The sequence below is a fragment of the Ictidomys tridecemlineatus genome, chromosome 15, assembly GCF_052094955.1.
Source record: "Ictidomys tridecemlineatus isolate mIctTri1 chromosome 15, mIctTri1.hap1, whole genome shotgun sequence".
Taxonomy (NCBI): domain Eukaryota; kingdom Metazoa; phylum Chordata; class Mammalia; order Rodentia; family Sciuridae; genus Ictidomys; species Ictidomys tridecemlineatus.
In genome coordinates, this window is record NC_135491.1 from 49,871,897 (window position 1) to 49,993,313 (window position 121,417).

Below are 121,417 nucleotides of genomic sequence, written 5' to 3' on the forward strand. Positions count from 1 at the left end.
TGGCCTACTCCTATAATCCCAGGGGTTTGGGAGGCTAAAGTGGGGGATCTCAAGTTCAAAGTCAGCCTCAGCAAATTAACAAGACCTAAGCAACACAGTGAGACCCTGTCTTTAAATAGAATATAAAAAAGGGCCAGGAATATGGCTCAGTGGTTAAATGCCCCTGGGTTGAATCCCCAGTACCACACACAAAATAAAATAAAAGATAATAAAATCAGCTTGGTATGGTTACTATCATCTGTAATCCTAGGTATTTGGGAGGTTGAGGCAGGAGAATCACAAGTTTGAGATCAGCCTGGTCAATCAGTGATATCCTGTCTCAAAATAAAAACAAGCTGGGCATAGTGGTGCATGCCTGTAATCCCAGCAACTCAGGAGGCCAAGGCAGAAGGATCAAACGTTCGAAGCCAGATTCAGCACTTTAGCGAGGCCTTAATCAATTTAGCAAAACCCTGTTTCAAAATATAAAAGAAAAAGGGCTTGGCGTGAGTGCAGAAGAAAAAAAAGGGGGGGGGTTAGGATATAGCTCAGTGGTTAAGTGCCCCTGGGTTCAATCTCTAGCACAGAGGAGGAAAAAGCGACAATTTGGAGAAAAATGCAAATATCCAGCTTCTTTTGACAAAATAGAAAGTTCTGGAAATAGAGAGATCCAATTCTTATATGATAAAAAATAGCCTGGAGCTGAGCAGAGTCTATTGTTCAAGTTCATCTGGGCATTAAGGCCCCTCCAGTTTCCCTCACAGGTCCTCTAGCCATTAGGGTTTGTAATCTCTAGCAGGAGAGTTCTGGGACCTGATGTAGGAAGTCAGGTTGGGGTCAAAGATACAAGGCCTTGGGGCTGGGGATGTGGCTCAGGCGGTAGAGCGCTCGCCTAGCATGCGTGTGGCCCAGGTTCGATCCTCAGCAGCACCACATACCAACAAAGATGTTGTGTCTGCCGAGAACTAAGAAAAAATAAATGTTAAAATTCTCTCTCTCTGTCCCCCTCTCTCTCTCACTCTCTCTCTTTAAAAAAAAAAAAAAACAAAGATACAAGGCCATAGGTTTCTAAAGGAGGAGTTGGTATTTAGATCAGTGGGCAAGAGGAAGGGCTGAACGGTATTTTTTCAGTTACTACTGTTATGTAACAAAGCACCCCCAAATTTAGTGGTTTAAGAAATAAAAAATTTATTTAGCTCATGATTTTGTCAATGGTAAATCTGGGTTGGGCTCAGCTGGGTGGTTTTGGTCTTGTCTGGGCTCACTCATATAACTGGGTCAGTTGCCAGGCTGGTTTAATATGATCTTAGCAGGGACAGCTTGTCTGTGCTCCATGGGGTCTCCCATTATCCAGCTTGCTAACCCAATTTCATGGCTGAGTAGGGTTCCAAGAAAGGGAGTGAGCAAGGCCTCTTGAAGCCCAATTTTGGAACTTGCATACTGTCACCTCTTCCACATTCTATTGAGTGAATCAAGTCACAGTGACATCCCGGATTCAGACAGAACAGATTTCCAGTTCTCAATGCAAGGAGCTACAAAGTCCCATTGTCAAGAGGCATAGGCAGAAAATCATCTATCAAGTTTTGCAGATCATCTGTAGGTACAGTCAGAAGCATATTTTTGGAAAAACCACTGGGAGCAGGATGTGCTCTGTATGACTGGAATTACAAATGGTTTCTATTTGTAATAGAGAAGTACTGCCTCCTTGCACCCATAGTAGCTTGATGCCAAAGGATATGAGAGAGAGACATGTCCAGTTTGTGCTTCTTGTCCAGAGACTCCTTGGTTTAGGTTTCTGATACAACTAAGTAAAGGTAGACAGTTTCTCTAAGATTCCTGTAAATGAATGAACAGAAAGTCAGACCAAAGCAGAAAACCCAGAGCCAAGCTAGAAACACAGATATTATGTCTACACTGCTCAGTTGTGTAGAAACTGCATACCCCTGGTCTGGCTGGGGCAGGATCTCTCATCTGCACCCAAGCCTTTGTGATAGCAAGTTCTCTTTCTGGATTAACTTCTATCTAGATGCCACGGCACACTCCACTCTACCTCCCCTGAGTTGCGACTACTAAAAATGCCTCAGACATTGCCAAATGTCCCTTGGTGGAGTTTGTGAAAATGAAATCTTTCACAAACGTGAAGCATGTGGCTTATGCTCTTTACGCCAGAAAGAACCCTACCATTAACAGAGGGCCGCTTGGAAGGCTCATAGGCCCTGCACTCATCAATGATCTCCTGCAGCTCTAAAGGACAGTCTTCACCCAGTGGCTCCTGCTGCCGGTCCACAACCACCTGCTGGTGAATCGCCTTAGAGCTGTAGCCTGGAATGGAAATTATAAAGGCTTAAAAAATTAAAAAATTGTTTTGGCACTCATACCCATATCTCTCTGGATGCAGACAGCTAGCATCAGAAGCAGGAACTTCAAGTATGTCAAAAACAAGAGCCCCCACTGACCAGCCCGGGCAGTTCCCCAGTGGAGAAAACAGTTCTTGGGAGCGCCTGAGGGGGAATTTCTAGTTCACTGTAAGGGGACCCAATTCCAACACCAGCAGAGTCAGCCTTCAGGTTCCTCACCTTCAAATGGGATCTTCCCCGTGGCAATTTCCCAGAGGACGATTCCAAAGCTAAAAGAAAACCAAGGGACACCCTAAGTTCCTTTTCCCCTGCCCCTTTAGCCATTTTCAGGAAACTAAGTGAATTTTCTGATTGCCACCCAACTCCTCTGAGGACTATCAATAAGAAAGTCCTCAGAGGAGTTCAACTTGGACTTTGCTTGTTCTGTTAATCTGAGTTGGAATCTGCAGGAGAATGCGCACATACCTGTATATTTCAGCTTTGATGTCATATTTATGGAACACATTTTCCAGTCCCTGAGGTGAGACATAAGCTGTAGAATTGACTCTCTCTGCTTTATTCCCTTTAGTTTCCTGACTGATGGAAGTCTGTGTTTTACTCAATTCAAATCCTGCAAGCTAGAGAGATGTATTAAAGACAGAGAGAAAGAGCAAGATCTTGGACGGAGGGTACAGGGTAGGGGGTTGGTGTGACACTTGGTTATTCGGGTATGTTTCTCCTTGAGGGATTTATTTCCAGTAGTATCTACGGACTGTATGGCTACTATATTGGCTAGCATCAAACTTGAGTTTATCATAATGCAGGAACCAAGAAAAGCACGTAGAGATTTCTTCTCTATAATATGAGCCTGATGGCAGTGAAGATTACTTGAGGTGATGGTTATAAAGCACCTGTAAGACTTGGTAAGTTAAAGCTGTTGCTAATAGAACGATGTTAGATACAGGACCTTCTCAGCTAAGGACTCAGTTTCACTGAGGATATGGGGGTGGGGGGTGCATGGAGCTACCACATGGTTTGCTTTCTCCCAGAAGCAGATAAAAAAAAAATGATGGGGGAAACCCCTCTGTTCTATCTGCCCACATAGGGTGGTCAGCCTGTCCCATTGGATTTTTATATGACAAGATTGATTTATCTTCTTTGACCCTGCATGGTCATGTGGTATTCTTAAAGAAGCCACAGCACAATTAATGGGAGTGTATGTTTTTGTTCTATGCACACCTGCCATTAGCACCATCGGTGTGCGGAAGGCTGCCAGCTCCAAAGTCAGCCATATATTCAAATCCAGGGGCAAGGCCAGGAAAAGGATAAGACACACAGACTTTGCTCACATGTTTGTTGAGCATGATGTCATCTGACATCCAGCCCCATGCTGGATACCAGAGGTGAAAGGCTGAATAGCATGTGTTACAGTCAGGCAGGATGAGGACCATGAGAGTGTGGGACACAGTGCTTTGGGAAGAAGAAAGGTGTGTGAAAGGCAGAAGGGACTTGTCTTCTGTTAATTCAGGGCTGTCCCTTGCACTCATAAGACTCAAAGAAAGATGACCACCCATGGATGACAAACAGAATATTCTTTTAGCATTTGGGAATTGTAGACAATGAGTCAACAAAATCCTTTCCTTCTCTGAGTAAAATCTACCATGGTGGATTTTCAGTTAACTTTTTTAGCTTTGTTCCCCTGAAAACCTGATAAAGGTAGATTGTCACTTATGCTCCTGATGATAAAAAAAACATTGTGATGATAAAAAAGATTGCTGAGTGGCAAACTGCTTTTGGGTATTGGTTAGTGGGTAAGAGGACTATAAATAGTTGATAGGTATGTTGTGCTTTGTAGCAATTCTTATAACTGGGAACTGGCTTGTCCCTTGAAGGGACCTTGGAAGGTTTGTCTGCAGAATTATTTTAAGAGATATTGACTCCTTAAGATTATGCGACTTCTAGGCCCAGATAGCCACATAATCAACAAGACAAAGTCAATATCTCCTGGACCACTGGGGTGGGGACTCCCACAAGAAAGAATTGCTGGCAAACTGAATGCCAAATGGCAAATGACCCTGAATGCCAAGTGTAACCCATGAGAGTCCTGTGCGTCTAGACTAGTTGAACCCAAGAAGGTTCCCTTGTGGGTGTTGGTATCTAGGCATCTAAGGAGAAATGACCCTTGGTCTATCCCTGCTAAGTGAGTGGTGAGGTAAAGCAAGCATCAGAACAGGAAGTAATAGTTGAATCTGTTCTGCTGTGGCCACACAGAAAGCTGTACTGCCAGGGAGATTTGAGCTCTATTTCTAAAATTAAAGGGAGAGTGTACATATATGAATATGTTACAATAAATCTTGCTATTACTTTTAATTATAAAGCACCAATAAAAATATGAGAGTGCTGGGGCTATAGCTCAGTTGGTGGAGTGCTTGCCTCACATTCATAAGGCTCTGGGTTCAATCCCCAGCACCACACTCACACACACACACACACACACACACACACACAAAGGAAAAATAAAATAAAATCCATGATCTACACTGTTAAAAAATAAAATAAGCCCAGTGTGGTGGTACATTCCTTAATTTCAGTGATTCAGGAGGATGAGGCAGGAGGATTGCAACTTTAAAGCCCGCCTCAGTAACTTAGCAAGGCCCTGAGAAACTTAGCAAGACCCTGTCTCAAAAAAAAAAAAAAAAAGAGCTGTGGATGTGATTCAGTGGTTAAGCACCCCTGGGTTCAATCCCTAGTGCCAAAATAAATAGATTAATTAATTAAATTAAATAAATTAAGGAGACAGCCTAACATACATGAGGCCCTGGATCCAATCCCCAGCGCTGCAATAAATGAGTAAATAAACAGACACATACATAAACAAAATTGAGGAGAGAAACAAGCAGTACAACCTTCCTGAGACATTTGCAATCCTCTCCTAATATCAGACGTGCAGGTTTGACTCATTCAAAGAGCCCATGAAGGGTGTGCTCACCTTCACTTGGTAGCCCTCAGTTACCAGGAAACTCGAGCTGCTGATATTGCTATGGAGTTCAGGTGCTTCCGAATGATGTAGCCTGAGACAACCAAAGGCAGGGAGCATTAATGGCCGTTGCAGAGACAGTGATTACAGGGATAACAAGGCTGTCCAGTACCATGCCTTCCTCACTGGTAAAAATCAGTGGACAGCCCAGAGAACCCAGATGCAGAGGTGAAATTTGACAATGTATGCTGTGAGTACACAGCAGAGCTGGAATGCATTGGACAGACAGGTGTAAACAGCTCTGTGGAGTGTGTGCACTCTGGCACCAGGGTCACTTTAGGTAGAGAAGGATGAAGGAGGCTCTGTGATACTTTGCTGGGGGTACTGGGAAGATCAAAGCACTCAGAGGTAGGACTAGATGGCTGCACCAGGCCAGGGACCCTTGTGGTTATGACAGAATATGAAGCTAGGGTTTCCACCAACTTATAGACAAATGCTTTGGATTCACAGAGCCCCTGTGTTCCAGCTGGGCAGATGTCATAGTGTCTGTCTTAGATCAGGTTCTCGCAGAAGTACGCGTTAGGAGCCAAGGATCTGGGGACAAGTGGCTCCCAGGAGAAACTGGTGAGTGGATGGAAGAAACAGGACAGGGAAGAAGAAATCAAGCAAAATTGTATGATTTCAGGTGCATCCACAGCTCAATCTGATCATAATTACGCCTCAGGATTTGTCCCACAGGAGGCAAAGGAGCTGGGACTTCGTAGTCACGCCAGTCAGTCAATAGCTATGGATTGGGATGGCTGGCTATCAAACTCCTGGGCACTTTCAGTTATCCACAAGAGTGAAGGGAGCTGGGTGCAGTGGTACACACCTACAATCCCAGTGATTTAGGAGGCTGAGGGAGGAGAATTGTAGGTTTGAGGTCAGTCTCAGCATCTTAGCAAGATCCTGACACAAGAAAAAAAGTCTGGGGAGTAGCTTAGTGGTAGAGCACTTGCCTAACATGTGTAAGACCTTGGGTTCAATCCCCAGCACTACACACATACAAGGGTGAATGGACTCCAGTGCCTACAGATAACTAGCAGCCTTGGGCTTTTAGCAGCAAAGCATGATAAATTCAGAACAGAACTACAGAGCTGGCAAAGAAGATCAGAAAGCATTTGGATGTGACACAAACAGTGTCACAAATTCCCTTGCCACAAATTCCACTAGGTTTTGGGAGTTGAGGGAAAAAAGCTGATTTAAAATAAATAGCTAAGACAGTATTTCCAAAGTATGGGATATAGGGGCATGCAAGATTACATGGGGAGAAAATTTTCTTTCTTTCAATTATTTACACTCTAATTACACCAAGGAAATAGTCTCAGTTTGGTTCTGGGTGTCCTTAACCCCTCTCTAGGTCAGCTGCAACCTCCTTTGGACAGAGGATGTGGGTCTGTATCATGGAGCTTGTAGCAGCCAGCCTCATCCAGCCAGAATTTAATTACGGCCTTTGGTTTCATTTGTGGTCACTAACTTGTGGCAAGTGATCCTGGCTTTTGACTTATGGTAGTGATAGAAAGTGTTCTTTTTAAAATTTTAATGTCTTTACTTTATTTTGTTTTGTTTTGTTGTACTGGGGATTGAACCCAGGTGTGCTCTGCTGCTAAGCTACATCCCCAACCCTTTTTGAGACATGGTTTCATTAGGTTGCCCAGGCTGGCTCGAACTTGATTCTCCTGCCCCCTAAATTGCTGGGATTACAGGTGAGCAATGCCACACCCAGTTTATTTAGATTTTTCAAAAAGTAAGTGTATTTACACCCTCTCACCCCCTCTCACCCTGGGTACCTGTACAAGCCTTTGGCTGCTCCCAAGACTAGGAAGATGCGTACACCAAAAGTGAGGTCCTTCTCCTTATCCAACAGCTCCCTCAGGGTCCCCAGTTCACAGTACTCCGTGACGATTGAGAATTGAGGTGGACTCACTAAAGGAGAGGAACCAGACACTATGAAGGTCCACTCAGAGCTCCTGCTTCCTGCAGACCACATCTCCCCTTCTCTGCATCAAGACACAGATCTGCTGTGAGCCCCATTTCTCTCCCAACCTTTGACCTATGAGTCAGATACCTCCAGAATTCGCTCTTCTTCATAGTGTCTGGGAAGTCATAATTTTACATTTGAGTAGTCATTTGAGATATGTCTTCCCCAGCCAACTGGAAGCCACAAGGAGGCTGGAAATGTGTGTTTTGTTCACATGGCACTTAGTATGTATGTGTAGAAGGAATAATGCACAGGTGCAAGGGGCTGGAGAGGGGCACCCAGGCAAGAAGTCTAGGTCTCTGGTCCTAGGCTGGAGATGCCAGAGTCCCCACACAAAGGGTGAATCAGTCACCTCAGCCATCGCCCAGGGGAATAAGCATCACTGAAACTCTTCACATTGGGATTCAGTTTTGAAATCAGGTTGGCTTGAGGCTGTGGAGAAACTTCCAGAAGGGATGAAATGGGAATTGCAGCCACGTTAAAAAATAAAGAACGTGGAGAGATGGGTGGGCGGAGGCCTGGCTGTTGAGGTACTAGGGGAGGAGCCCAAGCCACCACTGCCAAAGAGAGGGACATGTCTGCAGTTAAGAGCCAAGAAAGTGAAGATGGCCATGAAACCATGCCCAAGTGCAACCCACAGCTTCCTATTGCATGTAAATCATGTGGTTACATATTGATTAGCAGCAAACTTTTAAATGCAGAGCACTCAAGAGAAATCACCACCTTCTACAGAAAACAAGCAGGAAGCCAAGGGGAGACTAACAGAATTAAGAAAAGATAAATTCTACAGTAAATAAAGATTTAGAAAATAGAAAGGGGTCTCAAAGTAATAGCCATTCAGATAATATCAAATGAGGAAGAGAAAGACCTAAAAAGTGCTTTTCCAAAAAACATGAGGAAGAAACAGAGAAACAGGAAAAGGAAATTGACATCTAATGAAAAGGCTTTTGTGTTTTCAGTTATCTTGGCAATAAATAGATTATCAAAGACTTATTCTCTGATACTTATCTGAGCGATCTGTTGCAACTTTCTTCAGGATTTCATTAGCAAATTCTCAAACAGTTGTGGACTCTCAGGAGCACTCTGACTGCATCAACGAGGGCCATTGATTTTTTCTTTCTTTCTTTCTATCTATCATTTAGCCTGTGTCCCGCTTTGGGAACAAAGCTGTAGGCTTGGACTATTTGGGGATTTCCTTGTTTACCAAGGAGTATTGTCAGTATTTTGTGTTGGTATATAACTAAGTATATTTACAAAACAAAATCAAATAAGTACTGGATAAATGTTGAATGGATAAAAAGGGGTAGAACTAACTGCTGGAGTATGAAAACCAGGGAAATAAAATGCTTGATGGTTTTCAGGTGTGTCACCAAAGATGCAATATTTTAGATACTGTTAGAAAGAGTGAGTTTATTTATTTATTTATTTATTTTTATGAAATGTAATTTTATCTTATGTTACCCTGCTATTACAGAGGGCATAACATTTTCACAGGGCTTTTTTGGGACTATAGTCAATTATTAGCAACACACAACAGTGGTTCAACTCTCTAAAGAACAATCACCAGACAAACTGGGCACTCTCTCACATATGCACAAATCTGGATGGGAAAGGACTAAAGTTTTAGACTTGGACTTGTGTAGTTTTATTTCCCCTTTCTAGTGTATAAGAAATGACATGCAGTTTCATTTGCCAAAAGCAATCCTTGTGGGGTTGTGGCTCAGTACTAGAGCATCTGCCTAGCACATGGGAGGCATTGGGTTTGAACTTCAGCACCACATAAAAGTAAATAAATAAAATAAAGGTATTGTGTCTATATACAACTGAAAGTATTTTTTTAAAAAAGCAATGCTTGTATTCTGGTAGCAATAGGCTACTTCTATTACATAGTAAAGGGAATACCAGAACTACAAATCTACTTATGTTTATATGAAATGAAGCTATTAATACTTTTCTATAGCAGTAACTGCATACCAGGAAGGCCAAGACAAATGTAAATCAAGAAATGAGGTCTTGGGCTGGAGATGTGGCTCAAGTGGTAACGCGCTCCCCTGGCATGCGCCGGGCGCTGGGTTGGATCCTCAGCACCACATAAAATAAAAATAAAGATGTAAAGATGTTGTGCCCACTGAATACTGAAAAATAAACATTAAAAAATATTCTCTCTCTCTCCGCCCCCCCGTCTTTAAAAAAAAAAAAAAAAAAGAAAGAAAGAAATGAGGTCTTCCCAAAGCTGCAGTGTAAAAAGACTATAAACATGAATGGGTTTCTTTGCTATAGGAAATCCAACTGGAATAAGGAATGGAGAAATGTAAAACGGTTTCTTGAGGGAAGAAGGTTGATACCCTATTTGCATTTAGTTTTCAGCCCCTTCTGCTGCATCACATTCTTCTCTTGCACTGTCTCATGTCCACAATGCTTAAGTTGTTTCTAAGCAACTGCATGGAGAGTGTTGTCCTTGCAGGAGTCTTCATTCAGTATATCCAGTTCTGCAGTGGACTCATCAAAAGCCGTTTTAGCCAGGGTGCTGGAAGCTCTGGGTTATTAAGGATGTCATAGTAAATTACAGAAAAGTTAAGAGCCATCCCCAGATGGATGGGTGTGTGGGTTGCATCTCTTTCTCATTTATATCAAATGCCTCTTGGTAAGCTCCTTGGGAATTACTCATAGTTTGTTTCCGATTGTCACCAAGTTCAGCAAGGTACCTGGAAGGAATCGCCCTTCATTTTCAGATGGAAGACTTACTCTCTGGATTGGTGGCATTGCTATTAAATTCTTATCCAACAATTCCAGGACCGTGGTGCCGACAGAACTCAGCTCTGACTCTACTTTCTCCCAGTAGTCCTTAATCAGCTGCAACTTCTTGTTGGAAATGTAGGTTTTCTGCTCAATGCTCGAGATAACCCCCAGGCGTACCTGCAGCCCCCACCACGTTCTTGTAGGCCACCAAGCAGGTTGTGCTCCTGCTTGGACAGCTTGGCGCCCTGCCGGGTCACAGCCTTTATGCAGGTGGCGCCTGGCCAGCTTGGCCTTCTCGATCAGGTGGGTCTTCTCCCTGGCGCCGGGGCCTGGCCAGAGGCAAGGCAAGCCAGGGCGAGTGCCGACTCTGATCAGGAGTCCTCCTCCTCCAGATCTTTGTCTCCCAAGAGTGACTTTTAAATATATATATATATATATCAGATTTTCAACACCTACAGAGTGCATATATATAGTTCATTTACTTTTAATAAATTGGCAGTTGATACTTTTATTTATATTTATGTTTTATTTATATTATTTTTATTTTCTGATCTCATTATTGATGATTATGACTGGGCAAACTAAGGTAACAAGGGTTTTTAAATTTTTGTTTCTTTCTTTTACTGAAGGGTATTAAAAATATAAACTATAAATTTTGTCTTAAATTGATTTTTTTTCTTGGCCATTATTTTTATGGCTTAAAGTATGAATTATATTTTAGAAGATACTTTCCAGGCAGTTTGGAAGTTTGAGTGCTATATGAAGAAAAACATTTAAGGATATATCATACTTCAGATATAAACACCTCTTTTTTAAAATATATTTTTTTAGTTGTAGTTGGACACAATACCTTTTATTTATTTATTTATTTTTATGTGGTGCTGAGTATCCAACCCTGTGCTTTATACATGCTAGGTTAGCACTCTACCGCTGAGCCACAAACCCAGCCCCACCTTTTCTTGTTGAATGTAATTTATTTATTGGTTTTAAAAAATCCTTTCCTGTTCTCAAGATGGTGCCTCTTAATCTTATATATCCAGTTAAATAAAATATATTTATTTATTTAAAAAATATTTTTAGTTGTAGATGGACACAATACCTTTATTTAATTACTTATTTTTATGTGGTGCTAAGGATCGAACCCAAGACCTCACACATGCTAGGTGAGCTCTCTACCGCTGAGCCACAACCCCAGCCCCAAATTTGTAATGTTTTATAGCAACAAAATGTACCCATCACCCAGACCAGCAGCTGAACAAGCACTCTTTGTGTTCCTAGTGGACTGCCAAGAGGAGACGAGGGCACATAACACAAACCAATACTCGTGCTAAAGCCCTGCTCTCCTGAAAGAAGATGGGAGCATGCATCTTGAGATCTCCCCACAACTGGCATTGAAAATAACCACAGGGTGTAGATCCCACCCTCTCAGCTGTTCTTAAAAAAATGCAACACATTAAAACACATTAAAACACAGGGCCTCAAACCCGCTGACCAGAAATCTGCTTACCTGTTTCATCAATGCAAATCCCAAATATACGCAGGATGTTGGGGGAATCAAATTTCTTCATTGTTCTGATCTCATTATTGAAGGTATGCCTCACGGTTCTATGAGGGTGAAAAGGGAAATGAGGGTTTCAGAACTGGAGGCCCGATTGAAGAGCATAAATATAGTGTGCATGTGGGGTGGGGGTGAGGTATCATCAACATCCCTTTGGGGTTATAACACCCTGCATTACAGGAAAAATGGGTGTTGTAATCAGCTCAGTTCTGATGGCAGCATGGAGGAACTTGGCAGCAGAATTAGTCCCTACAGTGCTTGTGAACAGAATAATGGGACTTGCTAACTGGCACTTCAAATAGTCTGATACAATTGTATTTTTATGAGGTTTTACTGGGCAAACTAAGATGATAAGGGTTTTATTTTGTTTTTGTTTTTTTCTTTTACTGAGGATTGAACCCAGAGGTGCAGGGAAGGTCCAAAGCCTACAAAAATTAGTTGTATTTCCATGTGCTAGCAATAAACAATCTGAAAATGAAATTTTAAAAAAAATTCATTTAAAATACTATAAAGAGAATAAAATACTTAAGAATAATTAATCAAAGAAGTTCAAGTCTTGTAGCCTGAAATCTTTATATTTAAAATATTGTTCAAAGAAATTTAAAAAGATCTAAATAAATGGAAAGATATACCATGTTCTCGGATGGGAAGATTTAGTATGTCTAAGATGGTGACAGTCTGCAAATTGATCTCCAGGTAAAATGAAATTCCTCATTTTTTTCTTTTTCTTTTGATAAAATAAGTTGGTAAAATAATCTTTTTTTCATGTTCATGGTTCAGAAATTTTAATAATATCAAATTGATCTACAGATTTAATATAATGCCTATCAAAAATCCCAGTTAATTAATTTATTTTTTTAACTCAGGGGTGCTTTGCAGTTGAGCTACATTTCCAGACCATTTTATTTCTTTATTTTGAGCAACTTGCTAAGTTGCTCAGGCTGTTCTTGAACTTGTGATCCTCCTGCCTTAGCCTCCCAAGTTGTTGGGATCAGGTGTGCACCACCATGCCTTGTCAGACTGACAAGCTGATCCTAAAATTCAGATGGAAATGCAAAGAACCCATAAGAATCAAGACAATCTTGAAAAGAACAAAGTTGGAGGATTCATACTTCTCAATTTCAAAACTTACTGTAAATCTATGGTAATCAAGACAGTGCCATTTTAGCATAAGGACACACATTTAAATCAACGGAATGGAATGGAGAATCCAAAAATAAACTCATAAGTCTATGGCTAACTGCTTTGTTTTGTGGTGCTGGGAATTGAACCCAGGGCATCAAGTGTGCTAGGCAAGCTCTACCACTGAGCTACACCCCCCACCCCAGTGGTCAATTGCTTTTTTAAAAATATGTTTTTAGTTGTAGATGGACACTGTATCTTTATTTCTTTATTTATACATTTTTATGAGCTGAGGATTGAACCCTGCCTCATACATGCTAGGTGGGCGCTCTACCACTGAGCCACAACCCCAGCCCCCGTCAACTGATTTTTGACAAGGGTGCCAAGACCATTCAATAGAGAACAGTCTTTTCACAAAATGGTCTTGGGACAAAGGATATTCACATACAGAAGAATTAAGTTGAATGACTACCCCCACACAATTCATCAAAATTAATTTGAAATATATCCTGGACTTAAAGGCAAGATCCCAAATTATACAATTCTTAGAAGAAAATAGAGTAAATCTTTGTGATCTTAAGTCACTCAATAATTTCTTAGGAGTGACATGGAAAATATAAATTATACAAAACAATATTGGTATAGTGGATGTCATCAAAATTAAATATTTTTGCTGGGAATGGTGGCACAAAACCTTCAAACTGGCAACTGAGGAGACTGAGGCAGGAGGATTGCAAGTTTGAGGCCAGCCTGGGCAACTTAGTGAGACCTTGTCTCAAAAGGTAAAAATAAAAAGGGCTGGGGAATGTAGCTTAGTGGTAGAGCAGCCCTGGATTCAATCTCTAATACAGGAGGAGGAGGAGGAGGAGGAGGAGGAGGAGGGAGAGCGGGAGGAGAAGGAGGAGGGCTCCCAGGACTTGGACCAAATGAACATAAAGCTTTTTCTAGTTAAAAATTTAATTTATAAAATAAAAATACTCAAGGATTAGGATTGTGGCTCAAGTGGTAGAGTGCTGACCTAGCACACGTGAGGCACTGGGTTCGATCCTCAGAACCACATAAAAATAAAATAAAGATATTGTTCCCACCTAAGAATAAAAATAGTCAAAATGTGGGCTGGGGATGTGGCTCAAGCGGTAGCGCGCTCGCCTGGCATGCGTGCGACCCGGGTTCGATCCTCAGCACCACATACAAACAAAGATGTTGTGTCCGCCGAAAACTAAAAAATAAATATTAAAATTCTCTCTCTCTCTCTCTCTCAAAAAAAAAATAGTCAAAATGTGAGTTGATACCATGAAGAGCAGTCAGTATGGCAGGACTTCAGGTACCAGGACACTGAGTGAACAAATTCAGAAAAGTAGGCAACAGACCTATCACACTACAATTTATAAAAGTTATAAATGCATACATGTAATAATAAAAGCATACATATTACAAGAACACATACAAATAAAACACTGGAATTATTGTCTGTGGAAGGGATGGAGAAATGAAAAAAAAAAGGACTGAGAGGAAACAAAGTTTAAAAAATACATAAATCCACAAATAAAATTGACCTATAGGTAAAATCGTGGTGGCCATGGAGCTATGTCTAGACTCTGTTCCTTAATAGTAGAGGGCAGGTCATTTTACCTTTTTGGGTCCCATTTTCCCATCTAGAGATGGAACCAATACACCTTTTGGTGAATTCATGAGAATAAGTATTGATATATAGAAGAGAATCATAAAAAATGACTTACCCAATGCTTCTGGCCTGGGGTTTGTTGAATACTTTTATGGCCACTGGAGATCTATGGTACTCTCCTTTATAGAGTGTGCTGAATTCGTCTTCCCTCAGCAGGATCCATGGGGATCCTAAAAGCTGTTCCTTCTTAATCTCCTTGACTTGGTCCTGTGGGATCTTCTGCGTGGGTTTTGATGAGGCTGAGCCCAGCACTGAGACAGAAGGAGGTACAGAGCCAGTAAGTTAAGGAAGGTATCCTAAGGGAAGTGGCACAGTGGGGACATGAGTGGGAAGCTCTACACCAGAGCCAGCTCTGGCTGGCACCGTGGATCGACTCCACACAGGGGAATCTGCCTCTGACTAACGCGTAGAGACCCAGCTGGTGGAGGGGAAGGAGGAGGGTCCCTCCCAGTACTTTCTTGCCCTCCTCTTCCATCCTGCCTGTCTTTCCAGCCTTAACTCTTGTCTCTCCCGTCTCAGAGTTTTCCCTCCTCCTGTTGCCAAACAGCTTGACACTGGGGTACCTGGCGTCACTGTCTAATCATTTCTGACCTGATAACGAGAGACACAGTTCAAGCTCAGTAACTACACTGCTGTCATGTGTTCACAGCCTCTTTCCTCTACCCTCCTCCTGCCCTAAGCCATGAGCTTCCTGAAGGCAATTTCCTTCACCACATCGGAGCTGTGCACAGCCTCTGGCGAAGCAGATTCTCACCGTTTTATTGAATGAATGAATGAATGAATGAATGAATGAATGAGCATTTCAAATTTGACTTTAATTTCTTGTTGGACATTCAGCAAATGAATTGAAGCTTTGAGGCTGCTATAGTTTGAAACTGGAATGTCCCCCAAAGACCCATGTCTTAAAGGCTTGGTCCCCAGGGTGTTGCTTTTGGGAGGTAGAAACTTCAGGAGGTTATTCTGGGACCTTGGTTTCTTCCTGTTTTTTTTTCTTCTTATCCATGAGGTGAAAAATTTTTCTCTGCCACATGTTCCCACCAGGATGGACTGCCTTGCTCAAAAACAACGGGGCCAAATTGACCATGAAACTGTGAGCCCAAATGAACCTTCTCTCTACAAGTTGATCACCTCAGGTACGTGTTTCAGTAACAAGTGGTTGATTAAGATACGTGCTATTCACAGAGGGAATTTTGAGTATTTGGGCAGGAATGCTGGTCAGGAAGAATCCAAATGGACAGAAAGCTGTGCTCCCTGTGGCCATACCCCCAAACCTGTGGGCTGCTTCCAGCCATGCAGCACCGAAAACGGAGCAGAGCAGGGGCAGAGGGAGGCTGGAGTTTCTAGTAGACAGGTGGCTTCTAGTTTGGGAACAGCTGGTTGTAACAGGGCTCCTGACAACTTACACTGCCGTAAGGTTTCCTTGATTTCTTTCATGTTGATTTCCAACCTCCTCAGTGAAGCTTTAATGTTTTCATTTTCTGCAACAAATATTCAACAATACAAGCTCTGATTAGAAAAAGAAAAACATGCTACTCAAAACCAATATGCCATAAAACCATCAAGGTAGTTACGTATCATAGTCATTGTGGTAGGAAATACTACTGCTCACCAATATTCAGCTTTCTACTTCAAGGAACTCAGGAAGTGCCCTGAGGTCTGACTGTGGCCAAAAAAGGAAGTGAGAGAGAGACCTGTGTCACCTCCCAGGGGAAGGATGTCATGGAGTCTGAGGAGATTCCTCCCTGGCTGCTCTGGGAGTGGCAAGTCAGTGCCTGTTGCTAAAAGCATGCCCAAAGGAAGAAAGTCACCTTGGAAGGTCTTATGGACTCTGCCTGAGAAAGAGGAATAGACTTGTTTCTGTAAGATAGTGAGTTGCATAACCTAATCTATCCTAAAATATATACTCATATAAACTATGGAAAAAGAGACAATCTCATCCATTGTTGGTAGGAGTGACATTTGTCTAACCTCTGCAGAGGATAATCTAGCAACCTCTATCAACACACACACACAAACACACAAATCAGGGAGTGCCAAGGTGGGGACATAGCTCAGTTGGTAGAATGCTAGCCTTGCATGCCCAAGGCCTTGGGTTCAATCCCCAGCACCACATACACACACACACACACAAATAAATAAATAAATAAAAATATCAAAAATGCCTATAGCTTTTGACCTAGCAAAGAGATCTAGTAATTTCACTAAAGGGAGTATCTCCTAAAGTTCTTCTAAAATACATACAAAGATGATCATTGCAAGACTATTTATAATAGTGAAGAATTGAACACAATTTACATGTCCATCAAGGAAGCTGCTGCCAGGTGCCACGGGGCACACCTGTACTTCCAGCAATTTGGGAGGCTGAGGCAGGAGGATTGCCAGTTTAAAGCCAGCCTGAGCAACTTAGCAAAGCTCTAAGCAATTTAGTGAAAACATGTCTCAAAATAAAAAAATTAAAAAAGGCCTGGGGATGTAGCTTAGTGGTAAAGTACTCCTGGGTTCAATCTCTACACACAAACAAATCAGGGAGCTGCTTAAATATACCTGGTCCATGTATACTAGAGAACTCTGTGGATATCTCTCTGGAATAATATTCAAGATTACTCATTGAAAAAAAGAATCAAGAAAGTGTATTTAGTATGCTGTGTACCGACATCTCTGGAAGGCTAATCAAGAAACTGGTAGATAGTGAGATTGTGTACTGGGGAAGCCAACAGGGCACCTTAAGGTCATGGAGAGAGGGAGATTTACTTCTCATGCTGGGTCCTTTTTGTACCTTTTGAATTTTGTACTATGTAGATGTACAAAAAATATTTAAAGGCAAGAGCTATAACGCTATAAATATTTAAAGGCAAGAGCTGGAAGTAAGTCCTGTCCTCAACTCTGTAACTCCTGTTTGTCTCCTGACTCCACCAGGAGGCAGATCAACACTCACTGATGACTAGGAAGACTAGAGCCACGCCTGCCCTCCAGCCAGGGCGGCCTCCCTGTACCATCCTTGCATCCCCATCCACCCCAGCTGCTAATTGCCCTTCTTGATAGCAGGCATTCAGCTGGGGGACCAGTTTCCCTCATTTCAGAAAAGGACCCCTTTTGGTGGCAGGTCTCCGGGATTGTCCTGGTTGGTGTCTCTTGGTTGCTCTCCATATCAAGGTGGTGGAACTGTTACTCCTCTGGGATGGAGCACCTAGAAGGTTCAGCCATATGTATTTTTCTTCCTCATTCTCTTTCTCGGCACACTATCCTTACCAGAGGGAAGGGTTTGGAATTCATGTCACCAGGATCTGTGCAAGATCCCTAACGAGGCCTCACTTGTTTCCACGCCTCCTCTCTCTTCCTTCTTCTGGGCTCACACTGGGCTTCTAACTGGGCTCACACTTCCGTTCTGACCAGTAGAGAAGGTCCTAATTCTTCAGTCCCAGGTAGAGGTAGTATATACCCACACCCTTGCCATAGCATCAGAGCGGGCAAACTACTTCCCCAGCTCCACGCTGGGTTTGACCATGTGGCTTGCTTTAGATGTGATGTAAGTAGAAGCTTAAAATGTGCTAACCTAGTTAAGGTTTCCTTCTTGCAATTCTGCCATGAGAAGAACATCTCCCAGGTACTCACTGCTCCTTCAGCCTGGGCTCCAGAATGAGATGCACAGAGCAGACCCAAACCGGATTTGGTGCCTGGAGCCAAGCACAGCCAAGCTCACCTAAGATCAGGAAACATGCAACAGGTCTGCAGACCCACAAACGGGGGAATTCATAACTATTTTTCTCTTTGTACCAGGAATTGAACTCAGGGGTTCTTAACCACTGGGCCACATCCCCAGCCTTTTTTTTTTTTTTTTTTTGTATTCTATTTTGAGACAGGGTCTCACCAAGTTGCCTGGGTCCTCGATAAATTGCTGAGGATGGCTTTGAACTCATGATCCTCCTGCCTCAGTCTCTTAAGCCACTGGGATTACAGGCATGCACCACCGCACCCGGTCATAACTATTTCTTGAAGCCTCTGGGTTTTATGGGGTTTGTTGTACAGCATCATTAATTGCAGTAATTGGGTAATACAACCTTCAAGGCACTTCCTGTCCATTTGCCATATGGTGACCTGAGTGATTTTCTTTCACTACAAATCAAATCATGACAGGCCATGTTGAAGGACTTCCATTCACTGGTTTCCTATGACTCTTGCAATAAAATTTAATTTCTTCTCATGGCCCCGTGGCCTTTCCTGTCCTCGCTCCTGTACTTTCTGTTTTATTTCCCTACTTTTATGTGGTACTATTTTCTCTCCCTTACCTACTACGTCAAAGGCATCTGGCCTTGCGGCTCTTCCTTGCCATACAGCTATTTGGCTACTCATGCCATATCTATTCTTACCCCAGGACCTTTATGTGTGCAGTTTCCTCTGCCCAAATTGCTCTTTCTCCACATCTCTGATGACTGGCTCTTTCTCCTTATTCAAGATGTCCATTCAAATATTATCCCATCATCCTGACCACTCTTTCTTCATCCATATTCACTTTACATCTCATTACCCCACTTTATGATTTATGGATTTTTGTTTTCCTCTCAGTACTGGAGATAGAATCCAGGGGTGCTTTACCACTGGGCTACATACCTGGTCCCCCTTTTTTTTGTTTTTTGGTACTGGGGATTAAACTCTAGTTGCACTTTGCCATGAAGCTACATCCCCAACCTTTTTAAATTTTATTTCATTTATTTGGAGACAATGTCTCACTAAGTTGCTTAGGACCTCTCTACTTTGCTGAAGCTAGCCTCAAGCCCATGATCCTCCTGCTTCAGCCTCCCAAGTGGCTGGATTACAGGCATGCACCATCGTGCCTGCTTATCTCTGGCCCTTCTTATCTTTTCTTTTGAGAAAAGTTCTTACTAAATTGCCCAGGCTAGCCTGGAACTTGCTGGGCATCCTTCTGTCTCAGTTGCCCAAGTCATTGGAATTACAGGCATGAGCCAACCCACCAGGCTTATTTCATGTTTTTTTTTTTTAATCACATTCTGATAAAATAACTTAACTCTCTATTGGCAGACTTTACATTCCATGAGGGCAGAGATTTCGTCAATTTTGCTCTGTGCTCTATCCCCGATTCTTAGAACAGTGCTGGGCATGCTGTATCAAATTTGGGTTTGCTTAGTTAAATACTTAATTCTTCTTTTGGACCACCATATATCTTAACCGAGAGTCCTGGAAGAGAGTCTGGAAGGAGGGAGCCTCTGAAATTTCAGGAATCACATCAAAGAAAAACTGAGGAAGCACAGGAGACTCATCAGCATCATCTCTCCCCCCTACACTGGCTTGCCCAGATCTCACCAGCCCCCACCATATCTGGGCCCAGGATGTTAGGATTTCTGAGCCACAAGAACACACAACTGCTCAAACTTGGCTCATCCTTTCTGCTCCTTTTGATAAATCAAAGCGTGACTAAAATGCTTCCAATTTCACCCCCCATCCAAAACCAAACCAAACCAAACCAAACCAGCTTACCCATTCTTTGGGGTAAGCTTTGGAAGACTTGTTTGTCTTCCTCTGCATCCTGCTGATCTTCCTGTGCCCAGGATGCTCCTTGGCTGACCCTGAAAATAAGCTGATCAGCCTGAAGTAGCAGTGAGAGCTCCTCGTAGACGTCTCTCAGCTGTTCATTCACTTCCCTGAAGAGTATCTTGTTACCACCTGCCTTTAGAAACTTCCAGATATTAGATTGACTGCTGAACTTTTCTATCTGCCTCTTAGCTTCCTCCAGGGCAGCTTCGAAGTGGTTCAGGGCAGTCATTATCTCAGCGGACAGTTTCCTCTCTCCTTGGGCCTGGAGCATCTTCAGAGGCTGCAGCAGGCTGTGGACCCGGCTCCCCAGACGCAGGCACTGCTTCTGGCAGTATTTCATCTCTTCACACTGTTTGTAGATGAGCTGGCCTAAGGAGATGATCTGCGCCAGTTTATCCATACCTAGAAGAAACAGAAGGAAAGGACTGAAGTCCCAGGGCCACCCGTGTATTTACTACTCGGCTAAGGCAGAGTGTCTGTGATTTCAGTGCTTTAGCCGTCTCTCACTGTTTTCATGTAAAGTAGAGACAGCTTGCTGCCCACCAAAATCTGTTCTGCTCTTCCATCACAGCAGCTGAGGCTGGGGAGTGTCGGTCCAGCTAAGACCACAGCTCCAAGCCTTCCTTGGGTCTCCATGTGGCCATGTAACCCATTCTCACCAATGGTGTGTGCCTGGATGACACCTGTGCTCCTTTGGCTGAGGCAGGTTCACCTCTCTCCCTCTGCCTGCTGGATGCAGCCCAAGGAACTGGGGAAGGATCCCCAAGAAGGAAGGATCTTGGGTTCCTGAATAATGGCTTGGAAGAGAGTTGCCTACAGGCCTGGAGCATCTGCTGTGGTCTGTGAAGTGAGTGAGGACCAAGCTTCTATGGCATGTGAGCCATTATATTTGGGGGTCTATTTATTTGATGAGATGAGCCTATTCTAACTAATACAGAAGTATTTAGGGGCCAGGCAGGCAACTCAAATAGGTGGAGTAAGCTGAGCTAGGAACAGTCTTCACTGTCACAAAGATATATGCTTCTTTCCACTTTCCTTGAAATGTGGACTTTCTAGTTTATCTTTCACTTCTCCATTTTTGGGAGTCAAGAGTATAATCATTCGCTGTAGCCCTGGAGGTGAAAGGCTGCAAACACACAGTGTTAATGGCAACTGATGCTGGTCAGATTTTTATTTTTTTTATGACGATTGAAGTGAACTTATTTAATGACTACCAGTACTACCAGTTTAAGGGTTTTTGACTTTTAAAATTAGCAATTATTGCCAAGTGTGGTAGTGCACATCTGTAATTCCAGCAACTTGGGAGGCTGAGGCAGGAGGATGGCAAGTTTGAGACCAGCCTCATAAATTGAGTGAGGCTCTAAGTAACTTAGTGAGACTCTGCCTTAAAACAAAACAAAAAATAAATAAACAGAAAGGGCTAGGGATATAACTTGATTCATGTATTAAAATCCTTACTTCTTATCATTTGCACCTATTTTGATAGTTAAAAATATAAGCCAGCAAACCACACCTTCACTGTATTGAATTTGGACTAGCCAGTGCTCTACCACTGAACTACAACCCCAGCCCCCAACGCACACATTTACATTCCCTTTCATTCCTTTGACATCTTTGTCGTATTCTTAACAGACCCTATATGATATTACTTGCTGCAGTTTTTAATTTTAATTTAGCTAATTAATTAATTGATGCTAGGGATTGAACTCAGGACCTCACACATGCTAACATGTGCTCACTCAATGAGCTATACCCCCAGCCAGTTTTTAGTATATTTAAATATCTTACAGGTGAGTCCCTTTATAGTAATTTTTTTTAGAGTTTCAAGACTATTATTTATTTTTAGATTATTTTAAAATCTTGGTTATGCCCACTAATTTCCATGTCAAATGAACTTTAGGGTCATTTGGTTTCAATCTCAAAGCATACTACTGGGAGTTTTCTTGGCAGTACCTTAAATTTTGTTTACATGTGAGAAGGGCTGCCAGGTTTGCAAATTTTAATCATCCCAACTAGAAACAAAACACTTGTCCCTGTTTCTTTAAGCTTTATTTGTGAAGTTTTGCTTTTCACACCATGACAGCACATTTCTTGTAAAATTTATTATTTAAATGGTCACTTCCAAGCTTTGGCCGCCTGCAAAGCCTGGGCTAGATCCTGCGACGTTGCCCTACACGGTGAACTTCAAGGTGTTGGTGGGCACCTTCACCGGGACCCTCAACACCCGCAACAAGGCGGCGGTGGCCTGGGGCTAGCAAGATTTAATTGCTTATGGATGTCATTTGCTGGTGGTACTGATGGATTCCAGGACTGCCCAAACGCTTCAAGTTTTAGTAAAACATAAAGCTGACGTTGTTGAGGTTAAATGGGCCAGGGAAAACTACCACTATAACCTTGGCTCACCATATTGCTGGCGCTTAGCTTCTGCTGAGGTCAACGGGAAGATCATTTTGTTTGACATGTGGCAGCAGGAGTAGCTCAGTGGGAGATGCAGGAGCATGCCAGACCTAAGTGGGACATTCAGTGGTTGTGAAATCAAGATGCTTCCGGAGATTTGTTGCTTGCTATCCACTCGCCAAATTACAGTGTGCTCTGGAATGCAGGTACTGGCACCAAACTGGAAGAAAAGCTATGCAGATAATCTTCTTTCTTTTTCTTTTGACCTTTTTGATCTCTCACATTGAACTTGTAATTGTTGCTTGTGGAAAATGAACTAAATGAAGTCCTAACAATAAAATTAATGCTCTATCCATGCAATATACACATATGTACATATACATCTGTAATGTTAAGATGTCTGACCAAAGTGGAGAAGCACATCTCATCCCATATACCTGCAGTTCCTGATTCATGTACTAAATCATTGCTTCTTATCATCTGCACTTATTTTGATAGTTAAAAATATAAGCCAGAGAACCACACCTTCACTATGTTGCATTTGTGAATGATATTGGACTAGCCAGGTTAAAAGAGAGTTACTGGAATACTCTAATTCAGATTTAATCGGATTAGATTTTTTAAGGTATATTTAAAAACCTTGAATCAAGGGTTTCATTTAGTCTGTGGTCCAATTAAGTTCTTGCTTTTTAAGAAGATTATCCTAATTCATGCCATGTGTTCTGAGTGCCCTAAACAGATGCATGTAAAAAATGGAATAAGCCCAAAGGAATCTTTTCTTGCAGAGTCATTTTTTTGGTCACTGTTTGATGTTTTATAGATCAGATAATCTAAAAATGAGATTTTAGATATTTTTGTGGCTGAATTATTTAGAAGATATTTATTGTTCAGTTACCCAACAATATTTCTTGAGCTATTGACACCACTATGAAGGTTTTGCCTTTGTAGAGTTAGCATTGTAGTTTGAGCCAGATCCTAAACCGGGAACATAGTGAGTTAAGTTCTAGTCTGTTCAAAGGTGATAAGTGATATAAAGAAAGTGAAATAGGATGAAGGGGATGAAGAGGAATGGGGCATGGGGTGGTCAAGTTGTGAAAGACATAATGGTCAAAGTAGGCTTCGCTCTGATAATGATCAGAAACCTGAAGGAGGTAAGGGAATGTTTTTATCCTGGGACACATGGCTATAAGGAACCACAGTCTGGACTGTTCAGGCCTTTGTGTGTACAGATATTTATATGAACTTGTGCACCATACATTCACTTACTCACTCAGCAGTTGGCTGATGTAAATGCGAGAATGCAACAGAAGACTAGTGCAGCACAGGGAAGGAAGGCATCACAAAAGCAGGAAGCCAGGGAGACCTTCAGAGATGGTTCTGGAACCTGGAAAGGAGATAAGGCTTTAGCCCAGATTGGTTGCATCAGCTCTACATCTCTGTGATTTTTGCTGGTGAAAATATTTCAAAATGCCACTTGCCCTAACACTTTTTATTTACTTCACTGTGCTAGGGTTGTCATAACTTGTATGCTTCCTTGATCTCTGTGCCTGCAGCAGCCTCAGACTGCCAAGACTCAGGGTGGATGAGGTTGTCCTGCCCATATATCCCAGTATTGGTCAGCTCCAGTTAAGAGGGAGGTTCTCTTTCCATTTATAAAAAGGCATAGTTTATATTGCTAAATGTTGTACTAAAATATTTATTTATTTATTTTTTTGTACTAAAATATTTTTATTGCATGGACATTTAGTAAGCCTCTCTTGGGACTTAGGCCATTTTTAAATATAAAGGGAAACAAACAGTCTTTACTCATCCTAAGGTACAGTCTGATGCTCAAGAAGACTGAGTAGCTTATGAAAATCCTACAAAATTTAGTATCATTCAACCAAATATTTGAACTCAGCTAATTGTGATTTACAGAATCTCTTACATACGGGATATTTGTCTTCTTGTGAATCTTATATTCTGGAAAGTGTTTGGAGTTTGAAGTTTATGGAGTTTTAAATGAAATTCTGTGCATAGAATTTATCTGGAAGAACAAACATTTGTTCTTTCTGCCGACAGCCTTCTACTATCAATTTAATATATAAACATAATTCAGAATGCTGAGCTTGGGAGCCTCTGATAAATTATAATGGATTACCTGTTTCTTTTCAATGGAGAAAAGAAACAGGTAATCCATTATTCTTTCATAATGGAGAACATTCCCATTATGTTATGACCATAACATTTCGTGTTCTATACTGTTAAAATTATCATTGTCTTTCTCTCGTGTTGTATTGAAATAAAATTCTGTGCTCAACTTGAAAAAAAATAAATGATCACTTCCATGAGTGGAATATTTCCCCAATTATCCTTTCTGATTGGTTACTGCTGAGATGTTGTTTTATGTTTTAGGCTCAGCAAGAAAGCCACTGGAATTTGGAGCTCGGAAGCGAAAATCCAATTGTCCGAGCAATATTTTCACACCTGCTTCTGTCTCTGGTGGAACTGAGAAGGTATAAAGCCCTTTGCCCTCACAAGTCCCAAGAAATGGCCCTGAGGACATCTGCTTAGCAACTGGGAACAGTTGGATAATCTGAGATACATGAGTCTTTTCAGGAGTGTCTTAATTCTTGTTACCTCTGTCCCTAGACCAAGAAGTCATAACTAATGCAATAAGAACAAAAGTGTGTCTATTGCTTGTTTATTTGGTTTCGCTTTTTTTTGGAGGGGGCAGGGGGCTACCAGAAATTGAACTCAGGGGCACTCAACCTCAGACCTATTTTGTATTTTATTTAGAGACAGGGTCTCACTGAGTTGCTTAGCCAATTTGCTGTTGCTGAGGCTGACTTTGAACTCACCATCCTCCTATTTTCTGTTCTAGCATCCTTAGGTAGCTTCTTGAGCTGCTGGGATTACAGGCATGCACTACGGTGCCCAGGTTTAAATTGCTTTTTTTTGTTTTTGGTACCAGGGATTGAACCTAGAGTTGCTGAGATTACAGGTATGTGCTACCACCTGGCTACTTGTTTATTTGGTTTTGCCTTAAAGTCAGATTCAGGTTTTAGGCCAATTATCTTCTCCAAGCTGTTATCTGATCTTTAAAATGGTGATAATCTTATCTATCTATTCCATTGAGCTATTGAGATTCACTTTATTTTAAAGTACTTTGGGAACTCATCTGATTGCAACCTCCCTGAACTTCAGTATCTTCATCAGTTAAATGGAGATAACCACCATGAGTTGGTGGTTCCAGAGCACTCTGCATGTTGAAGGTGAATAAAGAGGTTTGTCATCATTGTTATTATCAATCATAACTAAATGCAGTTGTCTTTAGTTGCAAATAGAGCAAACATGATTCAAAGTGACTTAAATAATACAGAAGGTTATTTGTTCAACCTATAGTTGAAGAGTGATGTAGAATTCAGGATCACTTTAAATCAATGGCTCAATATTGTCATCAGTTCAGATTCTTCCCTTCTTTCTGTTCTACTATCCTTAGGAAAACTCATCCCAAGCCTCAGGATCAGGCTCTGTGGTTTTTCATTCATGTTTAGAAGAGAGCCAGAGAGGTGGATAGTAAGAAACTGGCTTCCTGGGTGCTCTTGCAGGGCTTTAAATGCAGAAGTAAGTCTTTCAAAGGGATCTCTTCTGAATGTCTGTTCTGTTAAAGGAAGAGAGCTGAAGGAGACCCTTCTCACCATGGTGAATTCAGAAATCTCTTGGATGGAAGGAGATGCTCCATTTTGGACCATCCACACTTTCTTCCATTGGATATTGGCCACTCTGAGAGAAAAGAATCCTGTGCTTGCTGAAGACAAACATTTGGTCCGGGACAAACTTGGAGACCCTCTGTGCAAGAGATTCTTCAGTGCCTCCTCCCCGCAGACGCTTCTGCTGGGTTCCAGGAACTCCGTAGAGCGCAGAGGCTGAACAAGCTGGCTGCTGCCAACACCTTCCCTGCTGGCTTCAGTTCCTCCAGAAAGTCTCCTGGAAACTTCAGCTACAGAAACTCCGATTTGGGCTGTCACCCATCCGGGTCTGTAAAGGCCAATGTAATAACTTTCTTGGCCACCACGAACGCGAAAATCACCCTAAAGCATGCAGGTGCATGTTGTCAAACACCAAAAATTCAGTGATCCTTCCTGCGCGCATCGCCTCGGGTTCGTTGGTTCGGTTGGTTCGTTTTCTCTGCGTCGAACAGCGGCGCTGGGTGTTTTATGCCATCTCAGCCCGCAAGTGATACGGGGCACATCGGTTGGTCCTCAGTCTGTCACACAAGTCAGTCTACTTCTGAGGCCTGGAGGACACTTTTTCCCGAAGTATTTGCCCTGTCTTATGGTTCTTGGGTCCTCTTGTCACCTCCGAGGAGCCGGTGCTGGCCAGCGTCCTCAGGCTTCTCCTGGGTTCTGGGGTGAGCAAAGGGCACGCGGGAAGCCGGCCTCGCCCCAGGCGGCAGCCAGGCGGGTGTCTGTCTGTCTGACTCTTTCTCTCTCTTCCTTCTTCCCCGCTTCCTCCCTTAAAATGGATCCCCGTATAGGAAGAGGGCATGCACCCTCCAGAACCGAAACCTGCTATCCTGGCAATCGCCCCCGTGACCGCCTAAAGCTGTCAGTCCGGCAGGTCCGCGCCCCTGCCGCTCAGCGATCCCACCGCTCTGCTGCGTCCCTGCTTTGGCAGGAGACAGACTGACAGCTCCACCCATCGGAGCGGAGATAGACTGACAGCTCCACCCGTCCGAGCGGAGATAGAAAGTTAGCTCCACCCGTCGGAGCAGAGGAAACGAAACCAACGCGGTTCCGAGTTCCAGGAACCCGGCGAGTGGCTCAGCCCCTGCCTCCGACCCGGATCGCCCCCATCGCCGCCCAGGAATCCGCGCGCCCCGGGACCGACCTGAGCTCACCCTCGTCCTTCCGAGGGACGTACGTTCAGTCTGTCCCGCGACTATTTCAGATAGACCGCCTCCTCCCTCCCGTTTTTCCGACGATTGCCTTCTGTCCCGGGGACAGGGGAGTGTGCCCAGCCCTGGGGGTCTCGAGTCCTCTGCGCCTCCTTCTCTTGCGTGTCCCGTGCTCCGCGCTCCAGCTGGCGAGGTGGGACTCCACAAGTGGCTGGTGGCGACCTGCTGTCTAGTTCCCTCCTCAAGTGAAACCGCGGCTACACGGCTGCGACTGGGCAGCCTCCCTCCAATCAGCCTGTGGGACGGCTGTTTCCGTTCTGGGTCCTCCGGAGGTCACTGCTCCCGCGTCCGGGATGCCTGTACGCTGCGCTGTGACACGCCTCGAAGCTCCCTTTTTGAAGGCTCCTCCTGCCAAGCTCCATACTCCTGGTGTCCTGGCTCCGTGGAGCCCCTTCCTAGGTGGCTCTGAGCCAAGGCCTTCCTCCTGATATGCCCCCTCCCACACTCTTCCCCACCTTCCCGCAATGCGCTCAGGAACAAGTCAGAGTACTCACCAGGGCCAGGTCCTTTGCTTGGTTGAGGCCAGGAAACGCTGATAACCTGGACAGAGTATGGGGAGGCCTGGAGCAAAAAAAGCTGTGTAAGCCTGAGAGGAGGTTCTGAGGCCTGCGTCTTTGTGCTAGAGAATATTGGCAGGTGTTTCTGTGTGTGTGGAGACAAGGGAGCGAAGGAAGAGACACACCCAAGTGTGTGTGTGTGTGTGTGTGTGTGTGTGTGTGTGTGTGTGTGTGTGAAATCACTTCTTCCTCTAAAGTCACTGCAAAGCTTTGTTATGGTGTGAGTTATGTTTTTATTAAAGTCATTTGTGTCCCTAGCTAGATAGTCTAAGAAATGTCATTCACTCATCAAGCTGTGTTCCACTCAAGGAGCAGAAATGAATTGTATGAAAAGACTTGTCTAGGGTCTTCACTTATTCATTTATTTGCCCTTCCAATTTGTTCTCCATCTACTGTCTCATTAATCTTGTTCTTCTCTTAGGTCAAGAGACTCAGGGACATGTTACTTATGGAAGGAAGGCTTTCCGGAGAGGAAGGGCAGAGGGGAAAAGAGTGAAACAAGGATGTGGTCTCAGTGGAGACTAGATAGATTTATGGGAAGGTCAGCCAGATTCCACAGTGAGTTTTGGAGCATGAAGTTCAAGGGCAAGAGGCAGCTACCATTCTGCCCAGGGCAATGGTCCAGAGAATATTAGCCCTTAGAGATCAACACCAACAGTCACTGCCCAATAGGTGCACTGGCCTGATAGAAATGGAATCATTCAGTGCATAACCTTTGAGCTTGTTTTTTCACATGTGATTTGCAGATACCACTTTCTCTGCATCCTCATCAGTATTTTGTTTGGTTACTGTTTTAAAGTATTTATTTGTTTGTTTTGGTATTAGGGATTGAACTGGATGTTGTTCTACCCTGATTTTACACCCCAGTCCTTTCTGTTTTTTATTGGAGACAGGACCTCACCTAGTTCTCCAGGCTGGCCTTAAACTTACCATCCTCCTGCCTTAGCCTCCTGGGTAACTGAGGTTTTAGTACTATTTTTCGTTTTAGTAATTTTAATTAGATGTGTAGTGATATTTGGAAGTGGTTCTAATTGGCACTGCCTTAGTGCCTAATGATGTTGAACATCTTTTCATGTGCCGTTTGCCATCTGTGTAGCCTGTTTGGTGAATGTGGACCTATATGTCTTTTACTCACTAAACTTTTTTTTACTGTTGAGTTTTGAAAGTTTTTATAACCTAGATATTAGTCCTTTGTTAGATATATGGTGTCCAAATGATTGTGGAATAACTGGACAAAAGATAAACTTGACCTAACCTGCATACCTTATACAAAAACCCAAAAAGATCATAGATTTAAATGTAAAATTTAAAACTTTTAGAAAGTGCAGAGAAATGAGCAAATGGGGTGAAAGATTCTTTTCCTATAAAGAACATGTAATTTGGAGGGGAGGGTACTGAGGATTGAACTCAGGGGCACTCCACCACTGAGCAACATCCCCCGCCCTATTTTGCATTTTATTTAGAGACAGGGTCTCACTGAGTTGCTTAGCACCTCACTTTTGCTGAGGCTGGCTTTGAACTTGAGATCCTCCTGCCTCAGCTTCTCGAGCCACTGGAATTACAGGGGTGCCCCACCTTGCCCAGCAAGAAAATGTAAATTTTTGAAAAAGTTTTCAATTAGTCTATTTAATAAAAGTGGTTATTCATACTAAAAAACGTACCCACTATTCTGAATTAATTCCCACTTTCTTTGGATTTATCTTAGAATTGTTATTTTAAAAATTTAAAAATTAAAAAAGTTTTAGAAGAAAACATAGGAGAAAATCTTCAGGATCTAAAACTAAGTGAAGAATTCTTAGACATGATACTAAAAGCATTACCCAGGACTGGGGATTTAGCAGAGTGGTAGAACACTTACCTAGCATGTGCAAGACCCTGGGTTCAATCCCCAGTACCTCCTCCCCACACACAAAACTTTATCCATAAAATTAAAAAAAAGATATGTCAGACTTGATCAAAATTTAAAACTTGCTCTGCAAAGATCCTGTTAGGAGGATGAAAACACAAGTTATAGACTGGAGAAAATGTTTGCAAACCACATATCAAATAATATATTTCTAAATAATCCATGAGTTAAGGAGAAAATTTTCTCAAGGAAGTGAAAATACATCTTGCTCAATAAATTTAGTTATTTTTTTTTAATTTTTTATTTTTTTATTGGTTGTTCACAACATTACAAAGCTCTTGACATATCATATTTCATACATTAGATTGAAGTGGGTTATGAACTCCCAATTTTACCCCAAATGCAGGTTGCAGAATCACGTCGGTTACACATCCACAATTTTACATAATAGTTATTTATTTGTGGTACCAAGGATTGAACCCAGGGCCTCACCCATCCTTGGCAAGTGCTCTTACCACTCTGCTATATCCCCAGCTATTGCTCAATAAATTTAGAGATTGATATCGTATAAATTATATCCCTCAACAATAATGGAATGAAGTTTGATATCAATAATAGAAGGGAAGCAGGAACATTCACAAGCATACGGAACTTAAGAAACACTCTGAAACAGCCAGTGGATCAAAGAAGTCACAAGGGAAATGAGAAAATATTTTTAGAATTTCCAGTACTTATGAGATGAAGCAAAAGCAAGGTTCATAGGTAAGTTTCCAGCTGTAAATGCCTAGAGTGAAAAAAAGAAGAAAGAATCTCAATACCCAACTCTACACTTTAAGGGACAGGAAGAAAGAGCAAACCAAACTCAAAGCTAGCAGAAAGGAGATAGTAAAGACTAAAGTCAAAATAATCTACAGAACCAAAAGTTGACTCTTTGTTTTTGTTTTGGTCTTGGGGATTGAACCCAGAGATGCTTCACAGCTGAGTACATCCCACATCCATTTTACATTTTGAGGCAGGGTCTCACTAAATTGCTTAGGGCCTTGTTAAATTGCTGAGGCTGGCCTTTAACTTGAGATTCTCCTCCTCAGCCTTCCCAAGTCACTGGGATTACAGGCATGCACTACTGTTCCAGGCTAATAGTTGGTTCTTTGAAAAAAATCAACAAAACTGACAAAAATTTAGCTAGACAGAGTAAAATAGGAAAGGTGAAAATAACAAAAATCATAAGTGAAAGTGGGGATCTTACTACCAACCTTATCAAACTGAAAAAAAAAAACAACAACAAAAAACCTACCAGGCTGGGGGTGTAGTTCAGTTATAATGATGTCAGACACTGAGGGCTTTTGACCTGATGATGGAAACAAAACTGTGCCGGACATGTGGATATGCAGATAAGGACTGCCATTTAGGAAGAGAGACAGGGTCTTGCTAAATCTCCAGGGCTGGCCTAGAATTTGTGATCCTCCTGCTTCAGCCTCTTGAGGCTGGGATTATAGGTGTGTGCCACAATGCTGGGCTCCCACACCAACTTGTACTGACAACATCCTACTTCAAGTGCATGTCTTCATCTTCCTGCTTTAGCCTGAGAACCTGACTAAAACCAAGGAAACTTCTTGGCTTGCACTGTGATTTGTTCCCACCAGCACTCAATGTTGAGCCTAGTTCCCCAGGAAGGTATTAAGATGGTGATGACTGTAAGAGAGGCGATTAGGTCTTTAAGATGGGTATTGCTGTCTTGTGGGAATTCTAGCTCTTGTAGGATTAGATCAAAACTCACAACAGGGGCTGGGATTGTGGCTCAGCAGTGGAGTGCTTGCCTAGCATGGGCGGGACCTGGATTCGATCCTCAGCACCACATAAAAATAAAGGCATTGTGTTGAGTCCATCTACACCTAATATTAAAAAAAAAATACTCAAACAGCAGGTTGTTATATAGCCTGGCACCAACCCCGAATCCCTCTTTCCTACGTACTCCTGCCATGATGCCATTTGCCATAATATGGCATAGCCAGAAGCCCAGCAGATGGGACCACCTGATCTTGAAATTTCAGTCCCTCAAATTATGAACTAAATAAACCTCTCTTCAGCCAGGTGTGGTGGTTGCACACCTGTAACTCCAACTACTAGAGAGGCCGAGGCAGGAGAATGGCAAGTTCACAAGTTCAAGTCCAGCCTGGGCAATTTAGTGAAACTCTGTTTCAAACTAAAAAATAAGAGACTGTGGATGCAGCTCAGTGGTAGAGTGCTCTGGGTTCAATCCCTAGTACAAAACCCAAACAAAACCCCCCCCCCCAAAATCCCTAAAATTCAACAAACTCCCCACCCCGCCAAAAAAACCAAACCAAAACAAACAGGTATCCAGTTTCAGGCATCTTTTATAGCAACACAAAATGGACTAAGAGAGTTTGTAAGTCATGGGGTAGCCTATAAGAGAGGGAGGAATTGATGCCCCTGAACACAATCCTCAACCAATAAGGGTGGAAGCTGGTGAGCAAATGTTCTGGTTTCTTGTCCTTTAGGTGGACAACTTTGGCAGATATTCTCTATGCTTCTCAAGATGCCTTGCAGAGTTTATATAAGAACTTATATTCATCTTCACATAATATTCCCCACTGCTGGGCATGGTGTGCATGCCTGTAAGTAATCCCAGTGGCTCAGGAGGCTGAGGCAGGAGGATCACGAGTTCAAAGCCAGCCTCAGCAAAAGCAAGGCACTAAGCAACTCAGTTAGACTCTGTCTCTAAATAAAATACAAAATAGGGCTGAGGATGTGGCTCAGTGGTCGAGAGCCCCTGAGTTCAATCCACGGTTCCCTCTCAAAAATATTTAAAACAGAAATATTCCCCACCACTCCCTTCCCAAACCTCCCCAACACACTACCTGCACCTATGTTCTTGTTTTAGCGTTTGCATTTCAAGGACCTAAATGAAGCTGGGATTCTACCTTTATGTTTTTTTCTAGAACTAGCAATTTTATTCTGAGTTCTTTTCTGTTATAGCTATCTGGGATGGACTCTTTCTGAAGATGAGAGTCCTGGCATCTTCTAATTTTACATTCATCCTGTGACATCCTTTGTAACTAAAATCATTCACACAAAACACCTAACTGTATGTGAAGAAAGTTCCAGTTGAAACTTTGCAGCCATTGTAGCTTTTTTGGAAACTTAGAGCTGTAAGTTTATTCACATTTCCTCTCACAAATTGTAATGAGACAAGAAAGTAAATCAAGAGAACAGGTAAAGTGGGAAAGTACTGGAATTTAAAAACCAGGTACCTGCTTCAAGAAACAGTCACATGAAGGCAATCATAAAGGGGAAGGGCTCCTTGATGCCACCAGAGGGCAGCAGAGGCCAGGAAACAGGCTGAGAGGCAACCATTAGACATACTGGCTGGAGAGAAGACTAGCATTTATTCGCCTTGTTACAAATTGGTCATTGTGCTGGGCACAGTAAGAAATTGTAGGAAGTTCAGAAATAGAGATCAGAGACCAGAGGCAACAGAGGAATGGAACGGAGCAGAATTAATAGGGTAGTTCTTCAGGCCCACCAGGAAATGCTCCAAAGCCCCAGGTCTGTGAAGCCAAAGTGATGTCCCTCTAGACACACAACAGCTCTGGTCTGTCCTTGGCCAGCTGGGTCTTTGATGGAGAATCGGTGAGGCAGATTGATCCTAATTTTTGTGTGTGTGTGTGTGTGTGGTAGTACCTGGGGTGAGGGGTGCTCTACTACTGGGCAACATTCCCAGGCCTTTAAAAAATTTTTAATTTTGAGACAGGGTCTTGCTAAGTTGCCCAGGATGGTATTGAACTTGAAATCCTCCCACCTCAGCCTCCTGAGAACCTGAGATTACAGGCCTGTGCCCCTGCACCCTGCTCATATTTACTTCACGCAGATCATAATTTAAACAGCACTTCTCCTGAACAAACATTAAAAAAATGGTGGGTTTTTTTTTTTTTTTTTTTGTACCAGGGATCGAACCCAGAGGTGCTTAACCACAAAGCCACATCCCCAGCCCTTTTTAATATTTTATTAGAGAGAGGGTCTCGCTGAATTGCTTAGAGCCTGGCTAAGTTGCTGAAGCTTTGAACTCTCCGTCCTCCTGCCTAAACCTCCTGAGTCACTGGAATTACAGTTGTGCGCCATCACACCCAGCAAACATTAAACATTCTTGATGAATCTTAGCTAGGGTTGCATAAATTCCAGAAGAGACCCCTCCCCGGTGGCCATATCCAGGTAGTTTGCAGGAGCCATCCCCTGGGATGCAGGCAATAAGGGGAGATGCCACCTAAGGAGGATTTAAACACAGTAATAAATCCATAAGAGTCGGTCAGCTTTTTATTGTCACCAGGTCCCAGCAGTTCTACGCAACCTGGTCACTATAAAATAAAATCCTGGGGCTGGGATTGTGGCTCAGAGGGAGAGTGCTTGCCTTGCACGTGTGAGGCACTGAGTTCGATCCTCGGCACCACATAAAAATAAAGCAAAGATATTATGTCCACCTATAACTAAAAAATAAATACTTAAGAAAAAAAAAAATAAAATCCTTTCCCTGTTAGTCCCCCTGCCACGTCCCAGTCGCGACGGAGGAATCCGATGGAGTTGGCATCAACAAACAACAACGAATCCTTGCAGGTTTCTTTTCAATGTTTTATTTTTCAAAATATACAATTTATTTACATCTTTTTTTTTCTCACAACTGTAATTTTGTATATTTATTCCAAAATCTTTAAATAGCCTCGCAGTAAACAGTACAAATCACAGGATCGGTCGAACTGCTTCTCTTTAGCCTTTACACGCATTGAGTTTTTAACAAGTTTCAAGTAGTAATGGTCTGTGGGTGAGAAGGGGCCAAAAAGAGGGCAAAGCGATTTTTACATGAGTTCGACATGTAGGATTAGACAGGGCTGTCTGACTAGCTGCTTGGTCTGTGGCCAGACTGAGGACAGTTCTATCATTTATAAATAAGACCCTCTCAGGAGCAGTGAGGATTTTGGTTACAAGGAAGTCTGGACGGAGCCTCATCTGCAGGGTGTGGGATGTGGGGCGGGAGATAAGGCACCGCACGAAGGCTCCTCCTTGGCTTCAGGAGGCACTGGCTGGGCGGGTCCTGAGTGGGGTCCCAGGGGCCCACTTGTGCCAGGTGGAGGCCAAGAATGGCTGGGGCTGGGGTGGGCCACCAGTGGAAGGGCCTCTTCAGCCTCCCTGGGGAAGAAGTTCTGTGGCTCTAGGGCCAGAGGAGAGATGGCTAGAGCAGCTGGTGATTCCCAAAGAATCTGCCCGGCTTGAGGCAGAGGCCAGACACCCTAGGCTTCTGCACAGACGGGGGAGGGCCGGCTGTGTGAGCAGCCTCTTGTGGTGGCAGGGGCTAGATGGGCTGCCCTGGGACCCAGGGAGGCCTGTGGGAGGCATCATGCTGTCTCTTCTTGTGAGAGCCCTTCATTCACCTCAGAGCCATCCAACCCTCTTCAGCAAGTGCAGGAGGGGCCGGCAGAGCCACAGGCCCCACCACCCTGCCCTTGCTGTGACACTGGTCCCTCCACCACTCGAGGTGGCTCCCAGGGGGCCCAAGGTGCTAAGGCACAGAGGGGGCCCAGGTCTGGCCCCAGGGGTCAGTTTTCTTCATGCCCCTTGGGGCTGTGGGTTGGGCGCTGAGGCAGTCTTATGGGCTGAGGCTGAGCCAGGAGGCCAGTGGAAAGGCCAGGATGCTCCGGGAAGGAGCCAGTCCCTGAGGGCCACCTGGCCGTCCAGAGGCCACGACCCTCCCATGGTGAGCCGGGATGGCAGTCCTGCCTCAGGGTCTCCTTGGCACCCTCTACCCAGGGCCCAACAAAGCCCATCCTGCCTGGCCAGACCAACCTTCTTAGCAGGGCCTGGATGGAGGGTGGGGGCGGGGGCCACAGCCAGGCTGAGGGCAGAATGGAGGAGCTGGGAGGAGCTGTCACTGCGTCTTTGGGTGGGCTTCGTCTGGGATGAGTGTGTGGAAAAAGTAATCCCACAATTTAGTGCTGATGCCAAATCCTAGAAAGGGAAACAAGTGGGGAAGAAGGTAAGGTACCGACCAAGAGGCAGAGATCAACCTACCCGGGAAGGGAGCCGGGGCAGGGAGGGTGTGCAGGGAAGATTTCAACATCCGCCCTGTCTGCCACGGCCGCCCTGGTAGGACAGGAGTACAAGGCAACCTTGTTTCTAGTTTCTATTCCCCAGGGTACAGTGGGAATAAGCCCAAGCTCCTGGTCTAGCCTGAGTCCCTGGGATTGGCTGGCTCTGCCTGCTTCTCCCCTGCCCTTCTCACCTCTTACGGGGCCAGCTTCCATTCTGCCCCAGGGCTGGCCAAACCAACCTTGCTCTTGGCACACTCCTTCCCAGATGCTGGCTTTTCTTTATTTTTATTTTTTTTAAATATTTTTTTTTTTAGTTGTTGGTATACCTTTAATTTATGTATATTCAGTGCTGAGAATTGAACCCAGGGCCTCACACTTGCTAGGCAAGTGCTCGACCACTGAGCTACAACCCCAGCCCTGGCTTCTCTTTATTTGGTCCTCAGCTCTAATGGCATTTGCAGTAATCCCTTCCTGGGCCATTCCATTTTGAGCTTTGCTGTCCTCTAGCATGTGGTCACTAGGTACTGGAAATGTGGCAACAGCTCCAGAGGAGCTGAATTTCGGACTTTACCCCATTAGGATTCAGTTTCAATGTGAAAAAGGGATACTCAATTCAGTTACTAGAAAGCATGTAAGCACGTCTGGAGCAGCTTACGCCTGCGGATCTAGATTTTATAAGATCTAGATAAAGATCAAGTATTCCCAGTGAAGACTTGACATCCATCGACACGTGTTTTTGGTGCAAAAAACACCCTGGATTTTGAAGACTTAGTATAAGAGAAAGAATGCAAGACAGCTCACTAATGATTTTTTTAATATTAATCACATGTTATTTTTACTGGGTTTAATAAATATAGCATTAAAGTTCCCACCATTCATGTTTATTCTTCCTTTTTAATGTGGCTGTCAGAAAGTTTAAAAGCACACACAAGGTCCACATAATGTTTTACTGGATGGTGTTTGGCCCCTCCTCCCACGCCTGTGGTTCCTCAAATACCACCTTGCTTTATTTTCTTTATGGCACTTATGCTCTCTGAAATCATCTTTGCCATTTATTGACTTCCTTGTTTGCCTGTCTCTGCACAGCCACTTCCACCAGAAAGTGGTAAAGAGGGAGCCCGTTGTGTGTGCCCAAGACTTTAAATGGAGCCAGGATCTTGGTAGCTACTCAATGGCAGCTGTCAAATAAATCAACAAATGAACAAGGGAAGCGGGACCCGTCCTCACCTGACTTCTGGTGTGCAAAGTGATGCTTCACGTGGTGGGCCTTCATTCTGTACAGGTAGGAGCCCTTGTGTGGAGAGCCGAAGTGCAGGTAGTAATGGGTCATGTCATACACGATGTAGCCCAGGAGACCACCGACAAACAAAGTGCCTCCCACCGCCTCAGGCAGGATGAGCCGCAGGACCAGGTAGAAGAAGGCGACCACCAGAGAAGCTGGCACTGGCGGGAAGACCAGGCGGGAGCCATCGAAGGGTGCCTGTGGATAGAGGCCTGGGTGTCAGAGGCAGCCCTGGGCCCCAGGGCCTCTCTGTGGTCATGGAATGGTGAGCCAGAGATACTCCCCATGGAGGATCAGGTGGAGCAGCCAGACATTCCGGTGAGAGGACAGCCATCTGTCATGGTTAGGCTTGGCATCTTTGGCAGCTTTATAGAGGGCAGGGCCACCATGCCTGAAAGACCTAGAGAGAGGGTGCTGCTCCCCGCTTCCAAACCAGGATGAGATCAGGCAAGTTTGCCAAGAAAGCAGGACTGGGTGTGACGTGGGCAGGATGGGTAAGGATATGCCAACAGCTCAGAGCCACTGCATTCTCCAGAAGCTACCAGATTCTAGAACTTATTTGGAGCTCTGCACCCCTGGCCAGAGGGTCTTTCTGGAGACTGAGGCCTGAAGTCTTCTGGGACCTCAGTGAGCTGGGGTTGGTGCAGTTGGTGGTGGACAGAGGGACCAGAGAGACAGAGTTGACCCTGGAGACGTCCCCACCACCATCTCCTAACAGGAGGCCTTCTTCCAAGAGGCGTCACAGTGAACCAGAGAACAAAAGGGCTAGGCCCTTGGTTAAATCTCAGAGGCTCTGGTAAGACTTTAGACTGCTTGGTTAGCATTCTGAAAAAGGAGAGACCCTCTGTGGGCTGAAGAGAGAGAGAGAGAGAGAGAGAGAGAGAGAGAGAGAGAGAGAGAGAGCAGGCAATGTGGGTCTTCCTACACTCAGACCAGCAGCAACGGGACCCATGCAGGGCTAGAGAACCAGCTCTCAGAAAAAGGACAGAGGGAGGATGAGGGAGAAAGGGAGAGGGAAGGAGTGAGCCCTGATTTGGAGAATTTGATAATTCTCATGGTGAAAATGCCTCTACCAGAGCCGATCTCAAGCTACCGTCACTGAAAGTGGAGTTGGAAGGGGTGTGGGTTATTTCTCTTGTGAGTGGTCTAAGCCAGCTGCAAGTCACAGTTGGGTTAGGACCCTCAGATAGCCCTGGACATCTGAGAAGAGGTTCCTGTTGGAGCCCAGGTGGCTACAGGCTACACAGGCTCTTCGTGTCCTCATGGTGTGGTGAGGCAGCGGGGGGCCTAGACATATTGGTGTGGAAGTGTCTATGAAAGGGAGACTGAGACAGCCCCTGGGACCCCAGGGTGACCTCAGCAGATCCTCAGGAAGTTATTTCATCCTCTGAGGATGGTGAAGTTAACACAGCAGGCAGCAGATCTGACAGGCATCGCGAAAGCCACGGGGCGGTGGGTGGGGTGGGGGCACGGACATGGCTGTAGATGCAGCACACCTGGGAGAGAAGGGGTCAGATGGGCTGAATGTCAACCTGGAGGAAGGACACTGGCCAGGTGGGGCCTGGCAACTCTTAGAGCATACCTGAGTGACAGGTCGGCCCAGGATTGGCCACGCAACCAAGTCTGGCTACTACATAGGACCCCTGGAATACAGATCTGCTCTGGAAAAACAGGGTGAGTATCACATCCACCCACCTGACAACTCTCTCAGGAGGTCATTAAATCCTGAGTTTCACTGCACTCCTTCAGACAAGTGAAGCTGAGTTGCTGCCATGAGACCCAAGTTCATTATCAGCAATATAAGGGTCTTAAAGTTTTGCTTCTTTTTTCTACATCTGAACTGTGTCCTAAAAGTATTTTCCGTGCCACATCTTCTGATTCATGCCCAGCCAGAAATAGAATGTGAGGGATAAGAACTCACTTTTATTTTTTTCCTCCTCCTTCTTCTTTTGGTATCTGGGATTGAATCCATGGCCCGCTGCGTGCTAGGTAAGTGCTCTACCAGTGAGCTACATCCCCAGTTTAAGAACTCACTTTTGGGAAGATGTAAATGTTCAGGGAAGTCTAGATCCTGGGGACTCCCTGGGGTTCACTCTGGGAAAGGACAAACACAGCACAGTACAGGGCAGATCTGGCTTCTAGTCCCCACTTCTGTTAAAGTCACATAGTCCTTGAAGTGCCCCAAGGGGGTGAGTGCTTCACAGCACAGATGCCAGAGGCCACAGAATGAGGCACAACATCCTGGCAGTGCCAGGTGTGACCTTGGGTGGGTTGTGGAGTTCCCTAGATCCCCCAAAGCTCGGTTTCCTGGTCTGTGGAATGGAGCCACAAGGGCAGCCGGGTGCCATGACACCCGTAAGCCCAGTGACTTGGGAAGCTGAGACAGAGGATCACAAGTCCAAGGTCAGCCTCAGCAACTTATCCAGATCCTGTCTCAAAATGAAAAGGGCTGGGGATGTGGCTCAGTGGTAAAGGGCCTCTAGATTCAACCCCCACTTAAAAAGGAGGAGGAGGAGGAGGAAGAGGAAGAGGAGGAGGAGGAGGAGGAGGATTAGCAGCCACCCCCAGGGCAAGGATTTTGACTGTTTCCTCTAGCACAGGGCCTGGCCCATAGAAAGCACTCAGTGAACATATGTTAGGTGAGTGAATGGGTGAGTTATTGTGAGGATTGAAGATGATGATGCATGCAGAGTACCTGGGTCAATAACAATGGAGCAGGGCCTAGTGGCACACGCCTTAATCCCAGAAACTTGGGCGACTGAGACAGGAGGATCACAAGTTTCAGGCCAGCCTTAGCAACTTAGCAAGGACCTAAGCAACTTAGTGAGACCCTGTCTCGAAATAAAAAAATAAACAGGGCTGGGGATGTAGCTCCCTGGTAAAGTGCTTCTGGGTTCAATCCCCGAAACCAACAATTAAATAAATAACAATGGAGTTTGTGCAGACACATGCTCCCTCTGTCCACCTGGCTCAGATTAGGATGCCCAATCCAGTTATCCAACTCAGCAATTTATCAAACACCCTTGGTTTCCTGTCACTCCAGCCCAACATCAGACTCCAAGGAAGATCCACCGCTGGGGGGGCTGGTTATAGCTGCAGGTGGTGGGTCCTGTTACTGACCTTGTGGTGCTGGCCGTGCATGACGAAATGCAGCGTGATGAGGTAATAGCTGTTGCTGGGAGGCTTCATGTGGAACAGGAAGCGGTGGATGAGGTACTCGATGAGGCTCCAGAGGAATATCCCCAGCACGAAGAGGCCGGGGAACACAGACTCAGGCACAGCCACTGAGTACTCTGCGGGAGAGGCAGAGAGGCCTGAGTCAGAGCTGATGGGTTCCAGGATACACCAAGGCCTGGTGGCTCTGGATGTCCCCACCTCATCACCCCTGGGCAGCTGGGGAGCTGTTGGAGGCCTTGGGTGAAACTGGGAAGAGGCTGTGAGGACCTGTACTAGGCTTGGGAGAGGCTCTTTAGCAGAGCAAAGGAGCTAGGGCCAGAGGGCTGACGTTTCCCTTAGAAGGACTGTAGGAAGCAGAGCCACGGCCAGATGCCGGGCTGCTGCCTGGATGGGTGACCTTGCCACAGGGGCGTGGGTGAGAAGAGACAATCCCAACAAAGCCAGTAGAGACAGGGGTTACTGATGGAAGATTGGGGACCATGGGCAGGAAGGGCAGGAAAACCCAAGTAGAAATCTCAGCATCCGAGGAAGACCTGAGAGAACTCAAGATGGGCCTGGAATGGGGACGGGAAGGCTGGACAGACCTAATGATTTTCAAAGGTCAGGGGGCGGGGACACCCTGCAGCCCTCGCAACTCTTGTTACTTCTCTCCACCCCACTCTGCCTTTGACCTCACGAGGACTTCAATCCTTGTCCCTTTGGCTCTGGTCCAGTTTCCTCTGTGTCTATCCTCACCCTCTGAGCTTTCCCTCTCTCTCCCACATGCCTTCCCTTCGGCCACACTTTCTCTTTCTACATAACAGCTATATCAAAATACAGTTCTTGTGCCATATACGCCACCTGCAGAGAGTGTGCAGTTCAGTGGTTCTTTGGGATACCTCAAGCTGTGCACCATGGCCACTGATGCGCCTATCTGTCCCTTCTCAGGCTGTCTCATGGAAACTCTGCCTCTGTTCCCAGGGTTCAGCCTTGCCTCTCCACCCTCTCTGCTCAATCTCACTTCAGCCACCCCCCACATGCTGACCACCCCCTTGTCTCTACTTCCAACCCTCCCCTGGATGGCTGCTTGCTATTGGGCATCTCCATGGGTGCACAGGCCCCATAGCTAACATCCCCCCAAAGAAGCCACTCTTTCTTCTGCCACCCACCTCTGCCCTTAGGCTGTTCCTCCTGGGCTCCCTCCTCAGTGAGGGGTTCTCACATTTCCAAAGGAGCCAGACTCAACCTGCCTCCCCCACCTCCCCATGTCCAACAGGCTTAGGGCCTCACTAAGTTGCTGAAGCTGGCTTTGAACTTGTGATCCTTCTGCCTCAGCTCACTGAGCAGCTGGGATTACAGGCGTGCGCCACTGTGCCCAGCAACCGTAGACTTTAAAATGGCTAATTTGATGGTATATGGATCTCACCTCAATTTAAATCAATCTGTCTAGGGTCATTTTGGTGTTCTGAATCCCATTACCTTATCACCTCTTGCCCCATGGCAACCCCAGCAGCTCCCCCCTCCCCCACCTCCATATGCTGTTAAAACCTTCCATGGTGCCTCATGGCCTTTAGGCAAAGTCCAGTCTCTACAGCAGAGCACTCAGGTCTCAAGATCTGACCTTGCTGACCTCATCCCCAACTGAGGTTTGGACTCCGTCACCTTACTGGGGCCAAGCCAAATCACTTGTGGCTCCTTAGATATACTGCATTCTTCCCCCCCAGCTCTGTACTTCCGCTCCTGTTTCCTTCCCTGGAATCCCCCTGCCTGCCTTAGCCCTGGAGATCCAGCCCCTGAGTGAGGCCTGTGCAGATGCCTTCACCCACTCGGCTGTTCCTGCCTCTTGCTCCGCCTGCCTACATCACCTGGAACTGCACTGTACTGGGGGCCATTTTTCTCTTCCACCTCCACCCACTAGGTGCTAAGAACCTTAGGGGTGGGGTCTGGGTCCTTCATTTTGTATCTCCAGTGCACAGAGAATAACAGAGGAAAACCTCATTGTGGGGATGAGATTAGACCTTTGCCCTCTCCCGGGGCAGAGGCAGGTCCAGAGGGAGGCAGCTTTGGGTTTGGTTAAGGAGCTTCTTCTGAGGGGCTGGGGCTGTCTGTAGGCTCTGGCAGGCCCTGGACCAATGACCATGGTGGCTGCTGAGGAAGGAGGAAAGGCTGGAAAGGTAGGAGGTTCTTTGGCCAGACTCAGGCCAAGCCCCACCCTGATGTCTGAATGAATCTCCATGGAACTGACATGTGCTGCAGCCAAGATTCAACCCCAAAGGCTGCATCTCTCTCATCAGGTTTCAAGCTGGTCTAACACCTCTCATCAGCGGGGCCTGCCATGCCCACCTTTGGTCCAAGGGGCTTGCCTAACAGATTCACTGGCTTTGACTGCAAGTAGCCATTTGGCCTTGGCTGGTCAGCTCTGGGTAGCAAGAGGCCCAGCTTCCAGGGAAGTCCTGACCCCTCTGGGGTCCTTCAGAGCACTCTGGGGAAGCGCAGAGAACATGGACTCTGGATTTGCAGACCTGCTTTCAAATCCGGATCTGCCTTACCTACAGTTAAATACCTATCCACCTTGAAGGGCTGGTTTTAGGGTGGAGGTAATATAATACCTCATTATATGATAAGCAAATGTGTTTGGTTCTATAAGAAGAATAATATATAGCCATGAGCAGGGGTGCCAGCTTGTTAGCCCAGTGTCTCAGGGGGCTGAGGTAGGAGGATTGCAAAGTTGAGGCCAATCTGGGCAACTTAGTGAGACCCTGTCTTAAAACTTAAAAATCTTCAAAAGGGCTGGGGATGTAACTCAGTGATAAAGTGTTCCCTGGATCAATCCTCAATACGGCAAACAAAAGAAAACAAAAAAACAAATAATACCTCATTGTATATTAATAATTCTGAGAGTCCTCCTTTTCCCCTTCCTCTTTCGATTCTCTCAGCAGAGTTGTACAGGGTCTCTTGTGGAGGGAAGAGGAGCTTCCTCTCTGGCTCTCCCTTGATCTTGAAGGTACCCTTCTTTGTCACATAGTTCTGGACACATAGGACTAGACACACAGGAATAGTCCCTGGTTGCAGAGTTTGGCCTTGACCTTTGCCAGGGCTCCCACAGCACAATCCTATTGGAGGCCAACATCCTCCTCCAGGATGCTGTTCAGCAATAGTTCTGGCTGGGCCCTACTTTAACATCGTCTCAGGAATCCTGACAGTCCTAACGTGCCCTGGGGCTCATTCTGAATTTGCAGAGTAGAGCTGGCTTTTCATGGGGTTGCCATGGGGCAAGAGGTGATAAGGTAACAGGATTAAGAGCACTAAAATGACCCTAGACAGATTGATTTACATTTAGGAACTTCAGCCTTGAACTAGTGTCTCCCTTCAGCTTGCACTGCTTACTGGCACCCTGACTCTTCCGAACTGATTCTAGGGCATCCCTTTGTCTAGCTGTGGCACTGGGACTCCTCTAAAGTATCCCTTTGCCTTGCTTTGTGGGCTCTTATGTGCTCCATGTCTTGTGTCTCTCATGACGAGCTGGGGGATCATGCCACCTTGCTGGCCTCGTGGTCACAGGCTTACTGGCCCTCCACACTGGACCACACAGGCACATCTTAGCTGCTTGCAGAGGCCTGGGCTGCTGAGGAGTCCTCAAATTGCCCTCCCTGCCATGCAGAACAGTCCCCTCCTATAGGTCAAGCATCCGCCCGCCCCCTCACCCCAGCATCACCCTGTCTGCCCAGCCGGCTGGAGCTGGTACTGAGTGGCATCTCGGGAGGAATCCGGCAGAGGGATCTGGGCCAAAGCTTCAGTGTCCCCTTCCCCCTCCGGCAGCCAGCCCTGGCGGCCCTGCCACTGTCAGTGATTGTTAGGGGAGCTCTGGGTGGACAGTGGGCGATTCAGCCAGGGGCCTTCTGAGCAACAGGCCCTGTGCTGTGCCTGAGCTATTCAGTGTGGGCAGAAAAGGCTGACTTTGGCTCGCAGGGCACACACGGTAACCCCTGGTGACTGGGAGCAGCAGTTCTGGGCTGGCTTGGAGCGGGGCTGCCTCCAACTTGCTCATCCACGCCTCATCCTGGGTGAGGCGGATAAACGGAGGCTCCCATCATCGCTGTGGTCATGGCCCCTCTTTAAACCTTTAAGCCCTTGACTTGCTGCCCCTGGGGGAGGTGAGCAGGAGCAAAGCCTTGGGATATGGGGGAAGGAGTCAGCACCTGCACCTGGTAGACTGAGCAGGGCTCAGAGTCAGGAATGTGACTGTGATCAGCAGAGGAAGCCCTCCTGAGAGGCATGGTACTCCTGATACCTCCCGAAGGTGCCAGACAGACCACCTGGGCAGGTGAGGCTCAGGATACCAGAAGGCTATGCAGTGAGTTTGTGGGGCAGGTTGGCAGAATGGCCACCCTGAGACACCTGGTCCTACAGGGCCCGTGTCAACCCCTCTCTCTGTCCTCTGTCCTCTGATTAGAAGCTGCTGGACACCTTGTCTCTACATCCTGGGCCACAGAAACCTGGATCTCTTGCTTGACATCTGAGAGGCTTTATTTCCTCCACCTTACTTGTAATTTTTTGAAGTTGGCAGATAAAATTGTGTGCTTCCTGTGTCTGGCATGATGTTTTGAAGCACGGACACACTGAGCAATGACTGCATCTCCTCAGACTCAAGAAGGGATGATATCAGTGCTTTCCCATAGGGCTGCTGGGCTAAGGGGGCTCCATGAGCCAGTTCCCTGAAAGCACCGGGCTGAGCGCTCAGCAGAGGGCGTGGTGTGACTCCCAGGCTAGGGGTCTGCCTTGGACATGTGCTAGGACCCTCCCAGATCTGCCTCTCCAGGGTTCTCTGCTGATCTGTGTTCTGATTGCAGACCAGTCTGAGTCTAGCTCTCAGCTGTGCCACCTGGTAAAATGATTTCATTTTATTATTTCTTCTTCTTTTTCCTTTTGCTGTGCGGGGGATGGAACCCAGGGCCTTGTGCACATTATGTAAATGCTCCACTACTTTCCTACATCCCCAGCCCTTTTAATTTTTTTATTTTGAGATAGAGTCTTGCTAAGTTGCCCAGACTGGCCTCCACCTTGCAATCCTTCTGCCTCAGCCTCCCAAGTTTCTGGAATTACTGGTGTGCCCCACTGTGACTGGCTTTGTTTAGTTTCTTTATATAAACATATATATTTTAAATATATTTAAATATATTTATTTTAATATATAAATATGCTAAATATATATATATATACTTACATGTATTTATATATTTAAAATATATATTTGTAAATATATACATATATTTAGTTTTCAATGGACCTTTATTTTATTTATTTATGTGAGGTGCTAAGAATTGAATGCGGTGCCTCACACATGCTAGGCAAGTGCTCTACCACTGAGCTACAATCCCAGTTCCCTTGCTTAGTTTCTTGACAAAGAATCTCAGGTTTTATATTTCTTGGTATTAGACTCATTGAGAACACCCCTGCCGCCCCTGTCCCAACCTGTTTATTGCTATGCCATCTGGGGAAATGACTTTGTATAGTTTCTGCTGATGTGTTGCTGAGTTTTGTATCCATTTTGGGGTCCGATGGAAGTCTGCCAAAATGTTTCAAAGTTTTCTATGCATAGGCCTCATTTAGAATCTTGGTATGTGGTTTGGGGTCTTATGCTCTTAGAAATATAGGCATAAGAGAAGGAACACACAGATCTCCTGCCTCCAGAACCCATGGGAACAAGTCCCAAAGGAACCTGGTATTACCTGTTGTGAACGATGTGAAGAGGCGGACGTTGCCTTGGGCAAGAGTTTGGTAGTAGGACCAGCTGAGGTACAGCATCAGGGGCACCCAGATGATGGGCACACAATACCTGCAGGAGAGCCATCGAGTGAGAGAGATACATGCATGGGAGTTCCATCAGGTTCAGTTTTCCTAGTGACACACAGTTCAACTGGGGAGGGGACAAGTTGATGTAGCATATGTAGAAAGCACATGTAGAAAGTATCGGAGACCTGGAGTTAAAGGACACTAGTGGGAGTTATAGGGGGACAAAACAGGTTGTGAGTCCATCTACCCTTGTCTGAGATGTGTCATTGGGAGAAAAGAACCTCATCCCATTGCTGCTGACTTTGTGCAGCTGGATAGACACTGACCTCTTGTGGCAGAAGAGCTAATTGCAGGTAAAAATTTTCCTATGGCATTAGGGACTGCTAATCCAGAAGAGGAATGTGAAATAGACTAGGGGTGGCATTCAAAGTGGTTTCTGGTTACACGTAGGCTTCTGGTTACATTGAGTGAGTGGACAAAATCATGCACAGGAATAGATTATGTCTATGGCATGTCCCACCCTCCCCAAGAGCTTAGAGTACATCCCTATATTCCAGGGAGGAACCTGATTGCCCTATTCTTTTTGTAACTAACTGGCACTATCAGGAGAGAAGGAAAGCCAACCACAGATTTCTTGCAGGGCTCACCAGGCAGTCTTGGAGAGGGCCTCGACAAAGTCTGAGTGAAAGAGGCGAATGGGCCTGGTCACAGGCTGGTGGACCCACTCATCATACTTTTCTCCCAAGTGGCCCACCTGCCACAGGAGAGGCTTCTGCCAGTCCACCAGGTCCTGCAAGAGACAAGGTGGACCCTGTATATTCATGCCTTCCCACTCCCCCATGTATTCCCCCATCTTCTGGTTATAGCAACCCATTCCCCACACTTCTCGGCTCATGCAGTCTGTTAGGACTACCCACCCTCCTGATTCAGGATCCAGAACTGATCGCACACCACAACTCCTGGCTACATCAATGGGATCCAGAACAATCCCATGACCTAAGCAGGTTAAGCTGGTTCAGTGAGCTTCCTGATGAGGTTGCTAGCAGAGCCTGCCTAAGGACTCAGTTTACACAGAGGATGGCCAGGCCACAGCTGGAAGCAGAATTCCTGAGCACCTGGATTCAGCCACAGTGGAAACCTGTAGTTTTGCTCTGAACTCCTGCAACATAGGAGTCAGTATATTCTATATCAAGAACAAAATAGGGCCTTTCCCCTCCAACATGGGTTTTCTTCTTTGTGTTGGCCTGGGTAATTTCTTTATTCACCCTTTCAAATAATCATTCATTTAACAATTTGCTTAACATTTGGGGTGTGTGTGTGTGTGTGTGTGTGTGTGTGTATGTGTGTGTGTGTGTGTGTGTGTATGTGTGTGTGTGTGTGAGAGAGAGAGAGAGAGAGAGAGAGAGAGGAGAGAGAGCACGCAAGCGAGCACATGTGTGTATGTACTAAGTGCTGGAAAGAATCAACAGGAATGTAAGATACCATCTTTGCTTCATAAAGCTTAGTACTTAATCAGAAATTATTTAGAGATTAATTGAGAATAATTTCTCCAAATAATTTATTTTGACTCCTCTGAGCCTTGGTGTTCCCACCTATAAAATGGAAGTAATAATGGCACTTGCATTAAGTGTTCATTACGCATGATGCATGCATACCCCAGCAGTATTCACTGGCTCAATCCCAGAGGCAGGGGGAAAATATTAGAGATATATTCATCCCACCTTCAACCCACATGTGAATGTGTTCTAATGCACAGAATGGATACATTGGCATAAGCAAATAATTTATAGATGATTAGAATGAGCATGTAATGGAGAACATGCTCACAAGGTTTTACTCATAGGGAGGCAGATTTTAAAAACTAGAGTCAGGGGGCTGGGGTGGTGGCTCAGTGGTAGCATGTGTGAGGCACTGGGTTTGATTCTCAGCACCACATGTAAATAAATAAAAATAAAGTTCTATCAACAACTAAAAGTAAAACTTAATTTAAAAAAACTGGAGTCCACACCTTTGGGAAATCCTTGAAGATTTAGGATGACTCAGTGCATTGAAGAGGATCAATCTGGAGCCCAAACCAGTAAAGAACATGAATATGGGATGAAGAAACAATGAAGGTCAGGGGATGACCTTCAAAGCCTGGCTCTGCCATGTATCAGTTTTGTGAGATCCTGGGCAAGAGTCTTTACCTCTCAGAGTCCCTCTGTTTTCTCATCTGTCCCACCACCTACAGTCAGAATAAGGGTGAGGTACAGCACATGGTGGGTGCTCAATCAATCTCCAATACAAGGGAGGTTTGTAGCCACAGCCGGTGAGGGAGGAGAGGACAGGAGTGACAGCTGGAGGGAGGAAGACCTTGCAAGCCTGGGAATGACAGCCAACCACAATCCCAAAACCAGCCTTCTCGTCCCTTCACGTGCTCCCAGCTCCTCTGAAGTCACAGCTAGTGTTGCCATCACGGCTTAGGAGCAGGCAGGTAATGCCACTGGACATGATCCCTGTGCCTGTGTCTGAGGGAAAGGCCCAAAGTAGGCTGTGGCTCCTGCACGTCCCAGGTGCTGGCTGCCTTCTTGTGGCTGGGAGATAACCAGGTCACCCAAGCCATCTCACCCCAGCACCAGCTAAAGAAGCAGCCATTCAAACCTCACCTAGTTGGGCTCCTTCCCCAACCCAGTCTCCTTAACCTCATCCCTTGGGTCTAGCAGCAGATAGATCCACTGGCTGCATGCTGTCCCCTTCCTTCCACTCCTCCACCCTAGCTCTCTAAACATGCACCCCTGCATACCTTGCTCCAGCGCCAGGAAAAAGAACTGGAGGAACCAGCTAGTGGCCTGTGTTTGCATCTTATCTTGAGCCACCTATGGAGCCTCACCCCCAAATAAGCTGGGCCAGGGTCACGGTGAGAGCTTAAAACTCTGTCCCAAGGGCAATACCCCGAGAGTGACAGAACCCTTGCAATGTGGCCAAGCACGGCTTGAAATATTAGATGTGGATTAAGTCATTTGCTCCTTGACACACCCCAACTAGGCAGCCACTAAAATTATTACCACTTTGCACATGGGGAAACCGAGATTGGTACCTGTGGAGGTTGCCCAGTTATAGCCTCCCAAGTCACTGGGATTAGAGAGCTTCTGTTCTTCTTGTTTGCCTTAATTATTTTAAATAAAATATTCTGTACTATCTCCTCTATTAGTTTTGAGCTGTGTCATTTTTGTGTCTCCCCCAGAGTTGCTGTAAGATGAGAGGCATCCTTAACTTATCACCATTTGTCCCAAGGCAAACCCCTGGTTTTTATCTGTCCCACTTTTGCACGTCACACAGGACACCCCCCTCCATGCCTGTGTTTCATTTGTACACTTAATTTGGACTTCGCTACCTTTAAAAACAAACATTTCTAGCTATAGCATAGGGATGTGACCAGGCAGGAATCTCTCTCTACCTAGCAGTGGTTTGGGTGGATTTTGACCAATTGACCCATTTGACCTATTGAACTCAGGGGTGCTCTACCACTGAGCTACATCCCCATCCCTTTTTATTTGGAGTCAGGGTTTTGCTGAGTGCAGACTGGCCTCAAACTTGTGATCCTCCCACGTCATTCTCTTGAGTCTCTATGGTTATCTAGTGGGTGCCACTACAGCTGGCTCCCCCTTGCTTTGTAAAGCAAGTGGAAAGCAGTATAGGGTTCAGGAGAATAATTCCAGTGAGACCCTGGAAGAAACGTCTCAGTGATCTGATCCCTTGATCGGAGACTCCAGCCTAAATCTCATACCCTCCTGTGATGGCAACAGGAATAGAGCAGCTATGGAGGTGGGAACGAGATTGCCGAAGAGGTGTTTACTGGGTTAGCAGGAACAGAGTCACCCCGCCCCCAACACATGGGTTTGTCATTGATATCCTGTTACCCGTTTGACCTTCGGACATGATTTCAGTTACTCCCTGGATAGTCCAGCAGGCCCTGGCTCTCTGTCCACACGGCCAGCTTGCTGTTCGTCAGTCCCTCTAGGCTGCCTGTGGCACACCTCCAGTTCATATTACATGTTTCTGAGATAGACATCCTCAATGCTCAGGGAGAGTTACTTCACTCTAGTGTCTGAATAAGCACTCTGCAGAAAACTCCCTTGGTCATCAAAGGCCAACACCTAAAATCCTATTGCAAGGGTCTCAGCCCCACTCTTCCATCCATATGGGTACAGAAATCCAGGCCCATTGGCTTCCTCCCCATTTTACTTAATTTATTGTTGATGTTGTTACTACTACTACTACTACTACTACTACTACTACTACTAGGGATTGAACCCTGTGGCATTATACCATGGAGATACATCCCCAGCCCTTTCTATTTTTTTGAGACAGGGTCTCACTAATTTGCCTAGGCTGGCCTTGAACTTGTGATCCTCCTGCTTCAGCCTCCCCAAGTAGCTGACTTGCTTCCTGTTTTGGGGATGAGAATACTGAAGTCCAAGAGGTTAAGTGACTCTCAAGATGGGGTTCATTAGTCCTGCACTGGGAACTACCTTACCCTTTTACTCTAGCTGGTAGCACCCTCCACACAACTTCGCAAGAGCTGGGGACGTCAGCTCTCTTCCAGTCCTAGTCCTGACCACTGAGGGAAACAGTCTCAGCTGGGTGCTAATGGGTTCAATGCCTGTCACACGCTGGTCATTTCCAATACGGCAGCTGGCTGGGAACTGGTTTTGAGACTGGAGAATGGCAGAAGCTGCCTGCTCTCTGGCAATGTTCTATGAGGTTCAGAAAATGACTCAAGATAAATTTCACTTCTACTCTACTGGGCTGGGGGCCCCTTGGCCCCTTGCCCTCTCTCCCTCCCAGCTGGCACTATGTCCTGGTCCCTCTGACCTTGAAATTGCTTACGGCTTGGGAGATATTGGGAAGATGTGGCAAAGGTCTATGGCTTCTGTAGGAGAAAACTCAAAGCTGTGGGTAACAGCTTGGATCACCTCTGGGCGCTTGCTACCTCCCTAGCCACCGTGTCCTCTGGTAAAGGGAGGGTCACTAGGAGGCTGCCTCTGTGGATATGAGCTTGTCGCAGTTAGACTGTGCAGGACAGGCCTGCAGCAACCCCACAAGACCATCAAGAATCTTTTCTTGTTTGGGAGAAAGAAGGGGAGAATATGCCATGGATCAGGCTTCTAGTTTCCATGTACCTGGGGGCTTCCAGCACCTCACTCACCATAAAACACCAAATCCTCCTCCTACAGCTGTGGAACTTGACACTCAGAGAGGTCAAGTCCAGCACTTAGGTTTCCCCAGCGGGACTGTGTGGATGAGGATGAGGATATGCCCAGAAACTACTCCAGAGTGGGCAGTTTGCTGCCGTTAGAGGGGTCCTGTGGTGATTCACAGACCTGAGCACCAGGCTGGGCCCCAGGAAGCAGATGTACTTGGCCCAAACACCTTGTGCACTACAGGGCCCTCCCCCTCCCAGCTCTGCCCCTACTCCAGCAGGAAGAGGAGGGCCTGTCTGGACTATGCCAGGAATGTGGCCTGCAGCAGGGGAAAGGGTGGCCTGCTTTGCGGCCTGGAGCAGAGTGTGGGCAGGGGGCCTGCTGCCAGGGTGGGGAGGGGGTCACCTCTGCTCTCCCTCCCACTCCCCAGATCCCTCTCTTCCTAGGCAACACTTCTCAGAGGGAGCCAAGGAGCCAGTGCTGAAAATCTGCTTCTCCCCAGAGGAGAAATGGGGGCTGAGGGGGCAGCTGTTCAGGGCCAGCAGCTCCTCCCACCACCACAGCCATGGCCATGAGCTGAGGCAATTGTTTAAAGAAATGTCCACCCAAACCCCAGAGCACATGGCTCCAGGGCAGCTTTCTGAGCCAGGCGGAGGATGGGTTTCCAGGCAGCAGGCTGAGGGGAGGGGAGGAAGGACAAGAAGCTCCCCAAGAATCCTGGCTACATTTTCTGCACACTTTTCATGGCCCTACTGAGCCGGGGCCTCATGTGCATTATCCTTTGAGCCTCAATTTTTGAGATGGAGACTGGGACCATCTGATTGTAAAGATGGGAAGGTGAGGGTCAGATGTTCAGCTCTTGGTGGAGGGGCAGGGCCTGCAACCTGGGCGTCCAGCTCAGAACGCACTCTGGGAGGCCTCTGGTCATCTGAATCAGGCCTCTGTAGCTGTGGCCTCCTCAGCCCAGAGGCTCTGGTGTCTGGTGTAGTGGTCAGCTGGGGCAGGGAGGTGAGATTCTTGATGGTCTTGTGGGGTTGCTTGCAGGCCTGTCCTGCACAGTCTAACTGCGACAAGCTCATATCCATAGAGGCAGCCTCCTAGTGACCCTCCCTTCACCAGAGGACACGGTGGCTGGGAGGTGGCAGAGCGCCCAGAGGTGATCCAAGCTGTTACCCACAGCTTTGAGTTTTGTCCTTCCCCAGAGGCAGGTTTGCCACAAAAGCCCTTTTTCTGATCCAGGAGTTATATTCCTGAGTTCTCAGTCACTTATCTGAGGGGCCCAAAAGGGTGGAATTCATAGGGTCAACATCAACACCTTTGCTAGTCTCTGGGGACACTTGGAGGAGCTCCTGTTGACAAGGATTGTGTGCGTAGTATTGGGCAATGGGCAGGGACAAGGACCACTGCATTGGGTTTGGTGACACACCTGTCTGGATGCTTCTGTCCCTTGAGGGAAAAGTGTGGCCCACACCCACTGACAGCTTCTCTTGGGTGGCGGGAAGCTGGTTCTGCGGGAATCTGGCTCAGCCAAAGGCTGGATGAGGAAGAGGATGTGCTGGGGTTTTGGAAATGCCTCCTCCTGTCTGCCACCCCCCTGTCCCAGTCACAGGCCCAGCTGTCAGGGTAAAAAGACTGCAGGACACACAGGGGGAGCAGGGAGGAGAGGGCTCAGCCAGTACTGCCAGCCAGCTGGGCTGCTGACCTGCAGCCAAGTGACTCTGGCAGGAGACTTAAGCTCCACCTCATTAGTTACATCAGGATAATTATAATCCTTATCTCCTCGTGTTATTAGCAGAAGCAAATCAGATAAAAGATAATACATTTAAAAGACTGGCTTGGAGGTAAGAACTTAATAAAAGAAGCACTAATTTGGTGCTAATTATGGTGTGTGTGTGTGTGTGTGTGTGTGTGTGTGTGTGTGTGTGTGTAATCTGTGCAGGGAACTTCCCCAAACCCTTCAAATCCCACCTGTTCCATCAGAGTGAGAAGGGTGGGGAGGGCTCCCAAGGCTCTGAAAAGGACACAGGAGACACAAGGACAAAGGAGAGAGGTGTGCCCAGAAGCCAAGAGCAGCAGGCAGCTCTGGCCACTGGAACGGGTCCAGCCTCAGGCCAGCTGGGCTCCTGAAAACGGAGAGAGGTGTGCAGAGTGAGGAGCTGCCGTCTGGTTTCTTATCTCATATAGAGAAGATTGGGTCCTGTCCAGTGGGGCAGTAGAAGGAATGATTTAGAAATCGTTCCAGTAAAGTTCCCTACAGAGCCTGAAGGTCGGACCAAACCCCACCTTGAAGCAGGGCGGGGTTTCTTCCTGCTCTCAGCCTTTCTTCCTGCTTCTCACTCCTTTTTGCGGGCCATTCTACCCTGGGCCCAGCACGCCTGCCGAGTTTGCCCTCACTCTTTCCATCACCGCCCACTTGGTTCCCCAGCTTCTGGGCCCAGGGAGGCTAGGCAGCATCTAGAGGGCCAACCTTGAATTTGAGGCAGAAGGTTAACTCTGGCTCAAGAGTCTCTCTGCCTCAAGAGCCACGTGCAGAACCACCCTAAGCCTGGGCACGCTGGGCAGAGACAAAGCCACTGCCTTCTTAGCCTCACTATAGCTCCTCAAGGTCTGGGCCCAAGGGATTCCCCCCACCCGGCTCCCTGGCTGGTCATAAATAGTAGCAGAGTTTCTTCTCTCTGCCACTCTGGGCAGATTTCCCGACTTTCCTTGGGAGGCGCTGGGGACGCACCACACCGATACCAGCAGGGTGGGGGCTCCCTTTCAGAATGGGACACACAGGTCCAGCAGTTTGGGACATGCATCTAAAACTGCCTGTCCAAATAAACATGCATACTAGTATTTATTCCAAGAGGAAATGGTAACATGACTTTGGGGGACAGTCCTATGACCCCAAATGGAGAGAAATGACATCCAAGCCCAGTTTCCTCCTGAGCCAACAGGCAGCATGACTTTTCCCAGCTCGCTATTGAGAGCCTCCATGTCCGCTTGGGACCTCCCAGCTCTTCCAGGGCTCACCTCACAACACACGGGGTCTGCTTGGCCTCTACACTCCAAGAGGAGTTTATTGTAAGACTCCTGGACACCCTTGGCTTCTCCCAGACATTGAGGTTGGCTCCAGTCCCATTTCCTACTCAGCTTCCACAGGCTTCGAGACCTGAATCCACCAGTGACTCTTCTGAGGGGTTGCAGGTGCCTGGGGCAGCTCTGCTGTGTGCATGGGTAAAATTGGGCATGCCTGGGTCTGCTGACCTTGTCACTGTCCCCAGTGGTGTTTGGGGGCTGGTTCCATACAGAGACCTTATGTGCTATTCATCCCAGTTTTTCCATCAGAGAGGCACCCCCACAACCTGCACCTGGGTTTGCTTGTGAGCTGTGTCCCTTCCTCATCTTCCCTGGGAACACATCATGAATACCAGAGCCTCTGGCTTCACATATTCCCTCGTGGCCCCAGTACTCCCGGATCATCACCCCTTGCCATCCTGTGCCAGCTACCTTGTCCCAATCCACCTCTTTGAATCTTGGTTCGATAGCAGGGTCTGTCTTCTGAGTTTCCACAGAGGCCAGAGTCACATTCTCCAAGGAACCCTGCAAAGAGAAGGCATGAGAGGATTACTTATAGTGGACTCAGGGAGAGGACAGAGCCCTGGGCTGCCTTGCAATGAGGCAGCCAGGAATGGAAGTTTCCTGGGTGAGGCTGGGTGGGTGGAAATCAAGGACACTGAGTACTTTGGAAAACAGACGCTGATGTGGGAGTCATTATTCTTTGTACTCTCCTTCTCCTTTGAAAAAGATTTCTGCGAAAGTAAAAGAAGCAGAAGAGAGAAAGCAAGTTGGCCGAGACTGTGGGGAAGTGAGAGTGGTCAGTGGGAATGTTCTGGGAAAGGGGATCCTGCCAGTCTTCCTCCAAGTCCCAGGCAGGTGTCAGGCACAGTGAGTCACAGGGTGGCACAGAGGGCACCTGGTGGGGCTCACGGTGCCACGCCCAATGACTGCCAGCCCTCCCTCCCTCCCTGCTTCTCTTCCTCCCTGGACATTCAGTCGATCCCATGGGTCACGGGCTAGGACTTCCAGGTCCATGTGCACACAAGAAAGAAAGGTGGCAGGGATCCAGGGAGGCTGTTCCTCCAGCAACCCCATGGTCTGTCACCTGCCACACGTGGGGCAGAATTGGCAGAGGAGTGCCCAGTGGGCTCAAGGTTAAACAGAAAAAGCAAAGAGGTAAAGTCAGAAGGAAATGGAATGTGCTGGGAAAATCACACAGCTCTAGCTAGCTCTGACGTCACGTGGGGCGAGGCCAGAGAGAGCAGGCCGCCAGGTAAGTGAAACTCCTGCTTCCCTGTAGGAAGGACAGGAGGACATAGCCCACAGGACCTTCCTCCAGATCCTGGGACGAAAGGAATACATGGTGCTGGAGGCTCTTGGAAACAGGGTATTGGCAAGGGGCTGAGGAGGTCTGAGTAGCCATTTGGGGGTCTTTCTTGTCATGATTCTTACCACTCTTTTCCAGAGGAAGCCAGGAGAACCTAATGGTGACAGTGGCCACACTGGTGTTTTCTGGGAAAACCCATGAACAGTGCAAATGAAAGTGCCCTGCTTTAGTCTGCAAATCTCCATACATTCAGTCTGTGTCAAAAAACTAATACTGGAAGGGTTGGGGTTGTGGCTCAGTGGTAGAGTGCTCGCCTAGCACACGTGAGACACCGGGTTTGATCCTCAGCACCACATAAAATGAAATAAAGATATTGTGTCCACCTACAATTAAAAAGTAAATATATAAAAAAACTAATATTGAAATATTTTTTAAAAAGCATTTCATGCTCTTTTGAGGACCTGGAAGAGTGGATTTTTACAGCACAGCATACATAGAAACTCCTGAAATGTCCCACAAAGGTGCCTTCCCACTCCCCATCAGTAGTCAATTATCTTTTTCCTTCCAGTTGTTTTACTCTTAGAATACTCCAGAATGCACCTAGCCCCAGTGCTATGATCCTCCTCCCTCCTGGACATTTTCTCTTGGTTCCCTTTAAGTCCTTTCTTAGAGCAATCTCCCTGTTCTCTGAACTCCAACCCCACTTGGTGCAACCCCATCTTCCCCTTTCAACAAGTCTTCCCTGGGAAGGGGTTACCATGTATAATGTCATTCAAGGTTTTTGTCTGCAACACTCTTCGGATATCCAGAGCAGCAGACCCTGGTCTGACTTGGGCCCATCCACCTGACAACCTCTGAAAGCAGAAAAGAGGGCATCTGCCCCTTAGCGTTGGGTGCGAAGGACTCTTCTGATGTGTGTTTCTAGTCCTTGGCACAGTTTCTCTTGTGCTCAGCTTTTTACCTCCAGGTTTCCTGCAATCCCTCCTGGGTCTCCCACTCTCTGGCTGCACAGGTCCCTTTTCTTTCCCCCGACGGACCTATACATACTTGAAGACAGCCAATATTCCCACACTTTGCCATCTGCTTTCCCCACCGTTGTTTTCTTCCTGGGACATAACTGGGACTCTAAGCATGCTGTTTGGTCCATGTTCCCCTTCCAAGCAGGTGAGATGGGACCTTGAAGAACCCAGCAGAGCTGCACCTCCCTCTCATGCAACATCATGCTTCTGACTCTGGGAACTGGGCAAACATGGGCCCTTTTGGTCACCAGACTACCAGCTAATGGATGCCTGCAGCTTTTTCTATGGGCAACTGCTGTTGGCATGATGTTGTAGACACACGTGTGGTCTAGGCAGTGACCTGGACCCAGAGGCCTGCTTAGTGGAGAGACACAGAAGCCACATGGTGAGGTTGGGGAGCCTGGCATGGTGATGCATGGGACAGTGGCACGGGGGACAGAGGAGAACAGAAAGCCTGAGGAGGGAGATCACAGAGGAAGGTTTGCAGGGTTTCCATATCAGCCTTCCTTTCAGGGGGTGATGGTCTCAGTGAGGTACCACGATGGCCCCCTCCTCTTTTCCCCAGTTCTTCCCTTGCACAACGATCTCACCACATTCACAGATTCACTGGCAGACACGTCTGAGTAACCCCAACCTGCCAGAAGCATCAACTCGAAGACTCTCGAAAACCCCTCTTGCCTTACTCCTTGCCCCTGAAGAATGTTTGATTTCCCACAGCAGAATCTGACCTGAAAGCCCTGTTGTCACCTCCAGTTCAACATTCCTAAAGTAAACACAAGGATGTCCTCTGCAAATCGGCTTATGTGACTTCCCTGTATTTGAAATCTTTCCCCTATATTTCCAAACTTCTCTTCTGGTGCATCCTGGGATTAACCCCTGTCTCCCCTCTAGCCAGATGAGATGACTTGCCATTTTTAAAACATGCTCTTCATTTTCCTTTCCAAGCATCACCCTGTCTAGGATGGGGACAGAAGTTAACATTTCATGAATGCTTACTATAGTCTGTCCCTAACAACTGCATGAAGTAGGCACAATATTATTCCTACGACAGAGGAGGAAACCTAAGCATGGGGCTGTACCATAGTGAGTGAGGGGGTCAAGCCATTAGTGGGACTCTGGAATATTCTCTTTCCCATATGCTCTTCTTCCCTACCATCCTTGCCAGAGATGATCTTTTCATTTCCCAACTTAAAAAAAAAATCATGCTTTCCATGTATTTAAACACTGCCTCAGTTGGTATTTTTAATATCTTGCTTCTGGTTGTTTTTGAATATTTGTGTAGTTATCTTGTTTAACCAATGGCATTATAGATTCCAGCACAACAGAGACCAGCTTTCTAATGGGCATGTACAAATACTAGATGTCCTACCCACATGTCCTCAGTGGGCCATGTTTCAATACTGGGTCTTTGCAAAGCAGCCTGACTCCTGCCATGTGGAAGGACTGGCTGTTGGGGTAGAGAGGGGCTTATGAACAACCTCTTAGAATGGCCTCACAGAGGGGAAATAAGGCTCTCTGCCCGAGAGGGGTGGCCCAGGACCCTGAACATGCCATCCTGCAATGCCACTCTGGGCTGGAAAGGCAGTGTCCACATATAGGATCAACACTCCAACACTGCCTAAGCATGGTGGTGCACACCTGTAATCCCAGGGCTGGGGAGGCTGAGGCAGGAGGATCCCGAGTTCAAAGCCAGCCTCAGCAACTCAATGAGACCCTGTCTCTAAATAAAATATAAAAAAGGGCTGGGGATGTGGATCAGTGGTTAAGCAGCCCTTGTACAACAATCCCCAGTACAACAAACAAAAATCCATTCCAACACTCTAGACTGTAGATTTTCTGTGTCCTTTGAGTACATAGAAAAGGCATGAGCACATCTAATAGTACATAAAATTGATTTGAGATTGCCAGCATTCTTTTTTCTAAATAAATATATTTTAGGGCTGGAGGTGTAGCCCAACAGTAGAACACTTGCCTAGAATGCACAAGACCCTGAAAAAAAAAAGAAAAATTAAAAAAATTACTGTCAGCATTTCATAAATATTAGGAAATTTCATAGGAAAGGGCTGGGGATGTGGCTCAAGTGGTAGTGCGCTTGCCTGGCATGCACGGGGTGCTGGGTTCGATCCTCAGCACCATATAAAAATAAAATAAAGATGTTGTGTCCACTGAAAACTAAAAAATAAATATTAAAAACTTCTCTCTCTCTCTCTCTCTCTCTCTCTAAAAAAAATATGAAATATGTTTTCAGAGCAAAAGACAATCTTCCCAAGGAAGGGCAGTTGGCAACTAGATACTGACATTTAAAAAAAAAGGTCCTATTTAAAGATGTCTATTATGAAGGAAAATAACATTCTAAACTTTTGTTTATTAGCATTCATTGTACATGATGGTTTCCTTGGTTTAAGCTGGTTGATGTGGGACTCTACGACAGGACATAGATCAAATTTTCACGTTGTACCAGTTCCACGCCTTTACTTGAAAAATTACTGAAAAATAGAAAGACGTTGGCTCAACATGGAAATGAAATTTTTAAACTTTCTCGTTCAATTGGAAGTATTCTGAGTGGAAACAAGGGAAGTGGAGGAGCCCCTGATCTGTGGCCCACCACTCCCTCCTGAGCCAGGAGGCCGGGAGCGGCACAGGCTGAGCGTGGCTCGCCAGCTCACATCCCTGCACAGAGCAGTGAGAGTTTTTCTCTGGAAAGTCACCCTGAATCACAGACCAGTGCCATTCTGAAGGCAGGGAACACCCTACCTATGAAGGATGAGAAAAAGAGGGACAAAGGGGAAGACAGTAGTTGTGAGCACTTCCTGTCCTTCTCCCGCTTTCTGCTGCCCCAGTCTAATGACACCTTGAGGGGCCTGTGGCCAACAGGGAGTAATGTCACGAGTGACGAGTGACGGGCTCTTGACAAATAAACCCTGGAGTGACCATATAAACAAAGGTGCTTTCTGGGTGGCCTTATAGGACCACACCCCTTCCTGGCAGAAGCCCAGGTTATTATCACAAGATTGAACACACCTCCAATACGGGAGGAGACTCCAAGGAGAGGCAGAGCCAGCCATCTATTAGCATCAGCAAGAGCAGGAATACTCTTAGGGACAGGAAAGGGCCCCCAGCTCTTATTTCATTGACTAACTTCCTTGAGTCGGGCTGTGAGATTCCAGAAGGTCTGAGAACCTTTTTCTACAGAAGGGTCTGAAGAGAGTCATCCAGTCTCACTCTGGGGACTCCAGGAACCTTGTCCTTCCAACAGCAGCTGTACCACCCGGCACACATGCTGATCTGGACTCGTTTCCAGGTGCCTGAGCCCCGGTATTTATTTTACAGTTGAGCTGGGCTCACCCTGCATTCCCCAGGCAAACACCGTCCATGAATCACAAGTGTGTAAAGGTCATTCCGGCAACTAGGGTACTCTAAAAAGCTTTTTTAAAAAAAAGTTTCCTGGAAACTTTTTAAAAAACTCTCCTGATCCCGGAAGGAAGACAAAGAGAACTTTAAAAACCTAAAAGAATCTCATAGTGAAGAAAATCTGTGTGTTAGGAGACTGTTCTGCATGGTGCCTTTGGGTTGGGTGCCTTTCAGCACCCAATTTAGAAGGTGAGTAACTCTGTGGTCAGACTTTTATTGGCTTTCACAAGAATGATTTAACACAAGTGTAATGAGTGACACTTGGAAGAGTGTCAAATGACAGCTTTCTCATAGGATCCACTTGAGGGATAGAAGACAGTCCTGGAACAACAAGAAGGGTACCGTAGACCCAGTCTCTCATCCAGGCCCTCCCCATCCCCCTTCTCCCCACCTCTGGGAAGAAGCACTTTGTGTTCAGTTGCTCAGGGCTGAAAGCATCTTTCTCTCCTCCCACCTTAGCTATCTGTTGCCTCCCAAGCTAGAGTGTAAGCTCTGTGCTTATCTTGTTCATTGTGAGGGCCTGGCACAGGGTTGGCACTCAAATACCTGCCAAACGATACATAATGAGTAGATGAGTGGCCTGCTCAGGCGGAAAGGCCACCGTAGCATGGGCAGAGCCACAGGAGGAGAACTTCCCAATGGCTTTCACATTTTGTGTTTACTTAGAAAGAGGACAGGCACAAGGAGCCACCAATGTCACCTGCCAAGGAGATGGCATAGGCAGGCACAGCACATTTCTAGCCAAGAGCCGCTGGACATGCTAGGCAATGTGGTGGTGGGGTAAAGAGGGTATTTTGACCTCATCAGATACTTCCAGACACAGTTTAAGACCACACAGGAGAGAAGCCTGCAGACAAGAGCGCCAGCCACAGCTTCTCCCAGCACTCTGCCGATTCCTGGCTGGCAAGCGCCCTGATCACACCCATGGCCCTCCTGGGTCCCTCCTCTGCCAGCACTTTCATACCAGGTTCAGCACTGTCAGATCCAAATGCACCCAGCACTGGCTCCCTGGCAGCTCCCTGAGGTTCCCAGCCAGCCCCACAACAGGCCATCTCTCGGGAAGGCAGCCCTCAGAGGCCCGTCTAGGCCTGGAAGAATCCAAGGCAGCCATTTAGTTCTTGCTTTACACTCAGCTCTAGACCAAGGGGTACAGTTCTAGACCGGGTTCCACTGCCAACACGCTGTGTGGCCTCCATATCTTCCTCCTGGAACAAGACGTTGCTTCTCTCTGGCAAGGGCACCCCAACTTCCAGCTGTCTTCAGCGGCTGGGCAGGCGACAGGGCCGAGTGGAGCAGGCAGGGCGTGGTTCACGACACAGACCTATTTTGTTTGTATGTGAAACATGCAGGAATCCTCATCCCTTCCTCAGATGCTTATTCTGATTTTCCTTAAAACATGAGGCACCAAGAAGCAAGACTCAGGCAAAACCATGAGGCACCTTTTGCCAGGGGACATTGGCATGGAGAAAAAAAGAAATGTATAAGGGCAGTAGCAATAGCCATTGTCATTGGGTCTTGAGGTCACAGGGGTCAGAGGGAATGGAGCAGACGATAGAGAAATACAGGAGCCATGCCCTGCGATGAGAGGCAGCCCTGCCTTAGGTACAGGTCATGGGAGACCGTCAGACCCTATGATTTTTTTTTTAATATTTGTTTTTTAGGTGTAGATGGACACAATGCCTTTATTTTATTTACTTATTTTTATGTGGTACTGAGGATCGAACCCAGGGCCTCGCCTGTGCTAGGCCTAGTGTGCTCTACCACTGAGCTATAACCCCAGCCCCAGATCCTGTGATTTTTAAGAAAAATGGGAAAGCTGTTTTTTTTTTTTTTTTTTTTTTTTGTGTGTGTGTGTGAAATCTCCAGATTTTTAAATTCACCTTGCATATAAAGCAAATGAGTGCTGGGGGCCAAACCAATAGGTCTGAACATAAACACAGCTCTGGTGTGCTGGTCTGAAAACTCGGGGGTGAGCTACAGCCTCCTGTTCTATGTGGGTGCCCCTTTGCGGGGAAGGAGAAGGGAAAGGCAAGAGCAAAGATTTTGTTCTCCACTCCACCACCTTATTTACAGGACAGGGAATCTAGATGGGGAGCCCAGGCTGTACCCACAGGGCACAGGCCTGCAGTGCCAAAGCCCTGGGTGAGTTGGGTGACAGGCACCAAAGGAACCAGAGGCCTAGCAAGGCCCAGTGAAGGGTGAGCCTGGCCTCCTCCTCCCTCCAGTCTAGGGTGGCAACAATCAGCTTTAGAGGAAGCAGGGGATGGGAGCAGAGGTGTGGGGGAGGGGATGATATTTACTGGTATTCCCTCCTTTGTGTCTGGAAGGAGACAAAACCTGTGAGGGTGAAGAAATTACAGTGGAGACCCAGGCCATGCACCAAAGATGTCACCTCCATTGTCACACTTTCCAGTACAAAGGCCTGTCCTGGTTGAACTGTGTCTGCTCCATGCTGTAAATTCATATGAACAATTCCACACTGAGAAACCTATAGGAGGTGACTTTGTTTGGGGCCATGAAGATGTAATTAATGAGGTCATTAAGGTGTGCCCAACCCAGCATAACTGGAATCCTTAGGAAATGGGGAAATACTGGGAAAATGTGAACATAGACATGTCCACAAAGAGAGCACCATATGAGGATGAAGGGCTGATTCATCTACAAGCCAAGGGTCATCAGAGACCCCAGCACACAACCAGAAGCCAGGAGAGACTCTTTCTCACATCTCTCAGAAGGAACCTATCTTGCGGACCCTTGGTCTTAAAATTCTGACCTCCAGAACTATACACTATGAGAGTATAATTCCTCTTTTTTTGGTACTGGAGTTGGCCCCAGATGTGCTTTACCATTGAGCCACTTCCCTAGCTCTTTACATTTAAAAAAAATTTTTTTTGAGACAATGTCTCATTAAATTGCCTAGAGTTTCACTAAATTGCTTAGGCTGGCCTTGAACCTGACATCCTCCTGCCTTAGCCTCTGGGGTGGCTGTGATTACAGGCATGTGCTCCCATGCCTAACATAGATGACAAATTCATGTTGTTTAAATTACCTAATTTGTGGTAGTTATGGCGGTACTAGAAAACGAATCCAAGAACTGAATCAGCTTTCCCTGGGATCCAGGCGGGGCCAAGGAAGGAGAGGGAATTCAACCAGGAGAGAGAGCCACACTGAGAAACCTATGCAAGGAGATATAAAGCCAGGGCCTGCATCTTGTCCTCTGCTGCAGGAAATCAGGGTCTGCCTGTCAACATGACCTTCCCACCTGGCCCACCATGGGGGGACATTGGAGCACATCCCCTCCTAACTCAGAGGCAGCACTTTTCCCCTTCCTTTGGGGCTTGAGAAGCCACTCCCCTGTCTTTCCCACTTGGAGTGTGGTGCAGGGCAGGTGGCAGAGCAGGGGCCACACAAACTGATGCTCTCTTGGATGCAAACCTTGTTCTGCACTCTTCCCACCTCCACCCCCCACCCCCCAACACATGGTCCTGGGCCAGCCAGGCCACCTTCATGGTGAGCATATGTGGTGGACATCCCGTTGATATTGACATAATTCTCCCTGAGAAACTGGCAAGAGGCTTTCCATAGACGGGGGGAACTCAGTCACTCATGCAAGATCTCCCAGATGATGGATGGAGGACTCACTGGGAGGTCCCCAAGGGCCTCTGTCTCAGCCCCTAGCCCTCCTCCAGTGCCCAGGCCCTGTCTTCCCTAGAGAGGGTGGGCTTGGAGGGTGCATGGGGGGAGAACAGAGAAGAACAACAGAGAGTCTGCGCTCTGCACCGCAAACAAACAAGTCCAGCATAGAGGAGGCCTGAAAGGAGGCAGTGTGCGGCGGCGGGGGCTGCGGGGGGCGGGGCGGCCGCATAAAGGAATGTTGTTCGAGAAGGCCGGGGCTGGGCACTGAGAGATGGACAGATGGCCTTTTATCCCTGGGCCCGGTTGTGCCTGAAAACCCTTTCTCTGAGATGAGATGGCACCCTGGGCCCCGTGTCCAGCTGCCCCGACCCCCTGCAGCACACCTGGTAGCACACAGATGGACAGCTCAGAGGAAGACGATGAGTGGGGCTGTCCTGAGCCTCATCTGCCTAGAGAGCCCTGTCCTTGTGCTGACAGCCCACCTCCCCGGCCCCGGGGATGGTGGTTCTGGGGAGCCGGACACAGCCACAACCAAGGCAGCAGAATCCACTTGCTTCCCCTTCTAACAGACTGCTCTCTGCCTCGCTGGGTCCAAATCAGAAGTCGGGCCCTGCAGGGCAGAGCTCTGGCTACCCTTTCGTGGTGGAGGAAGTGACAAGCCACAGAACCCCCCAAAGCAGGCCCACACCTGACCCTCCTCACATCACTGCAAGTCCATAGCTCTGCAAAGCCACCAGGCAGGAAGAAGGACAAAAAGGAAATAAGTAGGAAGCTTGTGCCTAAGATGTGACCAACTGCTCTTGTTCTGGAATGTGGAGAGAAGGACAGGAAGACAGTGCCAGTCCCCTGGGACCTGGTATTGCTTCTGCTCATAAAATGAGCTGTTCTGAATGCCAGTGCCTGCAACCTCATCCTCCGAAGCAGAAGGCAGTGTAGGTGGGCAATCCCGGACATCAGAAAAAGGGGACAGCTGCGCACGGTGGCACATGCCTGTAATCCCAGTGGCTCAGGAGGCTGAGGCAGGAGGATCGCAAGTTCAAAGCCAGCCTCAGCAACTCAGTGAGACCCTGTCTCTAAATAAAATACAAAATAGGGCTGGGGATGTGGCTCAGTGGTAGAGTGCCCCTGAGTTTAATCCCTGGAACCAAAAAAGATAGAAAGAAAGAAGAGAAAAAGGGGGTCAACAGCCTGAAAATACTAAATTACTGCTTGAAACTGCCAATGTGCCCCTACAAGTTTTTGTGCTATTATTCTGATTCACGTGGGCTTGGTGAGGGTGAACGCAAGGAGCTCTCTGAGGCTTACCTTCTGGATTCTTCTGAATAAAATCCTGTCTCTCCCTGCAATAGCAGGGTAGGAAGGAACTGGGCTGCAACTGTGATGGGCAACGTCAGAGCTTGCAGGACACAATCTCTTCAGAATGCATCCTTTTGCAGACTTGGTGAGACCAAGTCTGGCTGACTGCAATCTCTCAGGACCTGGACCTCAAACCCCTCTGAGAGGCTCACAGGACATGCTACCCACAAGGAAAACCCACTGATGCCATCTAAACACACCATCATCTGGCCCAGCTTTCATAATAAAACAATATGTTTCAGATCTACCATGTGAGGCTCTGAGCTCTAACGGTGATGCCCTCCGTGTTTTATTTCGCTAATCTTTAAAGGAGAAACGGAGCCATCAATCTTCAAATAACCTTACATCATGGTTTCAGAAGCAATAATCCCAAGTATGCCTTTCATACTCCATTTAAGAAAGAAAAATAATTGTTGTTTTTGCCATTTGTTTACAAAAGGGCAAATGATTTACAAGAAACTATAATAGTCACTGAACCATTTTGTTTAAAAAAAAAAATCACAACAACAAAGCAACTTGCCTCACGCCTCACTACTACTTTTTGGGAGGTGGGTATTAAGGATAGAACTCGGGGGTGCTCTATCACTGAGCTACCTCCACAGCCCTTTTTAATTTTTCTTTTTAAACAGGGGCTCACTCAGTTGGCCAGGCTGTCCTCAAACTTGTGCTCCTCCCGCTTCAGCTTCTGGAGTCGCTGGGATTACAGGCGTGCACCGCCACACCCAGCCGACTACTCCTTTTTATGGATTTAAACAATTTCTACCTCTGCTCAGCCCTGCAATCCTTCCCCTTTATAATGGAGGATGTTTATATTGACAGAGATCAGATGACCTGCCTCGGTGACATGGGTGGATCTAGAACACAAGACTGTTGGACTGCTTGAGACCCACTGCACACATCTGAACCTTGTCAGGTCTGCACAGTGCACCCTAGAACGGGGGACACCTGGTGATTCCTGGTGAGCTACAGTGTCTCCTCTGAATTTCCTAAGGGTTAAACACCATGTTTTAGACGTATCACCGTGTTAGAACCTCAGCCCCAGGGGATGACTTCTCTGAAAACCCCAGGACAAGGTGTCCTTCACCTGTCTGACATGGTCACAAGTGATAGACATCATCATTAGCGTGTGTCAAGCAGAGAAGGCAAGAGTGAGCCATTTGTGAATGATGCAGGGACCCCATCCTGGAGCAGAACCACCCCTAATCTAGGGGCCATTATGCCAGAGAGAAAAAATCAGGAGCCCTGGGCCACAGCGCTAGACCAGTGCTGCCCAACAGTCTTTCTGACAATGCTGAAAATGTTCTATCTTTGTGCTAATATAGTAGCCAATAGCCCCTACTGAACCCTGGAAATGTGGCTGGTGTGACCATGCATGTGACTTCTTGATTTAATTCTAATTAATTTAATTTTCTTTCTTTTTTTTTTTTTTTTTTTTTTTTTTTTTGTGGTGCTGGGGATTGAACCCAGAGCCTTGTACATGCCAGGCAAACACTCTCCCAATTGAGCTATATCGCCAACCCATTAATTTAAATTCAAATAGCCACATGTGGATTGTAAGCTCTGGATCCATCAGTTAACTATACTATTTGAAATCTTATCTTGGATGATGATTTCTTGGCATCTCCAACCTGACATGTCCCCAGGGAACTTGAAAGTCCCATCCCAAACCTGGGCCCCCATCCCAGTATTTATCATTTCCATAAATCAAACCACCCCGTTGTTCAGGGCAAAATCTTGGCATCACCCTCAAGTCCTCCCTTTCCTCAATGTCGACATCCAATCCATTAGCAAATTCTAGAAGTGCTATGTCTAAGGCAATTGCTAATCTCCCCCATCCTCATGGTCACCCAGTTTAGGCCAGCCTACCCTCTAGTCACCTGGACAACACTGATGGCCTTTAACTCTTTCTGATTCTACTCTCGACCACCTGCAATCTATCCTCCATATAGCAACTAGAACTATCTAAGAAAATAGTTTTTCTTTATTATTTTTCCTTATTACTCCTTTAGCCTTCTGCATAAAACTTTCCAGGGGCTGCCTATTGCCCTCTGAATAAAACTTAAATCCCTGTGACTCATGAACCTCACCAAGATAGGGCGCTGGCTCACCTCTCATTTCACCTCTCTCCACACTTCCTTACTCATACTGTCTGGCAACACCAGAGCCCCGTCTTGGTCATACCTCAGGACCTTTGCACCTTTGTGACAGCTCCTTTTTATTCACCAACCATTGACTCCTTAGAGACGCCTTCCCTGATAACCCCCATCTGAGCCATGGCTGCCACTTTGCCACAGCCCCTCTCCCCGGTCTAAAACATATCATCTAGTCTATTATTCCACTGTGCAATACACATGCAGAATATTTATATTCTGCTATAGCACTTGCTACCACTCTTAATTATTGTGTCTACCTCCTCCCACTGACAGGTTAGCCTCTTGAAGGTAGAAATCTTTTTATTCGTAGCAGCAAGCACAGTGCCAAGCACAGAAGAGAAGTCCACTGTGTTTGTGGTTGCACAGCAGAAGGCATGGTGAGAGGAAGGCATCCCTGTGAGCCCTCGGGACCACCTGGGGCGTTGGCCAGCCTTGTCTTTGGAGTCTGTTCTTCCCCAACCAGGTGACTGTCTCAGGTCTAGAGTTGCACTTGTGCACATGCAATCAGGATGAGGGCCCACAGGCCCTGGTCACAGGGAAGGGGCAACTCTGAGAGAGGAGAATGCCCTCATGCCCCTCTGAGGGTATGGACAGGACCCCCATAGGGTCAAAACACATAGCAAGTCCGGCTTTGAAAACATCCTACCCTCAACACCTAGCAGAAATCGACCCCTTTCTTAGCAGAAGCTGGAACGGATTCCATTTGATCAACATGTTCTGTTTTACAGATCTCATGTGGTCTCATGACAACCACCCGCAATCCTGTGGGGGAGCCAGGGGAAAATGACAGGGGAAAATTCACAAGGTGAAACAACATACTCAAAGTCACACGGTTAAGTAGATGCTAAGGCAGGAGCATGGCACAGACTCTGGGCTCCAGATCCCTACAGGGCAGCAATGTGGGCTGCCTGGGCCATGTTCATCTTGCAATCGCCCTGCACCAAGCTCCACACTGCAAATGGAGGATGTGGACCCTTTTAATTTTTACTTTATTTTTTATTTTTGACACAGGGTCTCACTAAGTTGCTTAGGGCCTCGATAATTTGCTGAGGCTGGCTTTGAACTTGCAGTTCTTCTGCCTTAACTTCCTGAGTCATTGGGATTATAGGCATGAGTCACCATGCCCAACTAGGATGCTGATTCTTTAATAACCCCATGGAACCTGCCCACCTGGCCACCTGTAGTTTTCCCATCTCCAGTCTTCCTCTTGCCCTTGGCCCTTAGCCTTCTAATACAGTAGGTCACAAACACTATGGTGCTCCTGAGTCACATGGGATACTTGTTGAAACACAGATTTCTGGGATCTTGCTTTGAGAGATTCTGATTTTATAGGTTAGGAAAATGGCCCAAGAATCTTTTTTAATATCACTATATGCTAGGTAACTCTTATAATTATGTTTTCTTTTTCACTCAAGTGAAGTATCAAACTCTTCCCATGAACCTTCAAAATTGGAACCTCTGTCACCATTGGGTCATCTTTCTGAAATATGACATAGTTCATACATATTCACATCCATCTAAGCTATTCAAGTAGCAGAATCCATGTAGTGATATCTGGACTGGGTAGAATAGCATTTCCTCCCAAAGCATGTCCACTGAGAGTCAGTGAATGTGGCTTTATTTAGAAATAGGGCCTGTGACGTCATCCAGTTAAATGAGGTCAGACTGGACCAGGGTGGATGCTCACTTCAAGATGACTGGTGTCCTCCTAAGAAGAGTATAATGTGGAGACACGGATGTGGAGCCACAAGAAAGAACACCTTATTAAGATGAAGGCAGGGACTGGAGGGACAGGTCTGCAAGCCAGGGATAGCAGAGCACTGCCGGAAGCTGGGAAAGACTTGGAACAGGTGAGGGATTCCAGAAAGAACCAATGCTGTTAATATCTTGTGTCAGCTGCCCAGCCTCTAGAACTGCAAGAAAATAAATTTCTGTTGTTCTAAGCCATTCAGTGTGTGGTGCTTTGTGCAGCCCTAGAAAACTAACACAGCATCATTGGAAATGCGATCCTTTGCTGCAAATAACCATTTGTGTGCTATAATTTTATTTTCCCACATTTCCTTTAAGAATATATTTGTGAGTGGGTCAGGGGTGCAGCTCCGTGGTAGAGTGCTTGCTTGCTTAGCAGGCGTAAGGGCCTGGGTTCAGCCCCAGCACAAGCATGCACGCGCGCACACACACACACACACAAATCTGTGAGTGATATCTGCAAGATAACTACTTAATATTTCTTTTAACCTTTTACTATGAAAAATCTCAAATATGCAGCAAAGCTGCAAACATTACACTATGAATACCTACTTGCATCCCCTGTGCTGAATTTCCCCATTCACATTCTATTATTTCTTTTTAAAAATAATCCTTAAAAGGCATGTGTATACCAACAGGTAACTCCTAAAATTGAGAGGTCATATCCTTAGATGTGAAAATGAAATCTGTGCTAAGTTTATTTATCTCTCCTTTTACCCCCATGGAATATCTATTGATATAGTAAAAAAAAAAATGTACTGACCTTAATTAAGGCTATAGTTTGACAAGTTTTAACAACTTTATCTTCTTGCAAACAGTGTTCAAATCAAGATGTAGAATATTTCCACCACCCCAGAAAGTCCCGGGAATCAATAAGCTTTCATGCCATTCTAATGAGGGGAATAGGAAGTAGGTGGGGAATATATTTTTCTTGGCCAGAGGGTCGAGAAGTTTCAGATTTACAGGGCTGTTTTTTTAATATCACCATACGCTAAATAACTCTTTAATCTCCAAGAGAGGTACCAGGCTCCCTGCTAGCAAACATGACTGCTTTCTGGTTCTCCTGGCCTCTGGCCATCCCCACAAACATCCAACCTGACCTATGGGCCTCTCCTCCAAACACAGACTATAAACATTGAGCAGGAAGGGTGCACAGAACCCACCAGGATGCTGAGCTCAAGGGCAAGGCTGCTTCCACATTCTCCTTCCACACCCCTCCCTATCTGTGCATTCCCCAGCTGGAATCGCTCTCATTCCATGACTGCCTGGACAGCCTCCACTTTGGATCCTCCTCCACCCCTCACCCATGGGTTCCCTGTCTGGGGCCTACATCTGCATGGGGTTCCTCCCTTGCTCTGGCTCTCCGACCTCAGGGTCCCAAGCAAGCTGGGCAGCCCCAGCCTCTGAAAGTCAGATTCAACTGTGTCCCCAAAGCCAGCAATGTGACCGAGGATGAATCTTGGCTCTTACCCTGCCCTTTGCCTTTTCCCGTGGAGCATAATCTTGGCTAAATTGAAAGTAGGAAAAAACAAGTGAATGTTAAAAACCTAATAAAAAATTAGCGATCCCATTGGTCCAGAATACTACAAAAATAGTTTTTAAAATATATGTAAATGATTGATATGTAGTAAAGGTGTCTTTTAAAAAATAGGAAAAAGATTATTTCATAAATCTACTAGGACAATCAGTTAGTCATTTGGAGGGGAGGGAACCTTCAGGGAAGTAAAACATTTAGACAAAAACAAGGAAAAAACATTAAGCAGAAACTTGTTAGAAGAATGCTGAGAGTTTCTTCATGTGTAAAATCTTAAAACAGGGAGGTCTTTCTAAGAATGATCAAACTGGGATGTTTTAACTACATGGATAATTTCAAAGCTTGTACGGAGAAAAAAAAATTAAACAAATCAAAACAAATGAAACGTGGAGAGAAAGGAGTAAATTAGATGATGGAGAAGGGGTTAATATCCTTTATACCTTAGGAGTGAGCATAAATCAATAAGAAAAGGCAACCAGGCAGTCAGAAGCTGGATGAAGGCTATAGATACGTGCAAATAATTTAGAAACATGAAAAGACATCACACCTCTCTTATACATTCTATAAATACAAATTTAACCAACAAACAACTTTTTTCACCTATTGGCAAAGGTAAAAAATACTGATAACATACATCATTGGCAAGAATGTAAAGAAACAGACATTCTTAGACATTTTGGAGGGAGTTTAAATTGGTTTAAATTAGAGGGCAATTTGGTAATATCCAACAAAATGTAAAGTGCATATTATTTTGATCTAGAAATTTCAAACCTAGAACTCTATATTACAAACTTATTTGCACTTCTATGCAAAACCACTGTGTAAGGCTGCATATTATAGAGCTAATACAATAAGTAGAAAACCGATAGATATAGCTATTTAAAAAGAATTAAGTAAATGGGTTCTTTGTCCTCTCCTGCTGATATTGTTAAAAAGCACAAAATATGACATTAGGCAAAAAAGCAGCAGTTTGTGGACCAGAATGTATCATATGATTTCTTTTTTTTAAATATTTATTTTTTAGTTTTAGGTGGACACAATATCTTTATTTTTTATTTTTATGTAGTGTTGAGGATCGAATCCAGCACCCTGTGCATGCCAGGTGAGTGCGCTATCACTTGAGCCACATCCCCAGCCCCTCATATGATTTCTTTATGCTATAAATAAAGGAAGAAGGGATGGGGACATAGCTCAGTTGGTAAAGTGTTTGCCTCACATGCACAAGGCCCTGAGTTTCAATACTCAGCACCACAAAAAAAAAAAAAAAAGAAAAGAAAAAGAAAAAAAAGGAAGAAGACTGTGTGTGCACATATGGAATATTTCTGGGAGGCTGCACAAGAAGTTATTGACCTTATTTATAGAGGGCTTAGGGTGGGAGGTATATTTTTTTTTTATTTAAAATTTTGTAAACTCTATATAACTATGATAGAGAAAAAGGTGGGGTTCTACAGTATGCTATCCTCACCCTGGAAAATGGAAGACTGCTGAATGTGATAAGCCTTTAACAACTCTAATGAGATGTTCTTAGCGAGTATTGATTAATGTTAATTAAAACCAGAGTTTCTGGCTAGGCATGGTGGTCCACACCTGTAAACCCAGCAATTTGGGAGACTAAGGCAGGAGAATGGAAAGTTCAAGGCTAGTCTGGGCAATTTAGTGAGATCCTGTCAAAATATAATAAAAAACACAAAGGGATGTATCTCAGTGGTAGTATCCCTAGGTTCAATTCCCTGTATCAGCAAAAAAAAAAAAAAAAAAAAAAAGACAGAAAACAGGGGCTGGGGTTGTACAGGTGGAGACATTGGGTTCTATTCTCAGCAACACATTAAAAAAAAATAAAAATAAAGGCATTGTGTCCACCTACAACTAAAAAAAAATTAAAAAAACAAACAAGCCAAAACCAGAGAGGGAGGGGGGATGCTGGGGAATGAGACTGATCAGATTATATTGTATGTGCATATGAATATGCCGTAATAAATTCCACTACTGTGTATAATTAAAATACACCAATAAAAAAAATAAACAGTTATGGGACACAGTGGGCTGGAAACAGTCCAGGACCAAGATCCTTCTTGGCACTTTTAGCAGGTACTGGATCCTATATCTGGAACAGTCCTCTGAAGGCCATAGATCTTGGCTACGTGTGAGGCTCAAAGCCAAGTGGCTCCCTGCAAACTCTGCTGTCATCACTGGCTGCCTGGCTCTGCACCCAAGTTCATGCCTTCCCTTGGTCCTCTGCCTAGCAGGTCCTGTTTCTTCCCCTGTGCCTGGCAGGTTCTCCCTTGACCCAGCTTCCAAGACCTTGATATCTACTCTGGAATATCTTTGATGCCCTTAGCCTAGAACAGAGATGGTATTTAGAAAAGGTTGCAACTAGGAGTCAGAACTCCAGGAGTCATTTCTTTCCATGAGGGAACTTCTGTCAGTCTTTAAATTCATATGTACCTAGTACTGCGTGTGTTACAGTCATGGCATATAAATCTTCCTGCAGGACCTCTTCCCCAGATCAGAGCAATCGCCATCTTGGAAACAGCCTGATATTGACTATTGAGATGGGCTGACAGGTCCATTGGCTGGGATCAGCTTGACTCCATGGGGTCAAGGTGGAGGAGGAACTCTCCTTTGGAGGGAGTTCAAGCCCAGGGAAAGCAGCAGCAAGAAGTGTCCACTCCTTTATTCCCTTCCGCTAACGGCTCTGCTCTTAAGCCTGTTTGATGCACTCCAGTGTGTCACCAGCATGTACTTCAATGATGTTTTGTAAAGAACAGAAACAAGGGAAACCCAAATAGAAAGGACTTTAGAAATTCCCTCCCTTCCCCTTGGAGGGTCACCTCTGCCAGCCTGACATTCCAGAGGTAACGGCAATCTTGGGTAGTGCTGCTCAGAGTCACCACCACAGTGGCTTGACACCTTGCACCTGGTAGAGTAGCAGGGCCCCTGAATGAAGCATGTTCTACTTCATGCAGATGGACTCACATCTTGGCAGCAACTGCCACCTCCCAGGTGTCCCTTCTTGCTCTCTGTGGGTCTGGGAGAGCTCTGGTGAAGAGAGGATGCCAGGCAACCTATGTCAAGTTTTTGGAAGGAGCTGAGGGTCTGAGGGCCTACAAAGTCACCTTGCCCTGAATAGCCCCCCTGTGACACACAAAGTGGACAGGAACCTTAGCTCAGCAGCTGTCTTCCTGATCTGGCAACCCCTTTCCACATTTAACAGGAGAGAGACTTGTTCACCTCCCTGCACACCCCTGCTCCTCCACCTCAGCTTAGGCCAGACACTAGTGACGGCCAAGCAAATCAGACTAACCCCTGGAACATCAGGCCCCTTGGGGAGCATTCTGGGGGCCACAAATCATTGTTATTTCAGGCGCCCTTCAGATGTGGGATGTCTCACAGGCTCATCAAGGAAGTAATTCTCCAGCCTGGTTCAACTAAAATGGCCTAAATTCGAGACTCCAGGGTGCAGCTGCAGTAAATAAGGATCCTTACAGTGCCGATGAGTCCAGAGGTGTCTTTTCAAGCCAACACATCACCCCCTTTTTGCAATTTGACGTCCAACCCCTCATGCTATGGAAGGGCAGCTGCCAGGAGATTGGGGTGTTTGACCCTCAGATTAATCAGTAACTGAACATGCAGGGAATGAGTTCATGAGTTGGGGGAAGGAGTGCCTGCTCCGCTCTGGAAATCTCCCTCACACAAGTGCACACATCACCCACCACGTGTCATCCCAGAGACAGAGGCAGTTGATGAGGTCCAGAAAACAACTAGGTCTAGCCTAAAGATTCTTCTGTCTTCAGAGGCCTGACCTCAGTCTCATCAGAGAACCTAAATTTGTCCCTTGTCCCTCTGAGCTTCAAAAGAAAAGCCTTTGCACTTCCTTGATTTAATCTCATGCAGGAGAACTCTCCCTAATGGGTACAGAATGGAAATACCAGTCACCCAGGTTTCCAGGTTTCTCTTTGAGTTACAGGTTTCTTCATTTGCCCTACCCATGTGAAGAGTTCAAATGGAGATCTCAAGGAAATATTTTTAAAAATGTAAATCACCATATAAACTTAAGGTTTGTTACTGTTAAGTCTACAAGAGTCATTGTCATCCAAAGGCTCTGTAAGTCCTTAAAGATTCAAGTTGCAAAGGGCAGCAAAGATCATGGGTCATTTGATGACATGAATTCAGTTCCTGGCCACACACTGACCACCTCCCTTCCCAACTCTGCCCAGCCCATCTAGGCCAAGGGTTCTCTCTTTAATGGTCGGACCTTGCTATCGTCGGACAAAATGCAGTGTAACAGGGGGCTGGGGTTGCGGCTCAGCGGTAGCACACTCGCCTCACACATGCAAGGCACTGGGTTCAATCCTCAACACCACATAAAAATAAATAAATAAAGGTATTTTTTAAAAAATGCAATGTAAACAGAATGCAAAGCGAAACTGAAAATCAACGTCAAAATGTCAAAATTTCATGAATTCAATGAAAGCCACAGAGAACTATTTGACTCACAACTCCATTGCCAAATAAGGATCTGGTAAAGTTAGGCCAGGTAACACCAGAAGACAGGTGGGTATTCAACAAAGGATGAGGCCCTTCGAAAGAGACTGACCTGCTTATCAAGAGATCAAGAGGGTCTCCACCCTTAGTTACCTTTGCTTGACTGGCTTCACAATCGAGCTGTGAATGTCCAAAGTGGAGTTTTGAACACCATATTGTACTGTGTTACAAATTTGTCAGAAAAAGTCAACATCTGTATAAAAACAATACTACTTGACTTATTATCTTTCAAGAATGGGTGCACAACTGCCATCTTCATCCTGAAGACAGTCCCACCTTCCATAGCAACCTTTTGCATATATGAGGGTGGTGCCCAAGATGGCATCACCACCTAGTCTTCAACTGCAACTGAACATGCAGGAATGAGTCGTGAGTTGGGGGAAGAAGTGCCTAGGTACGTTCTATGATTCTCCCACGACAAAACCCCCTACTGGCACCCTCTCAGAACTTTTCCCCATGGTTCAGTGACACATGTACTTTCCCATTTATTTTTCAGAGATAATCCATTGCCATCCCCCAATCTCTAGTCCCATTTTCCATGAGATTTTTTGGTTTTCATTTAAGGTAGATTCACTTTAAGAGACCTTTAATCCCAGTCTTCCAGGTCTCTTCTACTTAGGTCCAAGGAACAGCTGAATGTTTTCATAGTGCCCTGTGTCCAATCAACTTAAGCCTTATACCCTCGACACTCCAGAGGACTTGTCTGGAATGAGAAAGCAAGCACCCGGGAAGCCAGGCTGGTCTGGCCTTTCCTCTGATTTAGGATAATATAGGATCACAGATGCTACCTTTATTCTGTCCAGTGTAGGGGCTTCTCGTTCTACCCCAGCAATGGCCTTAACTGACTTAAACTGAACTGACTTAAACATCTGAGGTTGGTCTTTGATCTTTGTGAATAAATGACGCCCTGTTCCATGAACTTCCATTATTACATAAGGAAATCCCTATTCTGGAGTAACTAAGGAGGTTGTTACAAGTTGTTAGCCTTTGGAATTCACAAATGAAAACCAGCCATTCCTAGAAACCTCCGAAAAACTTGGATTCCATTTTTCATTAGGAAACCTTAGCAATGCCAAAAAAAAAAAAAAAAAAAAGAGTCCTGTTGGGCATAGGAAAATGAATTCTATCTACTCTTCATCTTCAAGGAGAAAGTATGACTAATTCGCTTAGATAATTATCAACCAAGTGTTTTGGAGATTGTATGGCTGGCTCTGTGTAATCCTGTGTACTTGCAACAATGGAATTTTTGGCTTCTAATCTTTTCTTCTTTTTTTTCCTTCTTCTCCCTCCTGCTCCTCCTCCTCCTCCTTCTTCTTTTCCTCCTCCTCCTTTTTGATTAGGACTAAGGATTTAACCCAGGGACATTTCTACCACTGAGCTACATCCCCAATAGGAACTTAAAAAAAAAAAAAAAACTTTTTAATTTTTTTATACTTCCAATTGAAGGTGATGCTTTCTTATTTTTAATATTTATTTTTTAGTTGTAGTTGGACAAGATAATTAATAAATAAATAAATAAATAATAGATAAATAAATAAATAAATACCTTTATTTTATTTATTTTGACGTGGTGCTGAGGATGGAACCCAGGGCCTCACTTGTGCTAGGCAAATGCTCTACTGCACAGCCACAACTCCAGCCCCTCTCTTTTTAATTTTGAGATGGGGTCTTGCAAAATTGCCCAGGCTGGCCTTGAACTTCTGATTCTCCTGCCTCAGCTTCCTGGGTAGCTGGGATTATAGGTATGTGCCACTGCCACTGGGCCTGGCTGCTAGTTTTCTTACAACAGGACTTTAAAACGTCTTGGATGCAATGTAGTTCAAATATTTTAAAGCAAGTTCTCCCAAATTTGGTTGCCTGGTACTGCTATTTAAATACACTGCAATCTACTATTCAAGGTAAGAAAACAAAGTATTTGGATAATTCTGCTTTGTGCAATGCCTCATAATATAAAATCCCGAGTCTGAGGTTTATATTTCTCAGTTATAAGCTTTATGAGCACTGCTAGTACAGAGTTTCTTGTTTCCCAATTTTTAAAAATATTTATTTATTTTTTAGTTGTAGTTGGACACAAATCCTTTATTTTATTTATTTATTTTATGTGGTGCTGGGGATCGAACCCAGGGCATCACACATGCTAGGTGAGTTCTCTACCGATAAGCCTCAACCTCAGCTCCCCAATTTTTTTTAAATTATTATCACAACAGAGCTCTTTTTCCATCAGAGAGAAGAGCTGGTGGGGAGAGTGGTTGTTAAAGTCATCTGCCCACCTCAGATGAGTAGATTAGAGAAGACTTTGAACCACTGCCCTGAGATTATACAAGCTTTAGAGAAATTTACATGAAAAGACACGAGAAAAATTAAACAGGACTGGAAACCCAGGCAACCCTGGGTCATGGCTATGCATATCATTGGGCACTGACAGCCACAGCCCTATGGGCAACATGGGCTCTTGGTTGGTGTTTTCCAAGGTCACCTTGACTCTATCTCTTGTAGAGACTGCCTGGCATGGAAGATACTCTGTTCACTCTGACCTTGACTGAGGGCAAAGGTGGAAATGAGTGAGTCCCTTGCTAGCCCTCCCTCCTTCCCAGCAGCAATCTACTCTTCCAGCTAATAAACAGAAAAGAGATTTTTAATTATTTTTCACATTTTAATTCCTGAAGCATCTTGTGTATGCCAATATTATCGCTTTCTTTTTTCAATTATGCACATAGCTGAGTTTTCCACGCGGCTCATTCATTCATTTATTCAAATATCTTTTTTAGTTCCTATTGGTAGTCACCAGTGTGCTGGTGTGTCCTAGAGAAACCCAGGTGAATCAGACAATTCAGTCCTCACAGAGTTTATGGTTTAGTAGAGAAGAGAGCAGAGAAGATCAGACACATAGTGAAAGTACATTAAATAAGGAAGAATGTTACGAATGATATAAAAATAGATAAAGTCCTATGAGAATTTGGGAGAAGGAGAAATGGTTCTAGATGAGGAGGTAAAGGAGATTCTGTGTGGAAGACAAAGCATGGAAACTGGACTTAAAAGTTATAGCAATGGGGAGCCCTTGAAGACTTAGAGGCATGGCCATCATTCAATCGAGTGCTCTTTAAAAAGCTTCACAGGCAACAGGGTGCAGAAGGGTGCATTATACCCAGTGCAGCCCAAGACACTGCTGCACTGGGTATAATGGGGCACTTGCCAAAACAGGGTAATAAGGGGAAATGCTCCAGAAGGGAGAACAAGGATCCTGAGGACTGGCCTGTCATCTCAGTTATTGGCTCTTTTTTTAAAAAATTATTTGTTCTTTTTCATTATACATGACAGTAGAGTGTATTGTGACATATTACATGGAGTATAAGTTCCCATTTTTGTGGTTGCACATGATGTGGCGTTACACTGGTCCTGTATTCATATAAGAACATAGAAGAGTAATGTCCGACTTATTCTACTGTCTTTCCTATTCCCATTCCCTCTCCCTTCCCTTCCTTCCCCTTTGTCTAATCCAGTGAACATTTACCCACCCCCCACTGCTTATTGTGAGTTAGCATCCGCAGATCAGAGAGAACATTTGGCTTTTGATTTGGGGGGATTGGCTTATTTCACTTAGCATGCTAGTCTCCAGTTCCATCCATTTACCGGCAAATGCCATAATTTCATTCTTCATTATGGCTGATAAGTTACTGGCTCTTGACCCTTCTTTCTCCAGCTACTACCTGTCTTTTCCCTTCACCGGCCTATGAATTCCTTAGGTCAGGGCAGGCAATGGAGGTAGTTACTGTTAAGAGGAAAACACTGATGACCTTTGAGGCATGATACTGAGTGAAAGAGGCTGGGCAGAGTGCAGGATTCCATCTCTGCAGTTCACAGACAGGCGCAAGTGGTGACAATGGTGAGCATAGTGGCCGCCTCTGGGAGGCGCTGTTGTCTGGGAGGAGGCAGGAGCCCACCATAGGTGCTGAGACGGCCTTACATCTGAATCTGGGTGGTGGTGACAGAAGGGCTACCTGGGTTTAAAAAGTCACCAGGCTGTACATTTAAGCTTTGTTCACTTTTCTGGGAAATGAGAAGCAAGAGAGACCAGGAATGGAGACTCAGAAGTAAGGATGAGGAATACAGGTGGTATGGCAGGCAGATTTCCTCCCTCTTGTCTGTCCCAATGGGGACATTGTCTGGAACCTGTATGTTACTTTACTTGTCAAAAAGCACTTTACAGATGTGATTGATTTAAAGATCTTGAGATGGAGGATTATCCTAGAGTACCTGGGTGTGCCCACTGTAATCACAGGGTACTTATAAATGGAAGATGGAAACACAAGAGTCAGAGTAGGAGATGTGATGATGGAAGGGGCGGCCCGGGGAGCCATGAGTCAAGAAGTACTGGCAGTTGAGACGGTGGATGAGGCTAGAATAGAGCTTCTAGAAGGAACATGGCTCTGCTGCTCATTTCTGACTTCTCTCCTCCAGAACTATAAGAGAATAAATCTGTGTTGCTTTAAGTCACTGGGTTTGTGGTATGTAATTATAGGACCCAAAGAAAATGGATTCATGCAGAAAACCAAACGAGTAAGGCATCCAGAAGCCAAGCAAGGAAGGAGTAACTCGCAAGCAGGGGCAATGGTCAGCTTGTCAGGAATCACTGCCAGGCCAGGTAAGGTGAGGTGAGAACTGACTACCAGGTTTGGGGAAGTGAGGGTGGGTTTAGAGAGATTGGGGATCTTCTTACCTGTCCACATAAATGAAGAGTACATACAGACCAATGACGAGTGTGTGTCACAAGAAAAAAGAAGAAGGAAAGGGAGGATGATGGGTGCTACTCAGGCATCAGTTTGGGTTACTTCCTGGGAGTCTTTCCAAAGATGGTTACTCTTGTGTTTCTGGGATTTCTGCTCATTTTTTTTTTTCCCAGAGAAACCTAGTTTCTGACCTTCTCTCTCAACCCTAGGTCTTGAAGCTATTTGCTGGATTCTGGGGGTGATAGTAGGCAGCTCTCCCGGGATCCTGCTTACTCCAGGGTGGGCATGGAATGCCAGTGACTTGGCCCCTGATGCTCTGTCAGTGGACCCTGGCTTTATCTTCCACGTAAGACTTGGCTGACACTGCAGCTGGCCACAGCCCAGAGGTCCCAGGCAGGTAGTGAAGGGCAGTGACTGCTGACTGACCAGGCAGAGCCCACCTGAAGGCCCTCTTGCAGGCCAAGTGGATCTCAGTCCCTTTGGACTAGGCAACATCTCATCACCATCCACGCTACAGGTGGGGGCAGTTTAGCAGGTTGCCCCAAGCATCCGCTTTAATCTGAGTTCTCAGCTCAGACCAGCTTTCCAAGTTGGGCTGTGCTGGAGATGCTCTGGGACCTGGGGTAGGGTGAGAACCTCAGGTTTTCCTGCACTTAGATCTCCTCCCTATTGTCCATCCCCATTTAATTACTCAAGCCCTGAAGCTCTGAATGGTATCCAAAAACCTGGCAGAACCACACATGGTAGAATCTGCTGAGTTCCCAGATACTCAGAGACAGAGACGCTGTGGGATTAGGTCATGGTGACCAGAGACCTTCAGACATGAGGTTACCCCAATATACCTATGGCTGGAGTGTTGTATCTGGGAAATCTTTCTCCACTGTATTCTCAAAGAGAGGACTTTTATCCAGATGGCCTCTGGATAAGACCTCTCGAGGTCTATTTTAATAGTTTTATATTTATTTTAAAAATAGAAATAGAAAGTATAAGCCATTCTCTGACAGTTATCTTTGTGGTGGCAGGTTTGGGCTTGGAAAAGGACTCTGGTGAGATTGTAATGAAAGTTTACTACAAAAATGCACATTCACAGGTTCCTCACATATAATTTCATATCTCTCATCAATTCCAGAAACAATCCACAGAACATAAGGATTAAGATGACTTGCTCTGCATGTTTTCCAAAGTGTGACATATACTCCACTGTTGGAGCCCAAGATAATTTAGGGAACACGAGGATAAGCATTTCTCTTTTAATAGTTTTATATTTATTTTAAGAGGTATATAAAGTCTATGACTTCACTGGTCTTATCACCTATGGTGAGTAAATGGTAAAATTAAAAATGAGTTAATACAAATATTAAATATATTAGTTCAAGTGAAATGCCAATTAGGACAGAACTGTGACAGCCATTCATGGATGATCAAAGTTTAGAAAACATGGTATCTATCTTGTTTTTCTATTTCTTTTTCAAGCAGTGCTGGTTGCAGCTCAAGAAATAGACTTCATGTCCACATTGGAAGAACACTGTTCTTACTGCTTGGGGTGGGAGCTTGATCCTGTTGGCCCCTGAGAGGACAGGGTTGATGACAAGAGGGCCAGACTTCCCAGCTCAGCCATGGCCTTTTACTCGCTCAAAGTGGGCAGCTCAGCTTCCCCAAGTTCAAGGCCGTGGCCACAGCAGAACTTGTCTCATTCTCCTCACAGCATGTTAGCTCAAACAAGTTTGACTTGTTTTATGTATGTGGCTTCATGTGAGTGTGAATGTGTGTGTAAGTGAGTACATAGAGGGGGTGGGGCAAAGTGGGGAACAGGGGAAACGAGCAAGGCAGGGGCCTTCTCCTTAGAAGAGCCAGTATGTTCCCATCCTAGGACTAAGCTAGGGAAGAAGGACCCCTACAGGGGCACCATTCAGAAATGAGCCCCAAACAACAGAGCTAGTCCACGGCACTTACCTCTTGCTCCTCACACTAGAGGAGCAGGTGGGACTCTCACCTCAACAGGTATTAGCACCCCTGGTCCAGAAGGAGATGAGGGACATGGGGAAGGCAGCCTTGGGGTTGCTAGGAGAACTTAGCTAGAGAGAAGAACACGAATGTCTCCTCTCCATCTAGATTTTTCTCCAAAAGGATACCCCATCCCAGATTTCTCCTCTGACCACCTCTCTCCTCAAATTTAAGGAGAACCTTATTCTTTGTACTAGTTCTAGATTAGAACTCTTTTCAACAGAAACTGACAGGCACTGGAGAATGGGAGGACTGTGGCCATGGGTCAAGTTTGGGCCATGAGTTTTTGGTGCACTGTTACCTTTTTTAGTTTTCTCCATGTTCTCAGGTTGGGGCCCAGAAATAAGGATGCCTGCAACATGGCACAGGGTGAGTACAGGGGTAGGAAGTAAATGTGGACTCAGTATTCCCTCTGAGTCCTCCCCGAGGGTCAGGCAAGGCAAAACCAAACCAAACCCTAGTGCTGGGTGGTTGGCACAGCTGGTAGGTGGGGTCATTCAGAGCAGCTGGCCAGGAGTGACATTGGGAAAGGTACTAAGAGGAAAGGCTACGCCTCAAGGCTCCTGTCTGTAGGACACATTACAATGCAGGTCAGGACCCATGAGCCATCACAAGCCTGGCAGTCTCTAGTATTCTCTTCTGATCTCAGTTTTTCTTCTGTCTATGGCTAAACCTTCGGCCCCTTCATCAGGACCTGACACCAAGCATCAACTTCCAAGATTAAATTGGGCTCCCACTTCAGAATGCCAAATACAGGCATTTTATCTTTGGAAGTCCCCCAAATTTGTACCCATCTCTCCCATCACAGCCCTTGCAGTACAAGTCATACAGTAGCTTTCTGTCTGGTCTCCTCACAGACACTTGGGCTCCCTCCATTCCTTCTTGGCACTGCAGTGAGGTTACTCATCCAAAGATGCAAATCTGACCATGCCACGCCCCTGCTTGAATCCCTTCCCTGACTTCTAATTCTTCTATGGCCAAACCCCCAATTCTGAGCACAACCTATTGGCTCTGTGTGATCTGGTCTCTGCTGATCCCTGGCCTCCTTCCACAACCTTCTCCTTGCCCACCAGTCTCTGGTCATACAGGTTTTAATTTCTGTCCCTTTCTCTTCAGAGCCTTTGCACATGCTGTTCCCTCTGTCTGGAATGTTCTTCCCAGCACCTGCCTGGCTAAGCCTCACCCATCAGTTAGCTCTCCACGTAAATGTTGCTTTCGCAAGACAGCTTTCTCTGAATCCCTCCCCTCAAGATCTATACTTGATAACTCCATGTAATTAAATAATTATCATGTGATTAGTATGCCCCCCCACACCAGCTGATTTATCCTATGAAGACAGGAACCATATTCTTTTTGTTAATTGGTACCCACCTGTACCTAGCACAGTGCTGTTAACCCATTAAGAAACCAAGTAAGTTACTGAATAAATGCTGAAGAATTAGGCAAGATGGCCCAAAAGGAGCTACCCAGAATAGTGAGTGGCAAAGATATGAAAGCAAGAGCCAGCAGTGGAGAACAACTGTTGGTTTATATACAAGCATGATAGCCCCAGTGTCACCAGTCCTACCGCCAGGCTTGGAGAACAAGGAATCGGCTCACTTCTGACTTGAGTCCACCTGGAGCCCTGTGGATAGGGATGGTGTGCCTTGCCTGCCAATCCTTAGGATGGAGACAAGGTTGATTTTGCAATCAGATGCACTTGGCTTTTCCACTAACTAAATGTTTGACCTTACACATTAGTAGTCTCCCTGAGCCTGCTTCCACATCCTAAAATGGGGTTAACCAAACCTACCCGGATCCACTGAAGGTTTAAATATAACAATGAGCCCGCATTCATTATACAGCAGTGTGCAGCTTAGAACACAGCCTGGGTCCAAAGTGCTAATCCCTTTTCCTCAGCAAAACTGGCAGATGCCTTTCATTTCACTCTTCCACACCCACACCATCATGCAGGATAAGAAATAAAGGGACTTCTGAGGAGTTGGAAGACACGGTTCACACAAAACACTGTGGGGACCTCTCCACCCACCCAGGGGAGCTCTGTTGCAAAACTAGCCTTCCTCCAACCCAGGAAATGCAAGTTAGTTTGCAGAGCTTGGGATGTGTGTCTCTTTGAAGCAGGAATGGGGTGGTATGGGAGGGGAGAACAGATGAGCCTTGAAATCTATAATTCAAACAAAAACTAGAGGAGTTGCAAAGACAGAGAGGCTGATAAGGGAAAAGGAAGGAAAGACTGGAGTTGTTGGGGCTGGAGACAGAAACAGGGATCCAAGTTGTCAGAGTTGGATCTGCAGAAGGAACAAGTTGGAAGGATCAGGTAACTCGGGAGGTGGACGAATTTGAGGATGGAGGTGGGTTAAGTAGGTAAGGCTGCGAAGGAACAGCAAGCTCCTGGTGAAAGGAAGGAGGGCAGTGACCTGTTACCTGGAGAGAAGAGGGGGAAAGCGGAGGGAGGGGAGGGCGGGGGCTGTCACCTTGCGTCCTCCTAGAGGGCAGGTGCTCGGGACTCGCCCTCAAATGGAGAGCTGGGGGAGGGGTGGGAGAGAGGAGAGAAGGGTGTGACTCCAGTCTGGCAGTACCTGCAGGTCCCCTCGCAGCTCGCCCACGTAGAACTGCTCCAGCCAGCGGCGTGCGTTGTCCGAGTGTCTGTGCGGTGGTCCGTCCAAGTCGGCGCTGATGTCCTGACCCGCCCGCGATCGCAGCAGCTGCTCGCCCCCAGGATGGTGCCGCACGAAGCCGGTGAGGTCGTAGAGGCGGGCCCCGCGGCGGACCCAGCAGGCACCGGCCGCCAGGCGCCGCTGGACCTCGGCGGGTGAGAAGGAGGCGGCGGGGGGCGGAGCGGGGACCATGGCTGGAGACCGGAGCTCGCCGCTTGAAGTCCAGGCGTCTGCTCGGCGGCCGCCCAGCGCGCCTCTAACATCCCGGGAGCCCAGCGGCCGCAACGGGCCCGCCGCCACCGCACCTGCTCATTTGCATGCCGCGCTCTCATTGGCTGCTTCGCGGGACGAGGCTGGAGCTCGGACGGGCCCCCTCCCCATTGGCCCTCAGGAAGACCCGGCGCGACCCGAGTGGGGCGGGCCGAGCGCTGAGTGCTGCCCGCCAGGTGGCCCTGAGCAGGTAGAGGGCGTGCGGGCCAGGTGTGTCCGGTCACAGGAGGAGGGCGGGCGAAGCGAGCAGAGCGGGTGGCTGTCCGGGCGGACACCCTCTGTGGCTTAATCGCCACTGGAATAAGTAACTCTTGTGCTGCAGCTGCAAAGGAGAAATTGACACTATTGGATCCCTTGGCTCTTGAGTTGCCAAAGAGGGAGAAGCAGGGCGGGCGTCTAGGGTAAGGCGGGTGGGACCCTTGCCTTACGTGTAAAATCGAAGGCATCACCCCGAAACTCAGTAATCACAATATATAAATATTTTATTTTTTATTATTATTTTTTGTACCGGGAATTGAACCCAGGGGCCCTTACCCACTGAGCCACATCCCTAGCCCTTTTTAAATATTTTATTAGAGTCAGAATCTCCCTGAGTTGCTTAGGGCCTGGCTAAGTTGCTGAAGCTGGCTTTGAACTTGCGATTCTCCTGCCTCAGCCTCCCTGGCAGCTGGGATTACAGGTGTGCACCACCACGCCCAGTTAATACTTTAATGTAATATTTAAAAGAATTATATTGTTGCACAGTCTGAATGTACTTAATGGCACTGAATTGTACACTTAAAATGACTGAAATAAGGGTGAGCTGGACACTTTTTGTGGAACCAAGGGCTTATAATGAAGACTTATAATGAAGCAGGGTTGTGAAAGTGCAAGGCTGGATCACGTTTTTATTTTGAAGTTTGCCTATTTTGTTCATTGTGAATTTTTCTTTGTATTACTTTTGAATTCTTCAAATGCTACATTAAAATATTACTTGTCTTGAAACTGAACTTTTTGGCTTGCTCTCAAATTTTGCACCAAAGGTTGGTGCCTCATTCCCTCACTCTAGTTGTGGTCCCTGGAAGAGAACTCTGAAGAATTATTAATTCTGGCTTTGTTATAAAAAGTTTGTGGGGTAAAGGCTGCGGGTTGTGTTGAGGGACAGGGCTGAGTGTGTTCATCACAATTTGTTTAGGATAAGACACAACAGCACACAACTTTACTTGCCTAGCAATGGAGAACCCCCTTGAACTCATGATTGGTAATCAAAGACTTCTGTTTCTGAGGGCTGCCCCATCCTGCTGTCCTTTGCCCTTCTCAGGAAAAGGTATTTCAAGATTGTTTCTGTTTATGCCCTATCGGGGCCAGTGGTGTGTGGGAAGTTGGCTCCCATGCCTCAGGGGCCACCCCAACAATAGATATCACATGATGGATATTCATGTGATATTCCATGATATTCTTTCCCTGTCTCCCTTCCAGACCTCTCCTGACTCAGCCTCAGGGAGTAGGCAAGAGTCCTACTGAGTCTATGAATCTACTGTGAAACAGCCACCCATCAGGGCTAGAGGCATTGCATCACTTTGCTTTCTCAAACAGTAAATACATAGTCACCCTCACTCCAATTCCACACCTACTCTATCCCAAATACTCTGCATGAGCCAGAGTAGCCAAGCAACACTCATAGGTGAACTCGGGTACTTCTGGCCAACAGTATCTGCGGGACTGTATAGGTTTAGGTTTCTTACTATTGCCTTAAACTGTCATTGTCTGAAATTGAACAAACAAGCTATTTATCTATTCCGAATTTTAACTCTCATATTTTTTTGCCCTAATAATTCCACTTCTAGAAATTTGATCATGTAGATATACTGTATCAAGATGTATGAATAATTCTATTAATAATACTATTATTTGTTGACTAGAAACAGACCAAATATCCATTGTTATGAGAACCTATTAAATTCATTATGATATATTTAGACCATGAATTGCCAATTAGAAAGAATGAGATAGATCTATCTGTTCTGATTTGGAACAATCTCCAGGACATTGTAATACAACAAGAATACTGTGTATAACATGCTAAGGATTAGTTTGGTGTTTTAATTATTCTCTTAAAATATGTTGTACTTAAACAAAAGAGTAAGTTTTAAAGCACAAATAGCATAATTAACTCCTTTGAATCTGCCTCTCCACCCAAGAGCTGTTACCAAAAACTTGTATCTACTTCCATACTCCAAACTTTCTGTCTCTGCCTCCTGTTTACCAAAAAGTGATGACTGTCCTGACTTCTGTACTTATCTTTCCTTTATTTTTAATTTTTAATATTTTATCACATCTATGTATATCCCTATGGAATATATTGCTTAGATCAGCTTGGTTTTAAGTTTTATGAAAATCATTTTTATTGAATGTCTTAACTTTATGTGACCTTGAATGTTTCATTCAATATTATTTAAAATTCATGCATGCTGTTGAGGGTCACCACAATCCATCAAAATTGATGGATATTCATGTGATATTCCACTATGTGAATTTATTTGTTCATTTTTCTTTTCCTCTTAACAGAAATTTGAGTTGCTTGTTTCTTTACTTCTGTTTTTTAAAAATAGTTTTTAATTGTTGATGGACATTTACTTATTTATTTATTTGTGGTGCTGAGAATCCAACCTAGTGCCTCACACATGCTAGACAAGTGTTCTTCCCCTGAGCTACAACCCTGGCCCTCTTCATTTCTATTACGAACATTCTTGTGTGTATATCTAGGAGTGCAATTGCTATGAGTGTTCAAATTTACAGGATAACATAAATTAACTTCTGAATGGTTATACTAATTTTAAATCCCTGTGAAAGATGTATGAAAATCCCTGGCCCTAAAAAATTGACAACAAGACTAATATGTCTACTCTATCACTGATATTTAACATTGTATTAGAGGTTCTAGCCAGTTATGTAAGAAAAGCAAAAGAAAAGGCCTAAAGAGCAGTAATAAAGGAGTAAAACTCTACTTGCAGATAACAGAATTGCTTACGTTGAAAATCTCAGCAAAGAGGGGGGCTGGGGTTATGGCTCTGTGGTAGAGTGCTCACCTAGTACATGAGAGGCCCTGGGTCCGATCCTCAGTACCACATAAAAACAAATAAACAAAATAAAAATATTGTGTCCGAATACAACCAAAAAATAAATATTAAGAGAAAAGAAAGAAATTCTCAGCAAAGAAACTAGACCTGACAATGAATTTAGAAAGTCCACAGAATCCAAGGTTAAAATATAAAAATAGTATTTAAATTATATAGTTGCAAATAATTAGAAAATATTTAAAAATTTTATTTATAATAAGGCCCCAAAATAAAATGTGTGAGAATAAATTTGAAAAAAACCCTAAAACTTTTAACTAAAAGCTATAAAAGTGCTACCAAGAAAAATGAAAGAATCTATAAATAGATTAAATATGTAGCCAAGCTCAGTGTCATTCACCTGTAATCCCAGCTGCTCCAGAGGCTGAGACAGAAGGATCAAGAGTTCAAAGCCAGCCTCAGCAACTTAGAAAGGCTAAGTTGCTCAGATATTAAACAACTCTGTGAGATCCTGTCTCTAAATAAAATACAAAAGAAAAAGGATGTGGCTCAGTAGTTAAGTGCCCCTGGGTTCAATTCCCAGTACCAAAAGACAAAAAATTAAATACATGGATATAACAAGTTACAAAGTTCATGGATTACTACCTCAATATTTGATCCCAATTCTCCTCCAAATGATCTGAAGGTTCCCAATCATAATTCCACTGTATTTTTAAAATATGTTTTTGTAGTTATAGATAGACACAATACCTTTATTTATTTATTTTATGTGGTGCTGGGGATCAAACCCAGTGCCTCATACTTGCAAGGCAAGCGCTCTGCCACTGAACCATAATCCCAGCCCTCCACTGCATTTTTTTCCTTTTTAAAAATTTTAAAATTTATTTTAATCAGTTATCCATGACAGTAGAATGCATTTATGACTTTGATATATCATATATAGATGGGATATAATTTCTCATTTTTCTGAGCATACATGTTGCAGAACCATATTGGTCATGCAGTCACATATACACATACAGTAATAATGTCTGTTTCATTCTACTATCTTTCCTATCCACACATCCCCTCCCCTTCCCTCCCATCACTTCCCTCTACCTAATCTAAGGTAATGCTATCCTTCCCTAGTGCCTCCTGCCTTATTGTGAATCAGCATCTGCATATTAGAGAAAACATTCCGCCTTTGATTTTGTGGGATTGGCTTATTTTGCTCAGCATGACATTCTCCAACTCCAACCATTTAATGGAAATGCCATAATTTCACTCTTCTTTAAAGCTGAGTAATATTCCATTTGAGTATATATACCACATTTTCTTTATCCATTCATCTATAGGTTGGTTCCATAGTCCAGCTATTGTGAATTGAGCTGCTGTGAACATTGATGTGGCTGTGTCACTATAGTATGCTGATTTTAAATCCTTTGGGTATAAACCAAGGAGTGGGATAGCTGGGTCAAATGGTACCTCCACTGTATTTTTAAAAGAAATTGATAACTTGATTCTGAAGTTTATATTGCAATGTGAGGGTTCTAGAATAGCCAAAGCAAGCTTGAGAAGAACAAAATTTTAAAATTTATACTTCATGACTCACAAGTTACATATTCAAGACAATGTGGTACCCACATAAAAACCAAGAGATTGATGGAACAAAATAGAGCACGAATATACTCAAAGTTTAGGTTCATTTTGTTCTTTTATCAAATTATAATTTATATTTAATAAATGTTGGCCTTTTCAGTATGAATTTATATGAGGTTTGAATATCTTCTTTACCCTTCTAAGGGCCAGGTTTCTCCTTTTGCAATACCATGTTGCCTTTGTTATTGTAGCTTTATCGTTTTTTTGGTGTGGTTTTGTTTTTTTTTTTTTTTTTTTTTTTCAGTCCTGGGGCTAGAATCCAGGGCCTTGCACATGCTGGGCAGCTTCTACCATTACACTAGATCCCTACCCCCTATAATAAGTCTTGAATCTGGTAAGTCTACAACCCTCACCGTATTCTCCTTTAAGAGAGAATCCAGGTTTATGCCTGGATTTTTCTTTTTCCCTTTATGTCTTATAATGATTTTTTTCCCTGCTTTATGTTGATTTTGTGTGTTATATTCCTTTACCAGCTCTATTTTGGATAACATGAACCTCGTATATTTTTGTCCATGTTTTAACTTTTCCTTTTGTTTTTTGAGATGGGGATCTTGCTATGTTGTCCAGGTGGGCCTCAATTTGCCATCCTCCTGCCTCAGCCTCCTGAATAGTCAGGTTTACAGGTATATATCACTGTGCCCACCTTTTTTATGCTTTTGCTTTTAATCTTTTTATAAACATATGTTTAGAAACATCTACTGTAATCAGTGAATCATTGGATTTGTTAAGTTTTCACTGACAGTCTTTGTCTTTTAATTTGGATATTTAGTATATTTACATTTTATGTAATTACTAATATCTTTTAAAAAATACTTATTTTTTTAGTTGTAGTTGGACACAATACCTTTATTTTATTTATTTTTCGAACCCAAGGCCTCACACATGCTAGGTGAGCGCTCTATCACTGAGCCACAACCCCAGCCCTAATATCTTTTTATCTAACATTTTATTTGGGACATTTCATTTGTTCCTCTTGCTTTAAAATTTTTTCCTCTATTTTTTCTTACTTCTTCAAAATGGATTATTTTCTAACTTGATTTTTTTCTTTACCTAGAGTGAAAATTTATACATATTCTATTTTAATGTTTTAGTTATTATTACAATATGTATATTAACTTATCATTTCTAACTTTATGATGAATATTTCATTAAATTTATGAAATTCCAGTTAAAAATATTTTTTTTACAAGAGTACTGTGTAGGTGGTGTTGTGTACTTATTTAGAAGGTACACAACATCTGGTTGTCTCTTAGTGATCTCAAGATTATTTAGTGGATTCTGGTGTTACTGACCTAGTTCATTCACTATTTTTAAATTATTTTTTTTTAGTTGTAGATGGACACAATACCTTTATTTTTATTCTTATGTGGTGCTGAGGATCAAACCCAGTGCCCTCCACATGTGAGGCAGGCTCTCCACCACTGAGCTACAACCCCAGCATCCACTTATCAGATGGAACATTTGGCCTTTGGTTTTTGGGGATTGGCTTACTTTGATTAGCATGATATTCTCCAACTCCAACAATTTACCTACAAATACCATTTTATTCTAAAGAGAAATATTTTAAAGGTAGGTGGGGACACGTTATATACTGAAGAACAAAGAAGAATGACAACAGATTTCTCATAAAAAACAATGTGAGCTAGAAAAAAAGTGAAGCAACCTCTTTTTTATTTGTTTGCTTGTTTTTTTGTTTCATCACAAAGCTAAATCCCCAAGACATTTTTATTTTTTTTATTTTGAGGCAGGGTCTTGCTAGTTTTCCAAGACTGGCCTTGAACTTGCCATCCTCCACCTCAGCTTCCTGAGTCACTGGGATGACAAGCGTGGGCACCTGTAACAACATCTTTAGCATACTAAAAAATAAAGTTTGGTAACCTAAATTCTACACTCAGAGAGATATCTTTAAGAACAAAAATGAGGGAAATAAAGATTTTTTTCCAGACATAAAAATTGAAAGAATACATTTAAAGCAGACCTACACTAGAAGAAACGTTAAATGAAGTTCTTCAGACAGAAGAAAAATAATGCCAGATGGCAATAACAGTGTATTTAAAGAAATGAAGAACATCAGGGATGACAACTAGGAGGGAAAATAGAAAATAATTTTTTTATCATTATTTAAGTATCTTTTAAAGAAAATTGCTCATTTAAATAAAAACAATAAAAATGTATTTTGAGGATTATAGCACATTTATAGGTAACAGCTATGACAAAATGAATGTTATAAAGGCAGGAAGAGGAAAAATAGACATGGTGTGTGAAGTTTCTAATACCACTTGATGGCAGAGAGTTAAATACATATTCTGTAAACCTTAAGGCAACCACTAAATAACAAAACATACAGTTACAGCTAACAAGGTAACAAATGAGATAAATGAAGGCTTAGAAAACACTCAACCCCAACAAGTCAGAAATATAACAAAAAGGGCACAACAACTAAATGGGGCAAATAGAAAATGAAGAACAAGACAGGAAACATTAAATCTATCAATAATCACATTAAATGTAAGTCTGGTTTCCAGATGAGGTTTTAAAAAAGACCCAACTATACGCTACCTACAAGAAATCCACTTTAAATGTGAAAATGAATAAGTTCAAAGTAAAAGGATGAAAGAAGATATATTATACAGACACTAAAGACAAGTAAGCTGGGGTTCCAATATCTCTATAAAGCAAAATAGATTTCAGAGCAAAGAGACTTACCAGAATACCTAAGGTATAATAATACTTATTAGATATATAATAGACTAATTAAATATTTAATTCATCAAGAGGTGGTGCATACCTATAATCCCAGCTAGTTTGGAGGCTCAGGTGGGAAGATCATTGGTTTGAGGACAGGGTGGGCAATGTAGCAAGATCCTGCCAAAAAGAAAGAAAGAAAGAGAGGGGGGGGGGTGTTCTAACAATCCTAAACTTAAAAAAAAAATGTGGTAAGATACACATAACAAAGTTTACCATCTTAAATATTTTTAAGTACAGCTCAGCAGTGTTAAATAAATTCACAACCTTCAGTACCTATTTCATCTTGCAAAATGGAAACTCTATGTTCATTAACCAATTCCCCCATGTCCTCTTCCCCTGGTCTCTGGAAAATACCATTTTACTTTTTGTTTCTATAAATTTACTCTAGATACTTCATATATGTGGAACCACATTTGTCCCTCTTTATCTGGATTATTCCACCAAGCATGTTTCTAATGTTTCTAAGGTATATCATGTGGTAACATATGTTAAAAATTTCACTCTTTTTAAGGCTGAAAAATATTGCATTGTATGGATATACCAAATTATGTCTCTTCATTCATCTCTGTTGATGGACACTTGAGTTAGTCCTTCCTTTTGACTGTTGTGAATAATGCTGCTATTAACTTGGCTGTAAACCATACTAAAGTTTTATATCCACAATAATAGAGCTTCAAAACACAGGAAGAAAAAGTTGATAGAACTTCAAGGAGAAGGAGACAAATCTAATTACAGTGAGAGACTTCAGCACCCCCTCTCAGTAACTGGTACGATAAGTAGATTAAAAAATCTGTAAGGGTATAAAAGACTTTAACAATATTACAAAACAACTTGCAATAATTGATATTCATAGGACACTCCTGAAACAACAGCAGATTACACATATTTTTAAAGTTTTTACAAGATGTTTGCCAAGATAAACCATATTCTGGTCCATAAAGAAAGTTTCTTTCAATGGATTTAAAAGGATTTGAGTAATATAAAGAATGTTTTCTGACCACAGTGGAATTAAATGAGAAAATAATACCAGAAAAAGAAAATATCTGAAAATAGTCAAAGATTCCAAAACTGAAAGACATGCTTGTTAATACATAATGGGTTAAAATAAATCAAAAGGAAAATTACAGGGCTGGAATTGTGGCTCAGCGGTGGAGTGCTCGCCTTGCATGTGTGAGGCCCTGGGTTCGATCCTCAGCACCATATAAAAACAAATAAAGAACATAAATATATTGTGCCCAACTAAAAAATAAATATTTTTTTAAAAAGGAAAGTTACAAAGTATTTCAACTGGATAAAAATGAAAACACAACTTATTAAAAATATGCTAGCTGCAACCGAAGCAGAACTTAGAGGTTTATAGCACCAGACAGCCATATTAGAAAACATGAACATTCTCAAATCAACAACCTCAGCTTCCACTTATGAAAAGTAGAAAAAAGAAGAGCAAATTAAACCCAAAGTAAAGAAGAAAAGAAATATTGGCAGAAATCAATGAAATAAAAACAAATTTTAAAGTTGAGATAATGAAACCAATGTTAGTTCTTTGGAAAGAGCATTAAAATTGGCAAATCTCAAGCTAGACCAACAGGAAAAAAGAGATGACGTAAGTTATCAATATCAAGAATGGGAGAGGTGAGATCAATATAGACCACAGTTATTAAAAAGTACATTAAAGTAATTTTTTCATCGACAATCAGATGAAATGGACTACTTGCTTGAAAGACACAAACTGCTAAAGTCACTCAAGAAGAAACAGATTAACAGAATAGCACTATGCTTGTTAACAAAATTGAATTTTAGATGGCTTGACTCGTTAATTCTATGAAACAATGATTTCACTGGTAATCTTACCAAATATTTAAGAAAGAAATAATACCAGTTCTATATAACACTTCCAGAAATTAAAGAAGAGGCAATAGATTCCAACTCATACTTTGAAGTCAGCATTACTCTTACCAAAACCAAATACAAGAAAATAAGACTACAGACTTTTACTGCTCATCACCACTGTTGCAAAATACATTAAACTTAAACAAATCAAATACAACAATACGTTAGAAAGATAATACATCATTAGTAAATGGGTCCCATTGCAGGAATTCAAGCTTGGTTTAACATTAGAAAATTAATTAATAATATCTACCGTAACATATTAACAAACTAAAAAATGCAAAACTATATGATCATCTCAATAAATGCAGAAAAAAGCATTTTACATAATCAAATCAACTCTTTCTATCATAAAAGCATATCTTCTCATCAAAGTAAGAATAGAAGGCCAACATCTTCAACTTGATAAAGAGTATCTACAAAAATTTACAGCTAACATCAAATTTAATGGTAAAGGATTGAATACTGCCTTTATTTAACATGATACTAAAGGTTCAAGTCAATACAACAGGAAATGAAAAGAGCAACGGTATTCAGATTATAGAGGAAAGAGTCAATTGTTTTTATTGGGAGATGATATGACACTCTATGGAGAAAATCCAATTAAAATCTACTATGAAAAAAAGAAAAAGCAACCAGAAGTAACAAATGAGTTTGGAAAGGTTGCAGGGGACAAGATCAAGTTACAGAAATCAATTATAATTCCATATATTAATAACAAATGGTCAGAGTTAAAATTCAAAAATGATATCATTTACCACAGCATTAAAAACATGAAATAGTTAGGGATATAACTAATCAAGGACTGAACACTAAGAACTTTTGGTGAGAGAAATTAAGGACGAATCATAAATGGAGAAGACATGCTAATGTTCCAGAACGGAAGCCCTTAACGGTGCGGTTGGTTCTCCCTAGATTGATGTATAGATTTAATGCAATCTGTGCTGTGAGTTCTGTAGCTGTCAACATACACAGTCTCCCTCCAAACCTCCTTCTCTCTATACCTTTGCTCAACCTCAGCTCCCCTGATCCATACTCCAATTCTTCCTCTCCTTTGGAAACCCTATGGGTAAATCCCGAATGGAGCAACAAATCCTGGCACAAATGCACAACAGCATTCTAAGGGAGGATATTTGCCACAAAGAGAACCTGTGGGCAGCCTGGACCACTGCAGAGCCCCTCCTGTCTGCTTACACAGTCATCTCTAGCTTCCCTGAGCCTAACCACACACAGAATCCACCACATGTGCAGAGAACATACAAAGTGATTTCCAACTTTATCCCAGAAAAGGTCTCTGCAGATCCACATGGAAGAAAGCAGCAAGTCCTCCAAGATGCCCATCAACACTAAAGCCTCGAACGACCCACCTGCCCAGCACCCAGAAGCCTTACCTCAGGACCTGATGTACACCCACTCATCCCTAAGGGTGCTGAGTGCTGAGAAGCCACCAGAGGCTGGGCTTAGACTTTCTCTATGTTCCAGAAGGATAGCATATTTTACTGTAAAAATATTGAATGCCACACATTTAGAAAGTAATTTCCTTTTCATTTCCCCGAGTCTTGTTGATTGTGTCCAAGAGACAGCCTACTAAATCTCTCACACCTTGTTGAAGACGAGACACTTTGACAGTCAGCCAAAGCCTAGATGACTAGTTTTGTCTTTGTTGAATGTGAAGTTTCCTTATATTTGTGGCAAGGGATACTAGGTTTTTCACTTGTGATAGTGATGGAAAGTTTTTGGGTTTTTTGCTTTTTTTTTTTTTTTTTTTTTTTTGCTATGCATTTATTTCAGTAAGGAGCGAGTCATTTAAGGAAATTTTTTTCCATATTTTTTTTTTTTAGAGAGAGAGAGAGAGAGACAGTTATTGGCGGACACAACATCTTTCTTTGTATGTGGTGCTGTGAGGATCGACACGCATGCCAGGCGAGCGCGGTACCGCTTGAGCCACATCCCCAGCCCTCGACATTTAAATAATAATGAGATGGCAAAATTTCGGAGGATAGTATTGACTGTATTTAGTTACCAAAAAGCAAGATCTCCGTGTATGCCCTTGGGATAGTGTCACGTTGTCCAGGTCATGAACGCCACTGGAGCCCACAGACAGGTGCAGAGGAGCACATTTAAATCGGGGCCCTGGAGGAGCCGGGTTGGGCGGCGGGGCCGCGGGGTGGGGGTAGGGGTTGTCACTATTAGAGATCCTGGGAGTTGGCGGCGAAGTGAAGGTTCTGGGACAGCAGCGGGGCTGAATGAGTGCGACACTGCGGCAGGCGCTGGGGACCCCAAGCGCAGCCCCAGCTTTCACCACCAGGTGGCGGACTCGCGCCCCCTGCGTGAGAAGCGCGGAGCCCTGGGGGCTGCGAGGTCCCTGGGGCCTGGGCTCTGCCAACTTGCAGCTCTCTGCCAGGGGACCAAGTCATTTTCAGCTCCACACCAAATTCCAGGGTTGCTTGACCCACACGGAAATGCAGATAACCCCTGAGGGAGATTCTTCAGCTTTTTTTTTTTTTGTACAGGAACTGGTGAAACTGTGGAGCTTTTCTTAGAATAGTGTTTGTAAATGCATAAACTAATAAATGCGAATGTCCAGCAGTTTTGAAAAGAACGATGCGCACAAGTGAATTTTCTAGATCGCTGCAGTGACTTCAATTTCTAATGGCATTGCTAACACCACTATAGCTTCTTTTATATATATATATATATATATATATATATATATATATATATATATAATATGTATGTATTTTTAGTTGTAGTTGGACACAATACCTTTATTTTATTTATTTTTTTAATGTGGTGCTGAGGATTGAACCCAAGGCCTCGCCTGTACAAGGCGAGCACTCCACCCGTGAGCCACAACCCCAGCTACAACCCAGCCCCAACACCACTAGGCTTCTTACTTACATCCCTCATTGAAGTATCACTTAGAGTTGAGAATGAAGATTTGCCTTCCCCATACAAGTTCAGAATTGAACCCACGAATTCTGTCTGGAGACCCCAGGTAAGAAAACCTTAGTGAAAATCAAGGTGAGATGGAAGAAACTTAAAATGGAGTACAAGGAACTCTCCTGTCAATCTCCCGTTCTGCCCAGCCTTGGCTCTCAGGGCCTCCTCTGCCTCCTCTCTCTGCCTTGACTTTAGGAAATTGACTGCGCAGCACTGATGGGTGGAGATGGGGAGGGCCTAAGACATCACTTAGGATCTATTATTGGGTTTTCAAACACAGAGACACAACAGAGGGTAAGCACATCTCCAACTCAGGCCAGAGTCAAAGGTCCACCCCATCCCCACTTCCCGACTTGAGCCTAGTGGACAACTGGGAGGGGACCTGTAAGGGAGTCCTCCCAGAGCTGACCAGGGGAATCTCTAAGGGACTCACCAAGAGTTAAAGCGGGAGGATCTGAGCCATGTGGCCATCTGGGGGAAGAGCGTTTCAGGAAGAGGGTCAGCAGTGGGAAAGCAGGAGTCGTACAACTGCCCTGTTTCCAGAAGGAAGCTGAGCAGGGAAGCAGGAGGGTAAGAAAGGAAACATAGGAGAGGTGGCCAGAGACCAGAGCTGGAAAAGCACCCACCTCCCACAAGAGCTTGGCTCCTCTCTGGTACGAGATGTTCTGCGCAGAGAAGGAACACGATACAATCTCACCTTTATGTTTTATCCAAGGTGGTAGCATGTTCTGGTTTGTAGGGGCTGAGGCTGGCTTACCCCTGATGTCCATTGTAATTATCATTAGTATTTCCTTCTTGTGCTCCAGGAGGATGTAGCCGGTAATAGGATCACCTGGCTGCTGGGTTGAGACTGAGGGGCGCAGAGGTGGAGAGAGCAAGACTAGCCAGGAGACCCCTGCCATAGTCCAGGCAGGAGCTCATGGCAGCTTCCACCAGGATGGCTGCCGGGTTTCTGTTCTCGCGACTAAAAGGCTCAGGGGTCACTTCAGTTGTACTGGGCTGACTGGGCTGCATAAAATAACCACACACGCGACACAGATACCTTTTTCTTTGGGGTCGCTGTGACGGCTCCTCTGACCTTAAGGGTCCGCAGGAAGAGAGAGAGCAAGAGCACGCGCTGACCCCTTTTATTGAGGAGAAGCTATTCAAATGAGGCAAGGGGTCAGGTTTCAGGGGGCCGAGTCTGTCTTCATGATGTCCACTGTCAGCAGGTTGACGGACACCTGGGTAGGCCACACCTAAGGGCACAGTAAGAGAAGGGGACACACACAAGGCACTTCCATGGGAGATTCTATCCTAAACAGGGCCAGGGGTTAGATTACAAAGGAACAGGTGAGCGTAGCTTCACCCATGGTGCTGTAGCAAGACACACCCATGCACCCAAGAAGGGTGGGGAAAGCTCTGCCACATTTCTGTGGCTGAGCGCCTCAGCACCCAGCCGGGGAGTGTGACCCAGTCACGTGCAAGGTTGGTCTCCCACAGGTGGCAATGTGGAATCGGTGAGAAATGGAGGAATACAGCTGGAATCTAGCCCTTGATATGTTCATTTGAGATCTCATTAGACTGCCCAGCAACCACTGGCCCAGAGGTGGATGCTGATTATCTACGATGAGTCCCCGCTTCCTGTGCCCTGTCCCTTCTGCCCATTCCTTTCTGGCCCATGCAGACTTGTTGAGGAGGCAGTTGGCTACAGAGAAATTATGCTACAATGTGGGGGACACCTTAGACCAGAGACTCTCTCTTATTTCCAGCAGAGATCCATTTCCTGAGGGCTGTTTTTTTTTTTTTCCCCAAAAAATATCCCATCCCAAGCAGAAGCTCAGGGATTGTCTTATTATTTTATTTTATTGGGGTGGGGGTCAGGATTTAGAGGGGAGAGTATGTGGGGCCAGTTCATGCATGGTTCAGTACTTGAATGTTCTCACTGGTGCTTTTGTTTGTTTTGTTTTTTGCAGTGTTGCAGGTTAAATCCATGCACATGCTAGACAAGTGCTCTACCACTGAGCTACATCCCCAGCCTTCTTTAAAATCTTATTTTGAGACAGGGTATTGTTAAGTTGCCCCAGCAGGCCTCAAACTGTGATCCTCTTGCCTTAGCCTCCCGAGTCTCTGGGATTACAGGCATGTGTCCCCATACCCGGCTTCTCCCTCCTTTTTGCTGGGACTTCAACTCCCCTCCCTCCCCCATATTCAGGATCAACTATTTAATTTGCAGGGCCTAATGCAAATGAAAACGCAGGGTTTCTTGTTAAAAACAATTAAGAATTTCAAGATGGGGACAGCAGCACAGAGCTCTGTGAGATCACACAGGTCACATGCTCATGAAGTTGGCCCTGCCTGACACTAAGAAATGTTTCATAATTGTGAACAATAAGAAAGAAGCGGGGGTAAGCCTAGGTCAACAGAGTCTTTAATTACAATTTCCACTCCCTCCATCCCAACTGGAGATATGTATTTGTCTGACGGACGTTCTGTTGGAAACACTCTAATAAAAGGCAGGCTAGACCTTACTGGGTGACCTAGAAATTTGGGTCAAGCAATCTTCTCTGATGGGAGGCCTGGGACAATGGATGTGGAAAGAAATTGCTGGGAGGAAATCATTCTTGGTAGGAGCCCAGGGGCAAACCCAGAGAAGTCACTGTGTGAGAGGTCAGGTAACGTGAAATGGCAACAATGAAGAAACCCAGTGTGGTATGGTGACCAGAAGTCCCTTGCCCATGAGGCCCACGTGTGGGAGGCAGTGCACAGGGACACAGGTGTGCACAAATGAGGACATGAGTGTCCTGCCACAGGTGGGGGGCATGCTGCCTGGGAAGGGCTGGGGACACAAGGTGGGTCGGGACCTTCAATCACGACAGTAACTAGTCACAGATAGTAATTCTTCAAGATGCTCCCTGTAATTCATGTGGGATTCTCTCTCCCAGCCGATTGAGTCTGGCCTGATCCTTTCCATATTTTTTTGCCTAGGATCTTTGCCTCAGTCTACCCCATGTGATCCAAGGTCCTCCAGAAACCCTAAATGGACCCACAGAGCTCTAAGAAGTTTTGAAGTCTTTAGTAAGAATATTAGTCAGGGCTGGGCCTGCTGACACACACCTGTAATCCCAGCGATTGAGGAGGCTGAATTAGGAGGATCACAAATTCCAGGCTACTCCAGGAAACTCGGTGAGATCCTGTCTCAAAATAAAATTTTAAAAGGGCTGGGATGTAGCTCAGTGGTGGAGCACTTTCTAGCATGCAAAAGGCCCTAGCATCACCAAAGAGAGAGAGAGGTCATGGTCAATGGCCTTACAACAGAAGGAGCACATGGGAAGGAAAAAGGTATTCATTCTTCTTTCTCTCCTCTCCCTTGAGCTTCAGATTCCTATCATGGTCTGATTGTTCTCCCAGATTATTCTAGCTCCCTGAATCACCTTACATAAGTCTTTCCTCTTATTTTCTTTGGTCAGGTGCCTGAATTTATGAATAAGCACTAAAAATGCCTCTGGGAGCATTTGGGTGTCTTGGCATCATTGGCGCAAACTCACAGAGTGGTCAGCACCTGCCACAATGCCCTTATGCAGAAGGAATCTCACACGTCCATTTCCCGGATTCCTACCGGGAGCCAGAAGGACGGAGCCTAATAGAAGCTGCCCCAGATTCTGTTTGAAACTTCACAGCCAATCGGCAAAAGGCCCTTAAAGTACAAGGGAGGGAGAGCCGAATCCTCCAACCAGAATTTTTTCATCGGCTGCTCTGTGACCCAAGGATGTAAAACGACCATATTTACCTGTCAGGGATGCAATTTGTCTTGACATCCTTTGTCAGGCCCAGGTGCCTCCATGACTTAAGAGGCCACAGACCATCTTTGGTGAAGGTGCAGAAAAGATGACTGTCACAGCCAATCTCTCTCTGGTCCTGCGGAGGCCGGTGGCGGGAGGATGGCTCTCTCCTTCACTGCCCGGCGACTCATGCTTCCATTCGCAATCTCTGGATATTCCTTGGCCACAGTGGGGCCTCCATAATGGACATCCAGACGGAGGTTCTCAGTTACCGGAGGCTTCTGTGATCCCGCCATCCCAGCTCCATGACACCCAACACACACACACACACACATATATATATATATATATATATATATATATATATATATATATATATATATAGCCACAGCACTGGGGGCTTGGTGAGGAGGGGACAGGAATGAGTGGATGTGACGGCCAGTGGAGGGTGGGCTGCCACTTGTGGGGGAGTGCTGGACTGAAGAGAATGTGAGCACAAGGCTTGGCCTCATCCCTGAGAGGCCACCACCCTGGCCCCGTCCCCAGCTCCAGTGAGGGACGGCTGCTTTTATACTGACAAGCAATGCATTGCGTACCCCAGCACGGGATGGAGGAGGAAACCCAGCGGCATGATCTGGAGTCTCTTCCCATCTCTGTGCCCTGCTAAGATGCCCTGAGCCAGAAACTTGAGCCCACGGGACCCCTCTTTCTCTCCCCCGAGAGGTCTCATAGCTGTCATCTTGGAGAGCATGGAGAAGAATAGGGAGGAAGCATGGTGTGGCTCGTTCTGGAGCTTTTCCTGTGGCTCTAGCGAGTGTGATGAATCCTGGAACACTCCGGAAGCCAACAGGGAGCTGAGTCCAGGACCCGCAGGGGGGAGTTGTGAGGGGTGAAGGGCAGAGGCTTCCCAGGGGTCCAATCACATCCCAGTCCTGACTGGTGGAAGCAGATGGGGTCACCAGCAGTGCAATCTAATCTGTCAGCAGCTTGGTTGAGGTGGCAAAGCCGAGGTGCGTCCCCCTCCCCGCATGTCCATACAGAACCATGTTTGTCCAGGGAGGAGAAATGAGGAGCAGAAGATAACCTGATTCCTCCCCAAGCTCGGATGGTCTGTCTGTCTTCTCTAGCAAGGTGGGGCTGCAGCCGGGCAGAGGGCTGCGGGAAACCTTCTGCCTCTCATCATGGCGCCCATTACTCAGAACTCCTCTGCAGCCTAATTAATTAATTGATTCTGTTTTGGGTACCAGAGATTGAACCCATGGGTGCTTAACTAGCGAACAACATCCCTAGCCCTTTTCGAAACAGAGTTTCACGAAGTTGCTTAGGGCCTCACTAAGTTTCTGAGGCCCTAAGTTGCTGAGGCTGGCCTCAAACTTGTAATGCCTCCGCCTCCAGAGCCACTGGGGGATCACAGGCAGGTACCACTGTGCTGCAGCTTAATTTAAAAATGTACTAGCAACCTGCACAGTGGACATTCTTGTTTGGTGTTCTTTCCATCTAGACCTTCTCTTGGTCAGTGCTGGTCAACTCCAGTGGGCACAACATGGAGAACAAAGTCCCTGAGCCACTTTGCTCTTCTCTGTTCATCTTTCTGACGGTGGCACCTTCCTCTGGCCAGTTCTCCTATGTGGTCAGGCCAGGCCCTTGTGTGAACGTGGCGAGGTCCAGTTGCCATGGCTGGGCATCTGCAGCAGCTAGTACTGCTGGTACTGCTTGGCCCAATCGAGAGAGTGGTATTATTTTATTTTCCTCCGTCTCTCCTTCTCTCACTTGTCATCCAAACAAGTCAACTGGGAATTTGAATTCCATGCCCAGTACAGAAGGCAGGGATACAGAATGAATCCTCAGCAGAAATCAGCTTTCTCCCCAGGGAAGATATGTGTCATTTGGGACAATTTACATAAATCCTTCAAAATTACTCACGATAGAACTGTGCACTTGAGCCCATGAGCTCAAGACCGACCTGGGCTAAGTGGTGAGGCCTCCTCTCAAAAATAAACAGTAAGGGCTGGGGTCTCGTGGCTCAGCAGTAGAGCACTTGCCTAGCATGTGTGAGGCCCTGGGTTTGATTCTCAGCACTGCATATAAATAAATAAATAAAAGTCTATCAACAACCACTAAAAATATTTTTAAAAAATAAATAAACAGCAACAATAACAACAAAAAGAAAAAGCCCATCAAGTTATACATGCTGTCAGGCAGCAAGAGCTCCGGCCCTAAATCATCAAGGCTGTCTGAGTATTAAAAGAAGGACGTAATTAGAGGCCCGGGGACAGGCCTCCAAGGAACAACTTCAAGAGAACAAGTCCTGGGTCACATTCCTGTCTAGTCCAGCTCACCCAGGGACATCGCTGGGCCTTCTCACTTGGCCTGAAGGTACATCACAGCAAGAGGAAGCAAAAAGAAAAGTCAGGAAACGGAGGGACCCAAGCAGCCTTCATTATCTTCTCTGGCTACCACGGGGCTGGAAGCCACTTTTTTTTTTTTTTTTTTTTTTGAGAGAGAGAATGAGAGAATTTTTAATATTTATTATTATTATTTTTTTTAGTTCTTGGCGGACACAACATCTTTGTTGGTATGTGGTGCTGAGGATCGAACCTGGGCCAAATGCATGCCAGGCGAGCGCGCTACCGCTTGAGCCACATCCCCAGCCCCTGGAAGCCACTTCTGATACCCGACATTACAAAGAACGTTTGTATCTCCTTCACCCAGATCCACCAATTACTGTTTGTTTTATCATTCCCTCTGCAGTTGTATATGTCCATAAAATTATATGTCATGCATGCAATGTAGGTAATTGTATGTGACTCTATGTACACATGTCTGTATGTGTGTATATGTACACACGGACACACGTTTCCCCACCAAAACACACGTTGAAACTGAATCTCCCTTGAGAGGTGTCCAAAGGTGGAAGAGTTGGGACCTTCAAGAGATGACTGAGTCATGAGGGCTTTGCCCTGGAGGACAGATTAATCCACTCGTGGATTAGTGGATTATTGGGGGTGACTTTACTAGAAGCAAGCTCTCTCCAGCATGCTGGCTCTCTCTCCGTGTGATGCCCTGGGCCGCCTCAGGGCTCTGCAGAGTTCCCACCAGCAAGAAGGCCCTCGCCAGACGTGGGCCCTGGATTTGGGTTTTGATTTTCCCCATGGTTTTTCCTCTTTTAGGGAGAAGAAAGTCAACTGATTATCCTATGAACAGGCCAATCTAGAAGAGGTCAGGAAGGAAGTGGAGGAAGGGAGAAGAGCTGTGATGGAGGAGGAGACAGGTCGACGGAGGCGAGAAGACGTACTCCTGGCGGATGAGGGCAGCCCCACATCTTTGCACCTGGGAGACTCACACTTGGCTTCTGAGCCCTTCCTGGCTGCCACCGTGGACCTTCCAGAAATGGTGCAGGACAAAACACTCTGGCCTGGGGTCCAAGTCTGAGTTCACTTCCAGGGACTCCTCTCCAGCGAGGTCTGCAGAAATGAGGAGCAGCCGATCTTCTAGAAGTTCTCTGGTGGGAGGGGCTGAGCTCCAGGCGTCCACCCCACTCCGCCAGGTGCGTGGAGCTCACATCTGAGACGTATAGGGAGAGGCTGTGTCCTTCCACGTTTCTCAGTCTCTGGAGAATGGAGGGAACCTTGAGAGTGAATTAATCAACATTTGGGGCAGTTTATAGGGCATCTGATCTCCGCCGCTCAGTGTCCAGCGTCCTTTGGGGACGTCGTGTGGCAGGTTCACTGGCTGTGCACTCTGTCCTCCCTGGCACAGGACCTGTGCCCTGAAGCACCCATTTACTCCAGGAACCACCAAGCCAGACAGGCCACCTGCACTGTCCTCCCGGCCAGCTTCTGCCCTGTTCAGCCCTGGAGCCCCCCCCCCCCCCCCCCCCCCGCCCCATTCTCATCCTCCAACAGCTCTGGATTCAGGACTCTTTGGAGGAACCTGAGCCTGAGACCCCAACAGGAGCTGATGGCACAAAGGGACCCACAAGGAGCTTCCGGGTCACTCGCTGTGACCTGTACAGGCCAAGTAGGCTGGGACTCAGTTAAGACCAGGCCTGACCCCACTGTGAGGCTGCCTCAGTCACTCATGGGAGGCTGACCCTGTGATGTCAGGAGGCCCATCACGGGAAGCGGAGAAAGGGACCAGTGCCCATTGCCTGCTGTGCCCTGGTGACAGCATGGACAAGGGCTGAATATTAAATCTTTATACTCATTCCCTCACTCACCCCCACCAGCTGACTGCTCATCCTCGTGCCCTCACCAATAGCTGGTTTCCCACGGCCAGCAGCTCCCTGCCCCACCACCCCAAAAACCCCAGGCGTCACTGCCTGACGGGCATCCGCAGGGGCACGCGGCCCAGGAAGTCAAGCTGAGTGCTCCCATCTCACCAGACCCTGCAACGTCCCCACCGCAGAAGCCCTGAGAGATTTCCATACTCTCCGCCTGTTCCTTTCCTCCCAAGCCGATTTCCCGAAGAAGCCTCCTCTCCTGTGTGGGTTCACACAGAGGAGAACCGTCTGCCCTTATGCCCTTGTCTTGCAGCCTCAAGATGGAGTCTCGCTTCATCTTGATGCCTTAGCTCTAACGTAATCTCTGTCCACCTTGGAGACCAGGGAGCGTGTGGAGTGGGGACGGTACCGGTACTGCCTAGGGCTTCGATGATCAGGCAGTCCCTGGGCAGCCTTGGGGAGAAGACACCGACAGGACTGGGGCTCATGGGTTTTCCTGACGTGTGAAGGAGCAAACCTGTTGGTGACCTGCCCGGCTTCCCTGTGTGGCGCCAGCAGGCCTGGTCCTCCAGCACCTGGGATGCCGGCCACCCACCTCCCAGCTGCGACTCACATCTGAGAAGTATGGAATGGGTTCCTTTCACATTTCTCAGTCTTTCAGAATGGAGAGAATGTGGGTCACACCCACAACCTCGGTCCTGGGCAGCCTGCTTTGCCTGGGCTCTGTTGCCTTTGGGGGCAGCCTGTGGCCAATGACTAATGGAGGTAGGAGTGTAAGAGCCCAGCCCTTCGCTTGGGGCCTTGGGGCGGGCAGGACAGGGACATCCTCAGTGTTCAGCTGCCACTCCAGAGCTCCCCAGGGTTGGCTGGGGTCGGACATGTCCTGAGCCTTATCTCTGCTTGGAATTTCCCTGCCCCAGTCTCCCTCTCATTGTCCAACAAGTTTCTCCCTCAACAAATCACATCAGCAAGGACCATTGCTTCTGGTGGTTCTGGAAAACCCAACCTAAAACAGCATCCCACCCAATACCAGTTCCCTAAACTGTTCCATGAGAAACAAGGTTCGGGGCCAAGAATGTTTGAGCAGTGTTGCCGAGTTCGTTCTTCTCCTTCAAAACGCATGTTGAAAATATATGAAAAAAATGTCCAACATTTCTACAATTAGAGAAATGCAAATCAAAACTATTCTTCTCACTCCAGTCAGAAGGGCAATTATTGAGAACACAAACAACAATAATGTTGGTGAGGATGTGGGGGGCGGAAAGCACACTCTTACATTGCTGGTGGGACCACAAATTGGTGCAACCATTAAGGAAAGCACTATGGAGATTCCTCAGAAAACTTGGAATGGAACCATTCTTTGACCCAGTTATCCCACTCCTGGGTTTATTCCCAAAGGACTTAAAATCAGCATACTTCAATGACACAGCCACATCAATGTTTATAGCAGCTCAACTCACAATAGCTAAACTATGGAACCAAACTAGGTGTCCTTCAGCAGATGAATGGATAGAGAAATTGTGGTATAGATACATAATGGAATATTACTCAGCCATAAAGAAGAATGAAATGATGGCATTTGCCAGTAAATAGATAGACCTGGAGAATATCATGCGAAGTTGAAATAAGCCAATCCCCCAAAACCAAAAGTCAAATGTTTTCCCTGATATGCTGCTGCTAATTCACAATAAGTCAGGGAGGGGACCAGGGAAGAATGGAGTTACTTTAGATTAGGTAGAGGGGATTGAAGGGAAGGGAGGGGTAACGGGGCAGGAAAGTAGAAAGTAGAATGAACCGGACATTGTTACCTAATGTTCATACATGACGACAAGACCAGTGAGATTCTACATCAGGTACAACCAGATGAATGAGAAATTGTACTCCATTTATGTATAATGTGTCAAAGTACATTCTACTGTCATGTATAATTAATTAGAACAAATTTTTAAAATGCATGTTGAAAGTGCAGAGCAATCCCCTAATAAAGAAACCTGTCTAAGTTTGGTCTAGACTGTCAATCTCAGAAACTCAAAAAGACTCATCTAATGCCGGGAGCAGTGGCGCACACCTGTAATCCCAGCGGCTCAGGAGGCTTAGACAGGAGGATTGTGAGTTGTGGCAAGGTGCAAAGCAACTCAATGAGACCCTGTCTCTAAATAAAATACAAAAAATAGGGCTGGGAATGTGGCTCAGTGGCCAAGTGTCCCTAAGTTCAACCCCCCCCCAGTACCTGCCCCTGCCCAAAAGAGGACCCATCTAAGAAATGTGCTTCCAAGTTCATAACCCACTTCAATCTAATGTCAACAGCTTTGTAATGTTGTGAACAACCAATAAAAATAAATAAATAAATAAATAAATAAAAAGAAATGTGCTCCCAAGGAGCCAGACAGGCTCAAGAGCAGCGGGTAATGGGATGGGAAAATGGCAGTTGGGCAGAATCATTGATCTAGAATATTCTAAGACTAAATCTGTTCCGAGGCCAGCTTGAGGTATTTGGGTTCAGTTTGTTTGGGGACTAGAGAAACAGTTTGTTCTGTGACTAACCTGTACCCTGGGGTTACAGGTTCCAATCCTGAACTCAGGTGCAGAGGCTAGAACCAGCCCCGCCCTAGGCTGTGGGCACAGAGGCACACTATTTCTCTGGCCTTGCTGAATTTGATGACCCACAGTCACGAGTCCCCTGGATCTAGGTCTCTGCTCAAGGATTACCAACTGGTCACCTCTCCTCCTTTTTCTGCTAGTTCTCTTTTTCCTTGCTGTTTTTCACATTTTTATTAAGGGCCATAAGGAAGGGCCTTCTCCCTATGATCTGGTGCTTGCAGTTTTCTTAACTACTCCAGGAGGGACTCTGGGGACCTGGTGGCTGCTGGGCACTGTGGGCATGTTCCTCTGGTCTCAGACAGGCCCTGGATGGTTGTGGGGTGGGGCCTGGCTGACACTGATCGCACACTTGGTATAGGGACTGAGTGGGGGAGTGGGGGCCAAATCATAGTTTTTAGTTTTTTTTTTTTTTGTACTGGGGATTGAACCCAGGAGTGCTCTATCACTAAGGTATACCCTGGCCCTTTTTTTTCTACTTTGAGACAGAGTCTGGCTAAGTTGCTTAGGCTGGCCTTGAACTTGTGGGGTTCCCCTGCTTCGGCATCCCTGGTTGCTGGAATCATCCGTGTGTGCCAACACTCCCAGCTTATAGTTTTGGTCATATTGAGTCTCTGAGATCTGGTGTGTCTTGTACCATCTCAATTCACACCAGCCCCATTTCAAGTGCTCAGAGGACTCGTGCTGTCTTTTCCTTAATTAAAGAAGTTCCAAAGCCAAATTCGGTCTAGGAGACCAATTTGTCATAACCCAACTTTTCGCTTCTCTGCTGTGAGAAAGTGTCCGGGAGATGACCCTGAATTAACACAGTGGCTTGGCAGGTTCAGAGTGATGGGGACAAAGTGGTATCAACACAGGCATGGTGGATACGTCGAGTGATGGCCTCAATGGGTATGGACCTCCAGATAGTTCTTACTTGTCAATCACACCTCAGCAAAGTTGGACAAAATCAACTGAAGGTCATTCCATCACCTAGGAAACCCATTTCAAAAAACCAGCTTTTATGTCACCAATACTTGAATGGTCTCCAGATGTAACTTGAATGTAGGTTCTAGGAAGAAATAGGATTAAAAGATACTGGATCAGAATACTAATCTGTTGACAGAGGCACTCACACAAGGAACTTGAATCATCCTGGTTTTTGTAAGAATTAGGTGACTGATTGCCCGAGGCCATCCAGAAGAGGAAGTAGGAGAGGAATTTATGGTGAGACAGGAAGGCTGGATCAACCGGAGAGGGCTTCTCATGTGGACACCAGAGCTTTGTATACTTGAGAAGACTTGTGGTATGGACATGAGTACCCCAGGGGATCAGGAGTGTGGGCAGAGCAGGCTTGGTGTCCCTCAGGAAACGCGTCTCTTGCTCCCTGCAGGCTGTATATACACAAGACGACTTGGGGTGTGGATATGGGAGTTTGTGTGGGATCCTGCAGGTGTGGACATGGAAGGCTGTGGGCACTTAGGGGGTCCGTGGTATGGACATTTATGGTGGGTGTGCCTGAGGGGACTTGGCCTGTGGACACAGAAGATGGTGTGCATTCGGAAAGGACTTGTGGTGCAGGCAGAGATGCCTGTGTATCCCTGAGGGGAGATAAAAGGCTGTGTGTCCCTATATGGACTGTGGTGTTAAAGTAGAAGGCTGTGTATGAGTGTGGTTTGAATGGTGGTGTGGACACGGCGGCAAATTGTGTGCTCCCGAGGGGACTTGTGGTGTAGACCGAGGACATAGAAGACTGCATGATGCTGAGAGTACCAGGACTTGGAATTTGAAGAAGTAAAGTTGTGTGAGCATGGGTGGATTTCCAACGTGAATATCCGAGCTTATGGATATGTATGAGGACATTCGTGACAGACAATGGAGATTTGAGAGGGACTGTGATGAGCACACCAAAGTGTGTAGACCCAAGACAACTTGTGGAACGGGGCTAGAAGGCTATTGGTACCTCAGACATATGGCATGGACATAGAAGGCCGTTATGAAGTATAATAATTCAGTACATGTGTAATGTGTGATGGTCAAATCAGGGAAATTGGGAAATTTTCATTTCCTCAAACATTTGTCATGTGGTGTATGAGTTGGGAAACTTCAGATTCTTATCTACTTATTTTGAAATATATCATAAATTATCATGGACTACAAATTGCTGTTACCTACCCCGCTTGGGCTGTCTCCACCTCTGGAGATGGCCTACGTGGTTCCTCCACTATGTATCTACTTTCCTGAATAAATCTCTGTCTATGCCTTTAAAGAAAGAAAGAGACTCCAACCACTAATTCCTCCTTCCTAACTGTATGTTGGTACCAGTGCTATTAAAAAAATTATGTGAGGGGCTGGGGCTGGGGCTCAGTGGTAGGGCGCTCGCCCAGCACATGTGAGGCACTAGGTTTAATCCTCAGCACCACATAAAAATAAATAAATAAAATAAAGATATTGTGTCCAACCACAACTAAAAAAAAAAATTTTTTTTAAATCATGGGAGGTGATGGATGCGGTCATTGGCTGACTGAGACATTCACTTAGATGATTGCATTCAGTCGTTTCAGTAGCCCTGTGAACACACAGTATTATGAAGCTCACTTTCCACATGAGGCAACTAAGGATTAGAAATGTTAGGCAACCAGCCCAACATCACAACTAGGGTGCAAAGGAGCTAAGCTAGGGAGACTTAGGCAAAGCTGCCCTCACAATCTCCCTGAATCCCCACACCCACTGGTAAGGCAGCTTCTTATTTTATCTTTTTGAAAAAAATAAGCCTACTTGTCCACTCTTTCAGACTGCATTAGTAAAGATTTAGTGCTACATGTAGGTTCATTTTGACCAACAGAATCCTCACCACCATCACTGACTGCTTGAAATAATATGAAGAAACAGGTTGTGAGCTCAGTTTCACCTACCTTTTGTTAGGAATAAAAGGCCATAACTTACTTCCCTATTGAGTTTAATTTATGATTTCCAGTTATGCAGGTTGTTAATTTGCAGGCAGAGTTCAGAACAAGGAAATGTTTGTTTTGACTCCTATCTATTTTGCTATGTGATTTAAATTGTTCTTACAGAGGCTAAAATCTGCCAAACCTCATTGCCTCCAGCAGCCTGCAGGACATCACACAAAAAGTGGCTATAAATGACAGGTGTCATTCAGGAACATTGTAGCGAAAGCAAGTACCCCAAGCTCTTGTGGCAATTTCTATACTATTTGGACATGGCATTGCTAAAATTAAGGATGTTTTCAATTTGCTTTGGGTAAGGGATGGAGAAAGCAAGAAGAGCAATTGATTGCAAGTTCTGAAGTCCTTAAAATTTCTGGTATTATAAAAATTCCATTGACTTGCCTGCTTAGAAAGGTTGATTTTTAAATGGGGTAACCATACAATGACCTTGAAGTAGAAGTTCCTCTGATTTTGGTAAGAATCACCTTGGATGCTTGTAAATATGCAGGATTTTTTTCCCTCCCAGTTCTCTAAGATTTTATATATTTGGAATGAGTCCCCAAACTATACAGAGCTTCCAAAAATTCTTTCTTCCATTAAGCAATGAGAAAACTGGCCAAAATCATAAGAATCAGCTTTTTCCCAATTCTAGAAATCAACCAAGCCTTACTGAAATCTAGGGACAAGAAGAAGAAGAAGAGTGGCTGATTCTTGGTAAGAAATGCTAGCATTGTCCTGGTTTAAACTTGCTGCAGTCCATACTCCTCTCTCCAGCTCCTGGTAGCCTTGTAAAACAATGGCCTTCACTCCTGGGGAAATCCAGTGATCTGGCAGCCACCAGAAGGGACTGGGGCTGGAGCTCCTTCAAAGCATACTTGCCAGAGAATTCTCATCACTTGTCTGATGTTTCCCTGGAAGATCTCTTGCAAGACTGTCTTTATATCACCTATTTCACTGAGTGACATAAAGGAAACAGACATTTCCTCATTTATATAACTCAGTGAAAGCCTTTTCCCTAGGGGTATTCATCAAAACCATTTAGAGGTGATTATTTAATTTCATTGCTGCCTAAGATAGTGGATAACAGTTGGGAAAAACAAGAAGCTTAAGGGAAAAAAATTTAAAAGGAAAATCTGAAAAATGAGGTTTCCATAGAGCTTTGACAAATTCTGATATATTCCTGGGAATCTAGAAGGTCATAGGCGTGTAGAGTTGGGTAGATGCTTGCTAATGACACGATCAAGCCCTGCATCTCACCTCCAGCTAAACTTGAGGCTCTGAGCAAGCAGGAAGTGAGGGCTAAGGTGGAGTTGTCAACTGCCTTGCGGATCATTGAAGGCACACCCCAACCTGCACATGCAGCCCCTCGACAAAGACTTTTTCCTTCCAGCCATAAACATTGCTCATTACCAGTTGACCACTAAACAGAGACTTCAGTGGCCATTACAACCAAGGAATACAGACCTTACAGAATTACTTCATTAAGGTCACAAAACAAACAATAATCACAAACAGCAGCAACAATAAAACCTTGTGGGAGGGTGGACATGAATCTTATTATTATTACCACTTAAAATGTTCAATTTCCAGAGCTGGGGTTATATATCTTGGTGGTAGAGAACTTGACTATCAAGGCCCTTGGTTTGATCTCCAATACCACTGTCAGGTTGGTGGAGGTGACTTAGGAACAAATTACCAAGCAGCTTGCTCGAAAGAAACAGGAATCAGGTGCTGACGGAACTGCCTGTCAATTAGTGAGATCTCCTGGTTAACACCTGTCAATCAGCAGGATCTCCTGGCCAATCCTGGAGTTCAGCCAGCTCCCCTGACCAACTCCAGCAGGACAAGAGACTCTAAAAATCCCTTTTCCTGTCCCAAGCCCTTCCCTTCCTGTTGTAAGCCCCACAAAATTCCAGTCCAGTCAAGCTCCCACGCTGTTTCTCCTCAGATCCTTCTCCTGTCCACTCTGTCTGATGGAGTTCCAACTGGGAGTGATATCTCAATAAAGCCTCCTTCATCGGCCTTTTAAAATCTGCCTCCTTTGGTTGCTGCCTTGCCTGACCTCACAACCACCAAAAGGAAAAAGAAGCAAAATTTAATCATGAGACAAATCAAGAGACATCCCTGGGTGTGGTAAACCCAGCGACTGCAATCCCAATGACTCAGGAGGCTATGGCTGGAGGATCGCAAGTTTGAGACCAGTTTCAGCAACTTAGTGAGATCCTATCTTAAAGTAAAATAAAAAGGACTGGGAATTATGTTCAATGGTAGAGCATTACTGGATTCAATCCCCATTACTAGGGAAAAAAATTATGAGACATAGAAGAAAATAAGAAAATGCTTGAAAATATTGTCTCACCAAATAGATAATATGAAGAAACAGAATTATAATAAAGAAACAAGGGGCTGGGTTTGTGGCTCGGGTATAGAGTACTCACCTACCATATGTGAGGCACTGGGTTTGATCCTCAGCACCACATAAAAATAAAATAAAGGTATTGTGTCTACCTACAACTAAAAAATAAAAATAAAAGAACCCAGTGCAAATTCTGGAATTCAAAGCATAATAAATAAAATTTTAAAATTCACCCTAAGGGTTCAACAGCAGATCTGAACAGACAGCAGGAAGAATCAGAAACCAATTGAGACATTCCAATCTAAAGAAGGGAAAGAAAAAAATGAATAGAGAAAAATAAACAGAGCCTCAGAGATCTGTAGAATATTCCAAAATGGGAATTCCAGAAGAAAGAAACGGAAAGCAGAAAGAATATTTGAAGAAATAATAGCTGAAAACTCCCTACACTTTATTTTAATAGGTCAATGTATACACCCAAGAAGCCCAACAAATTCCAAGTAGAATAAACAGACCTAGACCCACGCTGAGACACTTTTTAAACTCAAATTGTTGAAAATCAAAGACAATGAGAGACTCTCAAAGCAGCAAAAAAGAAGTGATTGCTCACATTCATGGGCACCTCAGTATGAGTGACAGCTGATTTCTCATCAGAAACCATGGAGTCCAGAACAGTGGAAGAACGCATTCAAAGTGCTGAAAGAAAAAAAAATACTGTCAACTGAGAATTCTTTTTTTAATATTTATTTTTTAGTTATAGCTGGACACAATACCTTTATTTTATTTATTTATTTTTATGTGGTGCTGAGGATCAAACCCAGGGCATCACACACACTAGGTAAGCACTCTAGCGCTGAGCCACAACCCCAGCCCCCTGAGAATTCCATATCAGGCAAAATTATCCTTTAAAAATGAATGAGGCTCGGTCTATTCCCTGAGGACCTTAAAAGAGCATACTATAGGGATACTGCCACATCAATGATCATAGAAGCACAATTCACAATAGCTAGACTTTGGAATCAACCTAGATGCCCTTCAATAGATGAATGGATTAAAAAACTGTGGCATTTATACACAATGGAGTATTACGCAGCACTAAAAAAACGACAAAATCATGGACTTTGCAGGGAAATGGATGGCATTAGAGCAGATAATGCTAAGTGAAGCTAGCCAATCCCTAAAAAACAAATGCCAAATGTCTTCTTTGATATAAAGAGAGCAACTAAGATCAGAACAGGGAAGAAGAGCATGAGGAAAAGACTAACATTAAACAGAGACGAGTGGGGTGGGAGAAAGGGAGAGAGAAGGGAAACTGTATGGAAATGGAAGGAGACCCTCATTGTTACACAAAATTACATATAAGAGATGGTGAGGGGAAAAGGGGAAAAAAACAAGGGAGAGAATTAAACAACAGCAGATGGGGTAGAGAGGGAAGATGGGAGGGAAGGGGAGGGGGGATAGTAGGGGATAGGAAAGGTAGCAGAATACAACAGTCATTAATATGGTATTATGTAAAAATGTGGATGTGTAACTGAAGTGATTCTGCAACTTGTATTTGGGGTAAAAAATGGGAGTTCATAACCCACTTGAATCAAATGTATGGAAGATGATATGTCATGAGCTTTGTAATGTTTTGAACAACCAATAAAAAAAATGAATGAGGGGCTGGGCTCTGCAGCAGAGCACTCACCTAGCACATGTGAGGCCCTGGGTTCGATCCTCAGCATCACATAAAAATAAATAAATAAAATAAAGGTATTGTGTCCAACTACAACTGAAAAAATAAATATTAAAAACATGAAGAGAAATTAGATATTTCCAGATAAACATAAAAGTAAAATTTTGTTGCTGGTAAACCAAACCTATGCCACATATTACAGAAAGTCCTTCAGGCTAGAATGAAAAGACACTTGAGAGTAATTTGAAACCATATGAAGAAATAAAGGGCACTTGTAAAGATGACTACAAAGGTAAACATAAAAGACAGGATTACTATAGTCTTTGCTAACTCTCTCTTACCTCCTACCTGATTTAAAACACAATTGCATAAAATAATAATCATAAATCAGTGCTAATGTGCCACCACCTGAAAAGAAATAATTTCTATGAAAGGGGAATAATAGACAGAGACTATTAGAGATGGAGCTATTTAGGAGCAAAGTGTCCCTATAATCCTGAGATCAAGTTGTATTAATCAGACTTAGATTCTTATAAGATTAGTTCATTGTAATTCCCAGGCAGTCATTAAAAAATAACTTTAGGACTGGGGTTGTGGCTCAGAGGTAGAGAGCTTGCCTAGCATACGTGAGGCACTGGGTTCCATCCTTAGCACCACATTAAAAATAAAATAAAGGTATTGTGTCCACCTACAACTAAAAAAAATAAATATTAAAAAAAACTTTAAAAATCCTGAGAAAAGAAAGAACAAAGGGATTAAAATGGCTCATTAGACAGCATCCACTTAACACACATGCAGGCGATAATGGAGGTGTGCTTGAGGAAGAATAAACTGATCGGGGGACTTGGGGAAGAGATGGGGGAGTTGGGAGAAGATAAAGTTGGAGACGTGGACATGATCCTAATAATCATGCAAAACCTTGTAAGCTATTACTGGAAGTTTGGAATCTACCCAAAAGGCAAAAGTGCAGATGATTCTGCTGTCTCTCTCTGCCTCTTTCTCTCTCTCTCTTTCTCTCTCTTCTCTCCAATGGGGACTGCTTGATGAATACAAATGTAAACAATATGAAATTCGAGTTTGGTGGAGACCATCAAATAACTATTCAAGGAAAGAACAACTTTCCTGAATGAATATTATGATTTTTATTTTATTTTATTTTATTCATTTAATTTTTTTTCAATACTCGGGATTGAACTCAGAGCCTCATTCATGCTAGGCAAGTGCTCTGCCGCTGAGTTTCATTCCCACCCTTATATTCTGAGAGAGGGAAACATTTTGTTTCCGTATGTTTCAATGATTTTCCTGCATTCTTGCTCACACTGCTTTTATTTGCCCTCATTTTGTGTGAAGTCAAATATCTCCTTGGATGCCTTCTGGATTCTTATAGTGCCTAATTAACTTTATAAAATACTTTTCTTGCTGATGGCCCAAACCAGTTTCAATTATTTCCTAATCTCATGAAAGATGGAGCTGCATGAATCCTTGTCCTTCATCAAAGTTGCAGGAAGTAGAACACAGGACAAGTGGCTGCAAGCATGTCACCTTGTGAGCTAAATAATTGGGGACCTGGAGGACAGGGTCATCGTGTTTGAAAAGCAGCTGTGAAGGGGGACTCAGAGTGGAATTTATCGGAAGCTTCAAAAAAGTGGAAACCCTGGACCTCTGACTGAAGCAGAGGGATTTTTCTAGTTATGACAATTTTAAGAATGAAACTTCCCTTCCCAGGCCCTGTCTTTGTCCAAGTTGGCAAGCACAGCAACAGCAAATGAAAAGGAGAAGAGTTTAAGTGGGAAACTTCTCCCCATCACTTTCCACAGATCATGGGCCATATTCCTTCTTATCCTCCTTCCTGCATTTAGTTTTTCCATCTATAAAATATAAGTAGCCCTGCTCCAGCTTCCTCTAGTGACAGCAGGAGGAAATGTGAGCACACTGGCCTCTCCTTAGCCTCAGCCACCAGGTAGCACTGGTACCTGGGGTCCTGGTCTCCTCCTAGGATCCTGGTGGCAGCTGGTGGGAACAGCAGCAAACGTGGTAAGTGACTGGTTTTCCCAAGCACAGCTCTGAAGTGGGGGGGGGGGCAGGACACTGAAGAATGGCAATGAGTTTGACTATACCCATCTCCAGCATCCTCCAAGTGGACACCTTGTGGGGGTCAACTGGATTACATGTGTCTCCACAAATGACATGCCCCCAGAATCCCCCAGAAATGCTTAAAGATAAGAGATTTTCATTTGTCCTGCTTAAGTGACCCCTTGAAACTTTCAGCAGCCAATGTCTGGATTTTGAGAAGCACAATACTCACTCTTCGTAGCTTTTCTACTTCATTTCCTTCTTCCCCTGGCAATTTCATTCCACAAAGCTTGTTGAGCCAGTGTGTGTTTGTTCAAGTTTGTATAAGTTATGCCTGGGATTGTGCCAGGCCTGAGGACATGCACGTACAAGAAAGGTTCTAGCCTTAGGGGACTGTGTGGCCGAGGGGGAGGGTAGATGTGCAAACTTGCAGTGTGGGCAGGAACATGTTCTGGGTTTGGAAAGTTGAGGGCATGTCGGTGGGAGGCATCCTACCTGGGGGCAAAGGAAAGAACAGATGGGTCTCCCCTCTTTTGGCTTTGGAAAGCCACTCCTGACCCTGTCATAGAAGCTTCATTTAAGAGGTCAGAAAACCCATCCCAAGGCCATATTCACTGCTTCCGTCTTGGGTTCACTACACATTCTATTAGAATAAAAATGGAAATACGCATAGAGTCAGGGACACTTAACCACTAAGTCACATCCCCATCCCTTTTAATGTTTTTTTTTTTTTTTTATTAGGTAGGGTCTCACTAAGCTGCTTAGGGCCTCGCCAAGTTGCTGCCAAGTTGCTGAGACTGGCCTCAAATTTGTAATCCTTCTGCTTCAGCCTCCTGAGTTGCTGGGATTACAGGTGTGTGCCATCGTGCCTACATAATATCTTCACTAGATTACTCTTGAAAATTACATCATATTCTCTTCCATGCAATGATTGGAAAGTGATTGCAAATTTGGTAGTGGAATCGCACTGATTATACAACAACCAAATACTTACCTCTTAGAAGGAATTAGGGAAAAAGAAAGACAGAAGGACCAGCTTCCTACAATAATAATCTTTATCTTACTTTATTATCTTATTAACGACCTATTATGAAACAATTTCCCTGTTAAAAACAACAATGTTGTAAATAATCAGCAATAAATGCACCCATGTAGAACCTGGGTTTTCATTAGCTACTTAAAACATTGATCAACGAAGCCTAACCTCATGAAATCTTTAGCAGTCACATGCTTTTTGTGAGTGTGTGATATTGAGGATTGGACTCAGGAACACTCTACCTCTGAGTTACATCTCCAGGCCTTTCCTTTTTATTTTATTTTGAGACAGGGTCTCACTAAGTTGCTGAGGCTGGCCTCAAACTTGGGCTCTTCCTGCCTTAGCCTCCCAAATTGCTGGGATTATAGGCGTGCACCACCAGACCTGGCTTAGAACTCATATGGTTTTAATGAATAGAGTGATTTCCTACAGAGCAAAACTCTTCACGATTATTCTTTTTGAAAAGCCTAACAAATTGGTTGACCTGCATTTTCCCCAGAGTAGTTTTTTGCTTCCACAGGGAGAAGAAGCCGTTGTAGGACTTGTCCTTAATTGTGTTGTGCTATTACGATTTCACTTATTTTGTGGTTTCCTAAAACAGAAATGTCTAAACTTTCTGGTTTGTAGATCAACTGCCACTTCAACAAGTTCTGGGCGCACCTTAAAGAGAACTGGAGCCAAGAAAGAATCACCCAAGGGCTTATTTGAGCCAGGAGAAAGTAGATCTTGAGTAAAACTGTCACCATTGGGCAGACAAAGTCACTTCTACCTTATCACCACCATGTTTATCTGCATGATCCCTGATCCTGGCTACAACGGCTTTATCTTTTGAAAATCTACACTTGTTTCACTTGTTCTTGGTCAGTACTTTGTCCTTCCAAGAGCTGGTCAGGCTACCTGATCCAACAGCTATTCGCCTCTGGGGGGATTTTGAACTCCTTTGCTGTCTTGTTCTTGACCTCATCAGCTTTCTTGATTTTGGGAGCTGGGGGAAAAGTATAAAACAATAGTTTTTTTTTTTCCCTCTTAACACAGCACAAATTTATTATCTCACTATTCTGAAGGCCAAAGTCCAAAATGGGGGCACGGCATGATGGATGGCACATGCCTGTAATCCCAGCTACACGGGAGGCTGAAGCAGGAAGATCTCAAGTCTGAGGTCGGCCTGGGCAACTTAGTGAGACCCTGACTCAAAATAACATAAAATGAAAGGGCTAGGAAAATGGCTCAGCTGTAGAATGCTTCTAGATTTGATGGAGAGAGAGAGAGAGAGAGAGAGAGAGAGAGAGAGAAATTTTTTTAAAAACGTACAAAATGGATATTTTGAGCTAAAGTCAAGAAGCTGGAAGAGCTCTCTCTCTTCTGGAGACTCTAGAGGAGAATTTGTTTCCTGGTGTTTTCCAGCTTCTAGAAACTTCCCACATTTCTTGTCTTATCACTCCAACATCTGATTCCATCTTTATATCTCCTTGATGCTTCTGACCCTCCTGCCTGCCTCTTGAAATGCCACCTGTGATCACACTGAGACCATTACTTATGCCAGGACGACAGCTCCAGCTAAGATCCTTAATTTATTCCCATCTGCAAAGTCTCTTTTACCAGATGAGATGTCAGAGTCACAGCTTCCTGGAATTAGGATATGTATGTCTTTGGGAGTAGAGAATGCAAGGCAGTCCTCCAGGTAGCTCTGGACAGACCCAGTTCCTCCTTATTTCTTGCTACAGTTCTCAGGAATAATTGGAGAATGTGCTGGAAATACAACATCCTTGCAATAAGAAGCAACTGGTCGGAATAACCTGGTCTCTGTTCCTGTAGCTCCTGGAACAGGATATCCTGCACTGCTTTAGCCCAGCAAATCTAGTGACCACCAGAATATAAAATGAACATGGGCTGTTTTCCGTGGTCCCTCAGTGGCACAACTGGGGCACATAGCTGAGATTCTATCTGCCGCAGGCAGGTTTGCTGAGCCTGGGGGATTGGCTCACCTGAATCCTGGGCTTCTGCTGTCCCTTTCTGCGAGTAATGAAGCTGTCTCACTTATCTTTTATGGATGTTGAGCAAGTAGTAGAAATTGCAGCCCAAGATGGTAACATGGCCACCGGTGCACAGTGAATCTGCTTCACAGGGGACATTACTGAGCCTACCGTGCAAAGATTTGACCCTATAAACTACTTATCTCAATGCTTTTACGAGTGAATATAGAATAATATTTTAGTTCTGGTTTTGATTTTTATTAGCCTGTCTCTTGTTTTCCAATCTAGCATATTGTAGCCAAAGCCTCAGTCATGGGAACCTCTGCAATTTTGCCAAATCCCCTTAAGATTGAGCTTCACAAATATTGCTTTAAAAGGCAAGAGACCAAGCTGGGGCTGGGGCTAGGGCTCAATGGTAGGCAAGTGCTCTACCACCGAACTACAACTCCAGCCCTTTCACATTTTTCTAAAAGATAAGAACAAACCAAGAATAGAAATGGGCTGATTATCAAAATATATTCTACTGTGATGTAAAAGTAAAAAGAACACATAAAAATTTTTAAAAATAAAAGAAATGGCCTGAGTAAGCTAAGAGATAATGGTAATCTATCTCTCTACATATTGGAAACGTATTGCTCAATAGTAAAGTGGATAATATAGGTTACTGAACTATCTTTGCCTGAAAGCCCAAGGCCCATTCTAACACATCAGTGATGTCAGCATTGATAACATAGCGAACAATGACTGTAAAAATATTTTTATATTCAAGGCCCACAAATATCACAATCAATTTGTTGCTTCATAGTCTTCTTGTGGATGAGCTCATTTCCCCCTGATAATCTCTCATCTGTAGATATAAGGACACGGCAGAGGAGAAGGAAGAAAGTTGAAAGGTAGATAAGGCAGTCACACAGGACACACACAAAAGCCGGTAACGTGTGACTCACTTGCTGCTGCTAGTAGAGCCAGGCTTCGGGCTGCAAGTCCTGAATGGGAGACTTGGCTTTCATTTCTCACTGGCTATTTCTTTACCTGAAAAAAAAAAAATCAAGAAGCATAAGAAACTCACAAGGGGGCACTTCTCACACTTTGTTAGGATTTCTCTAGTTTGATTTGTGAACACACAATCACGGAGGGGTGGTATAGGTGGATACACTAAACATAAAGAATATAGATTTCAACAAGCTCCTAACAGACAGCGGAAGACTGGCTGTGACCCAGGTCGAGGTAGGAGAGAGCTGCTGACTTCTGCCTATTAAAATCAGACAGTCAAGTCTGATACGGATGAAATTCAAAAGGTAAACAGAATGTCTGACACCCTGGGTTGAAAAATTAACTCAACTGAAGAGGTAGACTTGAGAGCCAGATACTGAGAATGACTTGTTCTGTTTGATGCACCCAAGTTCCTTTGCTCTGGCTGCCTTCCACCAGTTGCCCTGAATCATCCCCAGGCCCAGGAGTAACCTGGAGACGCTCACTTGGCTCCCTGAAGTAGAAAAGTGAATTTGCAATTCTCGAAAGGCATGTGAAGTAACCATAGACGAAGCAAGAAAGAAAGTTCTGAAATAAACTGACACTCCTGGTGTGAAAGGTGTGTACTTCTTTTAATGTTTTAGTGAGGTTTCAGTAGTTTGAAACATTTCACACAATCTGACATTCTAAAGAAAAGAATTAACTATTTAAGTGTGCAATCAATACATCCATGCTTAAGAGTTCTGATTTTCTAAATGTTTGAGTCTTAACATACAGAAATGCTTTACAGTATTGATCCTATTATAGTCACATGCTACATAATAATGTTCCTGGTCAACAGTGCACCATACATATAATGGTGGTCCTGCCATCAGAATGAAGCTATCATTAGAATGAAAATTC

At 45.0% G+C, this 121,417-nt stretch overlaps 2 protein-coding genes and 2 pseudogenes across 5 annotated transcripts; 1 reads left to right on the plus strand and 3 right to left on the minus strand.

Annotated features, from left to right (window-relative positions):
• Positions 1-1,142: 1,142 nt before the first annotated feature.
• On the minus strand, positions 1,143-27,645 carry Mlkl (mixed lineage kinase domain like pseudokinase). Of its 4 annotated transcripts, none has more exons than XM_021721738.3 (12): positions 27,235-27,645; positions 23,633-23,746; positions 19,909-20,367; positions 15,819-15,893; positions 14,471-14,666; positions 11,559-11,656; positions 7,122-7,257; positions 5,305-5,386; positions 2,802-2,953; positions 2,556-2,605; positions 2,161-2,301; positions 1,143-1,815 (listed from the first exon to the last, which is right to left on the minus strand). In XM_021721738.3, exons 3-12 carry the CDS (start codon positions 20,363-20,365, stop codon positions 1,784-1,786), a joined length of 1,419 nt encoding a protein of 472 aa, XP_021577413.2. In that variant the 5' UTR covers positions 20,366-20,367; positions 23,633-23,746; positions 27,235-27,645; the 3' UTR covers positions 1,143-1,783. The 4 variants fall into 4 exon arrangements, with proteins under 4 accessions (XP_021577413.2, XP_077888792.1, XP_013220622.2 ...); XM_078032666.1 differs by having other exon boundaries at positions 23,629-23,746; positions 27,245-27,644; XM_013365168.4 differs by having other exon boundaries at positions 23,629-23,746; positions 27,235-27,644.
• Positions 7,265-11,287, minus strand: LOC106145388 (14-3-3 protein theta pseudogene; annotated as a pseudogene).
• On the plus strand, positions 7,887-8,324 carry LOC101975933 (UPF0547 protein C16orf87 homolog pseudogene; annotated as a pseudogene).
• A 6,689-nt stretch (positions 27,646-34,334) lies between the features above and the next one.
• Positions 34,335-84,663, minus strand: Fa2h (fatty acid 2-hydroxylase). Its single transcript, XM_005318427.5, has 7 exons — positions 84,299-84,663; positions 54,709-54,801; positions 46,681-46,823; positions 45,970-46,076; positions 40,205-40,377; positions 37,030-37,282; positions 34,335-35,719 (listed from the first exon to the last, which is right to left on the minus strand). The coding sequence occupies exons 1-7, from the start codon at positions 84,566-84,568 to the stop codon at positions 35,640-35,642; spliced, it is 1,119 nt and encodes a 372-aa protein (XP_005318484.1). The 5' UTR covers positions 84,569-84,663; the 3' UTR covers positions 34,335-35,639.
• Positions 84,664-121,417: the final 36,754 nt, after the last annotated feature.

Excerpts from the sequence above, each read along its gene's own strand:
- Mlkl (XM_040279685.2), bottom strand. The coding sequence starts at position 20,365 with ATGGATAAACTGGCGCAGATCATCTCCTTAGGCCAGCTCATCTACAAA. Across the intron at positions 5,387-7,121 it reads GCAGCCAAAGGCTTGTACAG|GCTACATCATTCGGAAGCAC; the intron begins GTACCCAGGGTG and ends TGGTTGTCTCAG. Across the intron at positions 2,606-2,801 it reads ATCAAAGCTGAAATATACAG|CTTTGGAATCGTCCTCTGGG; the intron begins GTATGTGCGCAT and ends GTTTTCTTTTAG.
- Fa2h (XM_005318427.5), bottom strand. The coding sequence starts at position 84,568 with ATGGTCCCCGCTCCGCCCCCCGCCGCCTCCTTCTCACCCGCCGAGGTC. Across the intron at positions 54,802-84,298 it reads AGCTGCGAGGGGACCTGCAG|GGTTCCTTGGAGAATGTGAC; the intron begins GTACTGCCAGAC and ends TTCTCTTTGCAG. Across the intron at positions 37,283-40,204 it reads TGCACGGCCAGCACCACAAG|GCACCCTTCGATGGCTCCCG; the intron begins GTCAGTAACAGG and ends CTCTATCCACAG.